The sequence below is a fragment of the Oratosquilla oratoria genome, chromosome 6 (genome assembly GCF_046742065.1).
Source record: "Oratosquilla oratoria isolate Oo_2021 chromosome 6, ASM4674206v1, whole genome shotgun sequence".
Taxonomy (NCBI): domain Eukaryota; kingdom Metazoa; phylum Arthropoda; class Malacostraca; order Stomatopoda; family Squillidae; genus Oratosquilla; species Oratosquilla oratoria.
In genome coordinates, this window is record NC_134782.1 from 34,512,933 (window position 1) to 34,657,111 (window position 144,179).

The window sequence follows — 144,179 nt, forward strand, 5'->3', positions numbered from 1 at the left end:
CAGACATTCTCCTCTTCCCCAAAGTCTCTTTTACCCCATTCATCCATCTCATCCTAGGTCACCCCCTCATGTTCACTTCTTCCACACCTCTTTTACTAGTCTTTCTTCACTCATTCTTTCCATGTGTCCAAACCATCCCAATATTGGGGTGAGTTGAGAATGGTTGTGTATGGATGATGCTGTGATGCATGGAAGGAGATGGGAGTGGTAAGGGAATATGTATTTACCTAGTTGTATTTTACAGGAAGAGAGCTATGATTGTAGTAACCCATTTTTGTATCTCTCCGCATCCAGTTTCTTAAAATCGTGTATAGTTTTGGCATTCCCTGTTTCTCTGTTTAGTTTGTTCCAAACATCAATCACTCTATGTAGGAAGCTATTCTTTTTCAGGTCTCTTCTGTAACTGTCCTTCTTTAACTTCTTTTCATGTCCTCTTGTTTCTCTTCTGTCCCATTATAATAAGTCGTCTCTATCGAGAATTTCCATCCCTTTCATAATTCTGTAAATGGTCAACAAATCACCTCTTTCTCTTCTCTGTTCCAGTGTTGATAGATGTAATTTCTCCAATCTTTGTTCTTATGTCAAATTTGATAGTGTAGGTGCCATTTTTGTCACTGCTCTTTGGATTCTTCCTAATTTTCTTATATTCTTTTTTGTGCTTAGGTGCCCATAGTGTTGCAGCATACTCTAGTTTAGGTCTTATTAGTGTAACCACTATTTTCTTTACCATTTCTTCATCCATGTAATCGAAGGCCACTTTCATTGATCTTAATAAGTTAAAAGTCTCTCCAAATAATTTATTGACATGTTTATCAGGTGTCAAGTCACTTGAGATGATCACTCTCAGGTCCCTTTCTGAATTGACTTTATTGACTTCTTTGTTTCCAATATTATATTGACCCAATATTCTATTTTTGCTTTTTCCAAATTCCATTATACTATATTTCTTAATGCTGAAGTTCATTTCACATCTCTGACACCATTCCAATATTTTGTCCAGGTCTTCTTGTAGCGATCTGCAATCTTCTTCTGTGCTTACTCTCTTGAGTAATTTCCCATCGTCAGCAAAGAAGTTCATGTAACAATTCACTCCCTCATCCATATGTTTTATAACATTAAAGGAGCCAATACAGAGCCTTGCAGGACGCCACTCTTCACATCTTTCTAGTTCAAATTTTTGTCTCTAAGTACCACTCTCATTTTTCTCCCATTTAAGAAATCCTTCATCCATTCCAGTAGCTTACCTTGTATTCCTCCTATTATTTCAATTTTTCTTATTAATTTTTTATGTGGTACTTTATCAAATGCCTTCTGCAAGTCCAAGAAGGTGCAATCTGCCCAGCCATCTCTTTCTTGTATTATCTCAATTAATCTCGAGTAAAAGCATATTAAGTTTGTGGTACACAATCTTCCACTTCTAAAGCCAAATTGTTTAGGGTTTACTATTATATTTTCTTCTAAGTGTTTGGTCCATTTGTTTCTAATAACTTTTTCACATATTTTTGCTACTGTGATTGTCAGGGATACTGGTCTGAAGTTTGTATTAACCTAGTTGTATTATACGGGAAGAGAGCTATGCTCGTGGTGACCCGTCTTTGTATCTCTCAGCATCAAGTTTATTCTTAAAATCTTGAATAGTGTTTGCACACACTGTTTCGTTGTCTAATTTGTTCCAAGTATCTATCACTCTGTGTGAGAAGCTGTTCCTTTTCAGATCTCTTCTGTAGCTATCCTTTTTTAGTTTCTTTTCGTGTCCTCTTGTTTTACCATTATCCCATATTAACAAGTCATTCTTATCTAAAATTTCCATTCCTTTCATTATTCTAAAGATAGTCAGCAAGTCTCCTCTTTCCCTTCTTTGTTCCAAAGTTGGTAATTCTAGTTTGGATAGTCTTTGCTTATATTTCAGTTCAGAAAGAGTTGGTGCTAGTTTTGTTGTTGCTCTTTGTATTCTTTCTAATTTTTTTATATTCTTTTTGGTACTGGGTGTCCATAGTGTTGCTATGTACTCAAGTTTTGGTCTTACTAGTGTAGTTTGAATTTTTTTTTATCATTTCCTCATCCAAATAGGCAAACGCCACTTTCATTGACCTCAATAAATTGTAGGTTTCTCCGAATATTTTATCAATATGCTTATCTGGTGTCATGTCCTTGCTGATGATCACTCTGAGATCTATCTCAGTTTACTTTGTTCACCTCTTCTTCACCAATTTTGTAATCTTTCGATATTCTGTTTTTACTCTTTCCAAATTCCATTATACTACATTTCTTTATATTGAATTTTACTTCCCACTTTTAAGTCCAATTCCAGATTTTATCCAAATCTTGTTGCAGTGAGTTGCAGTCTTCCTCTGTTTTTACCTTCTTTAGTATCTTTGCATATTCTGCCAAGAAATTCATATAACACTACACCTTCATCCATGTCATTAATGTATATGGCAAACATGATTGGGGCCAGTACTGATCTCTGTAGGACACCACTTATCACTTCTTCCCAGTTTGAGAATTTATCTCTAATTACTACTCTCATTTTCCTCCCAATCAGGATCTTCTTCGTTTCCTCCTTTATATATTGGTACTATGTTTGCATCTTTCCAATCTTGCAAGACCTTTCCTTCTTTGAGTGAAAAGTCTATTATCTTGTATAATTTGTCTGTCAGTTCGTCTATACATTTTTTCAGTATCCAATTTGCAATTCCATCCAGTCCATGCGATTTCCTTGCAATTCCATCCGGCCCATGCGAATTTCCTAACATCTAGGTTTTTTATTTGGTTTCTTATTTCTTTCTGTTACCTTTATTTCTTCAATTTTAGGGGATCTTTCTTGTTGTCCATCTTCCCAAATTTGTGAGCTCTCAATTGTAAAAACAGACCTGAAATGTCTGATCATAACTTCTGCCATTTCTGTGTCAACTATATATTCTTTATCTCCACGCAGTTTTACTATCTCATGTTTATTCTTTCATTTGTCATACATCTGTAAAAGAGTTTAGGTTCATCTTTACATTTGTCTACAATATCTTTTTTTCTTTCCTGTGTATCTTCACATATTCATTCCTAAGTTTTATATATGTTTGCCATTTGGATGTTTTTTTTTCTCTTTTCCATCTTTTCCAGGCTTTGTCTCTTCTGTCTTGAGCCTCACTGCACCTTTTGTTATACCAACACTTATTATAAATCTTTTTTTGCTTCTTCTTTGGTACATATTTATCAATTCCTTCTTTGTACTTTTCTTTGAATATGTTCCATTTGTCTTCCATCTTTGTTTCCTCTTTGGAGAATTTATCCCAGTTTGTGTTTTGGAATTTTTTTCTTAGTTTTACAAAATCCGTTTTGTTGTACATTAATCTTCCTTCTCTATGTTTATCATTCCTACCAACATTGTTTTGTTCTTTTAATTCAAACTATTAGTATATGGTCACTCTTTCCAATTGGTGTTTTATACTCCATTATGTTCACAATATCTGGTTCAGAAGTTGATATTAAGTCTAGTTTTGATGGTTCCTCATTGTTTCTATATCTAGTATTTCCCTTAACCCATTGTGTTTAGGTGTATTTGATGGTCATATCCAGCAGAATGTTGCTCCAAAGTTCTTCTCCCCCTTTTACTATCATTTCTTCCCAGATTATATCCTTTGCATTAAAATCATCCATGATTACTATGTTACCACCCTCTTTCAGTAACTCATTTAGCACATTCATTGTGTCTTCCAGTAACTTAGAATGATCGCTATCAGACAAAGCCTGTGTTTTTGGTGGTACATACACTGCAACAAATTTTCTGGTTTTCATCTTTTTGTTTACAATATTACATAATTATACCAAAGGTTTTTCCCCCTTACAAGGGAGGTAACCAAAAAGAAGAAGCATTAAAACCATTCTCACCCACTCCATCCCTAATACACTCCACTCCCCTCCACCCTCCCTCGTATCTTGGCACCTCCTGGAAGACGGGTCATCCCTGCATCTTGTCCACTGCCCTGGGTCAGAGACAGTGTTGCAAGACACAGCAAGGCTGCTTCATAATGAAATCGGCGACCCCCCTCTCCATCCCCTCATGCATAAAAGGAGAAGACGGGGAGAAATCCCTTTGGGCTGCGTCAAATTTTGCTCACACATAATACCTCACCCCCCATCCCCCCACCCATTCCACCTCATGCATCACAACATCATCCATATACAACCATTCTCCATTCACCCCTGTCTTCTGTCCTCTCCCATCCTTCCTCAACAGACATTCCCCTCTTCCCCAAAGCCCCTTTCACCCCATCCATCCATCTCATCCTAGGTCACCCCCTCATGTTCACTCCCTCCACATCTGCCTTTCATACCTCTTTTACTAGTCTTTCTTCACTCATTCTTTCCATGTGTCTAAACCATCCCAATACTCTTTCATCCACCCTATCTCCCAACTCCCTGACCACTCTTGTTCTCCTCCTCACATCCTCATTCCTCACTCTTATCCAGCCTAGTAACCCCTATCATACTTCTCAGATACCTCATCTCAAACACATTCAAACTCCTTCTCTCTTCCTCTCTTATGTTCCATGTTTCTGCCCCATACAGTGCTGTTGGCACAATCACTCCTTCATACAATCTCCTCTTAGCATCCATTCCCAAATGTCTATTCCTCATTACACTTTTTAAACCACCAAGGCACTTCTCTCAATCTACATTCTACCTCCACCTCCACTCCACCCTTTCCTGCCACATTCACACCCGAGTATCTAAAACTATCTACTTCCTCCAGTCGCTCTCCCTTAACCACTTCCATACAGTGACGCCTACGTAGGCAGCATGAGGAGCAAGTGGGTACTCGATGATGCCGACGTTGGCATCTTGATTATATTTATTGTAGTCATACCTATGTAACTTCCATTCTCTCTAAACTGGCTTCATCATATTTTCTATGGTTATCAAAATACACGGGTGAAAGAGAACGAACGATTGAGCACTGACTTTATTTTTTATAATGCGATTATTATGACGCAACATCGCACGTCGGGCAGCTAATGCTGCCCGACATGCGATGTGCCCCGGAGTGAAGAGGTTAATGCTCACTTCCAGTCTGCTGCCACTTTCACCCCTTTTACATCTCATCACCTTACTTTTACTAACATTTATCTTCAACTTTCTTCTTTCACACACTCTCCCAAACTCTGTCACCAACTTCCTCCATCCCTCCTCTGATCCTGCTACAAGTGCAGTGTCATCTGCAAACAAGAGCTGGCTCACCTCCCACTTTTTTCCATTTTCTTTAAACATCTCCAATCCCTGACCCGTCACCCTTGCATTTACCTCTCGCACCACCCCATCTATGTATACGTTGAACAGCTAGGGCGACATAACGCATCCCTGACGAAGTCCTACCTTTACCTCGAACCACTCACTCTCTCCATTTCTAATCCTGACACGTGCTCTACTGCTCTCGTAAAAATTCTTGACAGCTCCTAGAAGCTTTCCTCCTATCTCGTATATCTGCAAAACCTCCCACAGTGCCTTCCTGTCTACCCTGTCGTAAGCCTTTTCCAGATCCATAAAAGCCAAAAAAACATCTTTACCTTTTCCTATAGTCTTACCACAAAAATCTGATCTATGCAACCTCTACCTGTCCTAAATCCACACTGCTCCTCCCCAATCACTCCCTCTGTTCCTCTCCTAATCCTCTCATTCAAGATCCTCCCATAAGCCTTCCCAACTACACTTAACAAGCTAATCCCTCTGAAACTACTGCACTCACACTTGTCCCCTTTTCCCTTGTAAAGTGGAACTATACAGGCACACCTCCAGTCCTCCGGCACTCTACCCTCTCTCCAGCAAACAATTTACAATCTTAATCATAATTAATTCTACATTACCTTTGCCTTCATTAATCTTTTGTCACATTTAGACCCTTTTTGGTCAATATCATGACACCTCCCTGCTTGTCTGTTCTATTTTTCGCCCAGTGGTTGTACAGACTTTGTCCTATTATACTTGTTGATAGAGGTCCTTTCAGTTTTCTCTCCACAATTCCCATAATGTCAGGTTTCTCTTATTTCTAGATAGTCAGAGAAGGCAGTGAGAGGAAGGTGGGTAGAGTATTTTAGGGAGTTGCTAAATGTGAAAGAGGATAGGGAGAGAAAGGTAGTTGCAGTGGGAAGCGCTAAGAAAATGAGAGTGATGAGTGAGGAAAATGGAGGAGAAATAGGGAAGGATGAAGTGAAAGCAGCTGTTAAGATGATGAGAGCAGGTAAGGCACCAGGGTTGGATGGATGCCATGCAGAATGTCTGAATAAAGGAGGTACAGTTATGGTGGACTGGCTGGTGAGGTTATTTAATGTTTCTTTAAGAGAGGGTAGAGTGCCAGAAGACTGGAGGAGTGCCTGTATAGTTCCGCTTTACAAAGGAAAGGGGGACAAGTGTGAGTGTAGTAGTTACAGAGGGATAAGCTTGTTGAGTGTAGTTGGGAAGACTTATGCGAGGGTCTTGATTGAGAGGATTAGGAGAGGAACAGAGGGAGTAATTAGTGAGGAACAGTGTGGTTTTAGATGTGTAGATCAGATTTTTGTGGTAAGACAGATATGTGAGAAAGCTATAGGAAAAGGTAAGGATGTTTTTTGGGCTTTTATGGATCTGGAAAAGGCTTACGACAGGGTAGACAGGAAGGCACTGTGGGAGGTACTGCAGATATATGGGATAGGAGGAAAGCTGTTAAGAGCAGTCAAGAGTTTTTATGATAGTAAAGCTTGTGTTAGGATTAGAAATGGAGAGAGTGAATGGTTTGAGGTAAAGGTGGGGCTTTGTCAGGGGTGTGTTATGTCGCCCTGGCTGTTCAATCTTTACATGGATGGGGTGGTGCGAGAGGTGAATGCAAGGGTAGTGGGTGGGTTGGAGATGATTAAAGAAAATGGAGAAAAGTGGGAGGTGAGACAGTTGTTGTTTGCCGACGACACTGCGCTTGTAGCAGGATCTGAGGAGGGATTGAGGAAGTTAGTGACAGAGTTTGAGAAGGTGTGTGAAAGAAGGAAGCTGAAGATAAATGTGGGCAAAAGTAAGGTGACGAGATGTACAAGGGGAGAGAGTGACAGTAGGCTGGAAGTGAGCATTAAGGGTGAGAAACTGGAGGAAGTGGATAGTTTCAGATACTTGGGTGCGAATGTGACAGGAAAGGGAGGAGTGGGGGTGGAGGTAGAATATAGATTGAGAGAAGCAAGTAAATGCCTTGGTGGATTAAAAAGTGTAATGAGAAATAGACATCTGGGAATGGATGCTACGAGGAGAATGTTTGAAGGAGTGATTGTGCCAACAGCACTGTATGGGGCAGAAACATGGAACATAAGAGAGGAAGAAAGGAGTTTGAATGTGTTTGAAATGAGGTGTCTGAGAAGTATGATAGGGGCTACTGGGCTGGATAGAGTGAGAAACGAGGAGGTGAGGAGGAGAACGGGTGGAAAAGGAGCTGGGAGATAGGGTTGATGAAAGAGTATTAGGATGGTTTAGACACATGAAAAGAATGAGTGAAGAAAGATTAGTAAAAGAAGTGTGGAAGGCGGAGGTGGAAGGAGTGAATATGAGGGGGCGTCCTAGGATGAGATGGATGGATGGGGTGAAAGGGGCTTTACAAAAGAGAGGAATGTCTGTAGAGGAAGGATGGGAGAGGACAGAAGATAGGGGTGAATGGAGAAGGGTTGTGTATAGATGAGGCTGTGATGCATGAGGGGGTGTGGGTGGGGGATGGGGGGAGGAAGTATGTATGAGAAAAAAAAAAAAAAATTGACGCAGCCCAAAGGGATTTCTCCCCGTCTTTTCCTTTTCTGCATGAGGGGACGGAGAGGGGGGGTCGCCGAATTTATTTTCAGAGGTCTATGTTGTTTATCTTTTGAATATGCCTATCCTGTGGATCTTGTCACTTTCCTTATCAAAAATTTGCTCTTCATCCTATATTTCTTTCAAAATTTCCTTAGCAATTTCCTTCAAATTTTCGCTCTGGTATTTATACATATCATGTTTTTCCTGGATACCATGGACCACATGTCACTTACCTTTGTCAACTGTATCTCTCACCCAATTTTATTTTCTATATTTACTTTCATAACTATTTCTTTTGTATTTTCCTCCCTCTGCTTTTGTACTATTTCTCTAAAAGATATTTTATGATTTTTCCATTGATTTTTTATTTCAATGAGGTCTGTTTCTTTGACTCTTCCACCTTTCCGGTCACTACCTGTAATTGCTCTTTGACCTCCTTTTTCAGTTCTTCATTTTTTTGTCCTCATTTTTCATTCTTTCATTTTCTTTTTTGAGGATATCAATTTCGCTCTTTAGGTCACTTAATTCTCTAATCATTTGCTCATTACTCTCACGCGAAGTAATCAATTCCCTAAGTACAGCTCGGTAGTCCAATTTTAAATCTATGATTTCTTCCAATAATTCATTTACTTCGTGATTTCTTAATGCATTACTATATCTAACTTCTCTATCTATATCTAAGCTTTTACCTATTTCTCCTGTATTTCTTTGAAAACCTGAAAAACTGCCGTTCTCCCACTAGTCCAGGCAATATAGCACATTCTAGGGCCCAACTTGGAACAAATTGCAACAGAATTGTTTTCACCACAGGGCATGCCCATGAGGTGTCTAGAACATCATACTAAAAGTCCTAAGAAATCCACATTGAGGAAATATGTCTAATTTGCATAAATCCAAGATGGCCGCCAATTTTCGATAATTTGCCATATCTTCGCATTTAGATGTAATAATTGAGTAATTGAAAGTGCTAAAATGGGGTTTTTGAACACAAGAATTCACGTGGAATAGGTTACATTTTTATTGGATAAAGAATTTATAGCCAAAAATCCAATATGCTGGAAAGAATGTCTATTTTTAAAATGTATTTGCTCAACATTTCATATTTTTCGGTGCATTTTTTAACCTAGGGCCTACTGAAATGTAGGAAAACACAATTGTAGCCATAGATAAGTTTATTATCATACTCATGAACAACAGTAAGCCTATGTTTCAACAACAGATCATCAACATTAATTTCAAGAGTGTCAATTCCAGTTGTGCCACTTTGCGGTATCCGGCTTAAGCGTCGTCGTCTACATTATCTGATAAATCTGGCACCTGTGAGTTAGAACAACTTGTACCACGACATTCTCTACACACGGCAGTGCAATGGAGACCATATTTTTGGCATGTGCACCTCCTTGTATTGCAGTTTTTCTTGCAGCTACAACAGATGACATCCAGTATCTCCGGTGGTGCTGCGGGCTGATCTGTCTGTATAGGCATGTACCTTCTGTGCACAATGTGCCATCCCCAATCTTGTGGCTTCATGTTGACACATGTTCCTTTCCACTCCATTACCTGGTAATAGACACGGAGGCTATGGAATCTTGCAGCTGCTGATGTTGGGGGTAGAGTTTGTGGTTCCACGGAAGATGTGCTCTTGGAAAACCGTTTGTATCTTAAGCTGTCCAGTCCTTCCTCTCTGGTACCACCGTACATTGATACCAGAGCTTTCTCTCCTGCAGCAGTTATGTCCTTCGGTGTTTGCTCTGATTTGTGGAACATCTCTGATTGCTCACGAAACAGGGAATCAGTCTTCACCTTCTTCACTGCCAAACCTTTTCCCAATCCAAACAGGCGACTAGTGGTATCGCAGCCAAGAATAGCATGGACAAAGAGCACATGGTCGCAAATCTGAGGACCCAGCAACTCTTTCGACTGCTTTATGCACCATACCCTTCTCGATTTGGTGGCTTGCTTTGACTCTGATACCAGAAACAGTTCGTTTGCGGTCATATCACCGTGATACAACAGTAGGACCAACAAATCTGTGTCGTCACCAATGAGAACCGTATCTCTTGTTCTGGCAAAGGCAAGGGCTGTTTAAACAATGAGGACATCAGCATCATGCTTTGCGTGTTCTGTGCTGCATCCAGCCCTTTCTAGTTTGTCGCTGAGAAAATGTATGAAGCGCTGTTTGTTTGTCTTGTTGTTCAGGAAGTCCTCCTTCTTGGATTGGATGATCATATCACCAGCAAAGTTTACGGTCAAACTAGAGCAGGTTCCTGTTCTTCTTTGTTGTGTGGCATCTTTAGTTGTGGGTTCATTTCTGTAGCCATCAAAAACAATGACAGCAGCTCCATATTTCTGTGTCACATATCTGACATAAATCTGACACACACTATCATATGTGGAACCTCTTGGCCAGGGAATCCGATGGAGTAGCGCGCCGCCATCAAGGACATATTGGACTTGGTCTCCATTCAGCTCACGTTGTTCATCTATAGACTTCCACAGAACATCAGCAAGGACTGCCTTATTGGCCTGCAAGGGAAGGGATGACGAGTCAAATAAGGCAGGAGGGTGGCTACAGAGTTCGAACTTAAATAATGTACAAGTCTTCGCACCGTTCACCTACAATTACCAGTCGCTGGAGCACCAATTGTGGATCCACTACTACAGATTCCCCTCTGACTTTGACAGTTGATCTGGATGCAAGTGTCATTGCTTAATCGGCTTTTCGGAAGGTGAACTCTTCCACAGATTTCCCTGCCATGCTCACAAGAATCTTGTCTCCAATTTCTTTTGCTTGGTCAACATTGACTCCGTCCTGAGCGGCCATGCCATTAGCAATGTTGTGAAGTGAGGTATTCTCCTTGAATGGATCTCCTTCCTTCAGATAGCTGATAAGATCGAGGGTGTCCTTGACATCTCTGGCCTGTCTAGCCTTCGAAATATCTTTGTGCTGGTCGCTGGTTTTGTAGGAGACCCCGCTGAACTTCTGCATTGCATCGTTGATGTTTGAGCATGCTGGCATGGATAGGACCCACAGTAAGTGCTGAGTCTCTGTCATCCCTTTTCCTCGAGTTAGGCCCCCATGCGTCTTTATACTTCTCATCAAAACCTGTTTGATGATCAGATCTGTGGAGAGACCTGCCCAGTATCTATCACTGCGCCGCACAATGTGGTATCCCTCTTGGAACTTCTTATACACATTCGGATGCGTATTTGGTAGTTCGGTCATCATTTGCAGGTATACATATGCAGACTTTGTATACAGTCGGTGTCCAGAAGCGGCAAGGTAGGGAAGCATATCGTGCACACATTGGAGGTGTAAGCTCCAGTTCCCTGTTCTTTCAGCCTTAATAAATTTCCGCAAGATGTCCACCATGTTGAGATACTGCAACCAGAGTTTTGATGTTAGCATAGTCATCATATCCTTTTTGTTGTCAAGTTCAGTCTGGATTCTTTGCAACACTTTTGCAGAAGAAACTTCTTCCACTGAGAGGGAAGAGGACATTGCTCTGTCATACAGTTCACTTGCTGTAGTTATGTCAGTCGTCACTGTATCTGAAGGAATATCTTGTGGTTCTACATTATCTGTCTCAGTATCAGCAGTTGCCACTTGTGGTTCCTGAACTGTGTCTTTGGTTGGCACAGGTACATTGTAGGCATCAGCGACCAAAATGGTGTTCAGTGCAGCATCAACCAGCGTAAGTCCCAGCACTGCTCTGGAAACAGCTTTGCCTGTCATCATGTGGGGCACTGTGTTTCCAGCATATACCACTTTGAGCAACTCTTGCAGTCCCGAGCCTGCCATTAAGTGACCTATGCTCCCAAGAAAGCTCATCTGCATGTGAAATCCCCCAAGCCTGAGGACTATGCGCTTGAGATCACTGACATTTGATTGAGACCTTATAATCGTTAAAGCTTTCCAGTACAAGGGTTGGTCGAATGTGAGGGCTGGAGTAACGTCGTATAGTTGAGCTTGGGTAGACACAAACTTCATTGTAGAGTAGATACATGAAGCTTGACTGGGATCAAGGTCAATCATTGGAAGGAATGTCACAGAAGCTTTTCCTGGGTGTTGACCTCGATGCAGGAACTGCATCATACCAAACCATGATGGCCTTGGAGAGTGGAGAAGTAAGGATGTCTTCCACAGTATATCTAACTCTGATGTTGGATCCTCTTCTGTCATGCGAACCAGTGGATTGTAGATGATAGGTTCTAATGCTGGAGGAATTTTGAAGTACTGAATGTTAATGCGACCAATGGCAGCAATCTCTTTATCCATCACACGGACTTTGGGGAGCCTTGCTTGTTTTTGTTTCTGGCGTAACAGCAACTATAATGCCCATTCCATGGAATGTCCCTGTGCCATCAATTGTTGCCACATTATGGTCCACATTATCGGCAATATACTCTATGTGGTGCTCTTCGAAATACCCAGGGATCTCAGTACCTTGTACAACAGCTGCACTCCGTTCATATTTCATGACCTCAGCATAGGAAGATGAAAACCCATGCCCGTGAAGTGTGTCCACCAAAAAACGTGACGCAAAATGGTGGTGCATCTGGATACCTAGGCCAAGCTGAAGAGGGGCTATTATTGTCCTTGGTCGTATGGCTTGCATTATGGCCTGCCCAATCGAAGCAAGTTTTACACCAACATTTTTACCAGCATACATAGTCCTAAGCAGTAATTGCAATGAGTTTGGAATGTAGCTAGCAGAATCAGCAATGTCTCCCGTGTCTGGATAGAAATCCTTTGGGGTTTCCATGGACTTTACATCACTGGCAATGAGTTTTGCAGCAGCTTCAATAATATTCAACTTGTCATCTTCAATATTTTCAGCTTTCTGTTGCTTGTGGAATGCATAGAGGATTGAGCTTGCTGAATCTCGCAGTGTGACCACACATTCTTTGGTGCTCATCACAGTCATTATAACCATCTTGCCAAAGTGCTCCTTTATTTTAGTTTTCATGTATTTAGCACTGTAAGGTTCATGCTCTGTGTTTTCAAGAAACTCTGACATTTTGAGAACAAGGTTATGTATGGTGGTTTGCTCCTCGTCATTTTCTTCTAAGAACTGAGCCACTTCCAGGAACGCTCACATTCTCTCGTCTATCTCAGGCCTTCCGAGTTTGAGCCTCTTTGATTTGTCGCCAGTACTACTGGTGTCTAAAGAGTGCTTAGTAGGAATGCTTTTCCCTGTCCTAAAGTTGCTACTGCACTGCTGGTGATACATTGCATCCGCTGCGTGTAGGTCATTCACCACTGCTATTCTGCCTAATACTGTTGCAGACCATTCGTCATTTCTAGAATGACAAACCTGAAGGATACTCTTCTGAAAGTCTTCTGTTCTAACTGGGAAAACACCCAGTTCTCTGCTTCCTACCAGTTTTAGCTGACTGTCCACAAAACAAGCAGTGTTCTTGAAAATTTAAGTGTAGTTCAGAACGGAGCTCACAGCCGGGTTTTGGTGGTTGTTGCTGCCTTGCTAGGTCATGTGCAATGTTATATGCTTTGCAATAGTTGCGGCGACATTCCACGCGTAGTGTCTCTCCTGGATTCACTACCAATCGCTACCACGTTGACTACTTGCACGATTCACGCCATCGCTGCCTTTTGTTCGAAGAACAACTGTCGCCTTTCCGTCAGAGATTGATTCATTACAGATGCGACACTTCTCCATTGTCAATATTTGTTGAATCTCAGATTAATTACCCTGGAATAGAAACAAAAATACAGATAGTCAAGAGTTAGTCACATGTGGCAGCATAACAGTCACATTTTATTTATTATTGGAGTCATATTTATTTTTTTTTCTTATGTTTCGGATACCACGTATATGAAAATCTTTCGATATTTTTTGCCCATATTGGATTTTTGGCTATAAATTCTTTATCCAATAAAAATGTAACCTATTCCACGTGAATTCTTGTGTTCAAAAACCCCATTTCAGCACTTTAAATTACTCAATTATTACATCTAAATGCGGAGATATGGCAAATTATCGAAAATTGGCGGCCATCTTGGATTTATGCAAATTAGACATATTTCCTCAACGTGGATTTCTTAAGACTTTTAGTATGATGTTCTAGACACCTCATGGGCATGCCCTGTGGTGAAAACAATTGTGTTGCAATTTGTTCCAAGTCGAACCTTATTTTGCCTGGACTACACCTTTGGTTTATCCTTGGAGTATCAATCAAATAAGTTTTTTTGGGAATGACACCTCTTGGACTTTCCACTTTACTTATATCCAGGCCTCTCTTTGTTGGTTCATTTAATATTCTTTCGTCTTTTTCTTTCTCCATTGTGCCAAACTATACTTATTTCAAGAACTGGATTATACTTTATCGGTCACACGAGAAACATAGCCTACACATCCCGCACAATATCATTCACATGTGTGAATGATATTTTGATACAGTCTATAGGGATTTCTCCCCATCTTCTCTTTTTCTGCATGAGGGGACGGAGAGGGAGGGGTCGCTGATTAAATGAAGTGACCTTGCTGTGCCTTGCTGCATTTCTACTGACTCAGGGCAATGTGCGAGATGCAGGGATGACCCATCATTCAGAAGCCAAGAAAAGAGGGAGGGAGAGGTGGTGAATGGGAGTGGAGTATGTGGGTATAAAATGGGTGGGAGTGGATTTATGCCTTTAATTTTGGCTACCTTCCTTGTAAGGGGGGAAAAAGCCCTTGATATATATGTATCACTGTATTATTATTATTATTTTTTTTTTTTTCACAATGTGTTTGAGATGAAGTATCTGAGAAGTATGGTAGGGCCTGGATGGATGAGGTGTTCAGAAATATATACCACTAAAGCAAATATATATATTAATAGAATACATATAAAATAATGCTTCAAAAATTTGCATTATTACACATCTTTTATACAAATTATACAAAATTTCTAATTATAACCTCCAATACATCAAATACTCACTGTGTGACATGCCAGAATACCACTAGTAACCAAACAATCTGCTCAATGCATGGGTTCCTTTGAAATATGGTAGGTATTGCCAAACATAAGCTCTTATGCACAGCTTAACATTTTTCACAGCCTCACCAGCATCTAAAATGCATCAATCACTGGCCTACTTGACCCAAGTCTTCAAGACAGGCATCATAAGTTTTACCCTAGGAATAGGTTTAGACACAAGATGCATCACAAATCTAAAGATCTATTTCTCCTCTCTTCTCTACTGGGTGCAAGGTCAGAGTGGAAGCAGATCAAGGCTGCCTGGCAGCAAGTGATGGGCATGCTACATCAAATTCCCTGAAAGGATATTAGAAGCATTGGACCTTTCATTACTGAAGAAAGATGGGAAAGAGGTGACATGATTGTAGTGTTCAGGTCATAAAAATGAGTAAGTAAAAATGACATATCATGAATTTTCATTTGGAACAGGAGGAAATCATGAGGTCATGGGAACAAACTGAAAAAGATGACATGGTTGAAGGATATCAAAACATAGTTTCCTGTACTAAATGCATCACTAATTAAGTAGATACAGAAATGGTATAAATGAGTGAGTGAGATATTGATACTAAAAGAGTGCTCTAACCTTTGAACTACTCTTATATGTCGGTCACCTTCAACTGAACCTTGTATATTTCAACCATACATTTTTGTACTTCCTGGACTATAGCTCTGTATGTGTACTGCCAATAAGCATTCTGAGTACTGTTGACCTTCCTGCATGAACAAAAACAAAGACATATTACAAACTAGCTATCTATTTATATATCAAAGGCCTCTTCCCCCTCACAAGGGAGGTAACCAACCAAGGTGCAAGCAGCTCTAAATAATGACTCAATATGACCAGTTTTATGATGCCTGGAAATTGTCCACATAGGTACCTGTGTAAGAATTTGATGAGAACATCAAGGAGTTCCAAGTTGTGATGCAGCACCAATGATGTGTAATATTTGGCAAGGATTGCTCTGTCTTCCTCTTCTGGTCTCTCACATGATATTACCCATTCTTGTATGAGAGATTTAACTTCATTTACCTATGAAATAACTTGCAGCATTTAACATCAAAACAGCTTGGGGGAACTATCACATTAGAAACAGAACAATAACCTATGAAGTTAGTTAAGCATTTTTTATGTCTCAACAAAGACCAATGACATTTACTTGCATGTGGTCCAGCAAGATGGACAGCGAAGCTGCCCACTTTTAAAACCCATCAAGCCCCTCACCTGACAGTTGGTTTCTAGATTAAGCCTGAGATCTCTAACAACTTCAGTTGTATTTCAGCTGGTGACAGAAATAGTTCCAAACTGATAAAACATAGACAGTCAAGTTTCTTCCTACAGAGTATAGGAGGTTCATAGGACTGCAGGGTTGAGGGTTTTCCACTTAGTGAAACTTGAGGCAACAGACTATGGATTACCTAGGACAAACCATCACAAAATGTCTAGACACTTACTTTCACTACTCCACACAAATTTGGCTCTTCTTCAGGTACCTGGACAATTTCATTCTGGACACTATCTTGAGGTGATTCATTCTTGCACATATTCCTATCCTCCATAACACTTGATGGAAGGGGTTGTTTCTGAGGGGGAATTGGTTTTTCAATTAAGGAAGGAGTTTAAGACTAACAACAAATATCATTATGCCTTCCAAGGGAGGAAGGTTTAAGTGTCAAATAATGGAGAGAGAGAGAGAAGAGTGAGAGGAGAGAGAGAGAGGAGACAGGAGAGAGGAAAGAGAGAGAGAGAGAGAGAGACAGGAGAGAGATTATATATAATAAGTTGAATTAAAAGATGGAAATAGAGCAACAAAAGAAAGTCAATCACTCATATCTTCCTTTATATTTTCATGACTATAGTGGTATGAGAGATGGATAAAAAGGTGGGATGGGGAAGAGGGGAGAGAAGAGAGGTAGGATAATAATAGGAGTGGAGAAAGAAGAGAGACAAGGATAGGAAAAGGAACGAGATAATCTGACATAGTGAATGATAGGGAAGGATTGTAAGACTGGGTGGTGGGGTGGAGAAGGGTGAGAAAGAGAGTAAGATGGAGGACAGGAGAAAGAGAGGGAAAGATTGTAGGATTGGGAGGTAGGGTGAAGAATGGTGAGAAAGAAAGTAAGACAGAGGACAGGAGGAAAAGAAAAGAGGAAACAGAAAGGATAGAAGATAGAAAGGCAAGGAGAGATGAAGACAGAAAAGACAGGTGGCAAACTGAAAGAGCAGGTTAGACATACAAAGCAAGAAACAGAAAGGGCAGGAGAGAAACATGATCAGAAGAGAGACAGAAAAGGCAGTGGAAAACACAATGGAGGTAGAGAATGTAAATATGGTGGGGGATAGAAAACTGCCACCAAGTATTCTCACTTGAATCATAAGAGGCGAGAAAAACAGGACAGGGATTGGGACTAGGCATCCTTCTCCCTGTAGCCCCACATGGGACATTCCTAAAAAAAGTAAAGGCATATGAGGGTCTAGGAGTTTTCCAACCAGTACCCTAAGGTTTGGGTCTTTTAATGTGAGTGGATGTACTACAGATGAGAGTAAAAGGGAAGAGATAGGCAGTATGTTTGTGAGAAGAAAGATGTATGTGTTGGCTTTGAGTGAAACTAAGTTGAGAGGGAGGGGTGAGTGTGAATTTGGGAGTGTAGTTGGGAGGTTCTTAGGAGTGAAGAGAGGGTGAGGGAGAGAAGGGGTGGCTATACTACTAAGTGAAGAGATTGAAGAGATAGGTAAGCGTGTAGTGGAGTGGAAGGAGGTTTCTTCAAGGTTAATGTGGATGATGGTGAAACTTGGAAAGGAGTTGTGGGTTTTTGTAAGTGCATATGGGCCTGGTAGTGAGAATAGTGTAGAAGAAAGGGAGGCATTTTGGATAGATTTAAATGAATGCATAGAGGGATTAGGGAGAAACGTCAATGTAGTTTTATTGGGAGACCTTAATGCTAGGGTAGGAAATGAACCAATAGATGGAGTGGTTCAGAAATGTGGAGTTCCAGGAAAGAATCGTAATGAAGAGTTGATGGTGGAGATGTGTTTAGAAAGAGAGTTGATGATAGCAAATACAGTGTTTTGGAAGAAAGTCAAGCATAAGTATACATGGGAGAGGGTGGTGGATGGAAGGGTGGTTGATAGAGCATTAATGGACTATGTAGTGGTAGATAGGAGTAAATAGGAAGAGTTAAGGATTTACATGTTCTAAGGGAAGAGAGTGGGGGAATATCAGATCATTTTTTGGTGGAAGGTAAGTTGAGAGTGGAGGATAGATGGAGAAAGAGGAAAAAGACAAAAAATAGGGAGGTGCTTAGAGTGAACTGCTTAAATGAAAAAGAAAAGGAGGAGTACAAGAAGAAGCTGAGAGAAGAGTGGGAGGTAGTGAGGGATAGGGTAGAACTAGGAATGGAGGAGGAATGGGGATGGTTCAAGGAGGGAGTCATAAGGTGTGCAAAGATGGTGTGTGGAACAAGGAGGGCGGGAGGAAATAGAAGGAAGGGTAGTGAGTGGTGGGATGAGGAAACAAAGAAGGTTGTAGAAGAGAAGAAACGTGCTTTCATAGATTGGTTACAAAATAGGACAAGGGAATCATATGAGAGGTACAAAGAAAAGAGAAGTAAAGCATAAGATAAAGAAGGCAAAGAAGAGAGCAGATGTGAAATGGGGTAAAGGTATGATAAAATTTTTTGAAAGTAATAAAAAGATGTTTTGGAAAGAAATTAAGAGAGGAAGAGGAGGCGAATCAAGTAGAGAAGAAAAGGTAAAAGGTGCAGATGGAAAGATGATAATGGAGGAGAAGGCAGTAAGAGGAAGATGGGCAGAGTATTTTAGGGAGTTGCTAAATGTGAAGGAGGATAGGGAGGGAAAGGTAGTTGCATTGGGAAGTACTAAGTAAATGAGAGTGATAAGTGAGGAACATGGAGGAGAAATAAGATGATGAGAGCAGGTAAGGCAACTGGTCTGGATGGATGTCATGCAGAATATCTAAAAAAAAAAAAGGAGGTACAGTTATGGTAGACTGGCTGGTGAGGTTATTTAATGTTTGTTTAAGAGAGGTTAGAGTGCTGGAGGAGTGCCTGTATAGTTCCACTTTACAAGGGAAAAGGGGACAAGTGTGTGTGTAGTAGTTTCAGAGGGATTAGCTTGTTAAGAGTAATTGGGAAGGCTTATGGGAGGGTCTTGATTAAGAGGATTAGGAAAGGAACTGAGGGAGTAATTGGTGAGGAACAGTGTGGGTTTAGGACAGGTAGAGGTTGCGTAGATCAGATTTTTGTGGTAAGACAGATATGTGAGAAAGCTATAGTAAAAGGTAAAGATGTTTTTCTGGCTTTTATGGATCTGGAAAAGGCTTATCACAGGGTAGACAGGAAGGCACTGTGGGAGGTATTGCAGATATATGGGATAGGAGGAAAGTTTTTAGGAGCTGTCAAGAGTTGAGAGTAGTAGAGCATGTATCAGGATTAGAAACGGAGAGAGTGAGTGGTTCAAGGTAAAGGTGGGACTTTGTAAGGGATGTGTTATGTCACCCTAGCTGTTCAATTTATACATGGATGGGGTGTTGTGAGAGGTAAATGCAAGGGTGGTGGGTCAGGGATTGGAAATGGTTAAAGAAAATGGAGAAAAGTGGGAGGTAAGCCAGCTGTTGTTTGTGGACAACACTGAGCTTGTAGCAGGATCAGAAGAGGGATTGAGGAAGTTAGTGACAGAGTTTGGTGTGTGAAAGAAAGAAGTTGAAGATAAATGTTAGTAAAAGTAAGGTGATGAGATGTACAAGGGGTGAAAGTGGCAGCAGACTGGCAGTGAGTATTAAGGGAGAGAGACTGGAGGAAGTGGGTAATTTTAGATACTTAGGTGCGAATGTGGCAGGAAAGGGAGGAGTGGAGGTGGAGGTAGAATGTAGATTGAGAGAAGCGAGTAAATGACTTGGTGGATTAAAAAGTGTAATGAGAAATAGACATTTGGGAATGGATGCTATGAGGAGATTGTTTGAAGGAGTGATTGTGCCAACAGCACTGTATGGGGCAGAAACATGGAACATAAGAGAGGAAGAAAGAAGGAGTTTGAATGTGTTTGAAATGAGGTGTCTGAGAAGTATGATAGGGGCTACTGGGCTGGATAGAGTGAGAAATGAGGTGAGGAGAACGGGGGTGGAAAGGGAGTTGGGAGGTTGGGTGGATGAAAGAGTATTGGGATGGTTTGGACACATGGAAAGAATGAGTGAAGAAAGATTAGTAAAATAAGTGTGGAAGGCAGATGTAGAAGGAGTGAACATGAGGGGGTGACCTAGGATGAGATGGATGGATGGGGTAAAAGGGGCTTTGGGGAAGAGGGGAATATCTGTTGAGGAAGGACGGGAGGGGACAGAAGACAGGGGTTAGTGGAGAATGGTTGTACAGTCAAACCTCGGTTTTCGAACATAATCCGTTCGAGAAGGCTGTTCGAAAAGCGATTTGTTCGAAAACCGAAACAATTTTTCCCATTATAATCAATGTAAATAATTTTAATCCGTTCCAAGTCTAAAAAACAACTTTTTCTATTTTTTTTTTTTTTTACTATTTTACACCATAAACTGCACTGTATACTGTTTACCATAAATAAGTGTATCCCACTTCTTTTCTTAAACTTTTCAAACCACCCTCTGCTTGCTTTAAAATCAAACCCTTCCGGAATAATGCTAGGATCTTTTTTTATCAAATCTTCATACAATTGTCTTGCTTTGGCACAAATTGCATCTTCACTAAGAGTATCACCTGCTAACTGTTTCTCATTTACGAAAATCAGCAAAAGTTTCTCCACTTCCTCCAATACCTGTGGCCTTTGTTTGCTAAAAACACTTGATCCTTTAGCCACATCACTTGCTTTAACCTGGTCTTTATTTTTTAGGATGGTGCTTATCGTCGATTTCGCCATCCCAAACTCCTTAGCCAACGCAGACACACGAACGCCAGATTCATATTTCGCTATTAATTCTTTTTTAAATTCAATAGTTTTGTGCACTACTTTCCTCTTTTCTTCACCACTTGAACTTGCTTTCTTTGGACCCATGATTAGGGGCTAATACACGATGCAAAGATGAAAAAAAGTCAGATTTACGTAAATAAGAACGAACACGTCTGCTCGGAATGAACTTTGATCGCAAATGCGCTACGGAGGAAGTGTCCTTAGCGTTTGAGTTCTCTCAGCTCGCAAGTGAGCTGCGTTCGGGTACGCTCGGCTTCTTTCGGTTTGTTCGATAGCCGAAATTTGGTCGAGTTCTGAGACGTAAAATTCTCGAACTTTTTGGTCGAAAACCGATTTGGTCGAGAACAGAAGCGTTCGATAACCGAGGTTTGACTGTATAAGGATGATGTTGTGATGCATGAGGTGGAGTGGGTGGGGGGATGGGGGGTGAGGGAGTATGTGTGGGAAAAATTTGATGCAGCAGGAAGGGATTTCTCCCCGTCTTCTCCTTTTCTGCATGAGGGGATGGAGGGGGGGGGGGTTACCGATTTAATGAAGCGGCCTTGCTGTGGATGTGCTGTGTCTTGCGACACTGCTTCTGACCCAGGGCAGTGGACAAGATGCAGGGATGACCTGTTATCCAGGAGGTGCCAAGAGAAGAGAAAGGGAGGATGGAGGGGAGTGGAGTGTGATAAGGATGGAATGGGTGGGAGTGGATTTTATGCCTTTGTTTTTTGGCTACCTCCCTTATAAGGGGGAAAAAAAGCCTTTGGTATATGTATGTATGTATGTGGCAGGGTCGGAGGAGGGATTGAGGAAGTTGGTGGCAGAGTTTGGGAGAGTATGTGATAGAAGAAAGCTAAAGATAAATGTGGGTAAAAGTAAGGTGATGAGATGTACAAGGGGTGAAAGTGGCAGTAGACTGGAAGTGAACATTAAGGGAGAGTGACTGGAGGAAGTGGATAGTTTTAGATACTTGGGTGCAAGTGTAGCAGGAAAAGGTGGAGTGAAGGTGGAGGTAGAATGTAGATTGAGAAAAGCGAGTAAATGCCTTGGTGGATTAAAGAGTGTAATGAGGAATAGACATTTAGGAATGGATGCGAAGAGGAGACTGTATGAAGGAGTGATTGTGCCAACAGCACTGTATGGGGCAGAAACGTGGAACATAAGAGAAGAAGAGAGAAGGAGTTTGAATGTGTTTGAGATGAGGTGTCTGAGAAGTATGGTGGGGGTTACTAGGCTGGATAGAGTGAGAAATGAGGAGGTGAGGAGGAGAACAGGGATGAAAAAGGAGCTGGGAGATAGGGTTGATGAAAGAATATTAGGATGGTTTGGACACATGGAAAGAATGAGTGAAGAAAGACTAGTAAAAGAGGTATGGAAGGCAGATGTGGAGGGAGTGAACATGAGGGGACGTCCTAGGATGAGGTGGATGGATGGGGTGAAGGGGGCTTTGGGGAAGAGGGGAATGTCTGTTGAGGAAGGAAGGGAGAGGACGGAAGACAGAGGTGAGTGGAGAATGGTTGTATATGGATGATATTGTGATTGCATGAGGAGGAATGGGCGGGGGGGTGGGGTAGTATGTGTGAGTAAATTTTGACGCAGCCCGAAGGGATTTCTCCCCGTCCTCTCCTTATATGCAAGGGGGGACGGAGAGGGGGGGTCGCCGATTAAATGAAGCGGCCTTGCTGTGGATGTGCTGTGTCTTGCGACACTGCTTCTGACCCAGGGCAGTGGGCAAGGTGCAGGGATGACCCATCATCCAGGAGGTGCTCAGATGAGAGGAAGGGTGGGAGGGGTGTGGAGTGTATTTAGGGATGAAATGGGTGGGAGTGTTTTTATGCCTTTTCCTTTTTGGCTACCTCCCTTGTAAGGGGGAAAAAGCCTTGGTATATGTATGTATGTATGTATTACAATTTTTCCAAATAAAAAATATTTACCTTTCTTACATACATACATATGCCCAGGCTTTTTTCCTCTTTACAAGGGAGGCAGCCAAAGTCAAAGGCATACATCCACTCCCACCCATTTCATCCCCAAATACTCCACTCCCATTCACCATCCCTCCCTCCCTTTTTCTTAGCTCCTCCTGGATGATGGGTCATCCCTGCATCTTGCCCACTACCTTGGGTCAGAAGCAATGCAGCAAGACATACCACATCCACAGCAAGGCTGCTTCATATAATCAATGACCACCCCCATCTCCTTCCCCTTATACAGAAAAAAGATGGGAAGAAATCCCTTCGGGATGCATCAAAATATCATTCATACATACTCCCTCAAGCTCATTCCCCCACCCACTCCCTTTCATGCATCACAGCATCATCTATACATGCCAAATTACTCAAGAGAGTAAAAACGGAAGAAGATTGTAGATCGCTACGAGAATATACATATACCAAGGCTTTTTCCCCCTTACAAGGGAGGTAGCCAAAAAGGAAAAGGCATAAAATCATTCCCACCCATTACATCCCTGAATACACTCCACCCCCCTCCACCCTCCCTCTTATCTTAGCACCTCCTGGATGATGGGTCATCCCTGCACCTTGTCCATTGCCCTGGGTCAGAAGCAGTGTCGCAAGACACAGCACATCCACAGCAAGGCCGCTTCATTCAATTGGCAACCCCCCCCTCTCCGTCCCCCCTTGCATAAAGGAGAAGACGGGGAGAAATCCCTTTGGGCTGCATCAAAATCTGCTCACACATACTACCTCACCCCCCATCCCCCTGCCCATTCCACCTCATGCATCACAACATCATCCATATACAACCATTCTCCATTCACCCCTGTCTTCTGTCCTCTCCCGTCCTTCCTCAACACATTCCCCTCTTCCCCAAAGCCCCCTTCACCCCATCCATCCACTTCATCCTAGGACGTCCCTTCATGTTCACTCCCTCCACATCTGCCTTCCATACCTCTTTTACTAGTCTTTCTTCACTCATTCTTTCCATGTGTCCAAACTATCCTAATACTCTTTCATCAACACTATCTCCCAACCCCCTTTCCACCCCTGTTCTCCTCATCACCTCATTTCTCACTCTATCTAGCCTAGTAACCCCTATCATACTTCTCAGACACCTCATCTCACACATTCAAACTCCTTCTCTCTTCCTCTCTTATGTTCAATGTTTCTGCCCCATACAGTGCTGTTGGCACAATCACTCCTTCATATAGTCTCCTCTTAGCATCCATTCCCAAATGTCTATTCCTCATTACACTTTTTAATCCACCAAGGCATTTACTCGCTTCTCTCAATCTACATTCTACCTCCACCTTCACTCCACCTTTTCCTGCCACATTTGCACCCAAGTATCTAAAACTACCCACTTCCTCCAGTCGCTCTCCCTTAATGCTCATTTCCAGACTACTGCCACTTTCACTCCTTGTACATCTCATCACCTTTTACACGCATTTATCTTCAGCTTTCTTCTATCACAAACTCTCCCAAACTCTGTCACCAATTTCCTCAATCCCTCCTCCGATCCTGCCACAAGCGCAGTGTCATCCGCAAACAACAGCTGGCTCACCTCCCACTTTTCTCCATTTTCTTTAACCATCTCCAATCCCTGACCCACTACCCTTGCATTTACCTCTCGCACTACCCCAGCCATGTATAAGTTGAACAGCCAGGGCGACATAACGCATCCTTGACGAAGTCCCACCTTTACCTCGAACCACTCACTCTCTCCATTTCTAATCCTGACACAAGCTCTACTACTCTCGTAAAAACTCTTGACAGCTCCTAGCTTTCCTCCTATCCCGTATATCCGCAAAACCTCCCACAGTGCCTTTCTGTCTACCCTGTCCTAAGCCTTTTCCAGATCCATAAAAGCCAAAAAAACATCCTTCCCCTTTCCTATAGCTTTCTCACATATGTCTTACCACAAAAATCTGATCTACACAACCTCCACCCATCCTAAGTCCACGCTGTTCCTCACCAATTACTCCCTCTCTTCCTCTCCTAATCCTCTCAATCAAGATCCTCCCATAAGCCTTTCCAACTACACTTAACAAGCTAATCCCTCTGAAACTACTACATTCACACTTGTCCCCTTTTTCCTTGTAAAGTGGAACTATACAGGCACTCCTCCAGTCCTCCGGCACTCTACCCTCTCTCCAGCAAACATTAAATAACCTCACCAGCCAGTCCACCATCATTGTACCTCCTTTTTTTAGACATTCTGCATGGCATCCATCCAGACCAGGTGCCTTACCTGCTTTCATCATCTTAACAACTGCCTTCACTTTATCCTTCCTTATTTCTCCTCCATTTTCCTCACTCATCACAGTCATTTTCTTAGCATTTCCCACTGCAGCTATCTTTCCCTCCCTATCCTCCTTCACATTTAGCAACTCCCTAAAATATTCTGCCCATCTTCCCCTTACTACCTTCTCCTCCATTATCATCTCTCCATCTGCACCTTTTACCTTTTCTTCTCTACTTGATTCGCCTCCTCTTCCTCTCTTAATTTCTTTCCAAAACATCTTTTTATTACTTTCAAAATTTTCTGTTATACTCTTACCCCATTTCACATCTGCTCTCCTCTTTGGCTCCTTTACCTTTTGCTATATTTCTCTTTTCTTTTCTTTGTACCTCTCATATGACTCCCTCGTCCTATTTTGTAACCAATCCGTGAAAGCTCGCTTCTTCTCTTCTACAACCTTCTTTGTTTCCTCATCCCACCATTCACTACCCTTTCTTCTATTTCCTCCTGTCCTTCTTGTTCCACACACCATCTTTGCACACTTTGTGACTCCCTTCTTGAACCATCCCCATTCCTCCTCTACACCTAGCTCTACTCTATCCTTCACTCCCTCCCACTCCTCCCTCAGCTTCTTCTTGTACTCCTTCTCCTTTTCATTTTCATTTAAAGAGTACACTCTAAGAACCTCCATACCTTTTGTCCCTTTCCTCCTCCTTCATCTATCCTCCACTCTCAACTTACCTTCCACCAACAAATTATCTGATATTCCCCCACCCTCTCCCTTTAGCACATGTACATCCTTAACTCTTCCTATCATAATCCTATTTACCACTACATAGTCCATTAACGCTCTATCTTCCACCCTTCCATCCACCACCCTCTCCCATGTGTACTTATGCTTGACTTTCTTCCAAAACATTGTATTTGCTATCATCAACTCTCTTTCTAGACACATTTCCACCATCAACTCTCCACTACGATTCTTTCCTGGAACTCCACATTTCCCAACCACTCCATCAATTGGATCATTTCCTACCCTAGCATTAAGGTCTCCCAGTACTATTACATTGATATTTCTCCCTAAATCCTCTATGCACTCATTTAAATCTATCCAAAAAGCCTCCCTTTCTTCTATGCTCTTCTCACTGCCAGGCCCATATGCACTTACAAAGACCCACATCTCCTTTCCCAGTTTCACCTTCATCCACATTATCCTTGAGGAAACCTCCTTCCACTCCACTACACGTTTACCTATCTCTTCACTTACTAGTATAGCCACCCCTTCTCTCCCTCGCCCTCTCTTCACTCTTGATAACCTCCCACTTACACTCCCAAACTTACACTCGCCTTTCCATTTTAGCTTAGTTTCACTCAAAGCCAACACATCCATCTTTCTTCTCACAAATATACTACCTATCTCTTCCCTTTTACTCTCATCTGTACCACATCCACGCACATTAAAAGACCCAAACTTTAGGGTGCTGGTCGGAAAACTCCCAGACCCTCTTATGCCTTTGCTTTTTTCTTTTAGGAATGTCCCCTGTGGTGCTACAAGGAGAGGGATGCCTAGTCCCAATCCCTGTCCCTTTCTTCTCGCCTCTTACAATCCAAGTATTCTTTTCCCCCACCACAAGAAGACCTAGACAAAATATGGGAATGGAGTCAGAGATGTGAGATGAACTTCAACATTAAGAAATGTAGCATAAAAGAATTTGGAAAAAGCAAAAATAGAGTATCGGGTCAATATAAAATTGGAAACAAAGAAGTCAAAAAAGTCAATTCAGGAAGGGACCTGGGAGTGATAATCTCAAGCGACTTGACACCTGATAAACATATCAGTAAATTATTTGTAGAGACTTACTAAGATCAATGAAAGTGGTCTTCGATTTCATAAATGAGGAGATGGTTAACAAAATAGTGGTTACATTGATAAGACCTAAACTAGAATATGCCACAATATTGTGGGCACCCAGCACAAAGAAGAACATAAGAAAATTAGAAAGAATCCAAAGAGCAGCGACGAAAATGGCACCTACACTGTCAAATCTGACATACGAACAAAGATTGGAGAAATTACATCTGTCAACACTGGAACAGAGAAGAGAAAGAGGTGATTTATTAACCCTTTACAGAATTATGAAAGGGATGGAAATTCTCAATAGAGATGACTTATTAAAGTGGGGCAGAAGAGAAACAAGAGGACAGGAAAAGAAACTAAAGAAGGACAATTACAGAAGAGACCTGAAAAAGAATACCTTCCCACATAGAGTGATTGACGTCTGGAACAAACTAAACTGAGAAACAGTGAATGCCAAAACTATACATACATACATATACCAAGGCTTTTTCCCCCTTACAAGGGAGGTAGCCAAAAAGGAAAAGGCATAAAATCATTCCCACCCATTCCATCCCTGAATACACTCCACACCCCTCCACCCTCCCTCTTATCTTAGCACCTCCTGGATGACGGGTCATCCCTGCAACTTGTCCACTGCCCTGGGTCAGAAGCAGTGTCGCAAGACACAGCACAACCACAGCAAGGCCGCTTCATTAAATCGGCGACCCCCCCCCCCTCTCTGTCCCCCCATGAATAAACGGAGAAGACAGGGAGAAATCCTTTCGGGCTGCGTCAAAATTTCGCTCACGATTTTAAGAATAAACTGGATGCGGAGAGATATGAAAATGGGTCACTATGAGCATAGCTCTCATCCTGAAAAATACAACTAGGTAAATACATAATCATTCTCCACTCACCGCAATCTTCTGTCTTTCCTCTTCCTTCTTCAACAGACATCCCCCTCTTTCCCAATGCCCCTTTTACCCCATACATCCATCTCATCCTTGGTCATCCCCTCATGTTCACTCCCTTCACCTATTACTTTTCTTTGAGGGAAAAAAAAAAAAAAAAAAAAAAAAAAAAAAAACAAAAAAAATACATATACCTAAGGCTTTTTCCCCTCACATGGGGGGTAGCCAAAAAGAAAAAGGCATAGAAACCACTCCCACCCATTCCATTTCCTATATATTCCACTCCCCTCCACCCTCCTCCCTACCTCTTATCTTGGCACCTCCTGGATGACGGGTCATCCGTGCATCCTGTCCACTGCCCCCATCTGGGGTATTGGCTGCATGTTATTGTGGCAAAGTAGCATGCAGTTGATACTTTAGGGTCTATATGGGGTGCCCCTACGGAACAGAGCCACACATCATTTTGTTTGTGATAGAGGAAAACTCTGTGCATAGAGAAATGATGACACTTTTATACTACGACTGTCCCTCCGTTATGCTGTCCCCCAACCCCTTGTTGCTGTCCTGTACCATTTCTCTGATTTTTTAATTTCCTGTTTTTGCTGACCCTTTGGTGGGGGAAGAGAATGCTACCACCAAGTTTTTCCACTTGAGTCGTAAAAGGTGACAAAAAACGAGACGGGGATGGGATTAGGAGTCCTACTACCTGTAGCCCCAAAAGGGGACATTCCTAAAAAAAGAAGTACATCTCATTACCTTACTTTTACCTACATTTATCTTCAACTTCCTTCTTTCACACATGTTCTCAAACTCTATCACTAACTTCCTTAATCCCTCCTCTGATCCTGCTGCAAGCAGTGTTGGCAGCAAACAACAACTGGCTTATCTCCCATTTTTACAAATAATACAGATAAAACCTTCTCAGACTCAAATGTCATGACTAACATGTCTTCCTACTTACATCACCTTCCTAAACTCTCACTAACTTCCTTAATCCCTCCTCTGATCTTGCTAAAAGCACAGTGTTGGAAGCAAACAACTGGCTTATCTCCTATTTTTACAAATAATATAAATAAAAACTTTTCACACTCCAATTTCATTTCATGACTAAAACGTCATCCTACTTACCTCAATTGATTTATCCTTGGTTCCAACAACACTTTTATAGTCAGTCTTTCTTGGTCGTCCTCTCTTTCCACTTTTCCCCCTTCTGTCTTTGCTTTTTTTGGTGCCTGTAACTAAAAATTCATTACTTTAACCTTGGAATGAATAAATAAATATATATATACATATACAGATGCTCCTCTACTTACGTTCATTCGTTTTACGTTTGAACTGACTAAAAAAAAAAAAAAAAAAAAAATTGAGTGAATTTTTTAGTTTAGCGCGCTCTCCGTAGTTCAAACGATACTTGCGCATGACGCTGCGTCCATTGTTTACATTGCACAAACGACAAACTGAACATGCCTTGCCTCCTCCTCCTCCTCCTCCTCCACCATCTCAATTTATGTTGCTTGAATTTAATTCATTTGAAATTAATGTTATTATTTTACAATGTTATGTGTATAATTAATGATTTAGGGGTGTTTTATAAGATACGGTAATAGAATTTACGGATGTATAGTACAGTAACAACTTATATTCATTTTCAACTTACGTTCGGCCGTTCGGAACGTAACTAAAACGTAAGTTGAGGAGCGTCTGCATATATATATATATATATATATACATACATATATATATACAACCACTCCTCGTTTAACGACGACAATTGGGACCAGCGCGCCGTCGTTAACCGAATTGGTCGTTAAGCGAAAGTGTATACATATACGTACATGTACTGTATGTACAATGTCCAGCAATACATGTATCTTTATTTTTGTGTATTTTCCCTCTTTTATACAGTACATTAAAGCTTTATTTACTGTTTATTTACGGTGGTTAGGTTCCTAAAATTACCGTATATGACCAAATCCGCGTATGCTGACATTCCATATTGAATACCGGGGTATTTTTTTAGTTTTAACCATGGGCGCAATGTAGCAATAGAAAATTAATTATTCATTTTGTAAATTAAAATGTATCAACGTAATATGCAATTTTGTGGGCGGAAATGAAAGTAAAAAATACCATGCTACAAGAAAATATGCTAATGAACGAAGTCGGTAGCATAGGATTGGGACGCCATCTTGTCGTCTGCCAACGTCTCTCACGACGACGACAACGAGGACGAGCCGGATGACATTTAATTTGCAGGTAATGATTTATCAAACACAGGTCAGGTTAGTTTAGTTTAGGTTAGACGAATTCATCATCCTTTTATTTCTTCAACATCGGCATCTATCATAACAAACATGGTGTACCATTCGTCCGACATGACTTCGTTACTTACAAAATTTGTTTTAGCACCTTTTGTTTTATTTCTGCTCAGAAAATTGCAAATTACTTTGATACATTATAATTTACAAAATTAATAATTAATTTTCTATTGCTATATTGCGCCCATGGTCGAAACTAAAAATTTACCACTACCGGTATATACTGTACCCCAGGTAGTTTTTGCAGCTTGTAGGATGGTAATGTAGACCTAAGCTTCAGAACACTTTACCTCACAGCTAATATCCACCGTACAAGTTCAATTATAACATCATACAAATTTGCCTCAGCCAACTTAATTATCGTACACGACGTCGTAACTTTGGGAGATTTACGTTAAACGTCTGTCATAAAGCCCGTCATAACTCCGCGTCGTCGCTAACCGAGTAGGTCGTTAAACGAGGAGTACCTGTATATATATATATTTATATAAAATTCTAGGCCTCACTTTTGATACTCATATGGCCTTCAGATGGAGAAAAGTGGAAGCCAGTTGTTGTTTGCTGAGGGTACTCTGCTTATGGAAGGGTAAGAGAAGGGATTAAGGGAGTTAGTGACGAAGTTTGGGAAGGTAGGCGATAAGAAGAAGTTGAAGGTAAATGTATGTAAAAGGTGATAAACTACAAGGGAAGAAGATGGCAGTGAGTTGGAACTAAGTCTGAAAGGAGAGAGGCTGTAGGAAATAGATGGCTTTCGGTATTTGGGGTCACATGTGGCAGGAAAGGGTGGAGTGGTGGAGGCAAATTGTAGATTGAGAGAAGCAAGGGGGATTAAAAACTATAATGAGAAATATGCATTTGAAAATGGATGCAAAGAGGAGATTATATGAAGGGATGATTATGCTGAAAGCAGAGACTTGAAATTTAAGTAAGGCAGAGAGGAAATGTTTGAACTAGTTTGAGATGAAATACCTGAGAAGTATGGCAGGGGTTACAAAGTTGGATAGAGTGAGAGATGAGGAGGTGAGGAGGAGTGCTAGGGTGGAAAAAGAGATGGTAGATAAGGCTGATGAAAGAGTACTGGGATTATTTGGACACATGGAAAGAATGATTGAAGAAAAATTAGTAAAAGAGGTGTGGAAGGCAGAGGTGGATGGAGTGAACTTGAAGGGACAACCATGGGTGAGATGGATGGATGGATGGGGTGAAAGGGGTGTTGAGCAAGAAGGGAATATCTGTTTAGCAAAAAATAAGAAGACAGAAGATAGGGGGAGTGGAGAATGGCTGTGTATAGATGATACCGGGATGCAAGGAAGGGAGGGGGTGGGGGATGAGGGTTAGGGAGTGGTTATGTTTAATTGATATCACAGGGCAATTTTTTTTTTTAAATCTCAGTTGCATGAGATTTCTTTGTAATTTCTATTTTTGATCTGCTGATTTCAAATATGGAAACTATTTTGTTCTGCATGCTCTAGTTTTCATGCAATTTGGGGGGATACATTTTAGCTTTTTTGGGGGTGGGACTTTGCCAGGGATATGTTATGTTGCCTTGGCTGTTCAATTTATACATGGATGGGGTGGTGCAAGAGGTAAACACATGGGTAATGGGTCAGGGATTGGAGATGGTTAAAGAAAATGGAGAAAAGTGGGAAATAAGCCAGTTTTTGTTTGCTGACAACACTGTGCTTGTAGCTGGATCAGAGGAGGAATTAAGGAAGTTAGTGACAGAGTTTGGGAAGATGTGCGAAAGAAGGAAGTTGAAGATAAATGTGGGTAAACATGAGGTGATGAGATGTACAAGGGGAGAGAGTGACAGCAGGCTGGAGGTGAGCATTAAGGGAGAGAGACTGGAGGAAGTGGATAGTTTTAGATACTTGGGTGCGAATGTGCCAGGAAAGGGAAGAGTGGCGGTGAAGGTAGAATGTACATTGAGAGAAGTAAATGCCTTGAGGGATTAAAAATTGTAATAAGAAATAGACATTTGGGAATGGATAAGAAGAAATTGTATAAAGAGATAATTTTACCAACATACTATAGGGCAGAAACATGGAACATAAGAGAGAAAGAGTTTAAATGTGTTTGAGATGAAATTATAAAGAAATATGGTAGGCTAGACAGAGTGAGAAATGAGGTGAGGAGGGGAGTGGGGGTGGAAAAGGAGTTGAAAGATAGGGTTGATGAAAGTGTATTGGGATGGTTTGGACACATTGAAAAGATTAATAAATGAAGCGTGGAAGGCAAAGGCGGATGAAATTAATAGGAAGGAGTGACTGAGGATGAGATGGATGGATGGGGTAAAAGGGGCATTGAGAAAGAGGGGGATGTCTGCTGAGGAAGGGAGAAGACAGAGTACAGGGCCTAGTGGAGAATGGCCATGTATGGATGATACTGTGATGCATGGAAGGGAGTAGGTGTGGGATGGGGGGTTAGGGGATCATTATATGTAAATGATATTATGATGAACTCCAAAGGGATTTCTCCTTGTCTTCTCTTTTTCTGCATGAGGGGACAGAGAAGGGGGTTGTCAATTCAATAAAGCTGCTTTGCTGTGGATGTGGTGTCTTGCTGCATTGCTTCTGACCCAGGGCAATGGGCAATGTGCAGGGATGACTCATCATACATGAGGAGCCAAGAAATGAGGCAGGGAAGGATGGTGAATGGGAGAGGAGGGATGGGGATGAAGTGGGGATGAATTTATGCCTTTTGACTTTGGCTGCCTCCCTCATATGGCCTTTGTACATATTTTTTTTTTTTTTTTTGTGGCTGCATTGTATAGTAGTGGGGATAGGTTAGTGAGGATATCTTGAGTAGAATGCTACTGAAGTTCTTTTCATGCTGCATTCTGTGCTTGTGTGATGTGATGGGTGATTGGGTTAGAGGGCTCCAGCATAGACTTGTGTACCTATCATTCTCATGTACTGTTCTATGGGGATGATTCTGGTTTCTGATTGTAGATATTCTTTTGGAGGTATTTTTGTGCAGCTAGTTATTACTCAGGCCTAATACATTAACTCACACTTCAGGAGATGCTTCCATTCTTGAAGATGTGCTGCATTAATGAAAACCATGCACATTAATAAGGATTTTTGTGGTTAACTTTAATTAATGGACATTTGATAATTTTATATCACTTTTCACAATTTTAGTAATCCATACAAACCCATGAGCTAAGACAATAGGGAAACAATGGGTGGTGGATGGGAGTAGAATGGGTGGGAGTGGGTGCAAGCCTTGTCTGGCTACATCCCTTATATAGACCGAAAAAGAAAAAAGAAAAAAGAAAGAAAAAAAATATATATATATATATATATATATATTACTGAAATGTGTTATTGGAAAAAAGGCAAATATTTATAGGCAATAAATGGCACCCTGATTAATGCAGGGTAGGAATTTTTCACATGACATGTACTGATAGTTTTTTGATCATGTATACAAAGAAAACTCAAACACTAAGTCAAATAAAGGGATCAAAACTGTTCCAAAGGAAGAAGAGACTAATGATGGGCAGTTGCAAATGATGATCCTGTGAGATGGATGAATGAGAGAAACATCTTCATGGTGCCCATCTTCAAAACCTGTCAACACCCTCACCTCCATCTGTAGGTGCAGCAGGCCCATGGGGATGACATTTTCCAGACTAGGTGTACAATCTCAGTATATGACCTCGCTTTGTCAACTTTGACCCCATTTCCTCCACCTTATCACATAAAGTGAGTTTACAAATGGCAACTGCTGCACACTTCCTATATCCTATAAGCTAGTGACATGGAAACAGGCCCCACACTAATTTGTGGATAATAGTCCAACATTTCTTCCCAGAGGGATCTATGGGAGGGCCCAAGGACAGTCACCAACCACTGTGGGGCTGCAGGTTTCCAGTCAGTGAAACTTGAAGCAATAATGATTAACATCATCATCCAGAGGAAGGACTCCTGCCCCTCATTAACAAAGTACTGAGGAAACTACACACATTTTGTTCTGCTTAATAAATTATCTTATTCTCACTTGAGGAGAAGACCTGAGAGAGAGAGAGAGAGAGAGAGAGAGAGAGAGAGAGAGAGAGAGAGAGAGAAGAGAGAGAGGAGAGAGAGAGAGAGAGAGAGAAAAATTAGTGACTGATATAAAATTCACTCCCAGGTCTGTTCCCAAGCTTAATAAAATAACTTAGGACTAACCCAAACTAAGACTGTCATGAGTATCATTAAATTCCTTTTATCAGCCACTCTTGCTTTCAGGATTCTTCAGACTGCCATGGGATGACCTGATTCAGGTCTAAAGGTTATACTCATTTCAATCTGACTTTACTAGTCAATATAACTGGTAATATTTCATGTTCTTGTCTGAGAATTTTACTTTACTGAGACATTACCTTCTGCCTGTTACAAGATTAAAAATCCTACTACATACCTGATCCTGACTTGATCATGAAAGGAGCTTGGCTCTCCTGCTTGTTCCTTTTCAGATCCCTTTGGAGATCTGCTCGAATGTCATCTGGAAGAGCTGCCAAGAAGCTGGCATCAACCTGAAATCCCCATAGTACCAATAAGTCTACAATTATAACCTTACCAACATTCCTGATATCCTCAAGAAATAACTAATCAGGGCATTTTTCATAAATTTCATTCTAACTGACTCTATGCTTTTCTTCCACTGATGGACAAATTCAAGACTGAAGGACTTAGTTTATCAAGCTATCCTTCTGACCTGTGGTTCTCCATTCAAATAAAATTTTCTGGCATTTAACAAGATAAATATTGATATATGCCACTGTGTTCAAAGGTCTAAAGTTAACCCCTTCAACATGGAACACAATTTCTGGATTTTGTTTCAGCCTTGGTTACAAGAGGAATGTCTGTTGAGCAGGGAAGGAAGAGGGCAGGAGATAGGTGTGAGTAGAGAATGATTGTTAACAAATGATAAATTGGCATGGCCAAAAGGAATTTCTTCTTGTCTGCTCTGTAAACTCTTAAATGGACAAGTGGGGAGGGATGTTATGTAATGAAGCAGTGAAGGTAAACCAGCTCTGACTGTCAGGCCCTGCTGTGGAGGTGTTGTATCTTGTTGCATTGCTTCTGACTTGAGAAGTGGGCAAAGGAACCCCCAAAGTAAAAGGGACAACAAATGGGTGTTGGATGGGTGAAGGATGGGTGTATGCCTTGGCTGGGCCACCCCCATTATGGGGTAAAGGGCCTTTTTATATGTGTATGTATATGTACAAGTTAGGGAGTGACAATTAGTATCTACAAGTTGTGGCCATGTGAGATGGATTTCAAAGAATAAATTCCCTGCCAACCAGCTTCAAAATATGTCAATATAATCACCTCCATCTGCAGGTGCCCTGAGAGGCTGACACTCAGTCTCTTGACCAGGTCCATGATATCCCTCTATTAACATCAACTTTATTTCTTCCTCTTTTTTCACATAAAGAGAGCTGATGACTGGCCACTGCTCCCTTCCTCTTCCTCCTCCTATATAAGCTTTTGACACAAAAAGTCTCACACTAATACAACACAGATAAAAGTAAAAATTTTCTTCCCAAAGAGATATATAGAAGGGTGTGACGACTAATCCTGGCTACTGTAGGGCTGTGGGTTTCCAGCCAGTGAAACTTGAGACAATAATCATTATTATTGTACCAGTTCTTTCACCCAAAGGAAACTATAAGTGGTGGTCCTGCATGATTAACATCAGAGAAAATCTTCTCCCTGACAACCATCTTCAAAAACCCTTCACCTTCATCTGGAGGTGCAGCCCTGAGGGGTTGACATTCAGTCACTGGACTAGGCTCAAGATATGTCTCTATTAACTTCAAATGTATTCCCTCCATCTTGTCACATAAAACAAGTGACAACAGTCTCACACTAACAAAACATGGATAACAATCTATTGTTTCTCCCCATAGAGATCACTGGAAGGACATAAGGACTGATGCCACCTATGTGGTTTTGGGTCACCAGTCAAGGAAAATCATGGCAAAGATTATCATAATTTTTTTACCCAGTCACAGGTTAACCTTGGAAGAAAATGAGGTCTTCATTGACCAAAACACCATTTTGTTTTTAATTAGACTCTCATCTGTTTAACCCCTCGAATATGATGACACCTATGTAGGTATTATGAGGTGCAAGTGAGTATATGAGGATGCCAACGCCGGCTTCCTGATTATATTTATTTTGTAGTTGTAGCTGAGTAACCACCATATTCTGTGAGCACTTAATCATGTTTTCTGTGGTTACAAACATTCTGGGTGAAAGAGAATGAGTATAACATTTGTAACTTTATATCTTATAATATGCATATTGTGAGGCATCATTGTACATCAGGCAGCTGATGTGTGCGCAAATATTTGACTAGTACTGAAGAGGTTAACTTAATCCAGCATCACCCAAAACAGAAATGCACAAAATATATCATACTGAGGGAGATAATGGATTACTTTAGTTTATACATACATACATACATACATATACCAAAATATTTTCCCCCCTTACACGGGGGGTAGCCAAAAAGAAAAAGGCATAGAAACCACTCCCACCCATTCCATTTCCTATATATTCCACTCCCCTCCACCCTCCCTCTTATCTTGGCACTTCATGGATGACGTGTCATCCCTGCATCCTGTCCACTGCCCTGGGTCAGAAGCAGTGTCGCAAGACACAGCACATCCACAACAAGGCCGCTTCATAAATTCGACGACCCCTCTCCGTCCCCTCATGCAGAAAAGATGGGGAGGAGAAATCCCTTCGGGCTGCGTCATTTTTTTTCTCATACATACTTCCTCAACCCCCATCTCCCACTCACTCCCCCTCATGCATCACAGCATCATCCATACACAACCCTTCTCCATTCACCCCTATCTTCTGTCCTCTCCCGTCCTTCCTCAACAGATATTCCTCTCTTTTGTAATGCCCCTTTCACCCCATCCATCCATCTCATCCTAGGATGTCCCCTCATATTCATTCCTTCCACCTCTGCTTTCCACACTTATTTTACTAATCTTTCTTCACTCATTCTTTCCATGTGTCCAAACCATCCCAATACTCTTTTATCAACCTTATCTCCCAGCTCCCTTTCCACCCCTGTTCTCCTCCTTAGCTCCTCATTTCTCACTCTATCTAGAGTGATGGGTGACGAAAATGAAAGAGAAATGGGGAAGGATGAAGTGAAAGCAGCTGTTAAGATGATGAGAGCAGGTAAGGCACCTGGGTTGGATTTATGCCATGCAGAATGTCTGAATAAAGGAGGTACAGTTATGGTGGAATGGCTGGTGAGGTTATTTAATGTGTGCTGGGGAGAGGGTAGAGTGCCGGAGGACTGGAGGAGTGCCTGTATAGTTCTGCTTTACAAGGGAAAGGGGGACAAGTGTGAGTGTAGTAGTTTCAGAGGGATCAGCTTATTGAGTGTAGTTGGGAAGGCTTATGGGAGGGTCTTGATTGAGAGGATTAGGAGAGGAACAGAGGGAGTAATTGGTGAGGAACAGTGTGGGTTTAGGACAGGTAGGGGTTGTGTAGATCAGGTTTTTGTGGTAAGACAGATATGTGAGAAAGCTATAGGAAAAGGTAAGGATGTTTTTTGGGCTTTTACGGATCTGGAAAAGGCTTACGACAGGGTAGACAGGAAGGCGCTGTGGGAGGTACTATGGATATACGGGATAGGAGGAAAGCTGTTGAGAGCAGTCAAGAGTTTTTATGGGAGTAGTAGAGCTTGTGTTAGGATTAGAAATGGAGTGAATGGTTTGAGGTAAAGGTGGGACTTTGTCAGGGATGTTATGTCGCCCTGGCTGTTCAATCTTTACATGGATGGGGTGGTGCAAGAGGTGAATGCTAGGGTAGTGGGTCAGGGGTTGGAGATGGTTAATGAAAATGGAGAAAAATGGGAGGTAAGCCAGCTGTTGTTTGCAGCCAACACTGCGCTTGTGGCAGGATCGGAGGAGGGATTGAGGAAGTTAGTGACAGAGTTTGAGAAGGTGTGTGAAAGAAGGAAGCTGAAGATAAATGTGGGTAAAAGTAAGGTGATGAGATGTACAAGGGGAGAGAGTGACAGCAGGCTGGAAGTGAGCATAAAGGGTGAAAGACTGGAGGAAGTGGATAGTTTTGGATACTTGGGTGCGAATGTGGCAGGAAAGGGAGGAGTGGGGGTGGAGGTAGAATGTAGATTGAGAGAAGAGAGTAAATGCCTTGGTGGATTAAAAAGTGTAATGAGAAATAGACATCTGGGAATGGATGCTAAGAGGAGGTTATATGAAGGAGTGATTGTGCCAACAGCACTGTATGGGGCAGAAACATGGAACATGAGAGAGGAAGAGAGGAGTTTGAATGAGTTTGAAATGAAATGTCTGAGAAGTATGATGGGGGTTACTAGGCTAGAGTGAGAAAAAAAACTTTAAGTTTATACATTTTCAAAACAAAAAAGGGCCTTATATACAGTGGCCGCGAAAAGTTTGGGTGCAAAATTATAGGCGCCCTAACTTTCCCCTTAACTCAAAACATGCGAAAAATACAACTTTCCACCCAAACTTTTCGCTATTTTTCAATGCTAGCGTTTGTACCCGTATTTAGCCGAGACAATACACACTATTTGGCAACTCTGTTTAGGCGCACTCGATGTCACATGGAGTCACTTTCTAAACATCTCTCACGGAGAGTAGTCTTTTTTTTGCGGTGGTCTCTGTTTTGTGCCTTGATATCTCCGTAATGGGAAGTGGTAAAGAGCTGGAAAGAGACACAGTTGTTACAATCATAACCCTCTATAAGGAGGGTTATAAGTGTAAAGATATTGCTACTCGTGTGGGAATTGGAGTGCGTCAAGTGCAAAAGTGGACCAAGAAATTTCGAGACGAAGGAAGTGACATCATTCCTACTCAAAAGCATCGCTCTGGTCGGCCAAGGAAGATATCAAATCGTACTTCTATGGTTCTAACTGCCTCCTAATAACCGTAGGAGGCAAATAGAACCGTAGTATTGTCTCGGCTAAATACGGGTACAAACGCTAGCATTGAGATGACGATGATGATATGGTTTAATGTCACAAACTCCCCTTATCGGGAAACTAGGATGGTGTCCCTTACAGAAGACTTTGAAGCATGAAATTTAATGAACCATGCCCTTGGTTCAACTTTACCAATGCCAGGGTTTGAACCACCATCTCCTTGACTTTTGCCACAATTAATGATACCCTAACCTGCTTGGCGAAGGAAAGAGAAGGCAGGGATGGTGAATGGGAGTGGAGTATGTGGGGATGAAATGGGTGGGAATGGATTTATGGTTTTGACTTTGGCTACCTCCCTTGTAAGGGGGAAAATACCCTTGGTATATGTATGCATGTATATATATATATATATATATATATATATATATATACACGCACACACACACATGAAATTAAATATTACTCAGAATGAAATAAGGAATCAAATAGTAAAGTTTGACGTTAACAAGTCACCTGGCCTGGACAGAGTTGCAAACTGGATACTAAAGGAATGTATAAACAAACAGGAAAAATATACAAAATAATTGAATGTTCACTCAAAGAAGGAAAACTACCAGGAGACTGGAAAAATGCCAATATAGTGCCAATATATAAAGGGGGAAATAAGGAAGACCCAACAAATTATAGACTGGTGTCCCTAATGAGTACAATAGTTAAAATTTGTGAGAGAATCATCAAAGATAGATGGACAAAATATCTGGAGGAGAATAATATACTGAACCCAAGGCAATTTGGATTCAGACAAGGAAGATCATGTACCACTAATTTGATTTGTTTCTATTCAAGATTGATAGATATATTGCAAGAAAGGGATGGCTGGGCAGACTGTGCCTTCCTGGACCTACAAAAGGCATTTGATAAGGTACCAACAGAAAATTGCTAAATAAACTGGAAACAATAGGAGGCATAAATGGAAAACTATTGAATTGGATGGAGGACTTCCTTCATGGAAGAAAAATGAGAATAGTGCTCAGAGACAAATATTCAAAATGGGAAGAAATGAATAGTAGTGCTCGAGACAAATATTCAAAATGGGAAGAAATGAGTAGTGGCGTCCCACAGGGGTCAGGTAGAATTCAACATCAAGAAGTGCACTATAATTGAATTTGGAAAAAGCAAGAAGAGAATATCAGGACAGTGTAAAATTGATGGAAAAGAATAAAGAAAGTAAATTCTGAAAGGGACCTAGGAGTAATCATCACCAAAAACATGTTGCCAGATAAACATATAAATAAAATAGTCAGAGAAACATACAATTTGTTGAGATCATTAAAGGTGGCCTTTAAATACCTGGATATGGAAATGATTAAGAAAATATTACTAACATTGATAAGGCCAAAACTGGAATATGCAGCGCTGATATGGTCACCCAGTACAAAAAAGAATATGAGAAAATTAGAAAGAATACAAAGAGCAATGACAAAGATGGCCCCAACACTTTCAAACCTGACATATGAACAAAGACTGGTCAAACTGGAATTGCCAACCCTGGAACAAAGAACAGGACAAGGGGACCTACTAACAATCTACAGAATTATGAGAGGAAAAGAATGCCTTGATAGAGAAGACTTATTAAAGTGGGACAGAGGAAAAACAAGAGGACATGCAATGAAACTCAAAAAGGATAACTACAGAAGAGACCTGAAAATGAACAGCTTCCCACACAGTGATAGATATATAGAATAAATTGGATGAAAAAATAGTGTGTGCAAACACAATACAAGAATTTAAGAACAAACTTGATCTTGCGAGATACAAAAATGGGTCACCATGAGCATAGCTCCCTTTCCCATATAATACAACTAGGTTACACACCCAGGTCCTTTTCCCCCTTGCAAGTGAAGTAGCCAAAGTCAAAGGCATAAATCCACTCCCACCCAATTCATCCCCACATAATCAACTCCCATTCACCACCCCTCCCTTCCTCTTTTCTTGGCTCCTCCTGGATGATGGGTCATCCCTGCATCTTACCCACTGCCCTGGGTCACAACCAATGTAGCAAGACACAACACATCCACAGCGAGGTAGCTTCATTTAATCAGTGACCCACCTTCTCCATACCCTTATGCAGAAAAAGAGAAGATGGGGAGAAATCCCTTTGGGCTGCATCAAAATATCATTCACACATATTCCCTAACCCTCCCATCCCCCACCCACTCCCTTCTATGCATTACAGCATCATCCACACACAGCCATTCTCCATTCACCCCCCTATCTTGTCTTTTCCCTTCCTTCCATAACAGACATCACCCTCTTTCCAACACCTCTTTTACCCAATCCATCCATCTCATCCTTGGTCGCCCTCTCATGTTCACTCCATCCACCTCTGCCTTCCACATTTCTTTTACTAACCTTTCTTCATTCATTTTTTTCTGTGTCCAAACCATCTCAATAATCTCTCATCAACCCTATCTCCCAACTCCCATTCCACTCCCGCTCTCCTCCTCACCTCCTTCTTTCTCACTCTATCCAGCCTAGTAACCACTACCACACTTCTCGGGCATTTCATCTCGAACACATTTAAATTCTTCCTCTTTTATGTGTCATGTTTCTCCCCCATACAGTGCTGTTGGCACAATCATCCCTTCATACAATCTCCTAAAATACATACATACATATACCAAGGCTTTTTCCCCCTTACAAGGGAGGTAGCCAAAAAGGAAAAGGCATAAAATCATTCCCACCCATTCCATCCCTGAATACACTCCACACCCCTCCACCCTCCCTCTAATCTTAGCACCTCCTGGATGATGGGTCATCCCTGCACCTTGTCCACTGCCCTGGGTCAGAAGCAGTGTTGCAAGACACAGCACATCCACAGCAAGGCTGCTTCATTAAATCGGCGACCCCCACTCTCCGTCCCCCCATGCATAAAAGGAGAAGACAGGGAGAAATCCCTTCGGGCTGCGTCAAATTTCGCTCACACATACTACCTTACCCCCCATCCCTCTGCCCATTCCACCTTATGCATCACAACATCATCCATATACAACCATTCTCCATTCACCCCTGTCTTCTGTCCTCTCCAGTCCTTCCTCAACAGACATTCCCCTCTTCCCCAAAGCCCCCTTCACCCCATCCATCCACCTCATCCTAGGACATCCCCTCATGTTCACTCCCTCCACATCTGCCTTCCATACCTCTTTTATTAGTCTTTCTTCACTCATTCTTTCCATGTGTCCAAACCATCCTAATACTCTTTCATCAACCCTATCTCCCAACTCCTTTTCCACCCCTGTTCTCCTCCTCATCTCCTCATTTCTCACTCTATCTAGCCTAGTAACCCCCATCATACTTCTCAGACACCTCATCTCAAATACATTCAAACTCCCTTCTCTCTTCCTCTCTTATGTTCCATGTTTCTGCCCCATACAGTGCTGTTGGCACAATCACTCCTAAAATAATATACATATAATCACACACACACAAATTACAAATTGGATATTGAATGAGTGTGTAGATGAATTAATGGACAAATTATACAAGATAATTGATTTCTCACTCAAAGAAGGAATGGTACCACAAGATTGGAAAAATGCAAACATCGTACCAATATATAAAGGAGGAAACAAAGAAAATCCTACAAATTACAGACTGGTATCCCTTACAAGCACAGTAGCAAAAGTATGCGAAAAAGTTATCAGAAACAAATGGACCAAACACTTGGAAGAAAATAAAATAGGAAACCCTAAACAATTTGGCTTTAGAAGTGGAAGATCGTGCACCACAAACTTAATATGTTTTTACTCAAGATTAATAGAAATAATATAAAATTGGTACCAAGGAACTGGGCAGATTATATATTCTTGGACTTGCAGAAGGCTTTTGACAAAGTACCACATAAAAAGTTAATAAGAAAAAATTAAATAATAGGAGGAATACAAGGTAAGCTACTGGAATGGATGAAAGATTTCTTGAGTGGGAGAAAAATGAGTGGTACTTAGAGACAAGAACTCGAACTGGGATGATATGATAAGTGGCATCCCACAGAGCTCTGTATTGGCTCCTTTAATGTTTGCCATATATATATAAGGATGAAGGAGTGAAATGTTACATGAACTTTTTTGCTGATGATGCCAAACTACTTAAGAGAGTAAGCACAGAAGAAGACTGCAGATCGCTACATGAAGACCTAGACAAAATATGGAAATGGAGTCAGAAGTGTGAAGTGAACTTTAACATTAAGAAATGAAGTATAATGGAATTTGGAAAAAAGCAAAAATAGAATATCAGGTCAATATAAAATTGGTACCAAGGAAGTCCAAAAAGTTGACTCAGAAAGGGACCTTGGAGTAATTATCTCAAGTGACTTGACACCTGGTAAACATGTCAACAAACTAGTTGGAGAGACTTTTAACTTATTAAGATCAATGAAAGTGGCCTTCGACTACATGGATGATGAAATGGTAAACATACATACATATACCAAAGGCTTTTTCCCCCTTACAAGGGAGGTAGCCAAAAAACAAAGGCATAAAAACAATGGTAAAGAAAATAGTAATTACACTGATAAAACCTATATTGGAGTATGATGCAACAGTATGGGCACCTTAGCAGTGACAAAAAATAAAAAATGGCACCTACACTCAAATTTGACATACAAAGATTGGATAAATTACATCTATCAACACTGGAACTGAGTAGAGAAATAGGCAATTTGCTGACTCTTTACAGAATTATGAAAGGGATGGAAGTTCTTGATAGAGATGACTAATTAAAATGGGACAGAAGAGAAACAAGAGGACATGAGAAGAAGCTAAAGAAGGACATTTACAGAAGAGATTTGAAAAAGAATAGCTTCCCACACAGAGTGATTGATGTCTGGAACAAACTAAATGGGGAAACAGTGAGTGCCAAAACTATACAAGAATTTAAGAACAAACTGGTTGCGGAAAGATACAAAAGCGGGTCACTACAAGCATAGCTCTCATCCCATAAAATACAACTAGATAAATACACACATACAGTATACCATGAGTTCTATTTACCTGGGAAAAGCTTATATCCATGGGGTCTGAGACAGGTTTCCCCAGTTCACCACCATGACTAATAGGTGGTTCTGTGTCATCCCTTGTGACCAACCTGGAAGGCCCTGGTTTAGGAGATTCAAAATCAACTAAACTGTCACTTCTTTCACATTCCTTTCTTTGACGAGGGTTCACAGAACTAAACTGTGAAGGTATAGCATAGCCTTGCTGCTTATATTCTTCTATCACTTGCTCTCGTATGTCTGCAGGAAGGGCAGACAAAACATCAGCATCTATCATTGGCTTTGGTTTGTCTGTAGTAACTTCTGGACTCGCTGAGGTTCTCCTAATATCTGCCTCAATGTTTATCCCAGATAAGCCATGAGTTGAAGCCTCTGAGTTTACTATAGCTTCAGGAGATTGATGACTAATGACGTTTTTATTTTTTATACTCTCTGTAGATGGAGCTTTTATATCTGAATCAGTGTTAGAATCTGCAGATCTCTCCTGTTCTTGAACTTCATGATCATCTGACCCTAAGAGCTTTCTTTTGGGTTTTGCTGCCAGCAGAAAAGTCTTGATGGATGATTTCTCTGCAGAAGATATCTTTTTCAATGAAGATTTATTTACTATTTCTAAACGAGAAACCTATAAAAAAAAAAAAAAAAAAAAAAAAATATTAAATCAATGTAATGGAAAGCTTACAATTTCATAATTATGTTTAGCTAAAATTTTCTGAGTTCAACCTAAATGATAACAAACCAAAGTTTACATAGAAGTCATGACAAGATACAACCATCACCTGAATGCCAATTCCTCGAAATTCCTGTGGAGGTACATGAACTTGTCGCAGCAATGCTAAGCTTTCCCTGTAAAACAACATTCACAATTAACCTTGATTTATTAGAAGTTTCTCTAAACTGCTCTATCGGGAAGATTTTGGAGCTGAGTGCTAGAGATATATAGTGGATTTGTTCAGAGAGAAAGGCTGCAGCAAGGAGATTCGTCAGAAGGAGTATGAGCAGCAGCTGGAGAGAAAGGTGTGAAAGCAGGAGAAACAGAAAGGAAGAGAGAGAAGGAGGAAAGAAGAAAAGGAGACATTTGACATTTATGGCAATGGTTGCAGCTGACCTTATAAATAGGAGGGTTGAGGCTGATAGAGTCCATTCGTGTCTGGACCTCCCACCTACACCTACACACACACATCAGTAGAGGTTACAACAAAGTTTGGACTCCAGAGAAAACTGCAAATTTCAAGGACCACAACGACAAGTACCTGTGTTGTATTAACAGGGAAGGAGAAGCTCGTGGTGTAGTGGGAAGGTGAAGAAAAAGGAGAAGGGGAGGAATTACTGAGGAAAATGGAAGGAAATGAGGAAGGGGACAAATGGGCCCAGGATCTTAGGAGGGGGGGGGCAGAATATACAGACGAACAACAAGGAAGCAGAGGTGTGAAGAGCAGAAATATAGATAATAGCAGCTCAATGGAAAGAGATGATAACTGCTTTTATGGATTTAAAGAGGGAGGAGGGGACAAGCTCCCCCGACTAGTAAATCTAGAGGAGAAACTAAAATCAAATAACAAAGAATGGAAGGTTAGGTTTGACCAATTAACTCTAGTTGCAGAAAAAGTTGATAAACTAGAACTAAGAAAAGAGAATCAAAATCTAACTAAAGTAGAATTAAAAAGACAGTTAAGAGAAGTAAAGGAAGAGAATGAGGAATTAAAGAGGAATAATAAAGAAAATAAAGAGTCCATAACAAAAGTAAGTGGTTGGAAAAAGATTCAGGAGACTAAAAATATTGAATTTAGAGATATAGTGAAACATCAGATGAAGGAACAAACTGAAGGCACAGTTATTAAAGTGACGAGGGAGAAGGAGAATATAGTAAGAGACTTAGCAGATAAAAAGAAATGTATAAGTATATTAGGGATGGAAGAGAAGTATCATCTAAATAGGACTACAAGAATAAAGGAGGAAAAGGAAAAAGTAAACAGTATATTAGAAGTAGTTCAAGATGAACCAGAAATAGGGAAACAAATAGAAGCAATGTATAGGCTCAGGAAATACAATACTGATAAGACTAGACCAATTAAGGTTAAATTTAGGTCACAAACAACACCAGAGAATATCTTAGCAAAAACAGGGAAACTAGCAGACAGTGAGCAATTCAAACAGGTATGGATAAAAAGAGAAATAAATAAAGAGGAAAGAGAGGATGAGAAAACAAAAAGACTAGAAGCTAAGGGAAAAAAACGAGAAAAGAACAGAGACAGAAAAAGAGAAATTCTATTGAAGAGTAGCAAATATGAAAGTGAGGAAATGGTTCATAGCAGAGAAAAACAGAAGGGAAACAGAAAACAAGATGGAAGTAGTAGAAAATTAAAAGTGTCTCACACAAATATAGATGGATTAATAACAGGCTTGTACAAACTGAATGATTACCTGAAAGAAAAAGAACCGGACATAATGGGAATTGTAGAGACAAAATTGAAAGGTCCATTACCACCCAACAGTGTAGGACATGGTGCATATAATTGTTGGATTAGAAACAGAGAGGTAAAACAAGGGGGTGGAGTTATGTTCCTGACTAAGAAGGATATAAATGTGAGGAATGTCACATATGGAAAGAATAGAGTAGAGATGATTACGATGGAAGTGGAGGACAAGGATAGGAAGAGCAGGAAGTTTGTAGTAAATTATGTGCCTCCTAAAACGGCTTCGTGGGAAGAGAGAGAACACAAAAATATGTTAGAAGACACCAGGATATCACTAAGATAATGGAAGATGGAGGACGAATAATTATAATGGGTGACTTTAATTGTAAAGAAATCTGCTGGGAAGAGATGACAGTGAAGGGTGGAGATGACCTATGGGGAAATGTATTACTTGATATGATTATTGAACATACAATGATGCAATGGATACAAGAGAATACTAGGTATAGAAATGAGGAAGAATCATCAAGACTGGACCTAATAATCACATCAGCGCCCGAAATAGTGGACAAGATCGAATATAAAACACCAATAAGTAAAAGTGACCACATATTGGTTGAACTGGAACTAAATGAGGAAAAATACATGACGAAAAACGAACAATATAGAAAGGGAAGATTGATGTATGAAAAACCAAACTTTGACAAAATAAAATTCTTTCAAAAAACTGACTGGGAAAGAATACACAAGGAGGAAACAACAGCTGAAGAGAAATGAGAGAAATGGAATATTTTGACAAGAATTTATAAAGGAGTGGAAAAGTGTGAACCAAGACAAAAGCAAGAAAAAGGATATGTAAAGTGCTGGTACAACAAAAGATGTAGGGAGTTAAAAGACAAAAGGGATAAAGCTTGGATAAAACGGAAAAAAGACAAAAAAAAAAAAAAAATGAAAAAAGGGAAAATATATACTAGTTATAGAAATGAATATGTACACGTGTGCAAAGAAGAAAAGATAAAATATGAAAAAAATGTAAAGATCAACCAAAATTATTTTACAGATTCGTAAACAAACTGAAAAGCAAACAAGAATTAGAGAAACTACGACAGGGAGGAGTTGAATACACAGAGGAAATATAAATGGCAGAAATTATGAATAAGAATTTTAAATCAGTGTTTACAAGGGAGAACATACAACCTAGAGATATCAAATGGGAGGAGAGAGTCCCCCCTATGAAAGAGATAGAAGTATCAAGAAATGAAATAATGAAACACTTGAGTAATCTTGATGTCAGAAAATCGCATGGACTGGATGAAATGGTAAACTGGATTTTGAGAGAATGCAAGAATGAACTAAAAGACAAAATACATAGCATAATAAACAGTTCATTGAAAGAGGGAAAAGTTCCAGAAGACTGGAAAAGAGCAAATATAGTACCAATATATAAAGGGGGAAACAAGGAAGGCCCTACTAAATATAGACTGGTCTCTCTTACAAGTACGATAGCTAAAATCTGTGAAAGAATTATCAAAACTAGATGGGTAAAGCATTTGGAAAAAAACAAAGTACTAAGTCCAAGGCAATTTGGATTTAGACAAGGACAATCATGCATCACAAACTTAATGTGTTTCTATTCAAGGCTAATAGATATAATAGAAGAAAGAGATGGATGGACTGATTGTGCATTTCTACACCTGAAAAAAGCTTTTGATAAGGTGCCACATAAGAAGTTGCTTAAGAAATTAGAAACTGCAGGAGGAATACAGGACAAACTACCGAAGTGGATGGAAGACTTCTTGCATGAAAGGAAAATGAGAGTGGTGATAAGAGACAAACTCCAATTGGGATGAAGTGATAAGTGGTGTTCCACAAGGAACAGTTTTGGCCCCAATAATGTTTGCTATATATATTAATGATATGGATGAAGGAATTGAAAGTTATATGAGCTTCTTTGCAGATCATGGAAAATTCTTGAAAAAAGTGAACACTGAAGAAGATTGTGAGTCGCTACAGTGATCTCAATAAAGTATGGGAATGGAGTAGGAAGTGGGAGATGGAATTTAATATCAAGAAGTGTAGTATAATGGAATTTGGAAGAAGCAAAAAAAGAATAGTGGGATCATATACATTGGGAGAAGAAATAAAAAAAGTAGAAAATGAGAAGGACCTAGGAGTCATTATTATCAATAATATGTCACCTGAGAAACATATAAACAAAATTTTTGGAGAAACTTATAATTCAATATGAACAATCAAAGTGGCATTTACATACCTGGACGAAGAAATGGTGAAGAAAATACTAGTTACTTTGATAAGACCAAGATTGGAATATGCAGTGACGATGTGGTCACCAAGTACAAAAAAATGTATAACAAAACTTAAAAGAATACAAAGAGCAATTACAAAATTAGCACCAACACTCTCAGAACTATCATATGAAGAGAGACTAACAAAACTTGAACTACAGACATAAGAGCAAAGAAGAGAGAAAGGAAACTTGATAACTATTTATAGAATCATGAAAGGCATAGAAACTATTGATAGAGAGGATCTAATAAAATGGGATAGTAGACATACAAGAGGACATGGAAAGAAAATCAAGAAAAATGGTTATAGAAGGGACCTGAAAAAGAACAGCTTTCCCCACAGAGTAATAGACATCTGGAACAAGTTAGACAAAAAAGCGGTGTGTGCAAAAACAATTCACGAATTTAAAAAGTTTAGATAAAATGAGATATGAAGACAGGACACCACGAGCATAGCTCCCCTTTGTAGAATACAACTAGGTAAATGCATGAAAGAAAAAAAAAAAAAAAAAAAAAAAAAAAAAAAAAATTAGGCTGAAAATATTTTTTTTTTTTTTTTTGGAAAGTGGTGGACCTGAGACTGAGAAAATGGTATATTACAAAAAAGGAAACAAAGCAGACAGAAAAAGACAAGGAAAAAAATAAATAAAACTAGCCTATACCAACACAGATGGAATGATCTCAGGACTGAACGAGCTAAATGATTACCTGGCATAAGAAAAACCAGACATAATGGGAATAGTAGAAACCAAACTAAAAGGTAACTTACCACCTAACATTGTGGGACAAGGACTATACAACTGCTGGATGAAGAATAGAAAGGAAAAACAAGGAGGGGGAGTACTATTTCTGACCAAGAAAGACTTAAATGTGACAAAGTTAACAGAAGGAAAAAACAATGTAGAATCAATTATGATAAAAGTAGAAAACAACCACATGAAAAGTAGAAAATTTGTAGTAGTGTATGTGCCCCCTAAAACACAGTCCTGAACAGAACACGATCATTCCAATTGTTGGAAGAAACTGAACATGAACTGATATACTGAAAGAAGAAGAAAATACAGTAATTATGGGTGATTTTAACTCAAAAGAAATATGTTGGGAAGAAATGACAGTGAGGGGTGGAGAGGATATATGGGGCAGCATACTACTTGATATGACCATTGAATACACAATGACTCAGTGGATAAAGGAAAATACCAGATACAGAAACAATGAGGAACCTTCAAGATTGGATTTAATACTTATGTCAGAACCTGAAATTGTACCCAGAATACATTACAAAATACCAATACGAAAGAGTGACCTGTACTAATAGAATTCAAACTAAAAGAGCAAAAAGACCCAAGAAGAAAGGAGAAACATAGAATAGGAAGACCAATGTACAACAAAATGAATTTTGAGAAACTTGAAAAATTCTTACGTAATGCAAACTGGGAAAAATTCCTAATTGAAGAAACAAGGATGGAAGAGAAATGGAATATACTGAAAGAAATTTATAATGAGGGTGTGATCAAATATGTATCACAACAAAAGCAAGAAAGAACATACATAAAGAACTGGTACAACAACAATTATAGAAGCTAAGGATAAAAGAGACAAAGCATGGAAAAATGGAAAAAAGACAAAAAAATGAGCAAATGGCAAACACACATCAAACTAAGAAATGATTATGTAAAAATACGCAGAGAAAAGAGAAATTATGAAAAGGAAATAATAGAAAAATGCAAGGAACAACTGAAACTATTTTACAGACATGTGAACGGTAAACTAAAAAAAGCAAGAAATAGAAAAGCTGTGCCAAGGAAGTCATGAATATACAGAAGAAAAAGAAATGGCAGAAGTTATGAGCAACCACTTCAAATCGGTACTCACAATTGAGAACACATCTAACTGTGAGGGAATAGAGAGACAGAAATCACCCCCAATGAAGGAAATAACTGTATCAAAGAAGGAAATTAGCAACCAAATAAAAACCGTGATGTCAGAAAATTGCATGGTCTGGATGGAATTGCAAATTGGATACTGAAAGAATGTGTAGAAAAATTAACAGATAAAATACACACTATAATCAAATGCTCACTCAAAGAAGGAAAGGTACCACAAGATTGGAAAAATACAAACATTGTACCAATATATAAGGAGGAAACAAAGAAAATCCAATGAACTACAGACCAGTCTCCCTAACAAGCACAGTAGCAAAATATGTGAAAAAGTGATCAAAAGTAGATGGGTTAAACACCTGGAAGAAAAATCAATACTAAACCCAAGCCAATTTGGATTTAGACAAGGAAGATCATGTACAACAAACCTGATCCGCTTCTACTCGAGACTAATAGATATAATAGAAGTGAGGGATGGATGGGCAGACTGCCTATCTAGACCTACAAAAGGCATTTGACAAAGTACCACACAAAAAATTAATAAGAAAATTAGAACCAATAGGTGGCATCACAGGTAAACTATTAGAATGGATGGAAGACTTCCTGACTGGGAGAAAAATGAGGGTAGTAATTAGAGACAAGTAGTCGAAATGGGAAGAAATGGTAAGTGGTGTTCCACAAGGGTCGGTGCTGGCTCCAATCATGTTTGCCATATACATAAATGACATGGATGAAAGAGTTGAAGGTTATATGAAATTCTTCACAGATGACACAAAAATATTGAAGAAAGAACAGAGGAGGACTGTGATTCATTACAATCAGACCTGGACAAAATCTGGAAATGTACTCAAAAGTGGGAAGTGAACTTCAATATCAAGAAATGTAGCATAATGGAGTTTGGAAAAAGTAGAAACAGAATTTAAAAAAATGATAAGATTGGTGAAGAAGAAATTAAGAAAGTGCAAAATCTGGAAATGTACTCAAAAGTGGGAAGTGAACTTCAATATCAAGAAATGTAGCATAATGGAGTTTGGAAAAAGTAGAAACAGAATTTAAAAAAATGATAAGATTGGTGAAGAAGAAATTAAGAAAGTGCACTCGGAAAGGGACTTTGGAGTAATAATCAGCAAACACATGACACCAGATAAACATATAAACAAAATAGTCAGAGAAACCTTTAACCTATTAAGGTCAAGGAAAGTGGCATTTGATTACTTGGATGAAGAAATGATTAGAAAAATATTAGTTACATTGATTAGACCAAAACTGGAATATACAGTGACACTATGGACACCCAGTACTAAAAAGAATATAAGGAAACTAGAAAGAATACAGAGATCTACTGACTATATTTAGAATCATGAAAAGAATGGAAAACCTTGATAGGAATGATTTACTAAAAAATGACAATGGAAAAACACGAGGTCATGAAAAGAAACTCAAAAAGGATAACTATAGAAGAGATTGGAAAAGAATAGCTTCCCACACAGAGTGCTGGATATCTGGAATAACTTAGATAAAGAGAGAGTGTGTGCAAATACTATTCAAGATTTTAAGGAAAAACTTGATGCTGAAAGATACAAAGACAGGTCACTACAAGCATAACTCCCTTCCTGTGTGATACAACTAGGTAAATACATACAGTACATACATATACCAAAGGCTTTTTCCCCCTACATGGGGGGTAGCCACAAAGAAACAGAACCCACTCTAACCCATTCCATTTTCTATATATTCCACTCCCCTCCACCCTCCTCCCTCCCTTTTCTTTTGACACCTCCTGGATGACGGGTCATCCCTGCATCCTGTCCACTGCCCTGGGTCAGAAGCAGTGTCGTAAGACACAGCGCATCCACAGCAAGGCCGCTTCGTAAATTCGGCGACCCCCCTCTCCGTCCCCTCATGCAGAAAAGGAGAAGACGGGGAGAAATCCCTTTGAGCTGTGTCAATTTTCTTCTCACACATACCTCCCTGCCCCCCACCCCCACCCACTCCCCCTCATGCATCATCTATACACAACCCCTCTCCATTCACCCCTATCTTCTGTCCTCTCCCATCCTTCCTCCACAGACATTCCTCTCTTTTGTAATGCCCCTTTCACCCCCATCAATCCATCTCATCCTAGGACGCCCCCTCATATTCACTCCTTCCACCTCTGCCTTCCATACTTCTTTTACTAATCTTTCTTCACTCATTCTTTCCATGTGTCCAAACCATCCTAATACTCTTTCATCAACCCTATCTCCCAGCTCCTTTTCCACCCCTGTTCTCCTCCTCACCTCCTCGTTTCTCACTCTAGCCTAGTAACCCCTATCATACCTCAAACCATTCGCTCTCTCCATTTCTAATCCTAACACAAGCTCTACTACTCTCGTAAAAACTCTTGACTGCTCTTAACAGCTTTCCTCCTATCCCATATATCTGCAGTACCTTCCTATCTACCCTGTCATAAGCCTTTTCCAGATCCATAAAAGCCCAAAAAACATCCTTCCCCTTTCCTATAGCTTTCTCACATATTTGTCTTACCACAAAGATCTGATCTACACAACCTCTACCCGTCCTAAATCCACACTGTTCCTCACCAATTACTCCCTCTGTTCCTCTCCTAATCCTCTCAATCAAGATCCTCCCATAAGCCTTCCCAACTACACTTAACAAGCTAATCCCTCTGAAACTACTACATTCACACTTGTCCCCTTTTCCCTTGTAAAGTGGAACTATACAGGCACTCCTCCAGTCCTCTGGCACTCTACCCTCTCTCCAGCAAACATTAAATAACCTCACCAGCCAGTCCACCATCAATGTACCTCCTTTTTTTAGACATTCTGCATGGCATCCATCCAGACCAGGTGCCTTACCTGCTTTCATCATCTTAACAACTGCCTTCACTTCATCCTTCCTTATTTCTCCTCCATTTTCCTCACTCATCACGGTCATTTTCTTAGCATTTCCCACTGCAACTATCTTTCCCTCCCTATCCTCCTTCACATTTAGCAACTCCCTAAAATATTCTGCCCATCCTCCCCTTACTGCCTTCTCTTCCATTATCATCTCTCCATCTGCACCTTTTACCTTTTCTTCTCTACTTGATTCGGCTCCTCTTCCTCTCTTAATTTCTTTCCAAAACATCTTTTTATTACTTTCAAAATTTTCTGTCATACTCTTACCCCACTTCACATCTGCTCTCCTCTTTGCCTCCTTTACCTTTTGCTTTACTTCTCTTTTCTTTTCTTTGTACCTCTCATATGACTCCCTCGTCCTATTTTGTAACCAATCTGTGAAAGCTCGCTTCTTCTCTTCTACAACCTTCTTTGTTTCCTCATCCCACCATTCACTACCCTTCCTTCTATTTCCTCCTGTCCTTATTGTTCCACACACCATCCTTGCACACTTTGTGACTCCCTCCTTGAACCATCCCCATTCCTCCACACCTAGCTCCACTCTATCCTTCACTCCCTCCCACTCCTCCTTCAGCTTCTTCTTGTAGTCCTTCTCCTTTTCATTTAAAGAGTTCACTCTAAGCACCTCCCTACCTTTTGTCCCTTTCCTCTTTCTCCATCTATCCTCCACTCTCAACTTACCTTCCACCAAAAAATGATCTGATATTCCCCCACCCTCTCCCCTTAGCACATGTACATCCTTAACTCTTCCTATCATAATCGTATTTACCACTACATAATCCATCAACGCTCTATCTACCACCCTTCCATCCACCACTCTCTCCCATGTGTACTTATGCTTGACTTTCTTCCAAAACACTGTATTTGCTATCATCAACTCTCTTTCTAGACACATTTCCACCATCAACTCTCCACTATTCTTTCCTGTAACTCCACATTTCCCAACCACTTCATCAATTGGACCATTTCCTACCCTAGCATTAAGGTCTCCCAGTACTATTACATTTACATTTCTCCCTAAATCCTCTATGCACTCATTTAAATATATCCAAAAGGCCTCCCTTTCTTCTACGCTCTTCTCACTGCCAGTCCCATATGTACTTACAAAGACCCACATCTCCTTTCTCAGTTTCACCTTCATCCACATTTTCCTTGAGGAAACCTCCTTCCACTCCACTACACGTTTACCCATCTCTTCACTTACTAGAATAGCCACCTCTTCCCTCCCTTGCCCTCTCTTCACTCCTGATAACCTCCCACTTACACTCTCCCTTCCCTTTCAACTTAGTTTCATTCAAAGCCAACACATCCATCTTTCTTCTCACAAACATACTACCTATCTCTTCTCTTTTACTCTCATCTGTACCACATCCACGCACATTAAAAGATCCAAACTTTAGGGTGCTGGTCGGAAACCTCCCAGACCCTCTTATGCCTTTACTTTTTCGTTTAGGAATGTCCCCTGTGGGGCTACAAGGAGAAGGATGCCTAGTCCCAATCCCTGTCCCTTTCTTCTCGCCTCTTACGATCCAAGTGGAAAAACTTGGTGGCAGTATTCTTTTCCCCCACCACAGGGATTTTGAACTTAGAAAATTCTTTCAAGAAGCATACATACATATATATACTAAGGCTTTTTCCCCCTTACAAGGGAGGTAACCAAAAAGGAAAAGGCATAAAATCATTCCCAACCATTCCATCCCTGAATGCACTCCACACCCCTCCACCCTCCCTCTTATCTTAGCACCTCCCGGATGATGGGTCATCCCTGCAACTTGTCTACTGCCCTGGGTCAGAAGCAGTGTCGCAAGACACAGCACATCCACAGCAAGGCCGCTTCATTAAATCGGCGACCCCCACTCTCCGTCCCCCCATGCATAAAAGGAGAAGACGGGGAGAAATCCCTTTGGGCTGTGTCAAATTTCGCTCACACATACTACCTCACCCCCCATCCCCCTGCCCATTCCACCTCATGCATCACATCATCATCCATATACAACCATTCTCCATTCACCCCTATCTTCTGTCCTCTCCCGTCCTTCCTCAACAGACATTCCCCTCTTCCCCAAAGCCCCCTTCACCCCATCCATCCACCTCATCCTAGGACGTCCCCTCATGTTCACTCCCTCCACATCTGCCTTCCATACCTCTTTTACTAGTCTTTCTTCACTCATTCTTTCCATGTGTCCAAACCATCCTAATACTCTTTCATCAACCCTATCTCCCAACTCCCTTTCCACCCCCGTTCTTCTCCTCACCTCCTCATTTCTCACCCTATCTAGCCTAGTAATCCCCATCATAATTCTCAGACACCTCATCTCAAACACATTCAAACTCCTTCTCTCTTCCTCTCTTATGTTCCATGTTTCTGCCCCATACAGTGCTGTTGGCACAATCACTCCTTCATACAGTCTCCTCTTAGCATCCATTCCCAAATGTCTATTCCTCATTACACTCTTCAATCCACCAAGGCATTTACTCGCTTCTCTCAATCTACATTCTACCTCCACCTTCACTCCGCCTTTTCCTGCCACATTTGCACCCAAGTATCTAAAACTATCCACTTCCTCCAGTTGCTCTCCCTTAATGCTCACTTCCAGACTACTGCCCCTTTCACCCCTTGTACATCTCATCACCTTACTTTTACCCACATTTATCTTTAGCTTTCTTCTATCACATACTCTCCCAAACTCTGTCACCAACTTCCTTAGTCCCTCCTCCGATCCTGCCACAAGCGCAGTGTCGTCAGCAAACAACAGCTGGCTCACCTACTTTTCTCCATTTTCTTTAACCATCTCCAATCCCTGACCCACTACCCTTGCATTTACCTCTCGCACTACCCCATCCATGTATAAGTTGAACAGCCAGGGCGACATAACGCATCCTTGACGAAGTCCCACCTATACCTCGAACCACTCACTCTCTCCATTTCTAATCCTGACACAAGTTCTACTACTCTCATAAAAACTCTTCAAGAAGCAAATTGGGAAAAATTTAATAATGAAGAAACAAAGGTGGAAGACAAATGGACAATTTGGAAGGAAATCTATAATGAAGGAGTGGATAAGTATGTACCTAGACAAAAACGGGAAAGGGTATATATAAAATCCTGGTATAATAAAAAGGGCAGAGGCAAAATACAGAAGAGATAAAGCCTGGAAAAGATGGGAAAAGGAGAAAAAATACTGAGAAATGGGAAATATACTCCAAACTAAGAAATGAATATGTAAAATACGTAGAGAAGAAAAAAGAAATTATGAAAAGGACATAAAAGACAAATGTAAAGACTAACCCAAATTATTTTATAGATATGTAAATGGCAAGCTAAAAAATAAATGGGAAATACTGAAATTATGTCAAGGTAACTGAGAATACACAGAAGATATAAAAATGGCAGATATTATGAACAAACATTTCAAATCTGTATTCACCAAAGAGGAAAAAAATCTACAAAACTGTGATCAAAGAATTGAAGTAAGATTTCTTCCAATGAAGAAATTAAATATTACTCAGAATGAAATAAGGAATCAAATATCAAAGCTTGACATTAACAAGAACATAAGAATAAAGGAGACTGCAAGAGACCATAAGGCCTACACTAGGCAGCTCCGTATCCATCACCACCTGTCATCCCCATCCATAAAGTTGTCTAATTGTTTTTTAAAACAACTGATAGTTTCAGCGCTTACTACATGGTTACTAAGTTTATTCCATTCATCGATCAGCCTATTAGTAAACCAATTCTTGCCTATTTCATTCTTAAATCTTAAACAAGTCACCTGGCCTGGACAGAGTTGCAAACTGGATACTAAAGGAATGTATAGACGAACAGGAAAAATATACAAAATTTAATGTTCACTCAAAGAAGGAAAACTACCAGGAGACTGGAAAAATGCCAATATATAAAGGGAAAAAAAAGAAGACCCCAAAAATTATAGACCGGTGTCCCTTACAAATACAATAGTTAAAATCTGTGAGAGAATCATCAAAGATAGATGGAAAAAATATCTGGAGGAGAATAATATACTGAACCCGAGGCAATTTGGATTCAGACAAAGAAGATCATGTACCACTAATTTGATTTGTTTCTATTCAAGATTGATAGATATATTGCAAGAAAGGGATGGCTGGGCAGACTGTGCATTCCTGAACCTCCAAAAGGCATTTGATAAGGTACCACACAGAAAATTGCTATATAAACTGGAAACAATAGGAGGCATAAATGGAAAACTATTGAATTGGATGGAGGACTTCCTTCATGGAAGAAAAATGAGAATAGTGCTCAGAGACAAATATTCAAAATGGGAAGAAATGAGTAGTGGCATCCCACAGGGGTTAGTACTAGCTCCAATAATGTTTGCTATATATGTGAATGACATGGACAAAGGTATTGAAAGTTTCCTGAACTGCTTTGCGGATGACGCAAAGTTGTTAAAGAGAATAAACTCTGAAATAGACTGTGACTCATTACAAAAAAATCTGAACAAAGTCACAGAGTGGAGCAAGAAATGGGAGGTAGAGTTCAACATCAAGAAGCACAGTATAAATGAATCTGGAAAAAGCAAGAAGAGAATATCAGAAGAGTATAAAATTGACGGAAAAGAAGTAAAGAAAGTAAATTCTGAAAGGGACCTAGGAGTAATCATTACCAAAGACATGTTGCCAGATAAACATATAAACAAAATTGTCGGAGAAACATACAATTTGTTGAGATCATTAAAGGTGGCCTTTAAATACCTGGATAAGGAAATGATTAAGAAAATATTACAAACATTGATAACGCCAAAACTGGAATATGCAGCACTGATATGGTCACCCAGTACAAAAAAGAATACAAGAAAATTAGAAAGAATACAAAGAGCAATGACAAAGATGGCCCCAACACTTTCAAACCTGATATATGAACAAAGACTGGTCGAACTGGAATTGCCATACCTGGAACAAAGAGCAGAACGAGGGGACCTACAAACCATCTACAGAATTATGAAAGGAAAAGAATGCCTTGATAGAGAAGACTTATCAAAATGGGAGAGGAAAAACAAGAGGACATGCAATGAAACTCAAAAAGGATAACTACAGAAGAGACCTGAAAAAGAACAGCTTTCCACACAGAGTGATAGATATATGGAACAAATTGGATGAAAAAATAGTGATTGCAAACACAATACAAGAATTTAAGAACAAACTTGATCTTGCAAAATACAAAAACGGGTCACCACGAGCATAGCTCCCCTTCCCGTATAATACAACTAGGTAAATATAGTAAGGGACTTGCCCATTCCATTAGCTAGCTTGCATCTCCCATCACACAATCACTTAATCAAGCAAAAAGCAGGCATTTGAGTGTTCTTCAATCCAAGAAATGCCTCACGCTACCATATAATGACTCATTACCTCCCCCAGCCATTCCCCTCCACAGTGTCACACTGTTCTGTGCCAGTTTTACACTTGGAGTGTTTCCTATACGTCATACTTATGCCAACCCTGTTTCAGTATTTTGTGCTATTTCTTTGTGCTCTCATGTGTAATGGTACATGGCTGTAGAGCCTTCAACTGGGGTCAGCCATACATATTTGTGGAAAATTGTAATTTGTGGCAATATCATTCCCTTAACACCTGCAAATAGTGGATGTTACCTGTGCAAAATTACTGCACAACTTAAATATATGATTACACAGCTAATTAATATCAACTCATATAGATTTAATAATGTAAGCTAATGTAGATACAATATTAACAAGTTTAATGAAAAAATACTAAAGTAAAAAATGCAACCATAAGAAAAAGGTAAAATACCAAACCAATTCAACTTGTTCTCCTTTCACCTACCTGCAAATAACAGAAGCTGAAGATGTGGCAGAGGCTAGGGTAGCTGACCGTGCTACATTATCACATACTCCATGACCCATAAATTTGGCTGCTTCAACTGGAGCTCCTTTAGCTCGAATCTGAAGTAGTAAACTAATGCTAAATGTTACCTACTTGATTTACAATCAAATTATCAGTTTCCTTTAGAAATGTATGTCATGAGTTTATAATCAATAAATGTATGCACTAATGGCCTTCTCCCCCTGATGAAGATGGGTGTCTGAGTCAAAGCATATCCTGCCAGCCCAAAAAATACACTCACCCACCTTTCCCATCTCAGAACCTTTAAGATGAAGGATCACTTTGCTTTCCACCATACCGCAAGAGACAAAAACAGTGCAGCATGGTGCAGCTCTTCAGCAGCACAGCCCAACAACTTAAGTTAGTTTACTCCCACTGCTTCACCATACATGAACACTCATCCTCTACGGAGCAGTCATGGGAAACATTCCTTTAAGCTATGTTATTCATTCACGATCTCCCTTCACACATTTCTGTGCCTTGTGCCTGCTCTACTGACATACTACATAAATCCAAAGGTCTTTTAATACTATCCATCCATCTAAACTTGCAATCATGGGGTCACCATTTAGCTAAATAAAATGGTTTGTTGTGTGACAACAAAATTGATAAGACGTATCACCAAATTAAAGAATAAGCCAAAATATTGTAATTTCAACCCCTACAGTCATTAGGCCACCCCTAGCCAAATAAAACTGTTTGATACATGTTACACAAAATCTATCAGTTATATCACTTTGTTGGAGTCATGAAATCCTTCCATAAAAAATATAATAAAATAAATAAATAAATACATAAAATAAATCAATAATAAATAAACAAATTAATAAATACATCAATCAATCTTCAAAACTGGCATATCTCTCCACAGGGTAACTGTCTATCTACCCTCATACATAGACAGATTTGTCTGTACCAGTCCCTGTGAGATAGATTCAGAAGGGTTATTTCTACCTGATGGAAGGAACACCCATCTTCTTATGACTCCCTTAAACAGAATATGAAACAGACTACTTCAAGAAAGATGCAGGCATAAGTCAAATATGAAAAATAAATAAATAAATACATACAGATACCAAGAGCTTTTTCCCCCTTACAAGGGAGGTAGCTAAAATCAAAGGCATAAATCCACTCCCATCCATTTCATCCCCACATACTCCATTCCAATTCACCACCCCTCCCTCCCTCTTTCCTTGGTTCCTCCTGGATGAGAGGTCATCTGCATCTTGCCCACTGCCTTGGGTCAGAAGCAATGCAACAAGACAGATCAAATCCAGAGCAAAGCCGCCTCATTTAATCGGCAAACCCCCCCCACTCTGTCCCCTTATACAGAAAAAGAGAAGACAGGGAGAAATCCCTTTGGGCTGTGTCAGAATATCATTCACACATAATCCCTCACCTCAACTGCATCCCCCACCCACTCCCTTCTATGCATCACAGCATCATCCACACACAACCATTCTCCACTTACCCTCTATCTTCTGTCTTCTCCTTTCATTCCTCAACAAACATCCCCCTCTTTCCCATGTCCCTTTTACCCCATCCATCCATTTCATCCTTGGTCACCCCCTCATGTTCACTCTATCCACCTCTGCCTTCCACACTTTTTATTAATCTTTCTCTGCTCACTCTTTCCATCTATCCAAACAATCCCAATACTTTTTCATCAACATTATCTCCAAACTCCTTTTCCACCCCCACTCTCCTCCCCACTTCCTCGTTTCTCACTCTATCCAGCCTAGTAACCCCTATCATACTTCTCAGGCATTTCATCTCAAACACATTTAAACTCTTCCTCTCTTATGTTCTATGCTTCTGCCCCATACAGTGCTGTTGGCACAATCACCCCTTCATACAATCTCCTCTTAGCATCCATTCCCAAATGTCTATTTCTCAATACATTTTTTAATCCACAAAGGCATTTACTTGCTTCTCTCAATCTACATTCTACATCCACCTCCACTCCTCCCTTTCAAGCCACATTCACCACCAAGTATTTAAAATTATCCACTTCCTCCAGTCTCTCTCCCTTAATACTCACTTCCAATTTCTTGCCATCCTCTCCCCTTGTACATCTCATCACCTTACTTTTATCCAAATTTATCCTCAACTTCCTTCTTTTGCATGCCTTCCCAAACTCAGTCACTAACTTCCTTAATCCATTCTCTGGATAAAAAATAAATATATAAATACATACATATACCAACAGTTTTTTCACCCCTTACAAGGGAGGTAGCCAAAGTCAAAGGCATAAATCTACTCCCACCTATTTCATCCCCACATACTCCACTCCAATTCACCACCCCTCCTTCCCTCTTTTCTTGGCTCCTCCTGGATGACAGGTCATCCCTCCATCTTGCCCACTAATCGGCACCCCCTCCCTCTCCGTCCCATCATGCAGAAAAAGAGAAGACAGGGACAAATCCCTTCAGGCTGCATCAAAATATCATTCACTCATATTCTCTTACCCCCACTATCCCCCACCCCCTACTTTCCATGCATCACAGCATCATCCATACACAACCATTCTCCACTCACCCCTATCTTCTGTCTTCTCCCTTAAATAAATAAATTAATAAATAAATCAGAAAGGAACTTAGCCCCAATATGAAAGAAAATATTGGTGAACTTTGTTGGCATTCAGTTATATTACCTTTAATTTCACTGTTATACATTTGCCCTTGGTGTTTATGCTTTGAAGTCGATTTTCTACTTCTGCAGACAATTCAGTTATGAAGCGTTCTGCATCCTGCCAGCCTGTAAACCTGATACCATAGTTTACTTCAGCTGACACTGATTTCCTCTGAGAAAAAAGGGAAATAAGGATAACTTCATTAATATCACACCATGGCTTGAGCAGACATTGTTATTTATTATATCTGTTAAACAGTGTTGGTATGCCATAAATAATGAGTGGTGGCCAAAGTGGAGTCTGCTCGAGTGAACTCTATCTGTTCTGTTTACCTTCAGTCTCCAATTTGTTTAGTGAGAGTAAGAGATGGCCAAGAGTCCTGTTACCTGAAAGGTAATATCTATCTATATACCAAGGGGTTCTTCCCCTTTATAAGGGAGGTAGCCAAGTCAAAGGCATGCACCCATTTCTACCCATTCCACTCCCACCCACCACCCTGGTTTCCCTTTCATCTTTGCTCTTTGTGGATATAGGGTCATCCCTGTCTCCTACCCAGTGCCTAGGTCAGAGGCAATGCAGCAAGACAGAGTACATCCACATCAAGGCCACTTCACTTAATCAGCAATCCCCCCTGTCCCCTCATGTGGAAAATAGAAAAGATGGGGAGAAATCCCTCTGGACTGTGTCAAAACATCATTCACACACAATCACTCCCCCCTCCCCCCTTGGTAAAGGTAACATGGTGTTAAATAAAGTTGTTTGGCATTAACCAGAACAAAATAACTTGTGCCACTCTATAAAGGCACAACTTTACATACCTGATGTAGATTCTTCAGCTGGCGATTGTCAATACCTCTGCAATAATTGTACAAGGACTGACCACTTTTGTGCCCAAACTCTGACTGGAGTTTTGTGAGGGAAACATCTTGTAGATCTCCACATGTAAGGATACCAAGACCTTCAAGGCGTTCATTCATGTTCCTTCCCACACCTGAAGAAGGTTAAAGAAAGAAAGACAAATATAGAATTATCAAACTGTTCTCAACAATTTGACAGATGAAGATGACAGATGGTTATGAGATTATAAAACAAAAATTTTGTCTTTAAACAATAAAAGTGTTAAATTCAGCAATGACATGGTTTGTGACAACTAACTGATCTTGGATATGAATTCTTTAATAAATTTTGAATCATCATATAAATCAATTGTTCAGAAACTTTTTGGTTCTGTGGCCTCTTTTGATGAATCCTATGTATATTGCAATCCCCACTTCAATTCAAAGTGACAGTTTTCAAAACCTCCATGTGATTATTTACACTATAAAGCCTTAACAATAAAGACTCAAATGCATCAAAGCCCCAGTGGTCAGGAGAAAATTTCTCTTGAAACTTTTCATTTCAGGTATATCAGGATGCTCGCTGGCAGCGAAAAAAATACACGGGAGCGACAAGCGATTTCGCTCGGGAAAGTTTCAATGTCGCTCTCGCAAATCCAATAGTGGGAGCGATCCCCCACAAAAAAATCGCTCCCACAGCAAGATTAAACGTTTTTCATGCATTATCCATCATTTGGCAATCCCAGAATCCCATCACCATTGATGAAAGGATCAGAGCAAACACAACTTACCCGTGATCAATCATTGCATTATCAATCGATATCATAAACGCAATGCATCGATCAACTTTAATTTGTTGATGTACGTACATATGTGTACGCGGTATAGCTGCTAGAGTTCAATGGCTTACCTAGCCTGGCTTCGTATCAGCTGCATGCATGCGTATACTAGTACATGTTGACTAGACTCTACACGACTATCGTGCTACATATTGTCGCTAGTTGCGAATTGCATGGTACCTGTATGAAGGGAAGTTCATTGGTTGCATGCAGCTAGCTGCCCAATCAACACGCTGACTACATGTACAATGCACCATACCCAATACCACATCACCGCATGCATACATACACTGTACATATGCAAACTCGCTCCGACATGAGTAATGAGTTAGCCTTCCAATAGTTTGAAGGAAATCGAACCTGCAAAAACATGGCTCTGGAAGTATCAAAAATGGCTAAAAAAGGTGTGTTTTTTTTCCTACTTGCTGGCCAAGCTGGTTAGAGCATCACTACTTGCAGCAGAGGTCAAGGTTGACAGTGGTTTGAGCTCTGCCACAAGCGAGTTCGATCAAGGGCATGGTTCATTAAATTTCATGATACAAAGTCCTCTATAATAGAAGCATTGTACTAGCTTCCTAATAGGGGAAGTTTTGCAATGTTAAACCAATATCAATGAGGATACATTTTGGTCAATACCACATGGCCCCTCATATCCCCTCTCATAGAAATCTCTAAAGCCTCCATAGGGATCAAGGGCAAATCCCAGGGCTTTGGAAACCACTAACATAGCTGGCACCATACAATTTCTACTAACACAATCATTTCATCAGGGAAATGTCTTGTTGTGTATTTCATGCACTTTAGGCAAAGGCACTTGTCAAAATGGACTCATCTATGGAAAATATTGTACCCAAGCACATATATGCATACATACATACATACATATACCAAGGCTTTTTCCCCCTTCCAAGGGGGGTAGCCAAAAAGGGAAAGGCATAAAAACACTCCCACCATACATGGCGCATCAAAACGAAAAAACCAAGGGAAGAAGAAACCAGGGAGAAGGAAGAAAATTAAAAGTGGCCTATACCAACATTGACGGACTAATTTCGGGACTGAACGAACTCAATGATTATCTGTTAGAAGCAAAACCAGACATAATGGGAATTGTAGAGACTAAACTAAGAGGTGAAATACCATCCACTGTTATCGGACAAGGTTTATACAACTACTGGATAAAAAACAGGGACAAGAAACAGGGAGGGGGAATCATGTTCTTGGCCAAGAAAGACCTAAAGGTGACAAAAATTGCAGAGGGCAAAGGTAATGTTGAACTGATCATGATAAAAGTCGAAGGCAAGAATATGAAAAGTAGAAAGTTTGTGGTGACTTATGTGCCTCCAAAAACAAGCGCTTGGAAAGAAAACGAACATACAAAAATGCTAGATGATACAAGAAAATCACTAAATGAGATACTAATGGGTAAGGGTAATCTGGTAATTATGGGGGACTTCAATTGCAAAGAAATTTGTTGGGACAGCATGACAGTGCAAGGAGGAGATGACTCGTGGGGCAATGTACTGCTAGATATGACCATGGAGTACATAATGACCCAATGGGTCCGTGAAAACACAAGGTACAGAAATAATGAAGAGCCATCGAAACTAGATCTAATATTTACAACAGAACCTGAAATAGTGCATAAAGTCCAGTACGAGACACCAATTGGAAGTGATCATGTACTCATCGAAACTGTACTAAAGGAAGAAATAGACATAGAGAGGAACGAAAAGCATAGGAAAGGAAGACTGAGGTACAACAAAACAGACTTTACAAAACTAAAGACATTCTTCCGGAATGCAAACTGGGAAAAATTTTACATGGAAGAGATAAAAGTGGAAGAGAAATGGAATATATTGATGGAAAACTACAATGAAGGTGTAAACAGGCATGTACCAAGACAAAAGCGAGAGAGAGAGTACATTAAATGTTGGTTCAACAAAAGATGCAGTGAGGCAAAAGACAGAAGGGACAAAGCTTGGAAAAAGTGGAGAAAAGACAAAAAAACAAAAGCAAATGGCAAATTTATGTTAACTGTATAAATGAGTATGTTAATGTGAGAAGAGAGGAAAAAAGGAACCATGAGAAGGATATTATAGACAAATGCAAAGAGCAACCCAAACTATTCTATCGGTATGTGAATGGTAAACTTAAAAACAAACAGGAAATGGTGAAACTATGCCAAGGAAACATAGAATACACAGAAGATTTGGAGATGGCCGAAGTCATGAACAATCACTTTAAATCTGTTTTCACCAGAGAGAAAATACCAAATTGTGACATAGATAAAAACAAGAAATCTCCCCTCATGAATGAGTTTACAGCATCACTAAAGGAAATATCAGAACATCTATCAAGGCTGGATGTCAGAAAATCACATGGCCCGGATGGTATTGCAAATTGGATTCTAAAGGAGTGCAAAGAAGAACTAACAGACAAAATACACATCTTAATAAACAGCTCACTCAAAGAAGGAAAGATACCCGAGGACTGGAAAAACGCTAACATTGTACCAATATACAAAGGAGGAAACAAGGAAGAACCCACCAACTATAGGCCAGTATCACTAACAAGCACCATAGCCAAAATTTGTGAGAAAATAATCAAGAATAGATGGGTAAAACATCTGGAAGACAATGACATATTAAACCCAAGACAATTCGGATTCAGACAAGGAAGATCATGCTCCACAAACTTAATATGCTTTTACTCAAGACTAATAGACATAGTGCAAGAAAGAAATGGATGGGCTGATTGTGCATTCCTAGACTTGCAAAAAGCCTTTGACAAAGTACCACACAGAAAATTACTAAAAAAACTGGGACACATAGGAGGAATACAAGGAAACCTACTAAAATGGATAGAGGACTTTCTGACTGGTAGAAAGATGAGAGTAGTGCTCAGAGAAAAATATTCAGATTGGAAAGAGGTGATCAGTGGAGTACCGCAAGGATCTGTGCTGGCACCAATAATGTTTGCTATCTATATGAATGACATGGACGAGGACGTGAACCGCTACATGAGCTTCTTTGCTGATGACGCCAAACTGCTAAGGAAAATAGAAACTGATGAGGACTGTGAAGCACTGCAAGAAGACCTAAATAGGGTATGGAACTGGAGTCAGAAATGGGAAGTGGACTTTAATACTAAGAAGTGTAGCATAATGGAGTTTGGAAAAAGCAAAAACAGAATATCAGGAAAATATACAATTGGAACCAAAGAAGTAAAGAAAGTAGGATCCGAAAAAGATTTGGGAGTAATTATCACGAACGACTTGTCCTATGATATACAGATTAACAAAATTGTCGGGGAGACTTACAACTTGCTAAGATCAATAAAAGTGGCGTTTACATACTTGGACGAAGACATGATAAAAAAAATATTGGTTACATTGATAAGGCCTAGATTAGAGTATGCGGCGACATTGTGGTCCCCCAGTACCAAAAAGAATATAAAGAAAATAGAAAGAATCCAAAGAGCAGCTACAAAAATGGCACCTGCACTTGCAAACCTATCATACGAGGAGAGATTGGCTAAACTGGAGTTACCGACACTGGAGCAAAGAAGAGAGAGAGGTGACCTATTGACCATCTACAGAATCATGAGAGGCACAGAGGTACTCGATAGAGAGAACTTACTTAACTGGGACAAAAGAAACACAAGAGGACATGGAAAGAAAATAAAAAAACATAGCTATAGAAGAGAACTGAAGAAAAACAGTTTTCCTCATAGAGTTTTGGACACTTGGAACAAACTGGACAATGAAATAGTATGCGCAAAAACCATTCATGAGTTTAAAAACAAACTAGACACTGCGAGATACAAAGGCGGGACATCACGAGCATAGCTCCCCTTCCCGCAAAATACAACTAGGTAAATACAACTAGGTAAATATGGCTTTCTCTCCCTTATAAGGGGGTGGCTGAGCACACAAACTATTGGAAATTACATCCCTTTCACCCCATCCATCCACCTCATTCCCAATCTTCCTCTTAAGTAAACTCCATCTTCCTTTGCCTTAAACAATGCCTTTCTCCACTCATTACATAAGAACATAAGAATGAAGGAGACTGCAAGAGACCATAAGGCCTACACTAGGCAGCTCCATATCCATCACCACCTGTCATCCCCATCCATAAAGTTGTCTAATCATTTTTTAAAACAACTGATAGTTTCAGCGCTTACTACATGGTTACTAAGTTTATTCCACTCGTCGACCACCCCATTAGTAAACCAATTCTTGCCTATTTCCTTTTTAAATCTAAATTTGTCCAGTTTATAACCATTACTGCGAGTCCTGCCCTGTTGTTTTAATATGATTACCTTGTTTGCATCTCTATTAGATCACCTCTATTAGATCACCCCGCACTCTGCGTCTTTCCAGAGAGTGTAAGTTAAGGTGCCTAAGCCTCTCCTTGTAAGGCAAATTTCTGAGTCCATGTATCATTTTGGTCATTCTTCTCTGTACTGATTCTAGGGAATTGATGTCCATTCTGTAGGACAGAGGCCAAAACTGTAACGCATAGTCAAGGATGGGCCTAACTATCGCTAGATAGAGTTTAATAATCACCTTTGCACTTCTATTTGTTACCGTCCTAGCAATGATACCTAATGCTCTGTTAGCTTTATTCCTGGTGCTAATGCACTGTTTCCTGGTTTTAAGGTCTGGACTCACTAGAACTCCCAAGTCTCTCTCGCACTCAATTTTCTCTAAAAGTGTGTTATCTAAGCTGTATCTATTTTCGGGGTCCTGTAGCCCTACGTCTAACACGCTACACTTAGAGATATCGAAGTTCATTTACCATTTCACTGACCATGTGAACAATTTGTTAAGATCATCCTGCAGAATCTCAGCATCGTCTCCTGACCTAATTAGGCGTCCTATTTTAGTGTTGTCCGCAAACTTACTATCACTATCTATCCCGTTGTCTAAGTCGTTTATGTACATAATGAACAACAAGGGACCCAAAACCGAGCCCTGGGGGAACCCACTAGTAACATTGTCCCACCTAGATTTTACTCCATTTATGGTGACCCGCTGTTTTCTGTTACTAATCCAAGCTCTAATCCATTCTAACACTTTTCCTCCTATGCCATGGGCTTTGATTTTATTTAGTAGTCTCTGGTGTGGCACCTTATCGAATGCTTTGCCAAAGTCAAGGTAAATAATATCGTAATCATCATTGTTATCTGACACCTTATATACTTTAGTGTAAAAGGATAGAAGATTAGTCACACATGATTTATCCTTGGAGAAACCATGCTGTGAATCACGAATTAAATTATGTCTTTTCTGAGTCGTTACTTGCGGCGAAGGTCGAGGGGATGGCAGTTTGAATCCTGCCACCAGTGAAGTTGAACCAAGGGCATGGTTTATTAAATTCCACGCTACAAAGCCCTCTGTGAGGGGCACTGTCCTAGCCCTCCGATAGGGGGGAGTTTGTGATGTTAAACCATATCATCATCATCTCTGAGTCTATTTACTATTACTCATTCAAGCATTTTTCCTATAACCAATGTCAAACTGATTGGCCTATAGTTGCATATAGAAGATCTATCTCCCTTCTTAAAAACAGGAACAGAATTTGCTTGCCTCCAAGCAGTAGGCACAAAACCAGTGTCTACTGATTTATTAAATATTTCAGTTAACTGGTCGCAGATTTCAAATTTACACTCCTTTAGCATTCTTGGAAAAATTTTGTCTGGACCCGGGGATTTTGTAGCTTTAAGTCTTTCAATCTGCTTGACTACTTCTACTTTACTGATGCTGATATTAGATAGACTACTTTCTTCATCCCCTTCATCATTCTTTTCATTTATCCAATCCATCCCAGTATTTTTTGATTAACCCTACCTGCCAGCTTTTCTCACTCCTGCTCTCTGCCTCACCTCCTCATTTCTCATTCTACTCACTCTCATAACCTCCATTATACTTCTTAAACATCCCATCTCAAACACATTTTGAAAAGACAGGGAGCCTGACAACAGTTGCCAATGGGCCTCAGGCCCTCCCACAGACATCTCTGGAAAGAAACACTAGACTACTATCTATGTTATATTAGTGTGGAATGTTTCTGTATATTGGAAATACAAAGTTGATTGGGAGATTTCTTAGGCCCAGTCTAGAGACAGTGCCAGCCCCTCAGGATGGAGAGAGGATGTTGATGGGTTTTGAAAAGAGGGCCAGGAACATGATTCTTTCTGATGTCCATCTGGCTGGACCACCACTTGCAGATACCCATCATTGGTCCCAGTTTGAAGACTAACTCCATGTGCAACCAAACACAAGATCTGTATTTCCATATTTCATTCTGCATACAATGCTAGCACCATCTATATGATAACCTACCTGGTAATTCATTCACTTTTTGATCTCTCATGAAATCAAGTACACAATCTGGTGCAAGGTAATGCTGTCCATTAGGTTTGGCCAGCCGTGTAGCCATTCGAGCCAGGAGAATATTAGGACCTATTCCAGCGGAACATGGGCACTTTGTGGCAACCTAGAAAATTAAAGAAAGAATACCATGATGCAAAAGTGTACATACAATATTCCAGGAGAATATATGTGGAGTTTTGCCATTCCACACCTTATGTCAAACTTTTATCTTTCATACAAAGTTCCCAAATATGATATATATAAAATTCTGCTTATGAATGGCCTATGTTTTATGTTGTAGCCAAGGCGTCAATATATGACAACTGGATTGAGAATCACAAAGCTTCCTATAAAAGCTCAGCACTGTCAATGAAAGAATTATATCATTCTATAACTGGTGATTTGGGTGCATGAATGGGCCTCAAATCTTTGCACATGAATGTGAGCATATAATTTCATACATACATACATATACCAAAGGCTTTTTCCCCCTTACACGGGGGGTAGCCAAAAAGAAAAAGTCATAGAAATCACTCCCACCCATTTCATTTCCCATATATTCCACTCCCCTCCACCCTCCTTCCTATCTTGGCACCTCCTGGATGACGGGTCATCCCTGCATCTTGTCCACTGCCCTGGGTCAGAAGAAGTGTCGCAAGACACAGCACATCCACAGCAAGGCCGCTTCATAAATTCGACGACCCCCCTCTCCGTCCCCTCATGCAGGAAAGGAGAAGACGGGGAGAAATCCCTTCGGGCTGCGTCAAATTTTTCTCATACTGTACATACTTCCTTACCCCCCATCCCCCACCCACTCCCCCTCATGCATCACAGCCTCATCTATACACAACCCTTCTCCATTCACCCCTATCTTCTGTCCTCTCCCGTCCTTCCTCAACAGACATTCCTCTCTTTTGTAAAGCCCCTTTCACCCCATCCATCCATCTCATCCTAGGACATCCCCTCATATTCACTCCTTCCACACTTCTTATACTAATATTTTTTCACTCATTCTTTCCATGTGTCCAAACCATCCTAATATTCTTTCATCAACCCTATCTCCCAGCTCCTTTCCCACCCGTTCTCCTCCTCACCTCCTCATTTCTCACTCTATCTAGCCTAGTAACCCCTATCATACTTCTCTGACATTTCATCTCAAACACGTTCAAACTCCTTCTCTCTTATGTTCCATGTTTCTGCACCGTACGTTGCTGTTGGCACAATCACTCCTTCATATAACCTCCTCTTAGCATCCATTCCCAGATGTCTATTCCTCATTACACTTTTTAATCTACCAAGGCATTTACTCGCTTCTCTCAATCTACATTTTACCTCCACCGCCACTCCTCCCTTTCCTGTCACATTCGCACCCAAGTATCTAAAACTATCCACTTCCTCCAGTTTCTCACCCTTAATGCTCACTTCCAGCCTACTGTAACTCTCTCCCCTTGTACATCTCATCACCTTACTTTTGCCCACATTTTTCTTCAGCTTCCTTCTTTCACACACCTTCTCAAACTCTGTCACTAACTTCTTCAATCCCTCCTCTGATCCTACAAGCGCAGTGTTGTCGGCAAGCAACAACTGGCTCACCTCCCATTTTTCTCCATTTTCTTTAATCATCTCCAACCCCTGACCCATTACCCTTGCATTTACCTCTCGCACCACCCCATCCATGTAAAGATTGAACAGCCAGGGCGACATAACACACCCCTGACGAAGTCCCACCTTTACCTCAAACCACTCACTCTCTCCATTTCTAATCCTAACACAAGCTCTACTATTCTCATAAAAACTCTTGACTGCTCTTAACAGCTTTCCTCCTATCCCATATATCTGCAGTACCTCCCACAGTGCCTTCCTGTCTACCCTGTCGTAAGCCTTTTCCAGATCCATAAAAGCCCAAAAAACATCCTTACCTTTTCCTATAGCTTTCTCACATATCTGTATTACCACAAAAATCTGATCTACACATCCCCTACCTGTCCTAAAACCACACTGTTCCTCACCAATTACTCCCTCTCTTCCTCACCTAATCCTCTCAATCAAGATCCTCCCATAAGCCTTCCCAACTACACTCAACAAGCTGATCCCTCTGTAACTACTACACTCACACTTGTCCCCCTTTCCTTTGTAAAGTGGAACTATACAGGCACTCCTCCAGTCCTCTGGCACTCTACCCTCTCTTAAACAAACATTAAATAATCTCACCAGCCAGTCCACCATAACTGTACCTCCATTCTTCAGACATTCTACACGGCATCTATCCAACCCAGGTGCCTTACCTGCTCTCATCATCTTAACCCCTTCCATACGGTGCCGCACACGTAGGCGTCATGAGGAGCAAGTGGATTCGCGACGCTGCCATATCGGCGTCTTGATTATATTTATTGTAGTCGCCCCTGTGTTTTTACATTCTCCCAAATGCGCCCTGAATCCCATTCTCTGTGGTTTTCAAAATTCGCGGGTGAAAGAGAGAACGATCGATATAAGCGGCGACTATATTTTATGATGCGAATATTATTACGTGACGTCATACGGCTGGCATTGGCTGCTGCCCGCGAGATTTAAGTCCCGTACTGAAGTGGTTAACAGCTGCTTTCACTTCATCCTTCCCTATTTCTCCTCCATTTATCTCACTCATCACTCTCATTTTCTTAGCGCTTCCCACTGCAACTACCTTTCCCTCCCTATCCTCCTTCACATTTAGCAACTCCCTAAAATATTCTGCCCACCTTCCTCTCACTGCCTTCTCTTCCATTATCATCTCTCCATCTGCACCTTTTACCTTTTCTTCTCTACTTGATTCGCCTCCTCTTCCTCTTTTAACTTCCTTCCAAAACATCTTTTTATTACTTTCAAAATTTTCTGTCATACTCTTTCCCCATTTCACATCTGCTCTCCTCTTTGCTTCCTTTATCTTATGCTTAACTTCCTTTCTCTTTACTTTGTACCTCTCATACGATTCCCTCGTCCTAATTTGTAGCCAATCTATGAATGCCTGCTTCTTCTCTTCTACACCCTTCTTTGCTTCCTCATTCCACCACTCACTACCCTTCCTTCTATTTCCTCCCGCCCTCCTTGTTCCACACACCATCTTTGCACACCTTATGACTCCCTCCTTGAACCATCCCCATTCCTCCTCCACTCCTAGTTCTACTCTATCCTTTACTCTCTCCCACTCCTCTCTCAACTTCTTCTTATACTCATTCTCCTTTTTTTCTTCATTTAAACAGTTCACTCTAAGTACCTCCCTACCTTCTGCCCTTTTCCTCTTTCTCCACCTATTCTCCACTCTCAATTTACCTTCCACCAGGAAATGATCTGATATTCCCCCACTCTCTCCCCTTAGAGCATGTACATCCTTAACCCTTTCTACCATACTCCTGGTCACCACAATATAGTCCATTAATGCTCTATCTGCCACCTTTCCATCCAGCACCCTCTCCCATGTGTATTTATGGTTGACTTTCTTCTTAAACACTGTATTTGCTATCATCAACTCTCTTTCAAGACACATCTCCACCATCAACTCTCCACTACCATTTTTGCCTCGAACTCCATACTTTCCAATCACTCCGTCAATTGGTTCATTTCCTACCCTAGCATTTAGGTCTCCCAATACAACTACATTGACATTTCTCCCTAGTCCCTCTATGCACTCATTTATATCTACCCAAAATGCCTCCCTTTCCTCTACATTCTTCTCACTACCAGGCCCATACGCACTTACAAAAACTCACATCTCCTTTCCCAGCTTCACCTTCATCCACATCAACCTTGATGACGTCTCCTTCCACTGCACTACCCACTTACTTATCTCTCACTTACTAGTATAGCCACCCCTTCTCTCCCTCGTCCCCTCTTCACTCCTGAGTACCTCCCAGCTACACTCCCAAACTCAGTTGCCCTTTCCTTTCATTTTAGTTTCACTCAAAGCCAGTACATCCAACTTTCTTCTCACAAACATACTGCCTATCTCTTCCCTTTTACTCTCATTTGTACCACATCCACACACATTAAAAGATCCAAACCTTAGGGTACTGGTTGGAAAGCTCCCAGACCCTCTTATGTCTTTTCTTTCTTTTTTAGGAATGTCCTCTTATGGGGCTACAGGGAGTAGGACTCCTAATACCATCCCCTGTCCCTTTTTTGTCACCTTTTACGACTCAAGTGGAAATACTTGGTGGCAGTATTCTTTTCCCCCACCATAAGGCATATAATTTCAATCAATGAAAATCTCTTAGTAAAAACTAGTCACAGATGGTGCTTGAGTAATATAAGGATACAAGGTATGCTTGCCATAACTCATTACTTCATGCACCCTTAACCTCTTCAATAAGAGTCAAATTCTCACAGGCAGCATCAGCTGTCTGATGTATGATGATGCATCACAATACATACATATACCAAGGCTTTTTCCCCCTTACAAGGGAGGTAGCCAAAAAGGAAAAGGCATAAAATCATTCCACCCATTCCATCCCTGAATACACTCCACACCCCTCCACCCTCCCTCTTATCTTAGCACCTCCCGGATGACGGGTCATCCCTGCACCTTGTCCACTGCCCTGGGTCAGAAGCAGTGTCGCAAGACACAGCACATCCACAGCAAGGCCGCTTCATTAAATCGGCGACCCCGCCTCTCTGTCCCACCATTACATAAAAGGACAAGGGGAGAAATCCCTTCGGGCTGCGTCAAATTTTGCTCACACATACTACCTCACCCCCCATCCCCCCGCCCATTCCACCTCATGCATCACATCATCATCCATATACAACCATTCTCCATTCACCCCTGTCTTCTGTCCTCTCCCATCCTTCCTCAACAGACATTCCCCTCTTCCCCAAAGCCCCTTTCACCCCATCCATCCACCTCATTCTAGGACGTCCCCTCATGTTCACTCCCTCCACATCTGCCTTCCATACCTCTTTTACTAGTCTTTCTTCACTCATTCTTTCCATGTGTCCAAACCATCCTAATACTCTTTCATCAACCCTATCTCCCAGCTCCTTTTCCACCCCTGTTCTCCTCCTCACTTCCTCATTTCTCACTCTATCTAGCCTAGTAACCCCCATCATACTTCTCAGACACCTCATCTCAAACACATTCAAACTCCTTCTCTCTTCCTCTCTTATGTTCCATGTTTCTGCCCCATACAGTGCTGTTGGCACAATCAGCTACAAAAATGGCACCTGCACTTGCAAACCTATCATACGAGGAGAGATTGGCTAAACTGGAGTTACCGACACTGGAGCAAAGAAGAGAGAGAGGTGACCTATTGACCATCTACAGAATCATGAAAGGCACAGAGGTACTCGATAGTGAGAACTTACTTAACTGGGACAAAAGAAACACAAGAGGACATGGAAAGAAAATAAAAAAACATAGCTATAGAAGAGAACTGAAGAAAAACAGTTTTCCTCATAGAGTTTTGGACACTTGGAACAAACTGGACAATGGAATAGTATGCGCAAAAACCATTCATGAGTTTAAAAACAAACTAGACACTGCAAGATACAAAGGCGGGACATCACGAGCATAGCTCCCCTTCCCGCAAAATACAACTAGGTAAATACAACTAGGTAAATACAGTCTCCTCTTAGCATCCATTCCAAATGTTTATTCCTCATTACACTCTTTAAACCACCAAGGCATTTACTCGCTTCTCTCAATCTACATTCTACCTCCACCTTCACTCCACCTTTTCCTGCCACATTTGCACCCAAGTATCTAAAACTATCCACTTCCTCCAGTCGCTCTCCCTTGATGCTCACTTCCAGTCTACTGCCACTTTCACCCCTTGTACATCTCATCACCTTACTTTTACCCACATTTAGGTTTCTTCTATCACATACTCTCCCAAACTCTGTCACCAACTTCCTCAATCCCTCCTCCGATCCTGCCATAAGCACAGTGTCATCTGCAAACAACAGCTGGCTTACCTCCCACTTTTCTCCATTTTCTTTAACCATCTCCAATCCCTGACCCACTACCCTTGCATTTACCTCTCGCACTACCCCATCCATGTATAAGTTGAACAGCCAGGGCGACATAACGCATCCTTGACCAAGTCCCACCTTTACCTCGAACCACTCACTCTCTCCATTTCTAATCCTAACACAAGCTTTACTACTCTCATAAAAACCCTTGACAGCTCCTAGAAGCTTTCCTTCTATCCCGTATATCTGCATAACCTCCCACAGTGCCTTTCTGTCTACCCTATCATAAGCCTTTTCCAGATCCATAAAAGCCAAAAAAACATCCTTCCCCTTTCCTATAGCTTTCTCACATATCTGTCTTACCACAAAGATCTGATCTACACAACCTCTACCCGTCCTAAATCCACACTGTTCCTCACCAATTACTCCCTCTGTTCCTCTCCTAATCCTCTCAATCAAAATCCTCCCTTATGCCTTCCCAACTACACTTAACAAGCTAATCCCTCTGAAACTACTACATTCACACTTGTCCCCTTTTCCCTTGTAAAGAGGAACTATACAGGCACTCCTCCAGTCCTCCAGCACCCTACCATCTCTCCAGCAAACATTAAATAACCTCACCAGCCAGTCCACCATCACTGTACCTCCTTTTTTTAGACATTCTTCATGGCATCCATCCAGACCAGGTGCCTTACCTGCTTTCATCATCTTAACAACTGCCTTCACTTCATCCTTCCTTATTTCTCCTCCATTTTCCTCACTCATCAGTCATTTTCTTAGCATTTCCCACTGCAGCTATCTTTCCCTCCCTATCCTCCTTCACATTTAGCAACTCCCTAAAATATTCTGCCCATCTTCCCCTTACTGCCTTCTCTTCCATTATCATCTCTCCATCTGCACCTTTTACCTTTTCTTCTCTACTTGATTCGCCTCCTCTTCCTCTCTTAATTTCTTTCCAAAACATCTTTTTATTACTTTCAAAATTTTCTGTCATACTCTTACCCCACTTCACATCTGCTCTCCTCTTTGCCTCCTTTACCTTTTGCTTTACTTCTCTTTTCTTTTCTTTGTACCTCTCATATGACTCCCTCGTCCTATTTTATAACCAATCTGTGAAAGCTTGCTTCTTCTCTTCTACAACCTTCTTTGTTTCCTCATTCCACCATTCACTACCCTTCCTTCTATTGCCTCCTGTCCTTCTTGTTCCACACACCATCCTTGCACACTTTGTGACTCTCTCCTTGAACCATCCCCATTCCTCCTCCATACCTAGCTCTACTCTATCCTTCACTCCCTCCCACTCCTCCTTCAGCTTCTTCTTGTACTCCTTCTCCTTTTCCTTTTCATTTATAGAGTTCACTCTAAGAACCTCCCTACCTTTTGTTCCTTTCCTCTTTCTCCATCTATCCTCCACTCTCAACTTACCTTCCATCAAAAAATGATCTGATATTCCCCCACCCTCTCCCCTTAGCACATGTACATCCTTAACTCTTCCGATCATAATCCTATTTACCACCACATAATCCATAAATGCTCTATCTACCACCCTTCCATCCACAATACTTGCATTATAAAATATAAAGTTACAGCTGTATTACCAACTCTCTTTCACTCTGAATATTAATAACCACAGAAAATATGATGAGGCTAGATCACTGAATATGGGGGGTCACTCAGCTACAACTACAAAATAAATATATTCAAGATGACGATGCTTGTATCCTCATATACCCACTTGAGCCTCATGGTGCCTACGTAGGCATCATTGTATTGAAGGGGTTAACCATATCAACGGACAAGAGACCAAATTTATGTACTAGAGTGCACACAAACAAAAACACCCACACCAACAGAGGCATCTATCCCCCTTACAAGAGGGGTGGCTAAGTCAAAGCATAATCTTTATCCCAACTCTTATAAGGGATAATAATATGAAAAGAGGGAATCTCTTGTCTCCTTATTACTTTCTTCAATTTTTTTTTAAATCCCTTTCAATTCCTCTACAATTTTATCCTGTCAGCATGAAAGTAGCAGAAAGGAGAGATGAGAACTGAAAAGTGATCATCATCTTTTTTTATAAAAGGAGATTTGTCTCCAATCGTAAATTACTAATAACAAAACAAGTCAACTGCCTTCTCTAATTCAGTGCTGACATTCCCCAGTTGGTTATCATAGATAGTTCCTCATCCTTTATGGAGTACATGTTTCTCTCAGATGAATGAATTTGTCTGAGATCAGCTTGAATGAAACCTTAAAGTATAAAAGTCCTCAACAGGTTATAAAGGTCTTACCTACCTGCACCTCTTCCCTTAGACAGGCTGCAAATTCCAATGGTGATGCCTTACACTCTTGCAAAACCTCCGTGCAGTCAATAAACATTTCATCACAGCTCACTGCTTCTATGTCATGGGTATAACTGTTATAAGAAATAGAAAAAAATAAAATAAAATAAAAATAAAATAAAATAAATAAATAAAAAAAATGCAGCAGGAAATATTTACATAACTGTCATCAACATTTATGTTATAAACTACAGTTGCAACACAATACATTTACTAAGTATGCACTGCAATTGTTACATGTACAGAGGCTGAACTACTGAGTTTAATTACAAATGCTAAATGTACAGATATTGAACATCAACATTGTGAATTAAGATTGCATACATGGGCATTATATGATATCACTATGAGGGGACGGAGAGGGGGGTTGCTGATTTGATGAAGCAGCCTTGCTGTGGATGTGCTGTGTCTTGTGACACTGCTTTTGACCCAGGGGAGTGGACAAGATGCAGGGATGACCCATCATCCAGGAGGTGCTAAGATAAGAGGGAGGAAAGGGGGTGGAGTGTGATGGGGATGGAATAGGTGGGAGTGGTTTTTATGCCTTTGTTTTTTGGATACCTCCCTTGTAAGGGGGAAAAAGCCTTTGGTATATGTATTATGTACTTTCTAAGACAAATTGATTACCTTGCAACAATGTCATATAGTTTGAAAGAAACCTCCTTGTATCCATCAAAGTCATATGGAATGGGCTGCAGTTCAGGGCAAAGCTTAAGAGCTGCACCAAGATACATTCCATTACGCACACCAGCTTTTCTTGCTTCATAGTTGCATGATGCAATTTCTGAACAAGAGCTATGTCCATCAAGCAAAACAAACTTTCTGCTCACACTTTGATCATATGCTGAACCAAAAATTCTATCTTGTTTACTATTTACACTAGATTCTTTTTCTGTGGATTTATCTCCATCTGGAACAATACTGTCAGTTTCATTTAGTTCTTTGATGCTTGACAGAGTTCCTCCCTTTGAGCTCCTTTGTCTATTTTTCTCTGATCTGTTGGCATAGTGTTCCATTTCATATTCAATAGTTTTGATATTCTTAACTTTGTTAGAGTTACCACGTGCATGAGTTACTGCCACTGGTTTTCCCTTAAGTTCAGGATAATTACGTAAACCAACTGAGACAAAAAAACAGTCCATATCAATGTGCATTACAGTTCTCTTTGACTTTACAGAATTCAATCTATATTCATCTAATGTCTCCATTTTACTTTTCTGCATCCATTCCTTCAGCCTTTCCCTTCCACTGTAATTTTCCTTCTTGTTTTGTATTTCATTGACATAATTTTTGAACATCGCACCCATTGTTGAAATGTAATGAAGTCTTGAGTTATTATAAAATTCACTAAGAAAGTTTGGGTTGGATGTATTCATAGCTGATCCTTTTACTGGTGAAGTGATATTTTTAGGCAGATATCCTAAGTTGGAAGCTGAAGTAGGCAGTTTAGTAACAGCATTGCCTGTAATTCTAGACTCTGAACTGGAGCACTTTCCACCATCATCTGAATTACACAAAACTGGAGCAGGTATTTCAGCATTTGCACTATCTACAGGTTTGGACATTGAAGCACAGCCCTCTCTATTATTTTCTGAATCTAATGAATGTGATATACAGTCTAGGAACTCGGTAGAAAACATATCATCATCCTCAAACATGTCAGGGCTTTCAGATAACATGGGATTCTGATCTATCTGCTTCTCTGATGTATCTGAAATGATCAGTGACTCATCAGAATTACTTTCTTTAAACTCCTTTCCAGATGAATTCTCTCCATCTTCAACTGATGTCTTTGGCAGTTCCTCTTTAAATTCCTTTTCGGATAAATTCTTTCCATTTTCAGCTGATGTCTTTGGTAGCTTTTGAAAATTTAACAAGGGTTGTCTTTTTGATGCATTAGTGTAAAGGCAGTAGTTGGTGTAGTCTAATAATTTCCCTGCATCTAAGGATTCAGTGATCCACTTGGGACATACAATTCTTTTAAGGTTCATGTTTTTTATCTTGGTATCTGGTAAGTTAGAGGCAATGATGTGTGTTGTACTTGTCCGAGAGTAGTAATGGTGGAAAATTCCACCATTTGCCATCATCAACCTCTTCAGTTCTTCAGCTGTAGGTTCTGTTGGTAAAAAGCAGATACATAAAGATACAAAAACACACTAACTTACAGAAACAGTTATATATTTTTACATCAATTTACCCATAAATCCTCTGATTTTTATAATTCTATCAATCAGTTACTGCCTCAAGTTTCACTAACTGAAAACTTTGGCTATAATTCTTTGCACCTCTCATAGATCTTTCTGGGAAGAAACTTTTGATTGATGTTTACATTGTATTAGTATGGGAATGTTTCCATGTCACTGGCTGAAAGTAGAAGAAGGGAAGTAGTCACTGATTGTCAGCTCCCCTGTGTTTAAAGGTATAGGAAATACAGATGGGGTTGATAAAAGAGAAACTGTGGGAATAGTGCAAAGACTGAGTGTCAGTACAACTCCAAATGGAAGTGAGGTAGTTGATAGCAGGGTTGCGGAGTTGGAGTCGGAAGTTTTAGCTGGGAGTTGGAGTCGAAGTCGGATTTCTAAGAGTACTAGGAGTCAGAGTCGGAATTTTTTATCCGACTCCGACTCCTTAGGTCCAATAGCTGTAAAATACTGTCTATAGATGTGCACTGTGAAATAATTTGTTGCTATTGTGCAAATAGAAAGCAGTAGGTCTCATTATTCCAAGTATAAAAAATCTACAAAAAAATTATATGTTTTGTGTTGAGAAAATTTAATAACCATACAGTATAGAATAGTTTTATAGCTAGTTACAGGATATATACCATTTATAGAAGTTTCCAGAATGTAGTTTGTTTTAATGTTTCATTCATTCTATACTATGGGAGTTATAGCCAGTGGAATGTATTTCTATTTCTAATAAATATTCAATAAATATAATTATTATGGTGGGGGAAAAGAATACTGCCACCAAGTTTCCCACTTGGATCGTAAGAGGCGAGAAGAAAGGGACGGGGAGAGGGACTAGGCATCCTTCTCCCTGTAGCCCCACGGGGCATATTCCTAAAAAGAAAAGTGAAGGCATAAGGGGTGCTGGAGGGCCTCGGGCCAGCACCCTAAGGTTTGGGTCTTTTAATGTGCGTGGATGTGGTACAGATGAGAGTAAAAGGGAAGAGATAGGTAGTATGTTTGTGAGAAGAAAGATGGATGTGTTGGCTTTGAGTGAAACTAAGTTGAAAGGGAAGGGTGAGTGTAAGTTTGGGAGTGTAAGTGGGAGGTTATCAGGAGTGAAGAGAGGGCGAGGTAGGGAAGGGGTGGCTATTCTAGTAAGTGAGGAGATATGTAAACAGGTAGTGGAGTGGAAGGAGGTTTCCTCAAGGATAATGTGGATGAAGGTGAAACTGGGAAAGGAGATGTGAGTCTTTGTAAGTGCATATGGGCCTGGCAGTGAGAAGAGCGTGGAAGAAAGGGAGGCCTTTTGGATAGATTTAACCCCTTCCATACGGTGCCGCACACGTAGGCGTCATGGGGAGCGAGTGTATTCGCGAGGCTGCCATATCGGCGTCTTGATTATATTTATTGTAGTCGCCCCTGTGTTTTTACATTCTCTCAAATGTGCCCTGAATCCCATTCTCTGTGGTATTCAAAATTCGCGGGTGAAAGAGAGAACGATCGATATAAGCGGTGACTATATTTTATGATGCGAGTATTATTACGACACGTCGTACGGCTGGCATTGGCTGCTGCCACTGAGATCTAAGTCCATGACGCCTACGTGTGCGGCACCGTATGGAAGGGGTTAAATGAGTGCATAGAGGGTTTAGGAAGAAATGTCAATGTAATAGTACTGGGAGACCTTAATGCTAGGGTGGGAAATGGTCCAATCGATGGAGTGGTTGGGAAGTGTGGAGTTCCAGGAAAGAATCGTAGTGGAGAGTTGATGGTGGAAATGTGTCTAGAAAGAGAGTTGATGATAGCAAATACAGTGTTTCGGAAGAAAGTCAAGCATAAGTACACATGGGAGAGGGTGGTGGAGGGAAGGGTGGTAGATAGAGCGCTAATGGATTATGTAGTGGTAAATAGGATTATGATAGGAAGAGTTAAGGATGTACATGTGCTAAGGGGAGAGGGTGGGGGAATATCAGATCATTTTTTGGTGGAAGGTAGTTGAGAGTGGAGGATAGATGGAGAAAGAGGAAAGGGACAAAAGGTAGGGAGGTTCTTAGAGTGAACTCCTTGAATGAAAAGGAAAAGGAGAAGGAGTACGAAAAGAAGCTGAAGGAGGAGTGGGAGGGAGTAAAGGATAGAGCAGAGATGGGTGTGGAGGAGGAATGGGGATGGTTCAAGGAGGGAGTCTTAAAGTGTGCAAGGATGGTGTGTGGAACAAGAAGGACAGGGGGAAATAGAAGAAAGGGTAGTGAATGGTGGGATGAGGAAACAAAGAAGGTTGTAGAAGAGAAGAAGCGAGCATTCACAGATTGGTTACAAAAGAGGACGGGGGAGTCATATGAGACGTACAAAGAAAAGAAAAGAGAAGTAAAGCAAAAGGTAAAGGAGGCAAAGAGGAGAGCAGATGTGAAATGGGGTAGGAGTATAACAGAAAATTTTGAAAGTAATAAAAAGATGTTTTGGAAAGAAATTAAGAGAGGAAGAGGAGGCGAATCAAGTAGGGAAGAAAAGGTAAAAGGTACAGATGGAGAGATGATAATGGAAGAGATGGCAGTAAGGGGAAGATGGGCAGAATATTTTAGGGAGTTGCTAAATGTGAAGGAGGATAGGGAAGGAAAGATAGCTGCAGTGGGAAATGCGAAGAAAATGAGAGTGAGGAGTGAGGAGAATGGAGGAGAAATAAGGAAGGATGAGGTGAAGGCAGTTGTAAAGATGATGAAGCAGGTAAGGCACCTGGTCTGGATGGATGCCATGCAGAATGTCTGAAAAAGGGAGGTTCAGTGATGGTGGACTGGTTGGTGAGGTTATTTAATGTTTGCTGGAGAGAGGGTAGAGTACCGGAGGACTGGAGAAGTGCCTGTATAGTTCCTCTTTACAAGGGAAAAGGGGACAAGTGTGAATGTAGTAGTTTCAGAGGGATTAGCCTGTTAAGTGTAGTAGGGAAGGATTATGGGAGGATCTTAATTGAGAGGATTAGGAGAGGAACAGAAGGAGTAATTGGTGAGGAACAGTGTGGATTTAGGACAGGTAGAGGTTGTGTAGATCAGATCTTTGTGGTAAGACAGATATGTGAGAAAGCTATAGGAAAGGGGAAGGATGTTTTTTTGGCTTTTATGGATCTGGAAAAGGCTTATGATAGGGTAGACAGAAAGGCACTGTGGGAGGTTATGCAGATTTATGGGATAGGAGGAAAGCTTCTGGGAGCTGTCAAGAGTTTTTATGAGAGTAGTAGAGCATGTGTCAGGATTAGAAATGGAGAGAGTGAGTGGTTTGAAGTAAAGGTGGGACTTCGTCAAGGATGTGTTATGTCGCCCTGGCTGTTCAACTTATACATGGATGGGGTGGTGCGAGAGGTGAATGCTAGGGTAGTGGGTCAGGGATTGGAGATGGTTAAAGAAAATGGAGAAAAGTGGGAGGTGAGCCAGCTGTTGTTTGCGGACGACACTGCGCTTGTGGCAAGGTCAGAGGAGGGATTGAGGAAGCTGGTGGCAGAGTTTGGGAGAGTATGTGATAGAAGAAAGCTAAAGATAAATGTGGGTAAAAGTAAGGTGATGAGATGTACAAGGGGTGAAAGTGGCAGTAGACTGGAAGTGAACATTAAGGGAGAGCGACTGGAGGAAGTGGATAGTTTTAGATACTTGGGTGCAAGTGTAGCAGGAAAAGGTGGAGTGAAGGTGGAGGTAGAATGTAGATTGAGAAAAGCGAGTAAATGCCTTGGTGGTTTAAAGAGTGTAATGAGGAATAGACATTTGGGAATGGATGCGAAGAGGAGACTGTATGAAGGAGTGATTGTGCCAACAGCACTGTATGGGGCAGAAATGTGGAACATAAGAGAAGAAGAGAGAAGGAGTTTGAATGTGTTTGAGATGAGGTGTCTGAGAAGTATGGTGGGGGTTACTAGGCTGGATAGAGTGAGAAATGAGGAGGTGAGGAGGAGAACAGGGGTGAAAAAGGATTTGGGAGATAGGGTTGATGAAAGAGTATTAGGATGGTTTGGACAAATGGAAAGAATGAGTGAAGAAAGACTAGTAAAAGAGGTATGGAAGGCAGATGTGGAGGGAGTGAACATGAGGGGACGTCCTAGGATGAGGTGGATGGATGGGGTGAAGGGGGCTTTGGGGAAGAGGGGAATGTCTGTTGAGGAAGGAAGGGAGAGGACGGAAGACAGAGGTGAATGGAGAGTGATTGTATATGGATGATGTTGTGACTGCATGAGGAGGAATGGGCGGGGGGGTGGGGTAGCATGTGTGAGTAAATTTTGACGCAGCCCGAAGGGATTTCTCCCCGTCCTCGCCTTATATGCAAAGGGGGACGGAGAGGGTGGGTCGCCGATTAAATGAAGCGGCCTTGCTGTGGATGTACTGTGTCTTGCGACACTGCTTCTGACCCAGGGCGGTGGGCAGGGTGCAGGGATGACCCGTCATCCAGGAGGTGCTCAGATGAGAGGGAGGGTGGGAGGGGTGTGGAGTGTATTTAGGGATGAAATGGGTGGGAGTGTTTTTATGCCTTTCCCTTTTTGGCTACCTCCCTTGGAAGGGGGAAAAAGCCTTGGTATATGTATGTATGTAATTCAAATTCCTGAATAATTTGTCAACTGTCAAGTGACAGATGATTTTCATCTTTAAATAATTTAAACTAACTACTTTACCTATGTTGACAGTCTAATTAATTCAAATTATGTTAACATCTAGAACTCCATCATGTACACACATACATGACAGTGTCGACAATAGTAAATATCCACTACGTATGCACTATGCATGTATGTCTTCATGTATGTAAAAGTCAATGGAAGTGTTTTTGTGTGGTTTACTGTTTTGTAGGAGCTATGTCATGCTTGGATAATGCCCTGAGATAAACTTTGACCAGTCTCAGAGGCCAGATAGGAATGACATTAGAGCATATGTCACAGAATTTGGTGATGACTGAAAAAGGGGAGGAACAACAGCAGCTATGAACTGATTCCTGGTTTTTATGATAACATGGTGAAATTAATTCTGCAGTAAGTACTAGGTAGGGCATCCTCCATTAACCTTTCCTCATCATGATTTGTCACATTTTTTCCTAATATTGTGATAGAAGGTTTATGAGAATGGACAAATGAAATAACAGATGATTTTTATTTGGAGGGAGGGGAGGGGCACAAAGGAAAAAGAAAATATATAGCTTGAAGTGGCAACTCTACCATGACAGATTTGAAAGTGCTCAAAAGCTGGTAGATGATCATGAGCATAAATAATACCATTATATATTTAATATATGTTTATACGAATATACGTGCTTGTGTGCATATATATATAAAGCTGGGTGAGTGTATATGTGAGTATATTTATCATACAAGTGAATGTTTCACGTAAAAAATAATATACGTGAAAAATATTTATAAAATGCTTGCTGAATAGGTGTGGGAGGCTGGTATATGGATCTGCAGAATAGATTTGCACATAGGGGTCAAGGAGTTAAGGAGTCGGAGGAATCAAAGGAGTCGGAGTCGGCATCCTAGGAATTCTAGGAGTTGTTGTTGTCCTTCCCTAGACTGTCTGTCCGAGCACTCCCGTCTCCCCAAGGAATGCCACAGCCAAAACTGGGTTTTCCCACAAATCCTTTATAGAGTGTATGTTGTGTTGTTTGCATGCATGATTGTGTATAATGCAGTCTTCCATTATGTGTTGTATGGTATGGGGTGAAGTGTTACATCCTGGGCAGCTGTTCACAATGCAGTCATCCAGCCTCTTCTGGTAGCTTAGAAGTGCTGGGTGGTGGCCGCACCGCAGTCTGGACAGGTGGACTCTGTCCTTTCGTGGGAGAAAGGATTCAGAAGGGTGGATATCAGGGGGTCTGGCATGCAGCAGTGTGTTGTCTTTCAGTGTGTTAATGGAGCGGTGAGTGATATGATTATGAATGTTTCCGGAGGCTGGTATTTGGTGGTTGTGGAGGAAGAGAAGAGAGTATCTGTGTGTGATACAGGTCTTTGGGTGTTGTTTTAATGTTTCTTGGTGTGTGTGGGTGTTCTGCTATGTAGTGTAGTGGGTGTGATGTGTTTGTGGTGGCTGTGGCAAGTGTTTGTGTGCCTCTCATGTCGAGGTGGTCCTTGACTTTGAGGACTTTTGTTTCATGGTGTAAATGGTCTGTAGGTGTTGTATTTGTGCAGCCTGTAATTGTTTTTAGGGCTTTGTTTTGTATGATTTGAAGGGTGTTGTGGTGTGTCTCACTGAGATTAGGAGCCCATGCAGGACTCGCATAATTCATCACAGAGCGTATGCATTGTTTGTATATTGTTATATTAGTTTCTTTGTTTTGTCCAAATGTTGTTCCAGTGATTGACTTAAGTGCGTTAAGTCTAGGTGTGCATTTGTTTTTTATGTTTGTGAGGTGTTGTTTGAAAGACATGGATGTATCGTATGTTACACCAAGAATTTTCGGTGTGTTTGTGTGTGGTATTAGAGTGTTGTTGATGTAGAGATGAGGTATGTATTTGTGTTCTTTTGTCCAGTTGGTGAGAAGTGTTGCTGTAGATTTTGTTGGATCTATTTTGAGTCTGTTTGTGATGAACCATGTGTTGAGTGTATCAAGGTATGGCTGGATTATTTCTGCAGCTTTGTCTGTGTTACGATGTGTGCATGTGATTGTTATGTCGTCTGCGTAGGAAGAGATTTGTATTTCTGAGGTGTCTGGTGTGGGTATGTCATGCATGTATAGATTAAAGAGCGTGGGGGATAGAACAGAGCCCTGTGGTACTCCATTCTTAATGTTTCTGATGTGCGATGATTGGCCATTATATGACACGTAAGCATTCCTACCTGTCAGATAATTGGCCAGCCATCTTTTGGTGTTATTGTGCATGTCTGTGTTATATATTCTATTTGTTAGGTTGTGGCGGGGGATAGCATCAAAAGCTTTACTAATGTTATAAGAAGTGTTCTGTGGTGGGGCCTATCTGAATTGATGCCATCTAAAATTCTTTGTGTGAGGTTTATCAGAAGAAGAGTGTTTGTGGAGTGTAGTGGCCTAAAACCGTGTTGTGAGTCAGCAAGGGGAATATGTGGTGTGACAAGTTGAAGTATTAGGCGTTCAATGACTTTAGAGGGGGTGCAGAGAAGTGTGATTGGGCGGTGCGATGTTGGGATTGTTGGGTCTTTGTTCGGTTTTGGAATGGTGATTATTTTACCATGCTTCCAGATGTCAGGTATAGTGTTGTGTGAATAGCTGTAGTTTGCAATGTTTGTGAGTGCGTGTATACCTTGTGGTCCAATGTGTTTTAGGTGGATGTTACTTATGTTATCAGGGCCACAGGCAGATGAGTGCTTGAGATTATGTATTATGTGTTTTGTCTGACTGTCTATGTACGGTGTATAGTCTGAGTCTGATAGTGCATCGGTCGTCAGGGTGAGAAGTGAGATGGCTTGTCTGTGCAAAATGATTTATGAGTGTGTTTGCTTGTTGTCTGTTTGAGGGTAGATTGTCTGTTGTTGTGATTATTGCTGCGTGAGAGTGTGTTGTGTTACTGTTGGATAGTGTAATGCTGTTGAGTGTTTAGTACAATTTGCTGGTGTTTGTTTTGTGATCAAGTGTATTGATAAAGTTTTGCCAATTTTATGTTTTTCGTTCCTGTATTTTATTGGCAATCACAGTGTTTAGTGTTTGTATTTGGTCTGCTATGTTTTGAGGGATAGGTGTGGGGGTATTGTGTTTAAGCATGTCTCGTTGTCTGATGAGGCCTTGGATTTCTGGTGTTAAGTTGGGGTTGTGTGATTTTCTGTTGCCTCTAGGGATGTATCTCTTGTCCGCGTTTTGTATGATTGTATCAAAAGTGTGCACAGCATTGTTTATGTTTGTGATTGGTGTACTGTTAAGTGTTTCAAAATGTTGTTTTGTCTCTTAAGTAAAAGCTTCCCAGTTAGCTCTCTTGTAATTGGTGTATGTGTGTCTGTGGCCAACTGGGGTGCATCTTGTTTTGGTGGTGATGATGATTGGAAGGTGGTCAGAACCAAGGGTTCTGATCACTCTCCATGATGTTGTTGGGGTTAGGCAGGGGGAGCAGAAGGTGATATCAGGAGAGGAGGGAGTGTAGAGGGCTTGGTGTGGGATATGTGTATCATTATGTGTGTTGTTCATGATAGTCAATGAGTCAAACTGAGTCTGTTTATCAAGCCCTCTGTCTGTGTCAGGGTTGTCGACATACCAGGCAGACGACTTGGCGTTGAAGTCACCACCCATGATCAGGTTGGGGATTGAGGCTAGTTGGCTAAATTGAGGCCTGAAGGTGTTTGGAACTGTGGGGGATGACTGGGGGGGAATGTACATGTTAACTATTGTCAGTGTTGATTTGTTGCCTGTGCGGATTCGAATGGATTGGATTTCTGTAGAGTTATCTGTGGTAGGGAGGAGAATTTTGGTTGTGGCACTTGTGTCCACAAAACAGATGGAGTGGTGGATCAGGGTGATGAGTCCACCGCCATTGCCGTCGGTCCGGTCTTGTCTGATGGTGGTGTAATTATGAAATGATGGCGTTTTGTGTGAGTGTCTTAGTTTTGTTTCTTGTATAATTGCAATGTGTATGTTGTGTTGTTTAAGAAAGTGTTTGAGTTCATGTTTTTTCGTGTTAATACCGTCAATGTTGTGTTGTAATATGTTGATGTAGTGTGTTCTGTATGTGTTGTATGTTGCCGTTTGGGGTTGAGGTTGGGGTGTTAATGGGGAAGGTAGAGGATCTGGGTTAGAGGGGGGGAAAGGAGAGATTGGGGACAAAGGAAGGGGAGTACTGATTGGGGATAAGGGCAAAGGGAAATTGGGAGTGGGTAAGGGTGCTGGCTGTGGTTGGGGAGGTGGGAGTGGGTAAGGGTGCTGGCTGTGGTTGGGGAGGTGGGAGTGGGGTTATTGGAGGGCAGGTAGAACATGTCCAAGTGTTTGTGTATTGGTTTGTGTCAGCAAGTGTTGTACAAGTGAGGTGGGCCCAGTTTTTGCAAATATTGCACTGAACTGAGCCCTTTGTCTGTCTGCTCGAAGTAATGGGTTTAGAGCATGTTGGGCATGTGTATTTTGTGGTGGGCCCAGGATTGCTCTCTACATCTCCGGCTAAAAGTAGAAGAAGAGGGGTGATCGCCGGAAAATCACCCCTCAATGCAGAAAAAACGTAACATTGCATGTTGAGAAAAAGGATTGTGGTACTCCCCAAGGCAGTCATAGCTCCTCTTGGGGATCGGTGCCACCTGCGTAGAGCCGGTGGCCAGGGCTGGTTGCTGCCGTTTGGCCCCCAACTCTTGGGGTTGGGGGGTGGTCCCATGACATAGACGCTGCGGCTCCAGGACCTATTAAGTCCAAAAATTCTCTAGTTATAAGTAGGTAGGAGTTGGAGTCGGACCTTATACCATCCGACTCTACAACCCTGGTTGATAGAGTTTGAAGATGGGTGGGAGGGATATGATTATTTCTTACATCCTTTTCAGAAAGCCACCTCATGCAGTTACCTATCATCAATCCCTTATATATTCATACCTCGATAAAACAAGGAACCAATGACAGGTACCTGCTTGTGGTGGTCCTGCAAAGATAGTAGACCTGCCTACTTTCAAAACCCATCAACCCCATCACCTATACTGGGAGACGAAGTTCTGATAGGCTGACACTCAGTCTCCAAACTAGACCCAAGATCTCTTTTTATGAACTTCAAATGTATTTCTTACACCTTTTCACTCATGGAGAGGTGACAACCAGTGTCTATTCTCCTTCTACTACTACTACTTTCAGCATTGTTGTAAAAAGGCTTGTGGTACTCGTTTGGGTAACCAAAGCTGCTCTTAACCACTTCCATACGGTGACGCCTACGTAGGCGGCATGAGGAGCAAGTGGGTACTCGATGATGCCGATGTCGGCATCTTGATTATATTTATTGTAGTCATACCTATGTAACATCCATTCTCTCTAAACTGGCTTCATCATATTTTCTATGGTTATCAAAATACACGGGTGAAAGAGAACGAATGATTGAGCACTGACTTTATTTTTTATAATGCGATTATTATGACGCAACATCGCACGTCGGGCAGCTAATGCTGCCAGACGTATGATGTGCCCCAGAGTGAAGAGGTTAAGGATCAGTGCCACCTGTGTGAGAGCTGGTGGCAGGGGTATGTTGTGGCTGGTTGGACCCCAACTCTTGGGGTCCACACCAGGACAAACTAAAGGACAATACATTGCTGCATGCCAGACCCCCTGATATCTATCCCTCTGAATCCTCTCTCCCCTGAAAGGACAGAGTCCACTTGGCCAGACTGCAATGTGGCCACCACTTGGCCGTTTTAAGCTACCAGAAGAGGTTGAATGACTGAATCCCATGCTATACAACACATTATGGAAGACTGCATTGTACACAATCAAACATGCCTACAACACAACATACACTCTATAAAGGATTTGTGGCAAAACCCTGTTCCAGCCATGACATTCCTAAGGAAGACAGGACTGCTTGTACAGACAGTTGACAACAACAATAAAAAAAAATTCAGCCAGTGACAGAAACAGCTCCACATTAGTGCAGCAGCAAAGACAACAGTCTAAAGTTTCTTTCCCAGATCTCTGGGATGACCAAGGACCACTGCCAGCTGCTGAGGGACTGCAGATTTCCATTCAGTGAAACTCAAGCAACAATTATCCTTTTTACAAAAACAATGAACCTCAGTGCAAATAAAACAAACTTATGATTTATGATGTATGGTGCATAGTGTCATGCTTTCATGAAATCTGAGACCTACCAGTGTATCCATTTACGAAGATAGCAATATCTTTGAATATGCCAACTCTTTCTTCACCACCTGTTGATACTGCCTCCTTTTGAAACTGGTCCTGCAACTTGGCAACTTTAGCAGCCATATAACCTCCCTGACAAAACATGGAAGTAATAAATTTGACTGTTATTCTTTGAGCTTTTTCATCAGTACCACTCTGAAATTAGTGAAGTGGCTAGGCATAGGAGAGGTAGATCACTTCTTTCAATCCTATTATACTAATTCCTAATTAAACTAAGTAAAATTTCCACTATGGCTGACTATAAAGACATTCTAAAGGTGTTATAAGCAGATAACCACTTGAAGCACAAGAAAAATGCTGTGTACCTTAATGAGATATCAAGCAAGTGGTTGAAATGTAAACCTAGATTAATATTCGATTCTGCATTTTTTTCTGGATATCAGCTGACATCCAATTACTATTTTTCTCCTCCTGATACTAGCTAATGACATAGATACAGCCAACATTTGCTTAACATATGCAACAGTCCATTTCTTCTCAAAAAGATCCATAGGAAAGGCTAAGAATCATTCTTGAATGCCTTCATACAGATGTTTACCAGTCAGTGAAATACAAAAAAACATCTAATAAGGCTTACCCATTCTTCAAAGCCTGAGGCTCCATAGCCCCGTCTTCTCTTTTTGCCACGACTTCCTCCCATACTTGAAGTCTACCACAGCTGAAACCAAGTATCTAGAAAAAGATAATATAACTAATTACCAAATATATAAATTCATTTCAATAGAATATATCTGTGAACAATAAGCTAATATACACATGTAGCTCCTCTTGAACCTAGTCATTTTGAGCCAAGCACAATAAAATTTACATGAAATCATGTAAGTTTATAGTATCAATTTATTAATCTCCCTATATATGTGTGTTGTGTGTGTATCTACCTAGTCATATTTATATATGAGGAATGTCTGTAGAGGAAGGACAGGAGAAGACAGAAGATAGGGGTGAATGGAGAAGGGTTGTGTATGGATGATGTTGTGATGCATGAGGGGGAGTGGGTGAGGGATGGGGGAGTGAGGAAGTATGTATGAGAAATATTTTGACGCAGCCCGAAGGGATTTCTCCCCATCTTCTCCTTTTCTTCAAGAGGGGACGGCTTTGTGGTGGATGTGCTGTGTCTTGCAACACTGCTTCTGACCCAGGGCAGTGGACAGGATGCAGGGATGATCCATCATCCAGGAGGTGCCAAGATTAGAGGGAGGGAGGAGGGTAGAGGGGAGTAGAGTATATGGGGGATGGAATAGGTGGAAATGGTTTCTATGCCTTTTTCTTTTTGGCTACCCCTCGTGTAAGGGGGAAAAAGCCTTTGGTATATGTATGTATATTTATTTACATATCTAAATTTGTTTGTTAGTTTTTCAATTATTTACTGTGACCTCTAATCAATATTTCTTCTCATACAAGTAATTTTTTCTGTCCACTTTCACTAAATTTGCTTCCAGTTTAAACATCATTAAGATGTCACCTCTCTCTCTTCATTCTTCCAAGGTGGGTACTATGTTTCTTCAATCTATCCACATTTATGTATGTGTGTAGTATACAGGAAAAGAGCAATGTTTGTTGGGTCCTGTATCCTATTCTCTAATTTTCTAACATACTTAGACTAAAATTCATGTAAGGTTCCAACTTAATTTATATCCTTAAATTGCAGTAAAAGCAATTCATATCATATTTTTTAGTGCAACTGGTGCAACTTGGTGCCAATTTTTTTTTTTTTCAAAAATTTTTGATGGCATGAATTACCCTACTTATTTTATGCATGTACGTTTAACATGTTTATAATTTATACCTTCAGCTCTATAAGATCCATATTTTCTGATTACATATATCTCTATATTTTCAGATGGCTTCAAGGGGCTGCCGGCACTCCCAACTCCTTCTGTTATATATGCAGTGAGTATATAAAGAAGAGAGGCAAAAAATTTTCCTTGGAAACATCAGTGAAGGTTTATGAAGCCTACCAAAAGTACTCTGGGATGCCAGTTGGAGACCAGGACAAGCCCTGGGCCACTCACTACTGTTGTGAGCACTGTAAGATGCTGGAAGGGTGGCTGCAAGGTGAGAAAATGTCCCTGAAATTCTCCAACCCACCGGTCTGGCTAGAGCCAGCAGACCACTCCACAAACTCCTTTTTTTGCAAGGTGGATGTCAGTAAGCAGCAGAAAGGAAAGAATGCTGCTGCTGTGCATTACCCAGATCTCCCATCATCAATTTCTCCAATTCCTCACTGTTCCAAATATCATGTGTCAGTGCCACCTCCTCCAAGTGAAGTCCTTGACAAGTATTTTGATGAAGAGGAGGAGATGGATGCTGAGGACTTGGCTTACCTGCCTGAGGTACCAGAGAAAGTTCCTCAATTCCCAAATCAAAAAGAAGTAAATGACTTGGTCAGGGATATGGGTCTGACCCAGTCCAATTCAGAGCTATTCATCTCCAGGATGAAACAGTGGAACTTGGTCGAGGAGGAGGTGCAGATGACAAGTCAGAGAAGTCAGCACAAATATTTCTCAGGGTTTTACACTATTAGGTAAGGTCTCTGCTTCTGCCATGATGTGCCTGGAATGTTTGACATTATTGGGGTGCCATTTGTGCTCAAGGAGTGGCAGCTCTTCATTGACAGATCTACAAGTTTGAAGTCTATCCTCCTCCACAATGAAAACACATTCCCGATACTGCCCCTAGCCCATTCCGTCTGCCTGAAGGAGGACTACTACAGTGTGAAAGTCCTCCTGAAAGCTCTGCAATAAAAGCAGTAGAATTGGGAAATCATTGGAGACTTTAAGATGGTGGCTTTCCTGATTGGTCTCCAGGGAGGCTTTATCAAATTCCAATCCTTCCTCTACCTTTGGGATGGCAGAGCCATCTCTGACCACTACAACAGGAAGAATTGGGAGCAGTGAATAAAATTTGTAATTGGGACCTGGAACGTCATGTGGGAGCCACTGGTTGATCCCAGGATTGTACTAATGCTGCCACTGCACATTAAGTTGGGGTTGATGAAGTAGTTCGTGAAGGTTTCCAATCAGGAATCAGCTGCTTTTAAGTACCTTCTTAAGTTCTTCCCCAAGTTAAGGCCAAAATCAAAGGCAGCATTTTTGTTGGACCTCAGATAAAGGTGCTTGAGTCTACCAAGTTCTCCAATAAGCTCAGTAGGATTGAGAGAACAGCATGGAACTGTTTCATAGCAGTTGTCACGGGATTCCTGGGCAACCACTGATCTGAAAACTACCAGCAGCTGGTGGAGAATCTGGTAAAGACTTTTGGTGCCATGGGATGGAGGATGTCCCTTAAACTTCATAAGCTGGGTGCTCACGTGGACAAATTCAAGGACAATATAGGTGCCTACTCAGAAGAACAAGGTGAGTGATTCCACCAAGATGTGAAGTAGATAGAATGGAGGTACCAGGGCTACTACAATGAGAAACTGTTGGAGGACTATATCTGGGGGCTTGTGCGGGAGTGCAACCTGGACAACCACAAATCCAGGAAATGGAGCCATTTCTGATGTGTTAAGTTGCTTTATAACTGTCATTTGTTTTCACTTATTTGTTTTTGATAAACCTGTGTCATAAATTAAATATATACTCGGTTTAATTGTATGAACTAATAAAGAAAAAAATCTTGAAAAATATGAAAAATTTGAAATATCAGTCCTAATCACAAACCCAAACTTCTGATTAAGTTATATATATATATATATATATATATATATATATATATATATATATATATATATATATATTTTAATATATATATACATATATATATATATATATATATATATATATATATATATATATATACATACATACATACACATACATACGACAATGATTTCTTAGGGTTTGGTAAGTACGAAAGAAAGAACTTAAGTAGATTATTAGAGATAGAGAGAGAGATGAGCAAAAATAGGACTCGGTGGGAAAATGAAATCATGGACTTAAGAAAAGAGGTAATTGGTTTAATTGATTGTTTATCTAAGACTAACCACGAAATTTCTGACCTGAAAAAAGCTAACTTGGATCTTACAAACGAAATTAAAGAAATGAAAAGAGACATAAATGAACTGAAGAATGAAAATGAAAAGAAGAAAACTAATGATAATAATAGCGAAAATCTAAAGCAAGAAGTGAACAACAAATTCCAAGAATTGACACAAAAGATCGAAGAAAACTTAGGTGGGGACAGTATCCAGGAAATTAAAAAGTGGAAAGAAAATATTGAAAATAAAGAAATTGCTTTCAAAGAAATAGTCAAGCAGCAAATGCAAGATAATGCAAAAGACACAATCATTCAAGTGATTAACGAAAAAGCAAATTGGGTCAGGGACACAGTAGATAGGAAGAAATGTATTGTGGTTTATGGGCTTAAAGAAAAACAAGGATTGGCGAGGTACATGAGAGAAAAAGAAGAAAAAGAGACAGCAGTAGAAATCCTTAATGAAATTCAGGGGGGAGATAGTGATTCAGGCACAGACTTAGAAGAGACTTACAGAATTGGTCGCTATACTAAGGATAGGAATCGACCTCTAAAGATAAAACTAAGGTCACAAGTGGTAGTAGAAGACATATTTGAGAAAGTAGGTAACTTGGCAAAGAGTGAAAAATACAATAAGATATGGATAAAAAGAGAAATGAGTACTGAGGAATTAGAAAAAGAAAGGGCGCTAAGAGAAGAAGCAAAGGAAAAAAACTTGAAAAGATCGGAGACAGAATGCAAAGAATTCCAGTGGAGAGTAATAGACTTGAGATTAAGACAATGGCGCTTCAAAACGAACAAAACAAGGGAAGAAGAAACCAGGGAGAAGGAAGAAAATTAAAAGTGGCCTATACCAACATTGACGGACTAATTTCGGGACTGAACGAACTCAATGATTATCTGTTAGAAGCAAAACCAGACATAATGGGAATTGTAGAGACTAAACTAAGAGGTGAAATACCATCCACTGTTATCGGACAAGGTTTATACAACTACTGGATAAAAAACAGGGACAAGAAACAGGGAGGGGGAATCATGTTCTTGGCCAAGAAAGACCTAAAGGTGACAAAAATTGCAGAGGGCAAAGGTAATGCTGAATTGATCATGATAAAAGTCGAAGGCAAGAATATGAAAAGTAGAAAGTTTGTGGTGACTTATGTGCCTCCAAAAACAAGCGCTTGGAAAGAAATTGAACATAAAAAAATGCTAGATGACACAAGAAAATCACTCAATGAGATACTAATGGGTAAGGGTAATCTGGTAGTTATGGGGGACTTCAATTGCAAAGAAATTTGTTGGGACAGCATGACAGTGCAAGGAGGAGATGACTCGTGGGGCAATGTACTGCTAGATATGACCATGGAGTACACAATGACCCAATGGGTCCATGAAAACACAAGGTACAGAAATAATGAAGAGCCATCGAAACTAGATCTAATATTTACAACAGAGCCTGAAATAGTGCATAAAGTCCAGTATGAGACACCAATTGGAAAGAGTGACCATGTACTCATCGAAACTATACTAAAGGAAGAAATAGACATAGAGAGGAACGAAAAGCATAGGAAAGGAAGACTGAGGTACAACAAAACAGACTTTACAAAACTAAAGACATTCTTCCGGAATGCAAACTGGGAAATATTTTACAGGGAAGAAACAGCAGTGGAAGAGAAATGGAATATATTGATGGAAAACTACAATGAAGGGGTAAACAGGCATGTACCAAGACAAAAGCGAGAGAGAGAGTACATTAAATGTTGGTTCAACAAAAGATGCAGTGAGGCAAAAGACAGAAGGGACAAAGCTTGGAAAAAGTGGAGAAAAGACAAAAAACAAAGCAAATGGCAAATTTATGTTAACTATAGAAATGAGTATGTTAATGTGAGAAGAGAGGAGAAAAGGAACCATGAGAAGGATATTATAGACAAATGCAAAGAGCAACCCAAACTATTCTATCGGTATGTGAATGGTAAACTTAAAAACAAACAGGAATTGGTGAAACTATGCCAAGGAAACATAGAATACACAGAAGATTTAGAGATGGCCGAAGTCATGAACAATCACTTTAAATCTGTTTTCACCAGAGAGAAAATACCGAATTGTGACATAGACAAAAACAAGAAATCTCCCCTCATGAATGAGTTTACAGCATCACTAAAGGAAATATCAGAACATTTATCAAGGCTGGATGTCAGAAAATCACATGGCCCGGACGGTATTGCAAATTGGATTCTAAAGGAGTGCAAAGAAGAACTAACAGACAAAATACACATCTTAATAAACAGCTCACTCAAAGAAGGAAAGATACCCGAGGACTGGAAAAACGCTAACATTGTACCAATACACAAAGGAGGAAACAAAGAAGAACCCACCAACTATAGGCCAGTATCACTAACAAGCACCATTGCCAAAATTTGTGAGAAAATAATCAAGAATAGATGGGTAAAACATCTGGAAGACAATGACATATTAAACCCAAGACAATTCGGATTCAGACAAGGAAGATCATGCTCCACAAACTTAATATGCTTTTACTCAAGACTAATAGACATAGTGCAAGAAAGAAATGGATGGGCTGATTGTGCATTCCTAGACTTGCAAAAAGCCTTTGACAAAGTACCACACAGAAAACTACTAAAAAAACTGGAACACATAGGAGGAATACAGGGAAACCTACTAAAATGGATAGAGGACTTTCTGACTGGTAGAAAGATGAGAGTAGTGCTCAGAGAAAAATATTCAGACTGGAAAGAGGTGATCAGTGGAGTACCGCAAGGATCTGTGCTGGCACCAATAATGTTTGCTATCTATATGAATGACATGGATGAGGACGTGAACTGCTACATGAGCTTCTTTGCCGATGACGCCAAACTGCTAAGGAAAATAGAAACTGATGAGGACTGTGAAGCACTGCAAGAAGACCTAAATAGGGTATGGAACTGGAGTCAGAAATGGGAAGTGGACTTTAATACTAAGAAGTGTAGCATAATGGAGTTTGGAAAAAGCAAAAACAGAATATCAGGAAAATATACAATTGGAACCAAAGAAGTAAAGAAAGTAGGATCCGAAAAAGATTTGGGAGTAATTATCACAAACGACTTGTCCTATGATATACAGATTAACAAAATTGTCGGGGAGACTTACAATTTGCTAAGATCAATAAAAGTGGCGTTTACATACTTGGACGAAGACATGATGAAAAAAATATTGGTTACATTGATAAGGCCTAGATTAGAGTATGCAGCGACATTGTGGTCCCCCAGTACCAAAAAGAATATAAAGAAAATAGAAAGAATCCAAAGAGCAGCTACAAAAATGGCACCTGCACTTGCAAACCTATCATACAAAGAGAGATTGGCTAAACTGGAGTTACCGACACTGGAGCAAAGAAGAGAGAGAGGTGACCTATTGACCATCTACAGAATCATGAAAGGCACAGAGGTACTCGATAGTGAGAACTTACTTAACTGGGACAAAAGAAACACAAGAGGACATGGAAAGAAAATAAAAAAACATAGCTATAGAAGAGAACTGAAGAAAAACAGTTTTCCTCATAGAGTTTTGGACACTTGGAACAAACTGGACAATGAAATAGTATGCGCAAAAACCATTCATGAGTTTAAAAACAAACTAGACACTGCAAGATACAAAGGCGGGACAACACGAGCATAGCTCCCCTTCCCGCAAAATACAACTAGGTAAATACAACTAGGTAAATACATCAGGGCTTTTCCCCCTTATAAGGGAGGTAGCCAAAAAGGAAAAGGCATAAAATCATTCTACCCATTCCATCCCTAAATACACTCCACTCCCCTCCACCCTCCCTCTTATCTTAGCACCTCCTGGATGATGGGTCATCCCTGCACCCTGTCCACTGTCCTGGGTCAGAGGCAGTGTCGCAAGTCACAGCACATCCACAGCAAAGCCGCTTCATTAAATTGGCGACCCCTCTCTCCGTCCCCTCATGTAGAAAAGGAGAAGATGAGGGGAAATCCCTTCGGGCTGCTTCAAATTTTGCTCGCACATACCTCACCCCACCATCCCCCCACCCATTCCACCTTATGCATCACATCATCATCCATATACAACCATTTTCCATTCACCCTTGTCTTCTGTCCTCTCCCGTCCTTCCTCAACAGACATTCCCCTCTTCCCCAAAGCCCCCTTCATCCATCTCATCCTAGAACGTCCTCTCATGTTCACTCCCTCCACATCTGCCTTCCACACCTCTTTTACTAGTCTTTCTTCATTCATTCTTTCCATGTGTCCAAACCATCCTAACATTCTTTCATCAACCCTATCTCCCAGCTCCCTTTCCATCCCTGTTCTCCTCCTCACCTCGTCATTTCTCACTCTATCTAGCCTAGTAACCTCCATCATACTTCTCAGACACCTCATCTCAAACACATTCAAACTCCTTCTCTCTTCCTCTCTTATGCTCCATGTTTCTGCCCCATACAGTGCTGTTGGCACAATCACTCCTTTATAGTCTCCTCTGAGCATCCATTCCCAAATGTCTATTCCTCATTACACTTTTTAATCCACCAAGGCATTTACTTGCTTCTCTCAATCTACATTCTACCTCCACTCCACCTTTCCCTGCCACATTTGCACCCAAGTATCTAAAACTATCCACTTCCTCTAGTCGCTCTCCCTTAACCACTTCCATACGGTGACGCCTACGTAGGCGGCATGAGGAGCAAGTGGGTACTCGATGATGCCGACGTCGGCATCTTGATTATATTTATTGTAGTCGTACCTATGTAACTTCCATTCTCTCTAAACTGGCTTCATCATATTTTCTATGGTTATCAAAATACACAGGTGAAAGAGAATGAATGATTGAGCACTGACTTTATTTTTTATAATGCGATTATTATGACGCAACATCGCACGTCGGGCAGCTAATGCTGCCCGACGTGCGATGTGCCCCGGAGTGAAGAGGTTAATGCTCACTTCCAGTCTGCTGCCACTTTCACCCCTTGTACATCTCATCACCTTACTTTTACCCATATTTATCTTCAGTTTTCTTCTTTCACACACTCTCCCAAACTCTGTCACCAACTTCCTCAATCCCTCCTCTGATCCTGCTACAAGCGCAATGTCGTCCGCAAACAACAGCTGGCTCACCTCCCACTTTTCTCCATTTTCTTTAACCATCTCCAATCCCTGACCCTACCCTTGCATTTACCTCTCGCACCACCCCATCCATGAATAAATTGAACAGCCAGGGAGACATAACGCATCCCTGATGAAGTCCCACCTTTACCTCGAACCACTCACTCTCTCCATTTCTAATCCTGACACATGCTCTACTACTTTCGTAAAAACTCTTGACAGCTCCTAGAAGCTTTCCTCCTATCCCGTATATCCGCAAAACCTCCCACAGTGCCTTCCTGTCTACCCTGTCATAAGCCTTTTCCAGATCCATAAAAGCCCAAAAACATCCTTCCCCTTTTCTATAGCTTTCTCACATATTTGTTTTACCACAAAAATCTGATCTACACAACCTCTACCCGTCATAAATCCACATTGTTCCTCACCAATTACTCCCTCTGTTCCTCTCCTAATCCTCTCAATCAAGATCCTGCCATAATCGTGACAAGTTGAAACACAATGGCAAAAGCCGACAAGACTGTGAGAATCAACACCGTGTGAGATCGAAACCTTTATTTGTACGACGTTTCGCTTGTTACAGCTTTTTCAAGTACAGACATATGGCAAACACTCTGAGTACATATAGGTCGACGGGGAAGGAACTGGGAGAGGTTATCAGGGAGGGGTGGGTGGTAGGTGGAGGGGCAGAGAGGGGGGTGAGAAGGGGACGGGTGGGACTTGGTGGAGATAAAGGAGGACATTTTGGACAGTTTGTTGAAGTGGACTAAGGGGTACATTTCATACATTTGTATAATGTGGGTAACAGATGGATGATAGGAGGGGCGATGTTGAACGTGCCTCTGTTCTGCTCAATGGTTTTGAAGCTTTGAATGGCGGCCGCTTCCAGGCATTTCCTCCTCACCCTGTCTGGTTCATTAAAAAGAAGCTCTGTGTTATCCCAATCCATCAGGTGGTCGTTGGTGTTCTGGTGGATAACACAGGCGTTGGTGGTGATGTTGTTTCGGGAATCGTAGTGATGCTCCCGGATCTGGGTCTTCAGGTCACGGGAGGTCACGGGCGTTGCAACGTTCAGGTAGTGGGCCAGTCCAGCAGGACTATCAAAGAGCTCTCTAGAAGGAGTGACAGCTAGGACGAGATGTGAGGATAAAACGCTGTTGTCTACCACATACCCTGTGTTGGATGTGATAAAGTATATATTGGCGAGACCTCCCGTGACCTGAAGACCCAGATCCGGGAGCATCGCTACGATTCCCAGAACAACATCACCACCAACGCCTGTGTTATCCATCGGAACACCAACAACCACCTGATGGATTGGGATAACGCAGAGCTTCTTTTTAGTGAACCAGACAGGGTGAGGAGGAAATGCCTGGAAGCGGCCGCCATTCAAAGCTTCAAAACCATTGAGCAGAACAGAGGCATGTTCAACATCGCCCCTCCTATCATCCATCTGTTACCCGCATTATACAAATGTATGAAATGTCCCCCTTAGTCCACTTAAACAAACTGTCCGAAATGTCCTCCTTTATCTCCACCAAGTTCCACCCGTCCCCTTCTCACGGCAAGGACCCCCCCGTCAGGATCACCACCGCAGACAAAGGTGGAGGAGTGGTGGTGATGGACGCATCTTCCTACCTACATAAGATGACCGACCTCCTCAGCAATGAAAATACTTACGCTGAAGTTACCCAGGCGAAAGTGGATGTCGAGAGAAATAACTTCCTTAAGGCAGCCAGGAGGATTCTTAGGAAATCAGAAACTGGTAAGTGTTTACTTCACCTCCTGCCAAACCTCCCACGTCCAGCCACCCTGTATGGGCTCCCAAAAACCCACAAGCCCAATATACCCATGAGACCCATTACATCAGGGATCGGGAGTGCGCCACACAAACTGGCAGGTGCGCTGGCCAAACATTTGTCTCGCCTTTTGGGTACTCAGGGGACCTATTGAATAGAATTAAGGACGTTCCTGCTTGCAACAAAAAGCTGGCCAGCATGGATGTGACTTCTTTATTCACACGTATCCTGACCCTTAAAGTGATTGACCTCCTTAGGGCTAAAATCACTAGTTCCGACACTGACCTCCCTATACCCCCCAATGACTTTGTGGATTTAATACAGCTTTGTGTCCAATTCAATTATTTCAAATTCCAGGAAGAGGTTTGGCATGGCCATGGGCGCTCCTTTGAGCGCTGTCCTTGCCAACCTGTTCATGGAATTTCTAGAAGCAGGGCCTTTCTCGGATATCGTTCCTGACAACGTAGTATGGCTTCGCTATGTGGATGACATACTACTTATTTCCCCCAGACGGTTTGACATCCCCAAACTCCAAGTGGCACTGAACAAGGTTGAGCCATCCATCCAGTTCACCATGGAGGAAGAAGTCAACGATTCCCTTCCATTTTTGGATACCCTTATCATCAAACAAAATTTACAGTCTACAGGAAACCAACCAATAAGCACGATTTGACTTACTTCCTTTCCCACCATGACCTCAGTATTAAGAAAGGTGTAGTTATAGGTTTCTACCTCACAGCTCTCAGAATTTGTAGCCCTGGAGTCTTAGAGGATGAGTTTAGGCACATAAAGGAGGTCTTTCAGAAATTAAAATATCCAGAGTGCATCATCCACCAGTGCAAGAAAAAGGCACTCAAAATAATGGAAGGGCGGGAACCAACGATAGATCCAGCTAGGAGGCTTATCCTTCCAGCCAGCAGTGTCACCACCACCCTCACCCGGACACTTGGGTGTTGCAACATTCAGGTAGTGGGCCAGTCCAGCAGGACTATCAAAGAGCTCTCTAGAAGGAGTGACAGCCAGGAAGAGATGTGGGGAAAAAACACTGTTGTCTACCGCATACCCTGTGCTGGATGTGATAAAGTATATATTGGCGAGACCTCCTGTGACCTGAAGACCCAGATCCGGGAGCATCGCTACGATTCCCGAAACAACATCACCACCAACGCCTGTGTTATCCATCGGAACACCAACGACCACCTGATGGATTGGGATAACGCAGAGCTTCTTTTTAGTGAACCAGACAGGGTGAGGAGGAAATGCCTGGAAGCGGCCGCCATTCAAAGCTTCAAAACCATTGAGCAGAACAGAGGCATGTTCAACATCGCCCCTCCTATCATCCATCTGTTACCCGCATTATACAAATGTATGAAATGTCCCCCTTAGTCCACTTCAACAAACTGTCCGAAATGACCTCCTTTATCTCCACCAAGTCCCACCCGTCCCCTTCTCACACCCCCCCTCCCTGATAACCTCTCCCAGTTCCTTCCCCGTCAGCCTATATGTACTCAGAGTGTTTGCCATATGTCTGTACTTGAAAAAGCTGTAACAAGCGAAACGTCGTACCAATAAAGGTTTCGATCTCACACGGTGTTGATTCTCACATCCTCCCATAAGCCTTCCCAACTACACTTAACAAGCTAATCCCTCTGAAACTACTACACTCACACTTGTCCCCTTTTCCCTTGTAAAGTGGAACTATACAGGCACTCCTCCAGTCCTCCGGCATTCTACCCTCTCTACAGCAAACATTAAATAACCTCACCAGCCAGTCCACCATCACTGTACCTCCTTTTTTTAGACATTCTGCATGGCATCCATCCAGACCAGGTACCTTACCTGCTCAAATCATCTTAACTGCCTTCACTTCATCCTTCCTTATTTCTCCTCCATTATCCTCACTCATCATGGTCATTTTCTTAGCACTTCCCACTGCAGCTATCTTTCCCTCCCTATCCTCCTTCACATCTAGCAACTCCCTAAAATATTCTGCCCATCTTCCCCTTACTGCCTTCTCTTCCATTAACATCTCTCCATCTCCACCTTTTTACCTTTTCTTCTCTACTTGATTCACCTCCTCTTCCTCTCTTAATTTCTTTCCAAAATATCTTTTTATTACTTTCAAAATTTTCTGTCATACCCTTACCCCATTTCACATTTGCTCTCCTCTTTGCCTCCTTTACCTTGTGCTTTACTTCTCTTTTCTTTTCTTTGTATCTCTCATATGACTCCCTCGTCCTATTTTATAACCAATCTGTGAAAGCTCGCTTATTCTCTTCTACAACCTTCTTTGTTTCCTCATCCCACCATTCACTACCCTTCCTTCTATTTCCTCCTGTCCTTCTTGTTCCACACACCATCTTTGCGCACTTTGTGACTCCCTCCTTGAACCATCCCCATTCCTCCACTCCTAGCTCTACTCTATCCTTCACTCCCTCCCACTCCTCTCTCAGCTTCTTGTACTCCTTCTCCTTTTCCTTTTCATTTAAAGAGTTCACTCTAAGCACCTCCCTACCTTTTGTCCTTTTCCTCTTTCTCCATCTATCCTCCACTCTCAACTTACCTTCCACCAAAAAATTATCTGATATTCCCCCACTCTCTCCCCTTAGTACATGTACATCCTTAACTCTTCCTATTATACTCCTACCTACCACTACATAGTCCATTAACGCTCTATCTACCACCCTTCCATCCACCACCTTCTCCCATGTGTACTTATGCTTGACTTTCTTCCGAAACACTGTATTTGCTATCATCAACTCTCTAGACACATCTCCACCATCAACTCTCCACTACGATTCTTTCCTGGAACTCCACATTTCCCAACCACTCCGTCAATTGGTTCATTTCCTACCCTAGCATTAAGGTCTCCCAGTTCTACTACATTGACATTTCTCCCTAGTCCCTCTATGCACTCATTTAAATCTACCCAAAAAGCCTCCCTTACTTCTACACTATTCTCACTCCAGCCCATATGCACTTACAAAAACCCACATCTCCTTTCCCAGTTTCACCTTCATCCACATTATCCTTGAGGAAACCTCTTTCCACTCCACTACACATTAACCTATCTCTTCACTTACTAATATAGCCACCCCTTCTCTCCCATGCCCTCTCTTCACTCCTGATAACCTCCCAATTACACTCCCAAACTTACACTTGCCCTTCCCTCTCAACTTAGTTTCACTCAAAGCTAACACATCCATCTTTCTTCTCACAATCATATACCAAGGCTTTTTCCCCCTTACAAGGGAGGTAGCCAAAAAGAAAAAGGCATAAAATCATTCCCATCCATTCCATCCCTAAATACACTCCATTCCTCTCCACCCTCCCTCCCATCTTAGCACCAAAGTAATGGGATATAACAGAACTGGGGAACAAAAAAGGTGTTACACAGAGTAACTGGAATGAGTTGAATAAATATACTTGTACTTTCACAAGTATTAATTGATTTTACAAGTATGCTGTTAATGAAAATCTTCAGCCCAAACTTAGACAATTATGACATTATAATCTGTAACAAATACTTTCGGTGATACATGATTATTGATAGAGGACCACAAAACATCTAAAAGCACACAAAATAATGGTAAATTTCTAGAAGAGCACATCTATGCGATAGAGCAATTGAAAATTAAATACTAATTTTGTCAATTATAATAAATCACCTTAATATACATTTTTCTTGGCAGAAATCAATAACAGAAAAAGTTGCTAAAAGCAACACAAACGAGCCGCTGCTGTGCCTGCTTGACATGCCATCTTTGTTTTGGTAGATGTGGAGGTTGAAGAAATTAAATTATGATAAAGTCATCTACTCTAACCTAACCCACCTACCTAACCTACTTTTAGTAACGCAGTACCTGTAATTCTAAAAGTCTTCAGGGTCGTCATTGTCTTTGACCTCCAAATCTATCAAAACAAAGCTGGGATCTCAAGGAGTCACCACAACTTGAACTTCATTCATGTGTATACTGCTTTTAGCAATGTTTTCTGCTATTGATTACCAAGAAAAATATATATTTCATTATTATAATTTATAAAATTAATAATTAATTTTCTGTTATACTGCATAGGATGATAGGTGTGCACTCATAATAAAATACCAAAATATTGACTTCACAATGGAAGTGCCTCTGATTTATAAATCTCCAACTTATAGTACCCATCTCTAATTTATTATACATAGCCTCAAATTCATGTATATGCACACACACAATATTGTCAAAAACTATACATGAATTTAAGAGCAAACTAGACACTGCAAGGTTCAAAGACGGGACACCATGAGCATAGCCCCCCTTCCCGTAAGATACAACTAAGTGAATACACACAAACACACACAAGGGGACATGGAAGGAACCTCAAAAAAAGACATTTATAGAAGAGACTTGAAAAAGAACAGCTTTCCCCACTGAGTGGTGGATATCATATATCATGGGTTACAGTATCCGTACTTGTGAAGGTTGCGAGTGAATTTGTAGTATGGGTTCAGAGGAGTCCCTCAAATAATGCGGATTCGAATAACACGGATTCAATCATACGTGGATTTTATTTCAAAACCATCTCAAATGTAGAGAACCGTTTTAAAATTCGCGCCGAGTCGGGCATGCATACGCACACACGCGGCAACATCGCAAACATTTGTGGTGACTGCTTTCTATTTTACCATATACAGTCGATCCTTATATAACGCGGTCATTATGTACACTGGGAACTGCTCAAACAAGGGTGTGGGGCGAGGGGATAGCCGTGGGTGGCTGCCTGCGGTTACGTGTCATTCTACGGGTACTGATGCAGGAGGGAGGGAGGGGAGGAGAGGGGGAGTAGGGGGTGGTAGGGGGGTAGCCAACAAGCTTTAGCTTGTCGCTTCCACCACCTGTGCCGTGCTATCATGAAATTTTCACCGCCCTAACCTGTTGAAGTGTAATGTTTCTTTCGTTTGGAACACAACTAATAAGTCTGAAAATGACTGCAGTTGTCATGTCTTAATTTCTCTTATGAGGTTCTTGTTGTTACTGGCGGTGGTGGTTTGGGAGATCAAAAACAGACATATACACGCTTACACACGTGTAGACACGCACACGTAGACATGTGTTAGACAACCAGTGTATGTTGTGAATGCGCATGCGTGTACACACAAATACGAACACAGACACATGCACATACATGCTTACTTGTACATGTGAACACACACATACACGCACACACACACACACATGCCACAACACATACATATGCCACATACACACACATATACATACGCCACATACACACACACACACGTGTATACGCCACATACACACACATGTATATACGCCACATACACATATGCATATACGCCACATACACACACATGTATATACACACAAACACCTACATACGCCACATACATACACACACACGCATACATACACACATACGGTTCTCGGTATTTAATATGGAAAGTCAGCATACGCGGATTTGGTCATACGCGGTAATTTCAGGAACCTAATCCCCGCATTATTTGAGGGACTCCTGTACTAGATAAAATTCCCTGCTACAAAAATCCTCCATAAAGAGGCACTGTCCTATACTTCTTTGCAAGTGAAAGTTCATGACATTTACAACCAAATATAATAAATATACACTGTATATTATATACAGAACTGTAACTGTTCCTAAAACTTGATACACACTACTTGAGTCCTACGACTTTACTTACTCTTCTAGATTTTGCTCTCAATGGGCAGAACTGTATTGAGCCACTGGTAACTACAGAATGATTCGGATTCATGATTTCTGGACCACATCCCTCAGGTGATCATCGACACCCACTCCAAGAGTCCAAGCAACACTAGAGTCTAGAGACCATAAAAAGAGGCAAAGACTATGTTTATGTGAATTTATCACTGACAGCTAAGTTTGATGTGTACACTAGTATACCAAAACATTACATACGGAATTCGATATTTACCAATCATTGTTAATCTTCATATCTAATCATTATTTTCAAACGGCACTGCGTGTTCATTCCTGTTTCTTTATTTTTCCCACGGTTTTAACTGTTTGTATACATATTTTCGAAGGAGAAAAAATATATCATGAATTATTTGATGAAAACATTGCCAAATGATATATCATATTGTTAATTTTATAACACATAATGAGAATAAGGATGTCAGTCTTCTTATTCAATTCATAAATAAAAAAAAAACTGTTTACATTTAATACGGCTGTGATACTAGAAGATTGCCGGGCGCACAAAACAATTGCGTTATAGCTAATTTAGTTTATCGGACATCACAACTCAAATTCACATGGATTCAAAATCTAAACTTATGCACATGACTGAGTTTTATCTTTTCATAATTAAATGACCTGTCATTGTAATAGCCAAGAAACTTTTTCCCATGTGCTTTTCTTCCTCTTACCTCTATAATCTTAGTTAGTTAGTTAGGTTTATTCAACAATATAAAATACAATTTATACATACATATATACAAAATTAGTTGTTGAAAAGGGAGAGCGAGAAGCAAAGTTTATGGGGAGTTGCTCTCCCTTAGGATTTTTATTTATTTATTTATTTATTTTTGTTACATGTTAGTATGATACATACATACACACAAATATACATATATACACACATGCATACATACACATACAAAAAAATTACTGATAGAGAGAATCTGATAAAATGGGATGACAGAAATACAAGAGGACACGGAAAGAAAATAAAAAAGACAGCTATAGAAGAGACTTGAAAAAGAACAGCTTTCCTCACAGAGTAATAAACAGTTGGAACAAGTTAGATGAGAAAGTGGTGTGTGCAAAAACAATACATGAATTTAAAAATAGTTTAGATAAAATGAGATATGAAGACGGGATCCCACGAGCATAGCTCCCCTTCCCGTAAAATACAACTAGGTAAATACACACACTTCAACGAACGGACGGCTTAGAAGACGTTCTGAAGAAAATTGAAGTATTGTGGATCCCAACGCAAAGAGAAGTGCCTATTGTATTTACAGGGTGGGGGGGAAATTGCTCGTGAGGTAGTAGAAAAGTAGGGAAAGAGGAGAAGGGGAGGGATTACTGAGGGAAATGGAAGGAAATGAGGAAGGAGTAGACTTGGCCCAGACAGACAGGCGAAAGGTAAACAAAAGACCCCCGACGACGATGAAATGTCTAATAAAAATGTAAAGATTAGAAGTATAGATAAGAGCAATACAGTAGAAAGTGATGAGAATATTTTCCAGGGATTTAAAGAGGGTGGGGGGGGGGTACAAAACCCCCCCCCCCCGACTGACAAGACTAGAAGAGAAGGTCGATAAGATGATCGAGGACTTGGAGCGTAGGTTCGGTCATGTTAACAATATTATAAGGCGGGTTGAAAAATTGGAAGAACTAGAGAAGGCGAACAAAAACTTAACTGATGAAATAGAAAACCTGAAAAGACAGTTAAAAGAAGTAAAGGTGGAGAATGAGGAATTGAAAAAGAATAGTAAAGAAAACAGAGAGGGATGGAAGTCGATAAAAGAAAACAGTAAAGTTGCATTTACTGATATAATTAAACAGCAAATGAGAGAACAAACTGAAGACTCAGTTATTAAAGTAATGAGACAGAAGGAGAATATAGTAAGAGACTTAGCTGACAAAAAGAAATGTATAATTATATTAGGAATGGAAGAGAAACATAACCCAGATAGAACCTCAAGAACCAATGAGGAAAATGAAAAAGTAAGCAGTTTACTAAAATTAGTTCAGGAAGATGAACCAGAAATTATGAAGGAAATTGAGGAAAAATTCAGGCTCGGAAAGTATAGTAAAGATAAGACCAGACCAATTAAGATTAAATTCAGGTCACAAACGACGGCAGAGAATATCTTATCCAAAACAGGGAAACTAGCAACAAGTGAACAATATAAAAAGATATGGATAAAAAGGGAAATGAATAAAGAGGAAAGAGAGGAAGAAAAGCAGAAAAGACTGGAAGCTAAGACAAAAAACGAGAACAGAACGGAGTCAGAGAAAGAGAGATTCTATTGGAGAGTAGTGAATATGAAACTAAGGAAGTTCGACATACAAGAGAAAAACAAAAGGGAAACAGAGAACACAATGGAAGTGACAGAAAACTAAGAGTGTCTTACACAAATATATATGGATTAATAACAGGATTGAATGAACTGAATTATTATTTGAAAGAAAAAGAACCGGACATAATGGGAATTGTAGAAACAAAATTAAAAGGCCCACTACCACCCAACAGTGTAGGACATGATGCATATAATTATTGGATTAAAAACAGAGAGAAAAAGCAAGGGGGTGGAGTTATGTTCCTGACTAAGAAGGATATAAACGTGAGGTGTGTCACATAAGGAAAGAATACAGTAGAGATGATTATGATAGAAGTGGAAGACCGAGATAAGAAGAGCAGAAAATTTGTGATCAATTATGTGCCTCTGAAAACAGCCTCATGGGAGGAGAGTGAACATAAAAGTATGTTAGAGGACACAAAGATAACACTAAATAAGATAATGGAAGATGGAGGAAGAATAGTTATAATGGGCGACTTTAATTGCAAAGAAATCTGCTGGGAAGAAATGATAGTAAAGGGTGGAGACGGCTCATGGGGAAACGCTCTACTTGAGATGATTACTGATCATACAATGACACAATGGATACAGGAGAACACCAGGTATAGAAATGAAGAAGAACCATCGAGACTAGACTTAATAATTACATCTGAACCTAGAATAGTGGACAGGATTGAATATAAAACACCAATAAGCAAAAGTGACCACATATTGATTGAACTGGAACTTAATGAAGAAAAATATAGGAAAAGAAATGAGCAATATAGAAAAGGAAGAATGATGTATGAAAAATCAAACTTTGATAAAATAAGAGAATTCTTTCAACAAGAAAACTGGGAAGAAATATACAAAGAAGAAACATCAGTGGAAGAGAAATGGAATATTTTGACAAAAATTTACAAAAAAGGAGTGGAAAAGTATGTCCCAAGACAAAAAAAAGAAAAAGAATATGTAAAATGCTGGTACAACAAAAGTTGTAGGGAGCTAAAAGACAAAAGAGACAAAGCCTGGACCAGATGGAAAAAAGACAGAAGACCTGAAAAATGGAAAATATATACCGGTTATAGAAATGAATATGTACAAACGTGCAGAGAGGAAAAGAGAAAATATGAAAAAGATGTCATATAAAAGTGTAAAGATCAACCAAAACTATTCTACAGATTTGTAAACAATAAACTGAAAAACAAACAAGACTTGGAGAAATTAAGACAAGGGGGAGTTGAATACACTGAGGAAATGGAAATGGCGGAAATTATGAACAAACATTTTAAATCAGTGTTTACAAGGGAGAACATACAACCTGAAGAGATTGAATGGAAAGAGAAAGTCCCCCCTATAGAAGAAATAGAAGTAACAAAGAATGAAATATTGACACACTTGAGTAATCTTGATGTCAGAAAATCGCATGGACCAGATGATATAGCAAACTGGATTCTGAAATAATGCAGGAATGAACTGGCAGACAAAATACATAGCATACTAAACAGTTCCTTGAAAGAAGGAAAAGTTCCAGAAGATTGGAAAAAAGCAAATATAGTACCTATATATAAAGGAGGAAATAAAGAAGAACCTACCAACTATAGACCAGGCTCCCTAACAAGTACAATAGCAAAAATTTGTGAAAGAATTATCAAAAGTAGATGGGTAAAATATTTAGAAAAAAACAAAGTGTTAAATCCAAGGCAATTTGGATTCAGACAAGGATGATCATGCGTCACCAATTTAATATGTTTCTATTCAAGGCTAATAGATATAATACAAGAAAGAGATGGATGGGCAGACTGTGCATTTCTAGACCTAAAGAAAGCTTTTGACAAAGTACCACATAAGAAGTTGCTTAAGAAATTAGAAACTCAAGGAGGAATACAGGGAAAACTACTAAATTGGATGGAAGGCTTTTTGCAAGAAAGAAAAATGAGAGTAGTGATAAGAAACCAGCACTCAAAATGGGATGAAGTAATAAGCGGTGTTCCGCAGGGAACAGTACTGGCCCCAATAATGTTTGCTATATATATTAATGATATGGATGAAGGAATAGAAAGCTATATGAGCTTCTTTGCAGATGATGCAAAACTACTGAAAAGAGTGAAAACTGAAGAAGATTGTGAATCACTACAGAGAGATCTAAATATAGTACAGGAATGGAGTAGGAAGTGGGAGATGGAGTTCAATACAAAAAAGTGTAGTATAATGGAATTTGGAAAAAGCAAAAACAGAATAACAGGAGCATATAAATTGGGAGAAGAAGGAATAAAAAAGTAGAAAATGAGAAGGACCTGGGAGTCATTGTTATGAATAATATGTCACCTGAGAAACATATATATAAGATTTTTGGAGAAACTTATAATCTAATAAGAACAATCAAAGTTGCATTTACATACCTGGATGAAGAAATGGTGAAGAAAATCCTAATCACCCTGATAAGACCAAGATTGGAATATGCAGCAACGATATGGTCACCAAGTACAAAAAAATGTATAAAAAAACTTGAAAGAATACAAAGAGCAATTACAAAACTGGCACCAACGCTCTCAAAACTATCATATGAAGAGAGACTAGAAAAACTTGAACTACAGACACTAGAGCAAAGAAGAGAGAGAGGAGATTTGATAGGTATTTACAGAATCATGAAAGGCATAGAAATTACTGATAGAGAGAATCTGATAAAATGGGATAACAGAAATACAAGAGGACATGGAAAGAAAATAAAAAAAGATAGCTATAGAAGAGACTTGAAAAAAAACAGCTTTCCTCACAGAGTAATAAACAGTTGGAACAAATTAGATGAGAAAGTGGTGTGTGCAAAAACAATACATGAATTTAAAAATAGTTTAGATAAAATGAGATATGAAGACGGGACCCCACGAGCATAGCTCCCCTTCCCGTAAAATACAACTAGGTAAATACAACTAGGTAAATACAATGAGATGCGACACGACGTCCGGTAACTCCGACCTCACGTAGGAATCGGGGTCATCTTGTGGGGGTCAGGTGAGAGGTGAGAGGTCAGGTCGATTCTTGACGGGACGATAATTGCTATGCGCAGGTCCGGGTCACCGTGACCTGCTGGAACAAGAAAAAAAAAAAAGAGCGGCAGACTTGGGTGGTACATGAGTTTCTCTATGAATACAATCATGAAATGGACCTGAAATGTTCGATATACTAATACTTATAGATTAAAGACTTTGTTAAGTATCGTTTGAATGTTGATAAACATTTTGTCTTAGGTAATTCCTTTTCCAGTTTATTCCATGTGTTAACACCTATAATAGATAAGCATTGGCCTTTTTTGGTTGTTCTGTGTTGAGTTTTAAAGAAGTCGTTTGTATGCCTAGTCGCATAGCGAGTTTCGTAAGTTGAGTAAAATTTCAATATGTTTTGATTCATTTGTTTATTGTAGATTTGGTGCATAACAATGGCAGTTTTGTACTGTATTAAGTCCATGAATTTCAGTAGATTTAGTTTTTTAAATAAATGATTTGTATGTTCTAAACGACCTACATTACAGATTATACGCAGTGCCTTTTTTTGAGAGGTAATTATGCGTTGAAGATTAGTTTGATAAGTATTACCCCAAATTTCTGAACAATAGTTTAGGTATGGTAGTAGTAGACTACAGTAAATGGTACGTAGGGTATTTTCATTGAGGATATTTCTCATTTTATGCATAATTCCTAAAGTTTTGGATATCTTATTTATCACGTGATTTATATGATGTTTCCAATTAAGTTGATCGTCTAAATACACGCCTAAGAATTTACTGACGGACGCTTTTTCAATAATTTTGTTGTTTATTTTGATCGGCTTAGTGCTTTCATTATTTTTGTAGAAAAGCAGGTAGTTAGTTTTTGATACGTTTAAGGATGGTTTAACTAGTTTTACTAGTTCACTAGTACCATTAACTTTTCTTAATCACAACAGTCACAACATTACCCATATATCGGGCCATATACAAGCTCTGAACTCTTATCCAGGAGGGTAACAGGTGTCGATCATAAGTCCAATACGTAATTTAAGACTATGATAAATCACATAGGCTACATCTCTGACCTATTCTCCAGGAAGCGAAGCCATTACAAATATAAAAGAGGAGAAAGATTTGGAAGTATTGACAAAAGACTGACAGACACAACTAAGAATTGCTGCAGGACTTAATTTGGACGAAGAGATGAAAAAACTAATCGAAACCCTAATTCGCCCAAGATTATACAAAGGACAAGAATTAAATTGGTTCCCAGCCTGGGCAATAAGGCATACATTGGGTCTGCCAACATTGAAAGATTAAAAAGAATGAGGTGACTTGATTACTATGTTGAGGTCGTGAAGTGTAGCGTGTTAAACGTAGGGCTACACAACCCCAAAAATAGATACATCTTAGATAACACGTTTTTAGACAAATCTGAGTGCGAGAGGGACTTGGGAGTTCTGGTGAGTCCGGACCTTAAAACCAGGAAGCAGTGCATTAGCGTCAGAAATAAAGCTAACAGTGCATTAGGCTTCATTGCTAGGACGGTAACGAATAGAAGGGCAGAGGTAATTATTCAACTCTATCTAGCGATAGTTAGACCCATCCTTGACTATGCGGTACAGTTTTGGTCTCCGTCCTACAGAATGGACTTAAATTCACTAGAATCAGTACAGAGAAGAATGACCAAAATGATACATAGACTCGGAAATTTGCCTTACGAAGAGAGGCTTAGGCACCTAAACTTACACTCTCTGGAAAGACGCAGAGTGCGGGGTGATCTAATAGAAGTGTTCAAGTGGATCAAAGGTTATAACAAGGGTGATGCAAACAAGGTCATCATATTAAAACAACAGGGCAGGACTCGCAGTAATGGGTATAAACTGGACAAATTTAGATTTAAGGAGGAAATAGGCAAGAATTGGTTTACTAATAGGGTGGTCGATAAATGGAATAAACTTAGTAACCATGTAGTAAGCGCTGAAACTATCAGTTGTTTTAAAAAACGATTAGACAACTTTATGGATGGGGACGACAGGTGGTGATGGATACGGAGCTGCCTAGTGTAGGCCTTATGGTCCCTTGCAGTCTCCTTTATTATTATGTTCTTATGTATGTTAAGTGGGGCAAACAATAGTGACAGAATATCTCTTAGGAAAGGGAAGGCTTTAAGATTTCATAAAACAAATAATTTGAAAAATATACATGTCCAAATTCTGGTATGTGATGAACTACAGCTTTCCATTATAGATGCACATAGCTTGGAATAGCTTTGAAAGCATCATAGCGCAAACTGAAACAATACATGGATTCAAGTCTAAGAAGGATGATCATTCGAGAATAAGATGTAGCCCGAATGAAAACCGTACGTGAATCGGTTCTATAGCGGTCCGGGTTCGATTCCCGCCCAAGGATGACATACTTTGAACATCACTCTGCAAACTGGCGGTCCGGGTTCGATTCCCACCCAGGGATGACATACTTTGAACATCGCTCTGCGAACTGGCATTCCAATTATTGTGGGTGAGTTGGGTGTATGTGTGTGTGTGTATAGTCACGGCATTACCTATGGATCGGGCATATATAAGCTCTGTGCTTTCATCCGGGAGGGTAATAGCTGTCGATCACGAGTCCAACACGTGTCCCAAGACCGTGGTGAAACACACATACACACACACACACGCACGCACACACACACACACACACACACACACACACACACACACACACACACACACACACACACACACACACACACACACACACACACACACACACACACACACACACACACACATGAGAAATGAAGACGGGACCCCACGAGCATAGCTCCACTTCCCGTAATATACAACTAGGTAAATACACACACACACACACACACACACACACACACGCATACACACACACACACACACACACACACACACTTTCAACGAACGGACGGCTTGAAGAACGTTCTGAAGAAAAGTGCCGATTGTGGATCCCAACGCAAAGAGAAGTGCCTTTTTGTATTTACAGGGTGGGGGGGAAATTGCTCGTGGGGTAGTGGGAAAGTAAGGAAAGAGGAGAAGGGGAGGGATTGCTGGGGAAATGGAAGGAAATGAGGAAGTAGAGGACTTGGCCAAAGCAGACCGCCGAAAAGTAAACAAACGACCGCAAACCCAACTGGAAGACGACGAAATGTCTAATAAGAATGTAAAGATTAGAAGTATAGATAGGAACAATACAGTAGAAAGTGATGAGAATATTTTCAAGGGATTTAAAGAGGGTGGGGGGGACACAAACCCCCCCCGACTGACAAGACTAGAGGAGAAGGTTGATAAGGTGATCGAGGACTTGGAGAGTAGGTTAGGTCATATGAACACCATTTTACAAAGGGTTGAAAGATTGGAAGAACTAGAAAAGGCGAATAAAAACTTAACTGATGAAATAGAAGACCTAAAAAGACAGTTAAGAGATGTAAAGGTGGAGAATGAGGAATTGAAGAAGAATAGTAAAGAAAACAGAGAGACAATAGCTAAAGAAGCTAAGAATTGGAAAACAACCCAAGAAGGAAATAAGGTTTCATTCACTGACATAGTCAAACAGCAATTGAAAGAACATATTGAAGACTCAGTTATTAAAGTGATGAGACAAAAGGAGAATATAGTAAGAGATTTAGCAGACAAGAAGAAATGTATAATTATATTAGGAATGGAAGAGAAACACAACCCAGATAGAACCACAAGAATCAAAGAGGAAAATGAAAAAGTAAGCCAATTACTAGAATCAGTTCAGGAAGATGAACCAGAAATTATGAAACAAATCGAAGAGAAATTTAGACTCGGAAAGTATAGCACAGACAAGACCAGACCAATTAAGATTAAATTCAAGTCACAAACAACGGCAGAGAATATCTTATCCAAAACAGGGAAACTAGCAACAAGTGAACAATATAAAAAGATATGGATAAAAAGGGAAATGAATAAAGAGGAAAGAGAGGAAGAAAAGCAGAAAAGACTGGAAGCTAAGGCAAAAAACGAGAACAGAACGGAGTCAGAGAAAGAGAGATTCTATTGGAGAGTAGTGAACATGAAACTAAGGAAGTTCGACATACAAAAGAAAAACATAAGGGAAACAGAGAACACAATGGAAGTGGCAGAAAACTAAGAGTGTCTTACACAAATATAGATGGATTAATAACAGGATTGAATGAGCTGAATGATTATTTGAAGGAAAAAGAACCGGACATAATGGGAATTGTATAAACAAAATTAAAAGGCCCACTACCACCCAACAGTGTAGGACATGATGCATACAATTATTGGATTAGAAACAGAGAGAAAAAACAAGGGGGTGGAGTTATGTTCCTGACTAAGAAGGATATAAACGTGAAAGGTGTCATATATGGAAAGAATACAGTAGAGATGATTATGATAGAAGTGGAGGACAGAGATAAGAAGAGCAGAAAATTTGTGATAAATTATGTGCCTCCAAAAACAGCCTCATGGGAGGAGAGTGAACATAAAAGTATGTTAGAGGACACAAAGATAACATTAAATAAAATAATGGAAGATGGAGGAAGAATAATTATGATGGGCGACTTTAATTGCAAAGAAATCTGCTGGGAAGAAATGATAGTAAAGGGTGGAGACGACTCATGGGGAAACGCTCTACTTGAGATGATTATTGACCACATGATGACACAATGGATACAGGAGAACACTAGGTATAGAAATGAAGAAGAACCATCGAGACTAGACTTATTAATTACATCTGAACCTAGAATAGTGGACAGGATTGAATATAAAACACCAATAGGTAAAAGTGACTACATATTGATTGAACTGGAACTTAATGAAGAAAAATATATGAAAAGAAATGAACAATATAGAAAAAGAAGAATGATGTATGAAAAAACAAACTTTGATAAAATAAGAGAATTCTTTCAACAAGAAAACTGGGAAGAAATATACAAAGAAGAAACATCAGTGGAAGAGAAATGGAATATTTTGACAAAAATTTACAAAAAAGGAGTGGAAAAGTATGTCCCAAGACAAAAAAAAAAAAAAAAAAAAGAATAGTGGGAAAGTAAGGAAAGAGGAGAGGGGGAGGGATTGCTGGGGGAAATGGAAGGTAATGAGGAGGAGGAGGAATTGGCCCTGACGGGCCGCCGAAAGGTGGACAAACGACCGCAAGACGAGCTGGAGGATGACGACATGTCTAATAGGAATGTGAAGATTAGAGGTATAGATAGGAGCAATACAGTAGAAAGTGATGAGAATATTTTCAAGGGATTTAAAGAGGGTGGGGGGGACACAACCCCCCCCCCCCCCCCGACTGACAAGACTAGAAGAGAAGGTCGATAAGATGAACGAGGACTTGGAGCGTAGGTTCGGTAATGTTGACAGTATGATACGAAGAATTGAAAAATTGGAAGAACTAGAGAGGGCGAACAAAAACTTAACTAAGGAAATTGAAGAATTAAAACAACAGTTAAAAGAAGTAAAAGATGAGAATAAAGTCTTAAAGGAGAATAATATGGAGAACAAGGAGGGTTGGAAAAAAATTCATGAAAATAGCAAGGTTGCATTCACTGACATAATCAGACAGCAAATGAATGAACAAACTGAAAACTCAGTTATTAAAGTGATGAGACAGAAGGAGAATATAGTAAGAGACTTAGCAGACAAAAAGAAATGTATAATTATATTAGGAATGGAAGAGAAACATAACCCAGATAGAACCACAAGAATCAAAGAGGAAAATGAAAAAGTAAGCCAATTACTAGAATCAGTTCAGGAAGATGAACCAGAAATTATGAAACAAATCGAAGAGAAATTTAGACTCGGAAAGTATAGCACAGACAAGACCAGAGCAATTAAGATTAAATTCAAGTCACAAACAACGGCAGAGAATATCTTATCCAAAACAGGGAAACTAGCAACAAGTGAACAATACAAAAAGATATGGATAAAAAGAGAAATGAATAAAGAGGAAAGAGAGTAAGAAAAGCAGAAAAGACTGGAAGCTAAGGCAAAAAACGAGAACAGAACGGAGTCAGAGAAAGAGAGATTCTATTGGAGAGTAGTGAACATGAAACTAAGGAAGTTCGACATACAAAAGAAAAACATAAGGGAAACAGAGAACACAATGGAAGTGGCAGAAAACTAAGAGTGTCTTACACAAATATAGATGGATTAATAACAGGATTGAATGAGCTGAATGATTATTTGAAAGAAAAAGAACCGGACATAATGGGAATTGTAGAAACAAAATTAAAATGCCCACTACCACCCAACAGTGTAGGACATGATGCATACAATTATTGGATTAGAAACAGAGAGAAAAAGCAAGGGGGTGGAGTTATGTTCCTGACTAAGAAGGATATAAACGTGAAAGGTGTCATATATGGAAAGAATACAGTAGAGATGATTATGATAGAAGTGGAAGACAGAGATAAGAAGAGCAGAACATTTGTGATCAATTATGTGCCTCCAAAAACAGCCTCATGGGAGGAGAGTGAACATAAAAGTATGTTAGAGGACACAAAGATAACATTAAATAAAATAATGGAAGATGGAGGAAGAATAGTTATGATGGGCGACTTTAATTGCAAAGAAATCTGCTGGGAAGAAATGACAGTAAAGGGTGGAGATGACTCATTGGGAAACGCTCTACTTGAGATGATTATTGACCACACAATGACACAATGGATACAGGAGAACACTAGGTATAGAAATGAAGAAGAACCATCGAGACTAGACTTATTAATTACATCTGAACCTAGAATAGTGGACAAGATTGAATATAAAACACCAATAGGTAAAAGTGACCACATATTGATTGAACTGGAACTTAATGAAGAAAAATATATGAAAAGAAATGAACAATATAGAAAAGGAAGAATGATGTATGAAAAAACAAACTTTGATAAAATAAGAGAATTCTTTCAACAAGAAAACTGGGAAGAAATATACAAAGAAGAAACATCAGTGGAAAAGAAATGGAATATTTTGAAAAAAAATTACAAAAAAGGAGTGGAAAAGTATGTCCCAAGACAAAAACAAGAAAAAGAATATGTAAAATGCTGGTACAACAAAAGTTGTAGGGAGTTAAAAGACAAAAGAGACAAAGCCTGGACCAGATGGAAAAAAGACAGAAAACCTGAAAAATGGAAAATATATACCAGTTATAGAAAAGAATATGTACAAACATGCAGAGAGGAAAAGAGAAAATATGAAAAAGACGTCATAGAAAAATGTAAAGATCAACCAAAACTATTCTACAGATTTGTAAACAATAAACTGAAAAACAAACAGGACTTGGAGAAATTAAGACAAGGGGGAGTTGAATACACTGAGGAAATGGAAATGGCGGAAATTATGAACAAACATTTTAAATCAGTGTTTACAAGGGAGAACATACAACCTGAAGAGATTGAATGGAAAGAGAAAGTCCCCCCTATAGAAAAAATAGAAGAATCAAAGAATGAAATAATGATAAAATTGAGAAATATTGATGACAGAAAATCACATGGACCAGATTAAAAAGAAAATTGGATTCTGAAAGAGTGCAGGAATGAGCTGGCAGACAAAATACATAGCATAATAAGCAGTTCCTTGAAAGAAGGAAAAGTTCCAGAAGATTGGAAAAAAGCAAATATAGTACCTATATATAAAGGAGGAAATAAAGAAGAACCTACCAACTATAGACCAGTCTCTCTAACAAGTACAATAGCAAAAATTTGTGAAAGAATTATCAAAAATAGATGGGTAAAATACTTGGAAAAAAAACAACGTACTAAATCCAAGGCAATTTGGATTCAGACAAGGACGATCATGCGTCACCAATTTAATATGTTTCTATTCAAGGCTAATAGATATAATACAAGAAAGAGATGGATGGGCTGATTGTGCATTTCTAGACCTAAAAAAAGCTTTTGACAAAGTACCACATAAGAAGTTGCTTAAGAAACTAGAATCTGAAGGAGGAATACAAGGTAAATTACTAAATTGGATGGAAGACTTTTTGCAAGAAAGAAAAATGAGAGTAGTGATAAGAAACCAGCACTCAAAATGGAATGAAGTAATAAGCGGTGTCCCGCAGGGAACAGTCCTGGCCCCAATAATGTTTGCTATATATATTAATGATATGGATGAAGGAATTGAAAGCTATATGAGCTTCTTTGCAGACGATGCAAAACTACTGAAAAGAGTGAAAACTGAAGAAGATTGTGAATCACTACAGAGAGATCTAAATAAAGTACAGGAATGGAGTAAGAAGTGGGAGATGGAGTTCAATACAAAAAAGTGTAGTATAATGGAATTTGGAAAAAGCAAAAACAGAATAACAGGATCATATAATTTGGGAGAAGAAGGAATAAAAAAGTAGAAAATGAGAAGGACCTGGGAGTCATTGTTATGAATAATATGTCACCTGAAAAACATATAAATAAGATTTTTGGAGAAACTTATAATTTAATAAGAACAATCAAAGTGGCATTTACATACCTGGATGAAGAAATGGTGAGGAAAATCCTAATCACCCTGATAAGACCAAGATTAGAATATGCAGCAACAATATGGTCACCAAGTACAAAAAAATGTATAAAAAAACTTGAAAGAATACAAAGAGCAATTACAAAACTGGCACCAACACTCTCAAAACTATCATATGAAGAGAGACTACAAAAACTTGAACTACAGACACTAGAGCAAAGAAGAGAGAGAGGAGATTTGATAGCTATTTACAGAATCATGAAAGGCATAGAAATTACTGATAGAGAGAATCTGATAAAATGGGATGACAGAAATACAAGAGGACACGGAAAGAAAATAAAAAAAGACAGCTATAGAAGAGATTTGAAAAAGAACAGCTTTCCACACAGAGTAATAGACAGTTGGAACAAGTTAGATGAGAAAGTGGTGTGTGCAAAAACAATACATGAATTTAAAAATTGTTTAGATAAAATGAGAAATGAAGACGGGACCCCACGAGCATAGCTCCCCTTCCCGTAAAATACAACTAGGTAAATACAACTAGGTAAATACACACACACACACACACACACACACACACACACACACACACACACACACACACACACACACACACACACACACACACACACACTTCAACGAACGGACGGCTTAGAAGACGTTCTGAAGAAAAAGTGAAATTTCGTGGATCCCAAAGCAAAGGAAGTACCTATTGTATTTACAGGGTGGGGGGGATTGCTCGTGGTGTAGGGAAAGTAAGGAAAAAGGAGAAGGGGAGGGATTACTGAGGGAAATGGAAGGAAATGAGGAAGGTGAGGACTTGGCCCAGGCAGGCAGACGAAATCTAAACAAACGAGGTCCGGACCAATTTAGCGATGACAAAATGTCTAACAAAAATGTAAAGATTAGAAGTATAGATAAGAGCAATACAGTAGAAGGTGATGAGAATATTTTCCAGGGATTTAAAGAGGGTGGGGGGGGGACACAAACCCCCCCCGATTAACAAGACTAGAAGAGAAACTCGATAAGATGATCGAGCACTGGGAATTTAGGTTCGGTCACGTTAACAACATTGTGCAGATAGTTGAAAAATTGGAAGAACTAGAGAAGGCAAACAAAAACTTAACTAAGGAAATTGAAGAATTATAAAAACAGTTAAAAGAAGTAAAAGAGAATAAAGTCTTAAAGGAGAATAATAAGGAGAACAAGGAGGGTTTGGAAAAAAATCCAAGAAAATAGCAAAGTTGCATTCACTGACATAATCAGACAGCAAATGAATGAACAAACTGAAGACTCAGTTATTAAAGTGATGAGACAGAAGGAGAATATAGTAAGAGACTTAGCAGACAGAAAGAAATGTATAATTATATTAGGAATGGAAGAGAAACATAACCCAGATAGAACCACAAGAATCAAAGAGGAAAATGAAAAAGTAAGAAATTTACTAGAATTAGTTCAGGAAGATGAACCAGAAATAATGAAACAAATCGAAGAGAAATTCAGGCTCGGGAAATATAGTACAGACAAGACCAGACCAATTAAGATTAAATTCAGGTCACAAACTACGGCTGAGAATATCTTATCCAAAACAGGGAAACTAGCAACAAGTGAACAATATAAAAAGGTATGGATAAAAAGGGAAATAAATAAAGAGGATAGAGAGGAGGAAATAAGGAAAAGACATGAAGCTAAAAAAAAAACAAAAAAAAACGAGACCAGAACGGAGACAGAAAAACAAGAATTCTACTGGAGAGTAGTGAATATGAAATTGAAGAAATGGAACATAAAAGAGAAAAACATAAAAGAAACAGAGAATACAATAGAAATAACAGAAAGTTAAGAGTATCCTACACAAATATAGATGGATTAATAACAGGACTTAATGAACTGAACAAATATCTGAAAGAAAAAGATCCGGACATAATGGGAATTGTTGAGACAAAATTAAAAGGCCCACTACCACCCAACAGCATAGGACACAATGCATATAATTATTGGATTAGAAACAGAAAGATAAAACAAGGGGGTGGAGTTATGTTCCTGACTAAGAAGGATATAAACGCGAAGAATGTCACATATGGGAACAATAGAGTAGAGATGATAATGATAGAAGTAGAAGATAGAGATAAGAAGAGCAGAAAGTTTGTAATAAACTACGTGCCCCCAAAAACAGCCTCATGGGAAGAGAATGAACATAAAAGCATGTTAGAAGACACAAGAGTAACACTAAACGAGATAATGGAAGATGGAGGAAGAATAGTTATGATGGGCGACTATAATTGCAAAGAAATATGCTGGGAAGAGATGACCGTAAAGGGTGGAGAAGACTCCTGGGGAAGTGTTCTACTTGAGATGATTATTGACCACACAATGACACAATGGATCCAAGAGAACACTAGGTATAGAAATGAAGAAGAACCATCGAGAGTAGACCTAATAATCACATCAGAACCTAAAATAGTGGAAAAGATAGAATACCAGGCACCAATAAGCAAAAGTGACCACATATTGATAGAACTAGAACTAAATGAGAAAAAATACTTGAAAAGAATTGAACAATATAGAAAAGGAAGATTGATGTATAAAAAAACAAATTTTGATAAAATAAGAGAATTCTTCCAACAAGAAAACTGGGAAAGAATACACAAAGAAGATACAACAGTAGAAGAGAAATGGAATATTTTGACAAAAATCTATAAAAAAGGAGTAGAAAAGTATGTCCCAAGACAAAAACAAGAAAAAGAATATGTAAAATGCTGGTACAACAAAAGTTGTAGGGAGATAAAAGACAAAAGAGACAAAGCTTGGACCAAATGGAAGAAAAACAGACCAGAAAAATGGAAAATATATACTTGTTATAGAAATGAATATGTACAAGCGTGCAGAGAGGAAAAGAGAAAATATGAAAAAGATGTCATAGAAAAATGTAAAGATCAACCAAAACTATTCTACAGATTTGTAAACAACAAACTGAAAAACAAACAAGACTTGGAGAAATTAAGACAAGGAGGAGTTGAATACACAGAGGAAATTGAAATGGCGGAAATTATGAACAAACATTTTAAATCGGTGTTTACAAGGGAGAACATACAACCTGAAGAGATCGAATGGAAAGAGAAAGTCCCCCCTATGAAAGAAATAGAAGTAACAAAGAATGAAATATTGAACCACTTGAGTAATCTTGATGTCAGAAAATCACATGGACCAGATGAAATAGCAAACTGGATTTTGAAATAATGCAGGAATGAACTAGCAGACATAATACATAGCATAATAAACAGTTCCTTGAAAGAGGGTAAAGTTCCAGAAGATTGGAAAAAAGCAAATATAGTACCTATATATAAAGGAGGAAATAAAGAAGACCCTAACAACTATAGACCAGTCTCTCTAACAAGTACAATAGCAAAAATTTGTGAAAGAATTATCAAAAGTAGATGGGTAAAATATTTAGAAAAAAAGAATGTGCTCAATCCAAGGCAATTTGGATTCAGACAAGGACGATCATGCGTCACCAATTTAATGTTTCTATTCAAGGCTAATAGATATAATACAAGAAAGAGATGGATGGGCTGATTGTGCATTTCTAGACCTAAAAAAAGCTTTTGACAAAGTACCACATAAGAAGTTGCTTAAGAAATTAGAAACTGAAGGAGGAATACAGGGCAAACTGCTAAATTGGATGGAAGACTTTTTGCAAGAAAGAAAAATGAGAGTAGTGATAAGAGATCAACACTCAAAATGGGATGAAGTAATAAGTGGTGTTCCACAAGGAACAGTTCTGGCCCCAATAATGTTTGCTATATATATTAATGATATGGATGAAGGAATTGAAAGCTATATGAGCTTTTTTGCAGATGATGCAAAACTGTTGAAAAAAGTGAACACGGAAGAAGATTGTGAATCACTACAGAGAGATCTGAATATAGTACAGGAATGGAGTAGGAAGTGGGAGATGGAGTTCAATACAAAAAAGTGTAGTATAATGGAATTTGGAAAAAGCAAAAACAGAATAACAGGATCATATAAATTGGGAGAAGAAGGAACAAAAAAAGTAGAAAATGAGAAGGACCTGGGAGTCATTATTATGAATAATATGTCACCTGAAAAACATATATATAAGATTTTTTGGAGAAACCTATAATTTGATAAGAACAATCAAAGTGGCATTTACATACCTGGATGAAGAAATGGTGAAGAAAATTCTAATGACTCTGATAAGACCAAGATTGGAATATGCAGCAACGATATGGTCACCAAGTGCAAAAAAATGCATAAAAAAACTTGAAAGAATACAAAGAGCAATTACAAAATTGGCACCAACACTCTCAAAACTATCATATGAAGAGAGACTAGAAAAACTTGAACTACAGACACTAGAGCAAAGAAGAGAGAGAGGAGATTTGATAGCTATTTACAGAATCATGAAAGGCATAGAAATTACTGATAGAGAGAATCTGATAAAATGGGATGACAGAAATACAAGAGGACATGGAAATAAAATAAAAGACAGCTATAGAAGAGATGTGAAAAAGAACAGCTTTCCTCACAGAGTAATAGACAGTTGGAACAAGTTAGATGAGAAAGTGGTGTGTGCAAAAACAATACATGAATTTAAAAATAGTTTAGATAAAATGAGATACGAAAACGGGACACCACGAGCATAGCTCCCCTTCCCGTAAAATACAACTAGATAAATACAACTAGGTAAATACACACACACACACACACACACACACACACACACACACACACACACACACACACACACACACACACACACACACACACACACACACACACACACACACACTTTCAACGAACGGACGGCTTGAAGAACGTTCTGAAGAAAAGTGCCGATTGTGGATCCCAACGCAAAGAGAAGTGCCTTTTTGTATTTACAGGGTGGGGGGGAAATTGCTCGTGGGGTAGTGGGTAAGTAGGAAAAGAGGAGAATGGGAGGGATTGCTGGGGAAATGGAAGGAAATGAGGAAGTGGAGGACTTGGCCCAAGCAGACAAGCGTAAGGTCAACATGAAACGACCACCGGACCAACTCAGTGACGACGAAATGGCTAATAAAAATGTAAAGATTAGAAGTATAGAGAGGAGCAATACAGTAGAAAGTGACGAGAATATGTTCCAGGGATTTAAAGAGGGTGGGGGGGACACCCCCCCCCCCCGACTGATAAGACTAGAGGAGAGAGTTGATAAGGTGATCGAGGACTTGGAACGTAGGTTAGGTAATGTTGACTCCATTTTCCAGAGAGTTGAAAGGTTGGAAGAACTAGAGAAGGCAAACAGAAACTTAACTGATGAAATAGAGGGCCTAAAAAGACAGTTAAGAAATGTAAAGGAGGAGAATGAGAAATTGAAGAAGAATAGTAATGAAAACAGAGAGACAATAGCTAAAGAAGCTAAAAATTGGAGAACAACCCAAGAAGGGAATAAGGTTTCATTCACTGACATAGTCAAACAGCAATTGAAAGAACATAATGAAGACTCAGTTATTAAAGTAATGAGACAGAAGGAGAATATAGTAAGAGAATTAGCTGACAAAAAGAAATGTATAATTATATTAGGAATGGAAGAGAAACATAACCCAGATAGAACCTCAAGAATCAATGAGGAAAATGAAAGAGTAAGCAGTTTATTAAAATTAGTCCAGGAAGATGAACCAGAAATTATGAAGGAAATTGAGGAAAAATTCAGACTCGGAAAATATAGTACAGATAAGACCAGACCAATTAAGATTAAATTCAGGTCACAAACAACGGCAGAGAAAATTCTATCCAAAACAGGGAAACTAGCAACAAGTGATCAATATAAAAAGGTATGGATAAAAAGAGAAATGAATAAGGAGGAAAGAGAGGCAGAAAAGCAGAAAAGACTTGAAGCTAAGGCAAAAAAACGAGGAAAGAACGGAGTCAGAGAAAGAGAGATTCTATTGGAGAGTAGTGAACATGAAAATAAAGCAGTTCGACATACAAAAGAAAAACATAAGGGAAACAGAGAACACAATGGAAGTGGCAGAAAACTAAGAGCGTCTTACACAAATATAGATGGATTAATAACAGGATTGAATGAACTGAATGATTATTTGAAGGAAAAAGAACCGGACATAATGGGAATTGTATAAACAAAATTAAAAGGCCCACTACCACCCAACAGTGTAGGACATGATGCATACAATTATTGGATTAGAAACAGAGAGAAAAAACAAGGGGGTGGAGTTATGTTCCTGACTAAGAAGGATATAAACGTGAAAGGTGTCATATATGGAAAGAATACAGTAGAGATGATTATGATAGAAGTGGAAGACCGAGATAAGAAGAGCAGAAAATTTGTGATCAATTATGTGCCTCCAAAAACAGCCTCATGGGAGGAGAGTGAACATAAAAGTATGTTAGAGGACACAATGATAGCATTAAATAAAATAATGGAAGACGGAGGAAGAATAGTTATGATGGGCGACTTTAATTGCAAAGAAATCTGCTGGGAAGAAATGACAGTAAAGAGTGGTGATGACTCATGGGGAAATGCTCTACTTGAGATGATTACTGACCATTCAATGACACAATGGATACAGGAGAACACTAGGTATAGAAATGAAGAAGAACCATCGAGACTAGACTTAATAATTACATCTGAACCTAGAATAGTGGACAAGATTGAATATAAAACACCAATAGGTAAAAGTGACCACATATTGATTGAACTGGAACTTAATGAAGAAAAATATATGAAAAGAAATGAACAATATAGAAAAGGAAGAATGATGTATGAAAAAACAAACTTTGATAAAATATGAGAATTCTTCCAACAAGAAAACTGGGAAGAAATATACAGAGAAGAAACATCAGTGGAAGAGAAATGGAATATTTTGGCAAAAATTTACAAAAAAGGAGTGGAAAAGTATGTCCCAAGACAAAAACAAGAAAAAGAATATGTAAAATGCTGGTACAACAAAAGTTGTAGGGAGTTAAAAGACAAAAGAGACAAAGCCTGGACCAGATGGAAAAAAGACAGAAGACCTGAAAAATGGAAAATATATACCGGTTATAGAAATGAATATGTACAAAAGTGCAGAGAGGAAAAGAGAAAATATGAAAAAGATGTCATAGAAAAGTGTAAAGATCAACCAAAATTATTTTACAGATTTGTAAACAATAAACTGAAAAACAAACAAGACTTGGAGAAATTAAGACAAGGGGGAGTTGAATACACTGAGGAAATGGAAATGGCAGAAATTATGAACAAACATTTTAAATCAGTGTTTACAAGGGAAAATATACAACCTGAAGAGATTGAGTGGATAGAGAAAGTCCCCCCTATGGAAGAAATAGAAGTAACAAAGAATGAAATATTGACACACTTGGGTAATCTTGATGTCAGAAAATCGCATGGGCCAGATGAAATAGCAAACTGGATTCTGAAAGAATGCAAGAATGAACTGGCAGACAAAATACACAGCATACTAAACAGTTCCTTGAAAGAAGGAAAAGTTCCAGAAGATTGGAAAAAAGCAAATATAGTACCTATATATAAAGGAGGAAATAAAGAAGACCCTACCAACTATAGACCAGTCTCTCTAACAAGTACAATAGCAAAAATTAGTGAAAGAATTATCAAAAGTAGATGGGTAAAATATTTAGAAAAAAATAAAGTGTTAAACCCAAGGCAATTTGGATTCAGACAAGGACGATCATGCGTCACCAACTTAATATGTTTCTATTCAAGGCTAATAGATATAATACAAGAAAGAGATGGATGGGCGGACTGTGCATTTCTAGACCTAAAGAAAGCGTTTGACAAAGTACCACATAAGAAGTTGCTTAAGAAATTAGAAACTGAAGGAGGAATACAAGGAAAACTACTAAATTGGATGGAAGACTTTTTGCAAGAAAGAAGAATGAGAGTAGTGATAAGAAACCAGCACTCAGAATGGGATGAAGTAATAAGCGGTGTTCCGCAGGGAACAGTACTGGCCCCAATAATGTTTGCTATATATATTAATGATATGGATGAAGGAATTGAAAGCTATATGAGCTTCTTTGCAGATGATGCAAAACTACTAAAAAGAGTGAAAACAGAAGAAGATTGTGAATCACTACAGAGAGATCTATATAAAGTACAGGAATGGAGTAGGAAGTGGGAGATGGAGTTCAATACAAAAAAGTGTAGTATAATGGAATTTGGAAAAAGCAAAAGCAGAGTAACAGGATCGTATAATTTGGGAGAGGAAGGAATAAAAAAAGTAGAAAATGAGAAGGACCTGGGAGTCATTGTTATGAATAATATGTCACCTGAGAAACATATAAATAAGATTTTTGGAGAAACTTATAATTTGATAAGAACAATCAAAGTTGCATTTACATACCTGGATGAAGAAATGGTGAAGAAAATCCTAATCACCCTGATAAGACCAAGATTGGAATATGCAGCAACGATATGGTCACCAAGTACAAAAAAATGTATAAAAAAAACTTGAAAGAATACAAAGAGCAATTACAAAACTGGCACCTACACTCTCAAAACTATCATATGAAGAGAGACTACAAAAACTTGAACTACAGACACTAGAGAAAAGAAGAGAGAGAGGAGATTTGATAACTATTTACAGAATCATGAAAGGCATAGAAATTACTGATAGAGAGAAGTTGATAAGTTAGATGAGAAAGTGGCAGAAAACTAAGAGCGTCTTACACAAATATAGATGGATTAATAAGAGGATTGATTGAGCTGAATGGTTATCTGAAGGAAAAAGAACCGGACATAATGGGAATTGTAGAAACGAAATTAAAAGGTCCACTACCACCCAACAGTGTAGGACATGATGCATATACTTATTGGATTAGAAACAGAGAGGCAAAACAAGGGGTGGAATTATGTTCCTGACTAAGAAGGATATAAACGTGAGGTGTGTCACATATGGAAAGAATACAGTAGAGAAGATTATGATCGAAGTGGAAGACATAGATATGAAGAGCAGAAAGTGATAATTTATGTGCCTCCGAAAACAGCCTCGTGGGAAGAGAGTGAACATAAATGTATGTTAGAAGACACAAAGACAATATTAAATAAGATAATGGAAGATGGAGGAAGAATAGTTATGATGGGCGACTTTAATTGGAAAGAAATCTGCTGGGAAGAGATGACAGTAAAGGGTGGAGACGGCTCATGGGGAAATGTTCTACTCGGGATGATTATTGACCATACAATGACACAGCGGATACAGGAGAACACTAGGTATAGAAATGAAAAAGAAATATCGAGACTAGACGTAATAATCACATCTGAACCTAGAATATTGGAAAAAATTGAATATAAAACACCAATAGATAAAAGTGAGCACATATTGGTTGAACTGGAACTAAACGAGGAAAAATACATAAAAAGAAATGAACAATACAGAAAAGGAAGATTGGTGTATGAAAAAACAAACTTTGATCAAATAAGAGAATTCTTTCAAAAAGAAAACTGGGAAGGAATATACAAAGAAGAAACAACAGTGGAAGAGAAATGGAATATTTTGACAAAAAATTATAAAAAAGGAGTGGAAAAGTATGTCCCAAGACAAAAACAAGAAAAAGAATATGTAAAGTGATGGTACAACAAAAATTGTAGGGAGTTAAAAGACAAAAGAGACAAAGCTTGGACCAAATGTAAGAAAGACAAAAGATCTGAAACATGGAAAATATATACCAGTTATAGAAATGAATATGTACAAGCGTGCAGAGAGGAAAAGAGAAAATATGAAAAAGATGTCATAGAAAAATGTAAAGATCAACCAAAACTATTTTACGGATTTGTAAACAACAAACTGAAAAACAAACAAGATTTGGAGAAATTAAGACAAGGAGGAGTTGAATACACAGAGGAAATAAAAATGGTGGAAATTATGAACAAGCATTTTGAATCAGTGTTTACAAGGGAGAACATACAACCTGAAGAGATCGAATGGAAAGAGAAAGTCCCCCTTATGAAAGAAATAGAAGTAACAAAGAATGAAATAATGAAACACTTGAGTAATCTTGATGTCAGAAAATCGCATGGACCAGATGAAATAGCAAATTGGATTCTGAAAGAATGCAGGAATGAACTGGCGGGCAATATACATAGCATAATAAACAGTTCCTTGAAAGAAGGAAAAGTTCCAAATGATTGGAAAAAAGCAAATATAGTACCTATATATAAAGGGGGAAATAAAGAAGACCCTACCAACTATAGACCAGTCTTTCTAACAAGTAGAATAGCAAAAATTTGTGAAAGAATGATCAAAAGTAGATGGGTAAAATATTTAGAAAATTACAACAACAACGTGCTAAATCCAAGGCAATTTGGATTGAGACAAGGACGATCATGCGTCACCAATTTAATATGTTTCTATTCAAGGCTAATAGCTATAATACAAGAAAGAGATGGATGGGCTGATTGTGCATTTCTTGACCTAAAAAAAGCTTTTGATAAAGTACCACATCAGAAGTTGCTTAAGAAATTAGAAACCGAAGGAGGAATACAGGGCAAACTGCTTAAATGGATGGAAGACTTTTTGCAAGAAAGAAAAATGAGAGTAGTGATAAGAGACAAACACTCAAATTGGGATGAAGTAATAAGTGGTGTTCCACAAGGAACAGTTCTGGCCCCAATAATGTTTGCTATATATATTAATGATATGGATGAAGAAATTGAAAATTATATGAGCTTCTTTGCAGATGATGCAAAACTATTAAAAAAAAGTGAACACGGAAGAAGATTGTGAATCACTACAGAGTGATCTAAATAAAGTATGGAAATGGACTAGGAAGTGGGAGATGGAGTTCAATACTAAAAAGTGTAGTATAATGGAATTTGGAAAAAGCAAAAACAGAATAACAGGATCATATAAATTAGGAGAAGAAAGAATAAAAAAAGTAGAAAATGAGAAGGATCTGGGAGTCATTGTTATGAATAATATGTCACCTGAGAAACAAATAAATAAGATTTTTGGTGAAACTTATAATTTAATAAGAACAATCAAAGTGGCATTTACATATCTGGATGAAGAAATGGTGAAGAAAATACTAATCACTCTGATAAGACCAAGATTGGAATATGCAGCAACGATGTTGCCAACCCTGGAACAAAGAAGAGAACAAGGGGACGCACTAACCATCTACAGAATTATGAAACGAAAAGAATGCCTTGATAGAGAGGACTTATTAAAGCAGGATAGAGGAAAAACAAGAGGACATCCAATGAAACTCAAAAAGGATAACTACAGAAGAGACCCGAAAAAGAACAGCTTCCCACACAGGGTGATAGATATATGGAACAAATTGGATGAAAAAATAGTGTGTGCAAACACAATACAAGAATTTATGAAGAAACTTGATCTTGCGAGATACAAAACCGGGTCGGGTCACCACGATCATAGCTCCCTTTCCCGTATAATACAACTAGGTAAATACACGCAGTGGTAGAATTCCCGGCTGCCACTACGGCGGTCTGTGTTGGAATTCCGTCCAGGGCTAAAATAATTTCAGTATCGCTGCCCTGCGGGTCGTTACTCCAACTCTCGTGGGCGGGGAGTTGTGTGTGTGTGTGTGCGTGGCCATAGATCGGTCATATATGAGTTCTGAGCTCTCTTCCGGGAGGGAAATAGCTGTCGATCACGAGTCCAACACGTGATTCAAAACCATGGTAAATCACACGGCTCGGTGGCGCAGTGGTAGCCTTCGCAACTACTAACCCAGCGGTCGGACTTCGAATCCCGTCCAGGGCTGGAATAATTTTAGCACCGCAGCGCTGCGGGTCATTACATTAACTCTCATGGTCGGTGAGTTGTTTGTTTGTTTGTGTGTGTGTGTGTATTTACCTAGTTGTATTTTATCTAGACTATTTTTAAATACGTGTATTGTTTTTGCACACACCACTTTCTCATCTAACTTGTTCCAAAATGTCTATTACTCTGTGGGGAAAGCTGTTCTTTTTCAGATCTCCTCTATAACTGTCTTTCTTGATTTTCTTTCCGTGTCCTCTTGTATTTCTATCATCCCATTTTATTAGATCTTCTTTATCAATAGTTTCTATGCCTTTCATGATTCTATAAATAGTTATCAAGTCTCCTCTCTCTCTTCTTTGCTCTAATGTCTGTAGCTCAAGATTTGCTAGTCTTTCTTCATATGATAGTTCTGAGAATGTTGGTGCCAATTTTGTAATTGCTCTTTGTATTCTTTCAAGTTTTGTTATACATTTTTTTTGTACTTGGAGACCACGTCGTCCCGGCATATTCCAATCTTGGTCTTATCAAAGTGATTAGTATTTTCTTTACCTTTTCTTCATCGAAGTATGTAAATGCCACTTTGATTGTTCTTTTTAAATTATAAGTTTCTCCAAAAAATTTGTGTATATGTTTCTCAGGGGACATATTATTCATAATAATGACTCCTAGGTCTTTCTCGTTTTCTACTTTTTTCATTTCTTCCTCTCCCAATTTATATGATCCCACTATTCTTTATTTGCTTTTTCCAAATTCCATTATACTACACTTCTTGATATTGAATTCCATCTCCCACTTCCTACTCCATTCCCATACTTTATTGAGATCACTCTGTGGCGACTCACAAACTTCTTCAGTGTTCACTTTTTTTTCAACAATTTTGCATCATCCGCAAAGAAGCTCATATAACTTTCAATTCCTTTATCCATATCATTAATATATATAGCAAACATTATTGGGGCCAGAACTGTTCCTTGTGGAACACCACTTATCACTTCATCCCAATTAGAGTGTTTGTCTCTTATCACTATTCTCATTTTTCTTTCTTGCAAGAAGTCTTCCATCCATTTCAGCAGTTTGTCCTGTATTCCTTCTGCATTTTCTAATTTCTTAAACAACTTCTTATGTGGCACCTTATCAAAAGCTTTTTTCAGGTGTAGAAATGCACAATCAGCCTATTCATCTCTTGTATTACATCTATTAGCCTTGAATAGAAACATATTAAGTTTGTGACGCATGATCGTCCTTGTCTAAATCCAAATTGCCTTAGATTTAGTACGTTTTTTTTTTTCCAAATGCCTTACCCATCTACTTTTGATAATTCTTTCACAATTTTTTGCTATCGTACTTGTTAGAGAGATCGGTTTATAGTCAGTAGGGTCTTCTTTGTTTCCCCCTTTAAATATTGGTACTATATCTGCTCTTTTCCAATCATTTGGAACTTTTCCTTCTTTCAAGGAACTGATTATTATGCTATGTATTTTGTCTTTTAGTTCATTCCTGCATTCTCTCAAAATCCAGTTTGCTATTTCATCTGGTCCATGCGATTTTCTGACATCAAGGTTATTCAAGTGTTTCATTATTTCATTCTTTGTTACTTCTATTTCTTTCATAGGGGGGACTTTCTCCTCCCATTCGATATCACTAGGTTGTATGTTCTCCCTTATAAACACTGATTTAAAATGCTTGTTCATAATTTCTGCCATTTCTATTTCTTCTGTGTATTCGACTCCTCCTTGTCGTAGTTTCTCTAATTCTTGTTTATTTTTCACTTTGCTATTTACAAATTTGTAAAATATTTTTGGTCCATCTTTACATTTTTCATTGACATCTTTTTAGTATTTTCTTTTTTCTTCTCTGCACACTTGTACATATTCATTTCTATAACTAGTATATATTTTCCATTTTTCAGATCTTTTGTCTATCTTCCATTTTGTCCAAGCTTTATCTCTTTTGTCTTTTAACTCCCTACAACTTTTGTTGTACCATCACTTTACATATTCTTTTTCTTGCTTTTGTCTTGGGACATACTTTTCCACTCCTTTATAAATTCTTGTCAAAATATTCCATTTCTCTTCCACTGTTGTTTCCTCTTTGTATATTCCTTCCCAGTTTTCTTTTTGAAAGAATTCTCTTATTTGATCAAAATTTGTTTTTTCATACACCAATCTTCCTTTTCTGTATTGTTCATTTCTTTTTATGTATTTTTCTTCATTTAGTTCCATTTCAACCAATATGTGGTAACTTTTACTTATTGGTGTCTTATATTCAATCTTTTCCACTATATCAGGTTCTGATGTGATTATTAGGTCCAGTCTCGATGGTTCTTCATCATTTCTATACCTAGTGTTCTCTTGAATCCATTGCGTCATTGTATGGTCAATTATCATATCAAGTAGTACATTTCCCCATAAGTCTTTACTGTCCCCATAAGTCTTTACTGTCATCTCTTCCCAGCAGACTTCTTTACAATTAAAGTCACCTATCATAACTATTCTTCCTCCATCTTCCATTATCTTATTTAATATTATCCTTGTGTCTTCTAACATACATTTATGTTCTCTCTCTTCCCACGAGGGTGTTTTCGGAGGCACATTATTTATTACAAACTTTCTGCTCTTCTTATCTCTGTCTTCCACTTCCATCATAATCATCTCTACTGTATTCTTTCCATATGTGACATTCTTCACATTTATATCCTTCTTAGTCAGGAACATAACTCTATCCCCTTGTTTTACCTCTCTGTTTCTAATCCAATAATTATATACACCATGTCCTACACGGTTGGGTAGTAGAGGACCTTTCAATTTTGTCTCCACAATTCCCATTATGCTCGGTTCTTTTTCTTTCAGGTAATCATTCAGTTCGTTCAAGCCTGTTATTAAGCCATCTATATTTGTGTAAGACATTTTTAATTTTCTGCTCCTTCCATCGTGTTTTCTGTTCCCCTTCCGTTTTTCTCTGTTATGTACCATTTTCTCACTTTCATATTCACTACTCTCCAATAGAATTTCTCTTTTCCTGTCTCTGTTCTTTTCCCGTTTTTTTCCCTTAGCTTCTTGTCTTTTTGCTTTCTCATCCTCTCTTTCCTCTTTATTCATTTCTCTTTTTATCCATATCTGTTTGAATTGTTCACTGTTTGCTAGTTTCCCTGTTTTTGCTAAGATATTCTCTGCTGTTGTTTGGGATCTGAATTTGATCTTAATTGGTCTGGTTTTATCTGTATTGTATTTCCTTAGTCTATATATTTCTGCTATTTCTTTTCTTGTTTCTGCTCCATCTTCTTGAACTACTCCCAATACCTTATTTACTTTCTCCTTCTCCTCCTTAATTCTTGTAGCCCAATTTGTATTATAATTCTCTTCCATCCCCAATTTAATTATACATTTCTTTTTATCCGCTAAGTCTCTCACTATATTCTCTTCCTCCCTCATCACTTTAATAATTGTGTCTTTAGTTTGATCTTTCATCTGTTGTGCCACAATATCCTTCAATACATTTTTGTTATTTTCTTGGACTTTTTTCCAACCCTGTACTTCTTTTGCTATGGATTCTTTATTCTCTTTATTATTCCTCTTTAATTCTTCATTCTCATCTTTTACTTCTTTTAACTGTCTTTTTAATTCTTCTATTTTCTTAGGGTTTGGTTCTCCTTCTTTAACTCTTCCAATTTATCAACTCTCTGTGCTATCTTTACGAGTTGACCAAACCTACTTTCCCAATGTTCGGTCATTTTTTCTAGTTTTTCTTCTAGACTTGTTAATTGGGGGAGGTTGACATCCCCCCCCCCTCAGTAAAGCCATGGAAATTATTATTTTCACTTTCCATTGTGTTGTTCTTATCTATATTTCTGACCTTAATGCTTTTACTGATATTTTCGATTTCCCCTGTGTCGTCAGCAGACCTCTTGTTTAAAAAAATTCTGCTGTCAGTGGGAGCCCGTTCGTCTCCCTCCTCATTTCCTTCCATTTCCCTCAGTAATACCTCCGTCAATCCGACGATTGTGTGTGTGTATTTACCTAGTTGTATTTACCTAGTTGTATTTTACGGGAAGGGCAGCTATGCTCGTGGTGTCCCGTCTCCATATCTCGTTTTACCTAGACTGTTTTTAAATTCGTGTATCGTATTTGCACACACCACATTCTCATCTAACTTGTTCCAAACGTCTATTATCCTGTGGGGAAAGCTGTTTTTTCAGGTCTCTTCTATAATTGTCTTTCTTGATATTCTTTCAATGTCCTCTTGTATCTCTACTGTCCCATTTTATTAGATCCTCTCTATCAATAATTTCTATGCCTTTCATGATTCTATAAATAGTTATTAAGTCTCCTCTCTCTCTTCTTTGCTCCAATGTCTGTAGCTCAAGTTCTGCCACCCTCTCCTCATATGATAATTCTGAGAGCGTTGGCGCTAATTTCGTAATTGCTCTTTGTATTCTTTCAAGCTTTGTTATACATTTCTTTTTGTACTTGTCGACCACGTCGTCGCTGCATACTCTAATTTTGGTCTTATCAAAGTGATTAGTATTTTCTTCACCATTTCTTCGTCCAGATATGTAAATGCCATTTTGATTGATCTTATTAAATTATAAGTTTCTCCAGAAATTTTATTTATATGTTTCTCAGGGGACATATTATTCATGATAATGACTCCTAGGTCCTTCTCTTTTTCCACTTTTTTCATTTCTTCCTCTCCCAATTTATATGATCCTACTATTCCTTTTTTGCTTCTTCCATATTCCATTATACTACACTTCTTAATGTTGAATTCCATCTCCCACTTCCTACTCCATTCCCATACTTTATTGAGATTACTCTGCAGCGATTCACAATCTTCTTCGGTGTCCACTTTTTCAAAATTTTTGTATCGTCTGCGAAGAAGCTCATATAACTTTCAATTCCTTCATCCATATCATTAATATGTATAGCAAACATTATTGGGGCCAGTATTGTTCCTTGTGGAACTCCACTAATCACCTCATCCCAATTGGAATGGCTGTCTCTTATCACCACTTTCATTTTTCTTTCATTCAAGAAATCTTCCGTCTACTTAAGTAGTTTGCCCTGTATTCCTCCTACAGTTTCTAATTTCTTTAGCAGTTTCTTATGTGGCACCTTATCAAAAGCTTTTTTTAGGTCTAGAAAGGCAAAATCAGCCATCCATCTCTTTCTAGTATTATATCTCTTAGTCTTGAATAGAAACACACCAAGTTTGTGTAACATGATCTTCCTTGTCTAAATCCAAACTGCCTCGGATTTTTTTTTTGCACACACCCATCTAATTTTGATAATTCTTTAAAAAAATTGTTGCTATCGTACTTGTAAGAGAGACAGGTCTATAATTTGTAGGGCTTTCCTTGTTTCCCCCCTTATACTGTATATTGGTACTATATTTGCTCTTTTCCAATCTTCTGGAACTTTTCCTTCCTTCAATGAACTGCTATGTATTTTAAACTATGTATTATGAACTGACTATGTATTTTGTCTGTTAGTTCGTTCCTGCATTCTCTCAAGATCCAGTTTGACATTTCATCTTGACCATGCGATTTTCTGACATGGATATTACTCAAGTGATTCATTATTTTATTCTTTGTTACTTTTATCTCTTTCATAGGGGGGGCTTTCTCCTCCCATTCGATATCTCTAAGTTGTATGTTCTCCCTCGTAAACACCGATTTAAAATGCTTGTTCATAATTTCTGCCATTTCTATTTCCTCTGTGTATTCTATTTCTCCTATTCGTAGTTTCACTAATTCTTGTTTATTTTTCAGTTTGTTGTTTACAAATCAATAAAATAGTTTTGGTTGATCTTTACATTTTTCTATGACAACCTTTTCATATTTTCCCTTTTCTTCTCTACGCACTTGTACATATTTATTTCTATAATCAGTATATATCTTCATTTTTTTTGTCTCTCTTCTATTTTATCAAAGCTTTATCCCTTTTATTATTTAACTCTCTACATCTTTTCTTGTACCAACATTTTACATATCCGTTTTCTTGTTTTTGTCTTGGAACATACTTTTCCACTCCTTCCTTATAAATTTTGTCAAGATTTTCCATTTGTCTTCTACTGTTGTTCCCTCTTTGTATATCCTTTCCCAGTCTGCTTTTTGGAAAAAAATTCTCATTTGATCAAAATTTGTTTTTCCATACATCATTCTTTCCTTTCTATATTGTTAGTTTTTTCTCATGTATTTTTCCTTATTTAGTTCCAGTTCTACTAATATGAGGTCACTTTTACTTAGTGGTGTCTTATATTCAATCTTGTCCACTATTTTAGGTTCTGATGTGATTATTAGGTCCAGTCTCGATGGTTCTCCCTCATTTCTATACCTAGTATTCTCTTGTATACATTGTGTCATTGTATGTTCTATAATCATATCAAGTAGTACATTTCTTCATAGGTCGTCCCCACCCTTCACTATCGTTTCTTCCCAGCAGATTTCTTTACAATCAAAGTCACCCATTATAACTTTTCTTCCTCCATCTTCCATTATCTTATTTAGTGTTATCCTTGTACCTTCTAACATATTTTTGTGTTCTCTCTCTTCCCATGAAGCCGTTTTAGGAGGCACATAATTTACCACAAACTTCCTGCTCTTCTTATCCCTGTCCTCTATATCCACCATAATAGTTTCCACTCTATTCTTTACATATGTGACATTCTTCACATTTATATCCTTCTTAGTCAGGAACATAACTCCACGACCTTGTTTTACCTCTCTGTTTCTAATTCAATAATTATATACATCATGTCCTACACTGTTGGGTGGTACTGGCCTTTCAATTTTGTCTCTACAGTTCCCATTATGTCAGGTTCCTTTTCCTTCGGGTAATCATTCAGTTCATTCAACCCTGTTATTAATACATCTATATTTGTGTAAGACACTTTTAATTTTCTGTTACCTCCATCCTGTTTTCTGTTTCCCTTCCGTTTTTCTTTGCTATGAACCACTTCCTCACTTTCATACTCACTACTCTCCAATAGAATTTCTCTTTGTCTGATTCTGTTCTGTTCTCGTTTTTCCCTAGCTTTGATTCTTTTTGTGTTCTCTTCCTCTCTTTCCTCTTTATTCATCTCTCTTTTTATCCATACCTGTTTGTACTGATCATTTTCTGCTAGTTTTCCTGTTTTTGATGAGACATTCTCTGCTGTCGTTTGTGACCTGAATTTAACCTTAATTGGTCTGGTCTTGTCTATGCTGTATTTTCCAAATCTATATATTTCTTCAATTTCTTTTCTTATTTCCTGTTCACCTTCTTGAAATATTTTTAGTACCTTGTTCACTCTTTCTTTCTCATCGCTTACTCTTGTAGTCCTATGTGGATTATGTTTTTCTTCCATTCCTAATATAATTATACATTTCTTTTTATCTGCTAAGTCTCTTACTATATTGTCCTTCTCTCTCACCACTTTAATAACTGTGTCCTTAGTGTGTTCCTTCATCTGTTGTTTCACTATATCTCTAAATTCCATTTTGCTATTCTCCTGAACCTTTTTCCAACCACTTACCTCTTTTTCAATGGACTCTTTATTCTCTTTATTATTCCTCTTTAATTCCTCATTCTCATCCTTTACTTCTTTTAACTGTATTTTTAATTCTCCTATTTTTTTTTATTTAGGTTTTGGTTCTCCCTCTTTAATTCTTCCGATTTATCAACTCTTTGTGTAATCAGTAAAAGTTGACTAAACCTAACCTCCCATGATTCGTTAATTTTTGTTAGTTTTTCCTCTAGACTTCCTAACCGGGTGAGGTTGTCATCTCCCTCATTAAATCCATAGAAATAATTATCTCCACTTTCTATTGCACTGCTTTTATCTAAGTCTAAATAAAAATATTCTTCTAAAAAACGCTGTGGATGTCGGGGACAGGTGGTATTACGGTGACACTTTGTCCTAAAAATATTCTTGAAAAAGCGCTTGGGTAAGTCGGGGTCAGGTGGTATTCTTCTTCTTCTTCTTCTTCTTCTTCTTCTTCTTCTTCTTCTTCTTCTTCTTCTTCTTCTTCTTCTTCTTCTTCTTCTTCTTCTTCTTCTTCTTCTTCTTCTTCTTCTTCGTGTTCCTCTTCTTCTTCTTCTTCTTCTTCTTCTTCTTCTTCTTCTTCCTCGCGTTCTTTTTCGCGTTTATCTTCGCATTCTACTTCGCGTTCTTCTTCGCATTCTTCTTCGCGTTCTTCTTCGCGTTCTTCTTCTTCGCGTTCTTCTTCGCGTTCTTCTTCTTCATCGCGTTCGTCTTCCTCGCGTTCTTCTTCGCGTTCTTCTTCGCATTCTTCTTCGCATTCTACTTCGTGTTCTTCTTCGCGTTCTTCTTCGCGTTCTTCTTCGCGTTCTTCTTCCTCGCGTTCTTCTTCGCGTTCTTCTTCGTGCTGGGGATCCTGTGTTGGGGTTCCGCCCAGAGGCCGGGGCCGAAGGGGAAAACGAGGGATTAGAGCGCGGAAAGCTGCGGCCGTAGGCCGCTGTTTGCGCAGCCAAGCCCCCGGCGAAGTCGGGGAGGGCGAAGCCCGCGGCTTGTCTATATTTCAAATCTTTATGCCTTTACTGATTTCTTCGACTTCACCAGTGTTGTCTGCACATCTATTCTTTACATTCCTACTGACGTCCGGGATCCGTTCGTTCCCTTCTTCATTTTCTTCCATTTTCCTCAATAACCCTTCCCCTTCAACTTTTTCTTCACCTTCCCACTATACCACGAGTTTTCCCTTTTCCTACTAATATAACACATGTACTCTCTCGTCGTTGAAATTCACGAAAATTGCGTTTTTTCCGGAGTTCCAATCTTCGCCGTCAATTCGACGATCGTGTGTGTGTATATTTACATAGTTGTTTTTTTACGAGAAGGGGAGCTATGCTCGTGGTGTCCCGTTTTGATATCTCGTTTTATCCAGATTGTTTTTAAATTTGTGTATCGTTTTTGCACACACCACATTTTTATCTAATTTGTTCCAAACGTCTATTACCCTGTGGGGAAAGCTGTTCTTTTTCAGGTCTCTTTCTTGATTTTCTTTCCGTGTCCTCTTGTATCTCTACTATTCCATTTTATTATATCCTCTCTTTCAATAGTTTCTATGCCTTTCATGATTCTATAAATAGTTATCAAGTCAACTCTCTCTCTTCTTTGCTCTAATGTCTGTCGCTCAAGTTTTGTTAGTCTCTCCTCATATGATAGTTCTCAGAGCGTTGGTGCAAATTTCGTAATTGCTCTTTGTATTCATTCAGGTTTTGTTATACATTTTGTTTTACTTGGTGACCACGTCGTCGCTGCATACTCAAATTTTGGTCTTATCAAAGTGACTAGTATTTTCTTTACCATTTCTTCGTCCAGATATGTAAATGTCACTTTGATTGATCTTATTAAATTATAAGTTTTTCCAAAAATTTTGTTTATGTTTCTCAGGGGACATATTATTCATAATAATGACTCCTAAGTCCTTCTCGTTTTCTACTTTTTTCATTTCTTCCTCTCCCAATTTATATGATCCCACTATTCTTTTTTTGCTTCTTTCAAATTTCATTATACTACACTTCTTAATATTGAATTCCATCTCCCACTTTCTACTCCATTCCCATACTTTATTGAGATCACTCTGCAGTGACTCACAATCTTCTACAATATTCACTTTTTCAACAATTTTGCATAATCAGCAAAGCTCACATACTTTCAATTCCTTTATCCGTATAATTAATATATATATATATATATATATATATTATATACATATATATATATACATACATACATACATACACATATATATATACATATATATACATATATATATATATATATATATATATATGTGTGTATACATATATATATAAGAGAAGATTTGGAATCTGGGATCCATTTTGGAAAACTGTAAACACCAGATTCAATTGAAGGGTTTATTTGCCCGACTTTTTAGTATTGAACCGGCCATTCAATTTTCAATGGAACTGGAGAAAGATTTCCAACTGCCGTTCCTGGACGTCTGCGTCAAGCGCGAAGGTGACACCCTTAGTACAAGTGTCTTAAGAGAGCCCACCCACACTGATAGACTGTTGGACTTTGATAGCTACCATCCAGATTGCCACAAAGGAGTGTGATCAGGACTTTATGGAACAGAGCAGATAAAGTCTGTTCTTCTGTGGAATCTAAGAAGGCCGAAAGAAAAGACCTTTTACAGGTCTTCCGGAACAAAGGCTATCCCAGCAGCACTATACGGAAATGGACAAAAGCACGACCCACCGACACCCCACAACAGAGACCACATATCACACCTAGAGTCACTATCCCCTATATCAAAGGAGCATCTGAGGTTACTGCAAGAGTCTTACGTGACAAAGGAATACAAGTAGCACACAAACCGCTCAACACCTTACACATAAATCTCACCAAAGTAAAAGACACCGAAGAACCTACACAACAGGCCGGTGTAGTTTACCGCATAAGTTGCACGGACTGTGACACGGAATACATAGGAGAAACACAAAAGACATTAGCCACTAGAGTACAAGAACACCAACGTGCAGTTAGGCGAGAAGATCCGAAATCGGCCCTGTACAAACACACTACAGAACACCAACACATGATTGATTGGGATGGAGTGACAACTCTACACAAAGAAAATAACAAAAAGAAAAGACTATTCTTGGAAGCATGGGAAACTAAGAGCAACTGCATAAACAGGTGCATTGATCTCAATCCTATTTATCTAGGCACGAGGAGTAACGCAGGCTAATTC

At 39.6% G+C, this 144,179-nt stretch overlaps 1 protein-coding gene across 8 annotated transcripts; it reads right to left on the reverse strand.

Moving 5' to 3' along the window:
- Positions 1-12,833: 12,833 nt before the first annotated feature.
- Positions 12,834-108,277, reverse strand: Rev1 (Rev1 DNA directed polymerase). 8 transcript variants are annotated; one of them, XR_012966476.1, is made up of 18 exons: positions 108,137-108,277; positions 91,869-91,963; positions 91,237-91,363; positions 78,945-80,433; positions 78,271-78,391; positions 70,006-70,159; positions 62,800-62,972; positions 62,003-62,152; positions 59,290-59,408; positions 44,737-44,803; positions 43,956-44,582; positions 34,387-34,501; positions 28,790-28,899; positions 16,231-16,359; positions 15,657-15,808; positions 15,362-15,492; positions 14,737-15,072; positions 12,834-13,505 (listed from the first exon to the last, which is right to left on the reverse strand). XR_012966476.1 is itself a non-coding variant. In XM_076186661.1 (18 exons), exons 3-17 carry the CDS (start codon positions 91,929-91,931, stop codon positions 15,375-15,377), a joined length of 3,714 nt encoding a protein of 1,237 aa, XP_076042776.1. In that variant the 5' UTR covers positions 91,932-91,963; positions 107,885-108,023; positions 108,137-108,238; the 3' UTR covers positions 14,611-15,072; positions 15,362-15,374. The 8 variants fall into 8 exon arrangements, 7 of the variants coding, with proteins under 7 accessions (XP_076042776.1, XP_076042777.1, XP_076042778.1 ...); XM_076186661.1 differs by lacking the exon at positions 12,834-13,505 and adding an exon at positions 107,885-108,023 and having other exon boundaries at positions 14,611-15,072; positions 108,137-108,238; XM_076186662.1 differs by lacking the exon at positions 12,834-13,505 and adding an exon at positions 107,885-108,016 and having other exon boundaries at positions 14,611-15,072; positions 108,137-108,232.
- Positions 108,278-144,179: the final 35,902 nt, after the last annotated feature.

Excerpts from the sequence above, each read along its gene's own strand:
- Rev1 (XM_076186660.1), bottom strand. The coding sequence starts at position 91,931 with ATGGGAGGAAGTCGTGGCAAAAAGAGAAGACGGGGCTATGGAGCCTCA. Across the intron at positions 44,583-44,736 it reads TTCGAGGAATTGGCATTCAG|GTTTCTCGTTTAGAAATAGT; the intron begins GTGATGGTTGTA and ends TTTTTTTTATAG. Across the intron at positions 16,360-28,789 it reads CCAAGGATAAATCAATTGAG|AAACAACCCCTTCCATCAAG; the intron begins GTAAGTAGGATG and ends ATTCCCCCTCAG.